The following is a 126,749-nucleotide window of genomic DNA, read 5'->3' as shown; positions in this document are numbered from 1 at the left end:
TTATAATAACCGATTTGGGAGGTTATTCAAATGTATCAATTTTTGTTAAAAGTTTGTTTATAAGTAAAATATAATATGTTTAAATTGTTTTGATATTTTGTTGCCCTTTATTTAAGGCGTACTTACGCAAAAGTACAGGCTTAATGAAAGACTTGCAGGTCAACAATTAAAACTGTTGCCAGCGGTCCGAATAACCGAGGGTCAATAGTTTTGACTATCGGCCCGCAAGACGTACAATAAGTATTTTATTACATGACATAATATTTTTCAAGTTTTGATTTTAGCCTAGCAAAATTTTGTGTTGCACTAAAGACATTATGGACCAACAATTTGTATAAGGAGTCATGTAATATTGCGTATTTCAGCAGTTAAAAGGTTACACATGTTTCACAAACGTCTGCTTTACTGCGTATCGTGACACTTCGACCTGCATTTAAACAAGAGCTGAGCCTGTATTCTTCCGCACATTTGAATACAAAGACAAGTAAATTTGCTTCAGCATGAATACAGGACAATGAAAAAATAAATGAATTAAGGCGTGCTGTTTACTCATGGTTCTCTCAATTGCGATCAAACTTTATGGCGTCTTTCCGTTCAATCCTGCCTTACAATGTAGAATATATCACAAGGTGCGTAAAAACAAATCAATATAGATGACAACGACGCTATCTAATTAACAAATACATGTATATATTTAAACATCTACAAAAGTATATATTTTCTGATAAAAATCGTATTACAGATACTATGAACTATTTAGACAGTACAAGCACTGACAAAATGAGCAAAGGGCAAAACAATACAACAGAGATCCATCTAAAGTAAATATTCATTTTAATATCTATTATTAAAATAAAGTCAAAGAGCAAACTGAAACAGTCACATTACAAAACTGTATTATGTGATATGTACAAAATGCATAGGCAAGTTAAAGAATTAGACAAACGAACACTGAAAAAAGAAACAAATTAAAGCATACGGTAGTTTACGAACCACCTTGGAACGGTAAGAGACAAAACGCCACCGCCTAATTGTTAGCAAACCCTCATTGTTCCTGTATCCTAAAATTTTAGGACAGTTTAAATTTATCCCCGAAGGATAAAACTCTTACACACATATCTTTAATGAATAGAATACTTACTAATTCGTAAGACCGGTCAAATATTTATCTTGACTATCAAAATTATTTACATAAACGAGTAAACCCGTACTGTGCGCATATGCCAAAAGAAAATAAAGCAGAGCAAAATGTCCAAGAAACCAGTTGATGTCATAAGAAATTTGAGCTGAGGTAAATAACAAGGAATCAAGTGGATGAAAAAGAAAACTGGGCAGAGCAAAACGACAACGAAGAAACCAGTGGACGCCAAAAGAAAATTGAGCAGAGCAAAATGGCAAATATACCGGTGGACGCCAGAAGAAAATGGAGCAGAGCAAAATGACAAAGAAACCAGCGGATGCCAAAAGAAAATTGAGCAGAGCAACATGGCGAATATACCGGTGGACGCCAGAAGAAAATTGAGCAGAGCAAAATGGCAAAGGTACCAGTGGATGTCAAAAGAAAATAAAGCAGAGCAAAATAACAAAGAAACAAGTGAATATCAAAAGAAAATTGAGCAGACCAAAATGACAAAGAATCGAGTGGACGCCAAAAGAAAATAGAGAAAAATGACAAAGAAACCTGTGGACGCCGAAGTGGACACTAAAAGATAATTGTGCAGAGCAAAATGACAAAAATACCAGTAGATTCCAAAAGAAAATTGAGAAGAGCAAAATGACAAAGAATCCAGTTGACGACAAAAGAAAATTAAGAAGTGCAAATTGTATACCAGTGGACACTGAGCAGAGAAAAATGCCAAATATACCAGAGGACTCTAGATAACTGAGCAGAGCATAATAACAGAGGTATTAGCGGATGCCAAAAGATAAATGATCAGAGCAAAATGGCAAAGAAACCAGAGGAATCAAAAAAAAATTGAGCAAAGCAAAATAGCAAGGAACCAGTGAACGTCAACAGAAAATTGAGCAAAACAGAATGCAAAATCAAGTTGACGACAAATGAAAATTGAGCAAAGCAAAATGACAAAGAAACCAATGGATGTCAAAAGAAAATTGAGCAAAACAGAATGACAAAGAAACCAGTGGACGCCAAAAGAAATATGAGCAGAGGAAGATGACAAAGAAAGCAATGAACGTAATGAAATGAACAGTGAACCTGAAGTCAATGAACACACTCATAATAGATTGTCATAATGCCCATTTTACTGTATTTTCACAAAATATATTATTTGTACCAGCATATCTATTCTGACACCATAATGATTCATTTCGAAGTTTTGTATTAAAAAATGTAAATATTTTTATAATTCAAAATTGTGCACGGTTTTCGTTTAAACTAGACAGTCTGTTAATTATTCCTTCAGTGTGTCCTTCCAGAGGTGTGACTACTTTTCCGATTTCAGTTTTGTTGACAGCGGCCGAAGAATATATACCACTGAACATAAGCACTTTTGCTTATAACGCTTATCAAAATATCGCATTGAGGACAGGTACACAAGAAAATGCTTAGTATACATTTCAAGCCCAAAGCTTAGATAAAGCATAAAATACGTAGTATACATATTAAACTCAAACAAAACATTATATAAAGATCATGAGTATATGAGTTTAAAACGTCGGTTAGAATATCTATACGATTTTCAATTTAATTGTACCATCATTTCAATTGAAGTTCCAGACTCTATTCTTACCAACTGTAGTTTCAGTCTGTATACTTTAAACATTAAAAATGAACTCAGTTAAAGTCTACTGACGACACGTTATGCTTTGCTTCTCTCCAAGAAGTTTGTACTTCATATCACAAGTTATGTTTAAATCTAATTATTTACTATAACGCCATGAAACTTAATGGAGAGACAATTAATTCAGAAGTAAAATAGTGTAATGCCTCTCTAAATAAGTTAATAAATTTGATAAAACGCTGACATATTTGACAAAAACGCTAAAACATTTGATAAAATCGTTGACAAATGTGACAGATGATAAAAGGTGTACTGAAGAGACATTTAACAAACAAACTTATTTCACTTCAACCGTATTTGATTTATTTGTTTTTGATAGGGTTGACGCCACACCAACACATTTATATGTCATGTGGTGACTTTCCGGCGGATATTCCGAAATGTCCCCATGGGTTATATAGCATCACTGGCTCACACCTGGGTAGAACCACCTATCGTAAGCCAGCTGGCTGGCCTCCTCATACAAAAGAATACTATACATCAAGCGAGGTTCCGAACCCAAAGCAGTTAGGAGTAAGTGATTTGAAATCAGCGACGTTAACTGCTCAGCCTCGAAGTACCCTCTCAAAATTGAAGACTGTAAAAGGGTTATTTTAAACAAAATGGCATCTGGGTAAATATGGACCAATACGTGAGATTAAAATAAGAAAGTCGATCAATTAACAACAAAACAAAGCATGCCAAACGCAATAAGCTAAAATGCATTTTAACACTTTTTAGTTACTATAAATCTGTCTATATTGCAAAGACTGAAGGATTTAAACAAAGAATTACAAAAAAGAATAGGTTTGAATTATGTCTAGAATACAGATTTATTGCCGCAACGTATATTATATGTATCATAAGGCAACTAAAGAACTTTACCTTATTTTATCAGTAATATGTATGTATAGTTGTATCTAAAACAATTTTTGCATGTCAAAATAAATTAACTGTAAGTATGTCTAAAATTGATATACCTATTTCCTCAATATTGGCAATTATATTCCGAATGATGCGGACTGTGGTGTCACTGGATGGAACTCTATGACGTGTTATTGCTGGAAAGCAGTTTTAGCTAATTTGCGTACACTTTGTCATATGGATACGAACATATAGGTGAAAGAACTTGAATTATAGGAGTTAGTCAAAAGTTAAAAGGTTGTAACTATGCTAGAATGTTGAATCATGTGAAATTATATATGTTATTTTATCAAACATTACGGAAAATTGTGCTCAAAAATAAAATGCAACTGTAAATCATGAAAATACATAGAAGAGAAATGGGGGAAACAATCCCATTATATAGAAAAAAAAAAACTTCAAAGAAAAATTTTGGTCTGAATCGTTCTGCAAGAAACTTTTAAGTATATTTTATAAAATCACAGCTGCTTTGATTGTTATAGAATTTGGCAGATACAATGGCGTGTAAGTAAGGGATCAAATAGGTTTCATTATAATTCTGCTATCGAGGATGGAATTCATGTACTGTTGCATTGTCCTTTGTACAACTTTCTTCATATTGCATTGATGAAAGAGGCTTCAAATTTAACTATTGTAATTATAATGAAAAAATGATTTACTATCAAGTCCTGATATACTAATTTAAACTGCCGATTCACGTTTTAAAATTTTAGAGCAAACCTTTTATCGCCCTAGGTTTTAAAATAATAATCATTAGAGATTTATTTTTTAATTGGACTAAAAACAATCATTTGGGACTCTTTTGCCTATGGGACAGTTAATTATGTAAATGAACTGTATTAAATCTTCTTTTTAAATACAAATTAAAGATCCTACTGTTTTTTCAAATTTACAAATGTTTTTATCAAATGAAATACCTTGTAAGTCTCTCATATTATCAGAAAAGTTTGCATGTCACTATTGCTATTGTTGTGTAATTTATACATTTTCATACAAACTGCGACTACAATAAAAAAATCTTGTCTATTTTTATCTTATCTAAAAAGCAAAGTAAAAGTTATAAATACATCACAATAATTTGGAAATTTTTCTTAAAAAAAGCCAAAAAAGGCCCTCCATACTTTCCCTGTCAATCCCATTTTTTTTTGAACAATATGATATATTCGGGTTCGGGGTGTCGTTAAAAACACAATTCTGTTGAATTGGCCGTTCGCTTAGATTTTCTAAATGTTTTTGTGTGTAAACATTTGAACAATTTCGCAACAAGATTTTGTCCGAGGACAGCAACGCACACTATTCAACAGCCTTGCAGTCAACTGAATGATATAAAAGTAAAAAAAAACAAACATTTTTGTAAAAAGAAAAACAGATTTTGGGAACTTATTAAAATGCAATTACTCATTACGTTGAATGTTGAAGTTTAAATTCATTCTCACAACTGGTTACTGAATACCGTTTACATACAAAAACTTAAAAAAAAAGATCCAACGCACGCCGATCCATGGAGAAGTCCCCATTCTTTAAATTTCAACAAAATTGATCATGCAAACGTAATGATTTTAATCAAACATCTTAATTCTAGCATGTCCGAGTTACCAAAAAAGGGTTTCATGTTTTTTTCACTTTGTCAAAATACAAGCTAACTCAAACAAATGAATACTAAAAATGTAATTGACTTATACGTATGAAAGTATAAAAAATTCCCTGTCAATTGCAGACCGGGTATTTGGGGCGCGAATTCTCCATGTCCCTTTTTGTCCCGGGTGTTGTCAAACCTTGAGAACTTTAACCTGGTAATTCTCTTCCAGCCACTACTGTGGGGTGGGGAAAAAAAATTGTTGGGGGAGTATTCCGATTTTAAAAAAAGTCCCCCCCCAACCTCCCACAATTTCCCCTCTAAAATTATAGCACACAAAAGTAAATTTTAAAACAATCAAAGGATTTATTATTTTTCATTTTTATGCATACATTCAAATAAGGGGGCCCTCTGCATTGATATTTTTTTTAAAAACAAAATTTTCTAACACATCTGACATATAATAAGTCATATCACGTCAAGTTCAAATAATCAACTTTTATTTTGACAATATGAAGTAAATAGAAATGAATTCGCATTACCCCATTTGTAATATTCATTAATTTTAAATTTGCTGTGAGGTACAAACTAGATCCCCCCCTGGGCCCGAAACAAGGGAAATCAGACCGTGGTCGACCGTGCCATTTTACTGGAATTTTTTTCATTTTTTCCCCACATTAAAAAAAAAACTTCGGAAAATTCACCCGCATAACTTTTGTTAGGTTGGGATAAAGACTTTTCCTTTTCTCTTGGTACCATCCCCAAAAAAATACGTTTTATTTCTAAATTTGGGGCATTTTTATGTTTTGACTTTAATTGTTCCCTTTTTTGGGTATTGCTGAACAATTTCGGGTTTTGAAATTTTGCGAATCTAAACACAAATTAATCAACATAAAAACCCATACGCGCGAAAAAAAACCAAACCCTGCCATTCCGTACATACTTTATGTATTTTACCAAAAATAACAAAGTCAAACCCTTTTTAAAAAGACTTTTAATGAAAATTTAAATGCTTAAGCGGGGCAGGGGCCGGGCATGTTGCATTTTCCATTACTGCTTATGAAAATATCAAAACAAACCCAGTCGCAATTTCATGTTTGCATTTTTCTCGGGGCTTCCCAGGGATTATTTTTAGATTATATTTACTTTAAACGCAGGGGTTAATGCGTGTGGTGGGCCCAAAAAGTGTCCCATTCATCTCAGGTTGTTATTTTTTGGGCCCTTTGGGTCATTGATTTCAACTCGTTTAGATTTGAAAATTGAAATTCGTGTAAGCCGGGGCTGGGGGGGGGGTAGTTTGCATTTTTTATTACTGCCATGAACAGACTCAATCAATCCGAGTCTGCAATTTTTTTTTTACGTTTGCATTTTTCTCGGTCTTCCGAGGGATCTACTTTTTAGATTAATTTTCATTAAAATTTTATACGTTTAATTTTTAAAGACCCTAAGGTTTGGGAGTAGTTAGCAAGAAAACGTATATACTTAAACCTCATTCGCAAACTTTTAAAGGTATTTTTAAACATGTCGAACCCTTGTTTTGGGAAACCCCCTAGTTTCCCTCGTTGCCCCCAAAGTTACTTCAACATCTTTGTATCCCGGTCAGTGGAATTTAGCAAAACCTCCTTCAATTTTTGACTCCCCTTTTTCCCGCCAGGTTGGGTAACGCCTGTAAAAGCTCCTAAAATAAAGGATTTTGGTTTTATCTAACTTCCAAACTGTTTTTAATATAACACATGTCCTTAATTATAGATTAATGATTTAAAAGTTAATTTAGGGGCTTTTGATTTTTTAAATTACCAAATTTTTCGCAAATTTTTATTTTTACTTTTTAAATTTTAAACCCTTTGGGCTAAAAAGTTTGAAATTTCAAGTTGAGCTTTGACTGTGATGGTTAAAAAAACTTTTTTTTATCCTAAACATTAAGAAGCATTCTTGGTAATTTTTTGTAAAATTGGAAAAAAAAAAAACACTTTTGTTCCTTAAAATTTATTTTGTTTTTGGGTTTAAAAATCCTTGTACCTTCCCAAGAAGTAGAAAGAGTTGAAATTAAATCTTCATCTTTCAAATTAAAGCAATAAATACAAAAAAAAATATTTACGGATTTGGTGGATCAACAAATTATAGCAATGATTTTCAATACGTTAAACATACTGTTTTGCGGCGTTTAAACCCAACAATGTGTCTCTGTCTAATTACGGAGCTGCTAGTATAAGCATGGTCCCAAACACACAATAAAGAAGCCCAATATGTTCATTAGGCAAAACGATCCAAATGCGTGACATACACATACTAGTATATATTTTACATACACATGTAAAATTCTCAACTATAATAAAAAATCGTCTTGCGATTAGAAAAATGATTGCAACTGAAATGTGTATATATCTACTTGGCTTTTATGCACTTTTTTAAAGGTAAACTAGACCCTTATTTCATACCTGAAAGCCCGAACAATCTATACATATACTTAATTAACTCTTATGCTGGACACGATTGATTTTGCGTTTGCGAACAGTGCAGATCATGGACAAACTGCACTGTTCACCATTCACAGATAGTTCGTTATAGAAATTTTGCAGCGTAAGTGTTAATTAACATGTTTATGTATATTAGTAGTACTAAGCTACTAAGCCTTATGTATAAAATGGTATACGCTTGATGCATATGTAGGTAAACAAATGAGTTCTGCCACTAAAAGATATGGTTCTAAAAAAATAACATGGCATTCAATTATGAATGAAGCTCTACATCTAAAGTAAAAATGGGCATTGGATATATTTAACATAACAAAGGAAAAAACGTGCAAACGTATCAACCTTCTGTTAAATCTTTTCTTATCACTGTCACTGTTGTTTCTTTCTTTTTATCCCCTTTCACATATTCTTCCATTTTCGTGAAGTCTACGACATAGAGCTTTTCATTGATGTCACGAAATTCTTTCTCCGTCACTGCAATAATGAAAGTAACAGTCGTCTTGTTGTGCTACACATACTTGTGTCTTATCGTGCCACAATACTTGTCTCTTCGTTTGAGTCTGCTCAGAAAGGCTTTTGTGTAATTATCGTCACAATTTTATGTGGCACGAAACGACACAAGTATAGTGACACGAAACGACACAAGTAACTGAATCTGCTATTATTTTGCTTGGTTGCATTCTACGCTTCAAGAGGATCTCCTTACAGATTTTATTTTGTATACAAGTACTGATATAAGAAATTCTATTAAACATTTTACTTAAACGATTTCATCCTATACTACACACATACGTGTCTGCTCTGCTATGTTACACTATAAAATTATTTTCTTGTCATGAAATTTATTTGTTTGTGTAGATAGTTCTCTGTTTTTTATGAAATTTACCCCCTTGACAAAACAAGCAACTATTTTAGGATAAAAATCTATATATGAACTAGAAATAGCTTACAAAATAGCAACGGAATGAGGACAGTGTCATATTCTTTCACAGATGAAAATATTTCACATGTAGTAACAATACAGGAAACTGTTTTAATCAGTAAACAGAATTTCGCAGCATTGTGAGAAATTATTGCCTAATCTGTTACAGATATTGTGTTAGAAATCACTTTCAAAAACTAGATGTGTGTCCATAGGACACAGGTACCCCACTCCTGCCACTGTAACATGGTTTAATGACTCAGGTTAAACAATTTTTGAGATGTTTGCAACACAAACTTTTAAGAACCTTATGCGTATTTTTCACTTAGTTGGCCATAACTCTGGCCTAGCTGAGTAAAGTCCTAAAGAGAACACTTCATAAGTATAAAACAATCCTCTAATGTTTTATGATTCTATGTCAAGTACATTTAAACATACATGTTTCACAAACTTTTTTTTAAGTCTGGACAAGAAGTCTGGTCTTGTGTCACATGCTGACCAACATTCCTGTAAACTTTGGTGACTCTAGGTCAAATACTTTTGGAGCTACGCGCGAAACAACATTAAAATGACCAATTTTTAACTAAGTCAGGGGCCATAACTCCTACAATACTGAATGAATCCGGACGCGAAAACCCAGGTGCACAACTGCACATGCTGACCAACATTCCTGTAAACTTTGGTGACTCTAGGTCAAATACTTTTGGAGCTACGCGCAACACAACATTAAAATGACCAATTTTTTACTAAGTCAGGGGCCATAACTCCTACACGACTGAATGAATCCGGACGAGAAACCCCAGGTGCACAACTACACATGCTGACCAACATTCCTGTAAAGTTTTGTAACTCTACGTCAAATACGTTTGGTGCTAGGCGCGATACAACACTAAAATGACAAATTTTTACTAAGTCAGGGGCCATAACTCCTACATGACTGAATGAATCCGGACGCGAAACCCCAGGTGCACAAATACACATGCTGACCAACATTCCTGTAAAGTTTTGTGACTCTACGTCAAATACTTTTGAAGCTACGCGCGACACAATATTCTCGGAAGGATGGACGGACGGAAGGACGGAATGACGGACGGAAGGACGGAATGACAAGAGCAAATCTATATGCCCCACACCACTCATGTGGGGGGAAGGGGGCACAATGACCGCCAGGGGAGATAACCCGTGCTCTTTGATAACCTTTATCTCGTACTTTACTTACATCTGTAAGATATATAGAAGGTATAACATGAGTTTGTTTTTTATATTGAATATATTATACGAGTTGAATAAAATAATAAAATGCGAGGCTCTGCCGAGTATTTAATCAATTTTATTCAATTCGTTTAATAAATTCAATGTGAAAAATCACAAATGTAATATTCTATTTATCACATGTTAGCTATAAACAAAGTCTACTTTCTTTAACTATTATAAACATGTCAATTTGATCTACGTCTCCTATATAGTAAACGACGTCGACCTCAAAGATTTATTACACTCGTGTATTTTCATTTTTATGTAATGTAATGGTTTTATTACACTCCCGCGAGGTCAAAGTATAAGCACATCTTTCTATTGTTTAAGCATTACGGAACCATTATTATTAAGAGTATTTTCATCAATTCTACTACTATAGACATTAAACCTGTTTTCTAATCAAACATTTATTTGGCAATACCTACGGGAAACTTTATACACAGACCTTTTGTAGAATTAGCGTCTTCAAGCAGGTATCTTATGTGTCTTGGATACGGTACCCATATTTTACCATCGTCTTCAGTATAATACCATTCGATATGCTAAACAAAAAATGGAAAAAATAGCTTTCTATTTATGGCTGACTCCAATGTAACTTGAATAAAATTTAAACTGCGCGTCAGTCTGTTTGTAGGGTTGCTATTCTTGTAGCAAAGTAGAAATAAGACAAGAAAATTATTTCACTAAAACTTTTTACTTTGCTTGTCTGTTTGGTTGGGTTTAACGTCACACCGACACATTTACATGTCAAATGGTGACTTTCCAGCTTTTTATGGTGGACGAAGACATTAGGGTCCCCTCCAGGCATTATTTCACCAGGGACAGGCATCTTGATAGAACCACCGACCTTCTCTAAGCCGGATGGGTGGCTTCCTCACATGAAGAGTTCTACGCCCGAAGTGAGGCTCGAACAAATACCGGTGTGATTTGAAGTCAACGACCTTAAACACTCGATCGCGTAGCCCTCTAAAATTTGTTGTTCATGCTTATGGAAGTGAGTAGGAACCATCTTTTTCAGTTTAAAGAGGATATTTTGTGGACATCTAATTTTCCGTTAATCAGACTAAAACACTAATTCACAACTCCCATGTAAAATAAGCATCGTCCCTGGAAAGAAAAAGAGCGTAAAACATATAAAATAAAAGAACAGTCTATCAAACAGAACCTGGTACACTATCTTCCCGATGTCTTTTGACACAGCTTCATGTCGTCTTTCTTGCAAAAATCGAAGAATTCTCTCGTAGCATTTAATCACGCCATCGCCAAGCCCTCTGACCTTCACCTTTCGTGCCTTGGTGTCAACAATGACCTTGACATGGTAATCTTCACCAATGTCTTCAATAGTTTTCTGAATTACAAAGAATGATTTATGTTTCGAAAGATTCATTGACAGGCGGGAAAATAATTTTGATTTCAAACTTTTCTCCCATTATTATGTTTTGTTTAGAAGACTTAGACCACGATTCATGCATGTGTAGAAACTTATTGAACCGCACCATGAGAAAACCAACATAGTGCCTTTGCGACTAGCATGGATCCAGACCAGCCTGCTGGTCAGGATCCATGCTGTTAGCTTTCAAAGCCTATTGCAATTAGAGAAACCGTTATAGAACAGCATGGATCATGACCAGACTGCGCGGATGGTCTGGATCCATGCTGGTCGCAAATGCACATTGTTGGTTTTCTCATGGAGCGGCTCTATTAAAGAAAAAAGTAATACATCAACAAAATATGAAGAAAAGCCAAAAGCAATGCTTATTTTAAATTTGGAAGCGATCTCATAACGGAAATTAAATTGTATAGGTTTTTGGACATAGAAATAAACGCAGTGTCACTTACAAAAAGAAAAAAATACACTTAGCAAAATTTCTAATCAGCGTTTTTGGGTTTTGCTGAGAGAAAACTAAAATACTAGATATTTAAATCATGAATAACACCTGGAGTGTAACAAAAAAGCAGTTGTTTAAATATTTCCACACTGGCAATTAAATATCACCGCATTAGACAGACTGAGCTTATTTCGACCTCTCAATGATAACTTGTAAAAGTAGACACAGACTTCTGACTTCGACAAATATTCCACTGTTACATTGTTTAAATGAAACCAAGAGTGTCCACTGTTATTGTGATAAAGGTATGAGGTGTTTAAGTACCAAGTGTCTTTGATATTCTTAACTTTCGTCTTCATGGTAGTGTTATCAAATTAAGTGATTCAGCTTAATCATGTTAATCAAAAGTTTATTTTCAATGAAATTTTCTGTGTACATTTTTTGGAGAATGTTGGCATTGATGTACAAATATTAGAACAGTAGAATCAGTAGATTTTCTCCTTATATCAAGATATCGACCAGCGACTGGTTAGAAATGCGGAACATAGTCTGTAACTTGTATGATATTATACTCGTCTGCCTAATTAAGAGTGGTTAGGCCAGAATGTACAGCTGAAGGGAATTTACTTTATTTTTTCCTTTGTTTACGAGATCAAGATCATCTATATTGCTTTCTTTTGTCAGGTCTATTTGCACATCCCTCGTTTCTCGTTCAACTTTGGTTTTTATGCTTTTGAAGGCCAAATCCACGTTTTTACTATCATCAGATGTAAACTGTATGAGAAGAAAGTCCCTTCTTTTTGTAGGAATAACAATATCATCATCAACATGAATTTTCCCTTTGTCGTCGCCGTCTTCAGCAAAACGCACACCTGCAAGGGACAACATATATGTTTGATAGGGCAGCTAACTTATGTTGTCAACGTACATCTTGTCATAAATCTAATTGTAATGATAAATTATGGTCCATTAGTGATTATGTAGCAGGGCATGTATATAAGACCAACGTTATTTCTACCAATTTATGTTTGATAGAGATATCCCTATTGGTTGCTATCAGACATAGATCACAGAGAAATCGTAATCGACTGTAATAAATTACAATATTCTTAGTCTAAGTAATTAAATTCAAACGTTTATTTGTGAAAAATAGGTAAAATCTACTATGTACCTTTCACAGGTGGTTTTTGCTCATTTGTTTTACCACTCATAAATCCTTGAAGTTCTTCCGTAAATGTCTGAAAAATATAGGACATAATGTTTATACAAATAATTTATATACATTTCATAATAGGATATCATATAAGATAATTTTCGATTATACCTAATCTACGAAACGATTTTATTAATCATTTAGAATTGTGTTCTCTTTTAATGCAGTTAAGTGAATATATGAACGGTCATTGATACGGCTAAAAACACTCACATACGTTAACAGCATTAAGCTCTAGCAAAGAAAGTATACAAACTTTATTTATATCCTTAGCAGCTGGGAACAAAACCAGGTTCACGTGGCAATTAACATTACCATTTGCAGCGCCAAAGTCGGCAACAGCACTTGAAAAAAAACAATCTCATTAATCACTGTGAAATCATAATATGACAACCATTTGATAAAAAACTTCCAGTGTGTTTTAGTGTATCTGAAAGAAATATTTATGACTTTGCAAGAATTGTGTATTATATATATTACTTTTCGTACCATGTATCATGCTTTTCTGTGTAATATACCATTATGTATAACCGCCACATTGTGTGTATGGCGATGAACCGATGAACAATATTTATGTTTATGCCAATAAAAGTTTTGACTTGACTTGCCTTTATTGGCATTACTTATTTGCGCCGTGTTTACTTACATAACTGTTTGGCCTTATAAATCGTACACACGGGCCCGTTTATACACAATCATACATATTTTATTGGTATTGTATTGTAAGTGGTCAAATTTCAAACAAATATGAAATTGGGCATGTCTTTGATTAGTTTGCTCGTTTTGAATTATGTTTGTATTTCCAACAAAAGGTTCATTTGAAAAACTGCTTGGAATGATAAAACTGATATTAAATATCTTAACGAGGCAGTGTATCGTTGAAACTACCTTAAGATATGTAATAGAAAATAACAGGATTCTCTGCATATACTTATAGTGTGAGTATTGTAAAATCTGTAACTCATTTGGTTTCGACTTGACACTTTCTCCTTTGCAACAAGTTCTATCACGATCAAACTAAATAAATATATAAAAAAACATGCCATATATTGAAATCAAAGTGTCAAAATGTCATACATAATGTCCAAAGCATATTCACAATTGAAAAAACCATATTTCAAATGTACACAAAACTGTAAATTAGGAACCCGCCCCCCACCCAAAAAAAATCTCCATACATATACAGAAAGGTCAAAAGCCAACAAGAGTATGCGAGTCCTTTCAACTCAAACTGTGTTTGATGCTAGTTTACCTGTAGATACCACGGGCTACTTTCCTCGGGTTATATCTTGCCCCACCAGTACCTATAGAAGGTATGGCTACAGATCTTAGTCCACTTTGCTTCATCTTCTGCAGGCAATCATCAATACAGTTGCTGATGGTCTGAAAAGAACAATATCCAAACAATCATGATATAGAGAAGACACGTTAGTTGTTCAGATCAGCAATCTTGTACTTAACTGGCTTTATCAGAAAATGCTATGTATCCTTACCTCTAGATTTATCATCAAATTTCCATATAATATATGCATCGAGTAATACAATTTTGGCATAGTAAAAATATCGTGTTTTATGACTTACAGAAGCCATTTTGAGAAATCAGAGTAAAGATCTTGAATAGATCTGCATCAAATTGATTTGTACGTATAGTCGAAACGTCTTTGTATTACCTGATGTAATTGCAAACACCAAAAGTTAAAAAAAACCCAAAAATATAAAGTTGAATAGTTGCGGACGAGATAAGACACTTTCACAGAAATAACCGTTTTACTTGGTAAAAAACTTAAAGGTCAATGTCTATCTAAAGGAAAGGCAAATGCAATGAAAACAAAGATGCCTCTTTCTAAGTTAGATGACGGAACGGTAAGCATGTTATAATAATAATGTCTAAATCTGTTTCTTGTTAAAACATTTCATGTAGAAATTAGGCATATTTAAATGAAAAGGAGCTTAAATCCGAGTACTAGTGTTATAGATAGATAGACAGATAGATAGATAGATATATTTATTCAGGTATAAGATCATATATACAATTTAAAATTACAAATATCGCATTAAGTAAGATAAGTTTTGTAAGATATTTAGAACTAAGCGGACAAATTCTAAAACTAACATGTGGCTTACATTCACATAATATTGCTTAAACATAGATAAAAAATACGAATAGATAGTTTTATAAAAGTTATAAAAAAGACAATGATTTAATAATAATAAAAATCATAAAAAAAGTTATTTCAAGTTTAGTCGTGCTTCCTAAATTATTCTCCGCTGATCTTATACCAAGGATAACCCATGAAAGTAGCTTGAAGAGCACTTATTTCCAATGGGGTCCTCGACTCATTACGGCACCGATTTAGTTATATGTTAAGTAAAAAGAAAAAAAAACATCAGTGAAAAACTAATACGCGAAAGAAGAATAAAATAAACAGGAAGTACTAAAGAGAATTATTTTAGTGAGTACCTCAGTAATAACAACTAAAGTTTAAATAACAACTGAATTTAAAAACTAAATATTAATATCTTATAGCTTGGCTTTCCTCAAGTAATTTATCTTCTTTAAACAAATGTGCTTTTAAAGCAGATTTAAAACTTGACTTACTTTTTATATCTTTTATGCGGCTTGGCAGTGCATTCCAATCTGAAATTGCCTGACAAAAGAATGTCCTTGACTCAAAGGATGAAATTTTAGGAACTACAAAATTGTTTTTACTAAATCTTGTCTTTGTATGTATCTCAGATACTTTAGTAAAGTTTTGCTTCAAATAGTTTGGGCATATATCATGAAAAATATTGAATGCATGATTCAGACGGAGTTGCTTCGCTCTGTCACATACTTTGAGGATATTGATATTTTCAAAACATCATAATTAATACTGGTTCTAGTAGGTAAGTTTAAAACAAATCTAGTTATTCTGTTTTGTGAAGTTTGTAGTTTTGATTTCAGTTTCTTATTTAGACCGGAATACCAAGATGAACCAGAATAATCTAAATGGCATTGGATAAGAGCAGACGCTAAGGTCATTTTTGTTTTTTGACTAAAGTACTGGCAATTTCTGTACAAAAATTTTACTCGAGAGTTGACCTTTTTAATAATGCTGTTAACAAATGCCTCACAGGTTAAGAACTTATCAATAGTAAAACCAAGATAAGTAACTGATTCTCTTACAGGTATGACATGATTGTTGCAAGTTACATCAAATGATTTAATCTTGCGTAAGTTTTTTGATGATCCGAATAGCATACATTCTGTTTTGCCTAAATGTGATGATAATTTATTATCAATTATCCATGATGAACAGGATTCCATAACATGTCCTAATTGTTTTGAAATAACATCGGGATTTTTATGAGAAAAAAGTATTGCACTGTCATCCGCATACAATATGAGTTTACAAGATGGATCAATGCAGGTCGGCATATCATTCACATAACAAAGAAAAAGGAGGGGACCTAAAATACTACCCTGGGGAACTCCACAAGAAATATTCATAGGTTCTGATAAACAATTGTTGATTTTAACAATTTGTTGTCGATTTGCCAAGTATGATTTAAACCAACCAGTACATAAAACGCCCATTTCTGATAACTTTTCACATAAAATTTTGTGATTTACGGTATCAAATGCCTTCTGCAGATATAACATGACCATCCCAGTATGAAGACCCTTTGCATTATTTTGCTTTATATAATCTAAAAGATGAATTAAGCATGTATCAGTAGAATACTTAGACCTAAACCCTGACTGGAATTCAGACAGCAAAGAGTGTTTTTCAAGGTAGTCTGAGAGTTGATTATATACCGATCGTTCAAGTATTTTTGAAACGATGCTTAAAATGCTTACAGAACGGTAGTTGCCTACTTCGAGAGGACTGTTTTTCTTATATAGTGGGGTAACACGTGCAAGTTTCATGTCATCAGGAACAACTGACAAATCTATGGATAAATTAATTATATACGTTATGGGAAGTTTCAAAACTGACGCGCCATCTTTGATAAACCTTGCAGGAATGCCATCGAGACCTGTACTCCGCATAGTTCAAAAACATAAGCTGTTTATAAACAAAATGTTCAGATACGTGATGTAAACGCAATTCTGGACGACTACCTGTTTCGTCTTCAAAACGTTTAAGTTTGTCCCGATAGAATGATTTAAAAATAGAAGACATAGTTGAAAAAACATTTGTTGCACTAGGTAACATATCCACCAGGTTGGATGCGATGGTTGTAAAAACTCGTTAAACTGATTTGCAATGGTTACAGGATCATGACAAATAACATCTTTGACGAAGTGTTACATTAAAAGCAAGGATATCTATAATTTTTATGGATTCTGTTTGTTGAATATGTCATAAGCAACGAATACTGTAAGAAAGAAATAAGTGTCCGTTGAAAAAAACAACAACATAGTATGTGCATTTTTGTAACAATTTTAGAATATCCGAGATATTGTCTCAAATTTAAACAAGTCATGTGAATTTTGGAATTGAAAAAAATAATTTTACTATGTGTAATAATTACGTAATATTCTATTTACTAAATTGATAACTAAGAAAATTAAATCAATTTGTAGCGAAATCGTAGATTGCCTCAGATCTGAATGCCAATTTCAGGTTGGTCAGGCACTTATGCTGGCCATACCATAGGTTAAATGGGCATTATGAAATACCGTAATGATCACTGAAATTAAAAGATTTAAGAACAGAGTCTGTAGTAAAAACATCCAGGAAATATCTTAAATATGGACAATTTGTACAATGATATATTACAAACCATGGTATTTTTTTCCATATTATCACCTATATACAATGGCAGAAATCTCAATACTTGTGCAGATATATAATAAACAATTTAGCTAGTTTTGTATGTTAGTCTGCATAGAGGGTATTACACGAGAGTCTTTTCATATTGAGTTTAGTAAACGAGTTGAATAAAAGAATGCTCTGCCGAACATTTTATTAATTCTGTTCATCAAGTTTAATAAATTCAATGTAGAAAGACACAAATGTAATATTCTTCGTCGAACATGCGATAAGATCATTTTATAACATAACGCACAATTAAATGAAGTAATTACCTGTTCGCCATCAGATTCTTTCCAGTCAGGCATTAAATAGTGGTAGACTTGTTTGCAGTCAAGGTTATATACCTTTGTTTCACAAATGTAATATTCTTTGTCGAACATGCGATAAGATTACCTTTGTTTCACAAATGTAATATTCTTCGTCGAACATGCGATAAGATTATTTTATAACCTTACGTACAATTAAATGAAGTAATTACCTGTTCGCCATCAGATTATTTCCAGTCAGGCATTAAATAGTGGTAGACTTGTTTGCAGTCAAGGTTATGTACCTTTGTTTCACAAATGTAATATTCTTCGTCGAACATGCGATAAGATTATTTTATAACCTTACGTACAATTAAACGAAGTAATTACCTGTTCGCCATCAGATTCTTTCCAGTCAGGCATTAAATAGTGGTAGACTTGTTTGCAGTCAAGGTCATATCCCTTTGTTTCAAAAATCATCCCGGGACTCACATTGCCTTTGAAACGCTTACATTCCTCTTTTAATTGCGGTCCAGCACGCTTGCTAAGTGAAACAGGAATAATGCCGATCAGATTAGGGAAGCTTGTTGTTGTGTCTAATATAACATCAGCCTAAAAGTATACAGGTTTGATACAACATCAGCCTGAAAGTACCTCGCATTGACATACCAAAAGCTTGAAAGTAAACAAGCGGTGATATAATATACCGGGTTGTATCTAACATATCAGCAGTCTGACAGTATACCCGGATGATATAACATCAGCCTGAAAGTACTTCGCATTGACATACCAAAAGCTTGAAAGTAAACAAGCGGTGATATAATATACCGGGTTGTATCTAACATATCAGCAGTCTGACAGTCTACCCGGATGATATAACACCAGCCTGAAAGTATACTAAGTAGTCGTAAGAACGCTTATTTTTTTTTTTTGCAATGTCACGTATCCACGGACTCATTACTAACAGCAAACGCCGCATGCAAATGTTTTCATGAAAACTGAGGACGTTGAATAAAATCTCTGTGAGGATCATATTGAAACACGAAACACAACCAACCTCAATTGTATCAGAATCGATAAGACTGAGTCTGTTCATTAGGGGTTTAGAAATAAGTGCAACACCCTCACGTCCATAACACAGGTCAAAGTAAAACTACATTATACATTACATTTAATAGACTTCATGATTTTAGAGGACTAGACATATCACAACGGAAATGTTCAGAATTAAGAATGAACAACGCAGTCTGAAAGACAGCTAAATCCCCCGCCACTGCTATGGATAGTGAAAGGGTAAAACCTTTGATTTTAGCTGTGACCTTGACCTTGAACTGACGTGGCTGACTCATGAATTCTGCACAACGTCTTGATGAGGTGATCATTTGACCAAAGTTTCATGAAAATCCTTCAAGGGGTTTAGGAGATACAGAGCTGAAACCTTTGACCTTCAGCTGTGACCTTGACCTTCAGTTGACATGGCTGACTCATGAGTTCTTGATGAGGTGATCATTTGATCCAAGTTTGATGAAAATCCTTCAAGGGGTTAAGGAGATACAGAGGGGACACCAAATGGAAGGCTCAAACCTTCGACCCTTAGTTGTGACCTTGACCTTGAGCTGGCATGGTTGACTCATAATTTCTGCACATCGTTCTGATGAGGTAATCATTTGACCCAAGTTTTATAAAATTCCTTCAAGGGGTTTAGGAGATATAGAGCGGACATGAAATGGAAGGCTCAAACCTTTGACCTTCAGTTGTGACCTTGACCTTGAGCCGTCATGGCTGACTTATAAGTTCTGCACATCGCCTTGATGAGGTGATCGTTTTACCCAAGTTTGATGAAAATCCTTCAAGGGGTTTAGGAGATATAGAGCGGACACAAAATGGAAGGTTCAACCTTTGACCCTAAGTTGTGACCTTGACCTTGAGCCGGCATGACTGACTCATGGGTTCTGCACATCGTCTTGATGAGGTGATCATTTGACCCAAGTTTTATAAAATTCCTTCAAGGGGTTTAAGAGATATAGAGCGGACACAAAATGGAAGGCTCAAACCTTTGACCTTGAGTTGTGACCTTGACCTTGAGCCGGCATGGCTGACTCATGGGTTCTGCACATCGTCTTGATGAGGTGATCATTTGACCCAAGTTTTATAAAATTCCTTCAAGGGGTTTAGGAGATATGGACCGGTCACGATTTTGTTACGGACGGAAGGACGGACGGAAAGACGGACGGAAAGACGGACGGAAGGACGGACGCAGACCATTCCTATAATCCCTCCGCCACGGCGGGGGATTAAAAATATAATACGAGTTTATCATAAAAATGAAGGCCTAAAAGCGATTGTGTTTAATGCAGGATAAGTACAGAATGGTAGCACAATGAATATATTTATAGATTTCCTCCTGTAAATGTTAAAATATTGTCTTTTATTCTGTGTTGTTATCATTTCTGGTCATTTTAGATCATAAGTGCTAGGGATTGGGATGGGGGTAGGGGCTTGACGGGTGTTGCACATTTCATTATCTCTCATGAAAAGACACAATTTAACTTAGGATGCTACCATTTTGCTTTAACGCTCTCTGTATTTCCAAAGAATCAGTATCAGTATATGTATTTAATTTTACTCAGAACACCATACCTTCGCCAGCTCAAGATTTCCGTACGTTATCTCAAGAGATGTAGATGACTTTGGTACACTCCAAAGAAGATTGTCTACTGTAATGAACACATGGGTGTAAATATATCTTTACCTAATGAAAGTAAACTAATAAACAGGTCACGAACATACATAATACAGATTATGTTACAGGTCATTCAAATGTTTTCATGTCACGTTTTGGTGATGAAATGTGAAGTTCACTCCAACTGTAAAATGAAACTTCACTGCTGTAAAGCAGAAAAACGATCAGCGATAAAGATGCTACAGAACTAAAGCATCAGACTTCTCGGTTCGAATCCCTGTCATAACTAAATTTGATTATGGTTTCAACAGTCATTCATACAGGCACAAAGACTGATCAGAAGACAAGGAAGTAGGCATCGATTTCTAAAATCAATGGAAACTATATGTATGCTCATGAGACATTGATATGCGTAATTGACAGGGCCAACGAGAGCATTCAAGTCTCAAAGTTGAATGCTTAGACTTGACCAGAAAACACTAATACCGGGTAGCACAGCAAAGGTAATAAGTGTAATAGAATGGCCGTTCAGATAGTTTTCAACAATTTGATGTGTTTAATTCTAATACGTTATTTGTCATTGGTGTTATTTGTCAAGAAGCTTCCAATGCACAGCCCTGCCGCCATACTTTGTTCCTTTATTTGTTTGTTATGAGCTCGTTGTCTTTTTTGTTTTACTTGTCTACTGATGATATTTATTACCATTTTGTGCTTGGGCTGTATTGGCGGCAACTACAGTCTTCGTCGGTGCTTTCATTTGTGTGAAGAACTTGGCCGCCTCTTGGTAAAATGTCTAAAATAAAGACAAAATATGTTTCAGAACAAAATTTGCGTCAGAAGTTAATATATCACATCACTAATTTCAGTTAACTGTTTCTGAAACATATGCTGACATGATAATAACTATTTGTCAAAATTCTATATTTCATTTGAGGTAATGTCAAAATGTTATATATAACACTTGTACGTGTTTAATTTTGTATAACTATTTCTTGCTTTTACCTGACAAGTCTGCTGTGCTGGGCCATACATTACGACCACTATCAGTTTTAAGGACGATCGTTTCTTTTTGAAAAATTCTTTAATGGCAGTGAACATCTGACTTGCCGACACTTGATCAGGGTATTTAAATCCACCAGTACCAAACGTTGGCATAGCGATAGATGTAAATTTGTCTTTCTCTGCCTGTTCAAGGCATTTAAGCACATAATCGGACACATTCTGTAATTAAATATAAAACAACATAGAAATGAAATCAGGGCACATTTTCTTTTACTCTGTTCTGTGATTTTGGAACACGATGGATGGGATGCATACCAAAGACCGGTTGTGTTCCCCACGACCATGTTTTACTCTCTCTCTCTCTCTCTCTCTCTCTGTGTATGTATTCGGGTTTGTGCGTGTGTGTGTTTTGATCGGATGCTATGCGAGTCAGTAAACTACTTTGGACTATAGTTTGAGCAGGCCGAGTTCATGGAACGTGGATTTTTATCATTGTTGTTTTCCATTAATGACGGAAATACTGAGTGTGGCATTAAATTATCAACTTGCAAGAATCACTGTAATACTCTAGGCTATAACATAAATACACATGTCAAACAAAAGCCATAACGCTAGCCAATGAATATTACATGTACTCATATTACAGAACTGCCATATACCTTAGCATTCGCTGGTGTATAGTCTTTAAGAACAGTATAATACACTTTCTTGCAGCTAAGATTCCCAGCATTTGTTGCAGCAACTCCTTGATCCGGGTAACTCTTGTAGCATCTGTTACATTCTTTCTGAATATCTGGTCCACCCGCTTTGGTGATGGCAGTTGTAATAGCGCCGTTTAGCTTAGGGAAAGAGGAGGTTGTACAAACAATAGCATCCGCCTGTAAAGATAAAAATAATATGCAATATATATTACCTCCTCTCTTTGGAATTAACTGCATTCCGCTCATTTTTGTTCCATTTCTAGTTATCAGTTTATTCGAATATCTTCTACTTATTTCCCTGAATGAAGATTTTAAAAATGTTATTGGCGTTATTATGTGGTTTTGGAAAGCTGCGTTGAAGGAATTTTGATTGCATGTTCTGAAAAAATATTTCCATAGAACAAATGGTTTTGCTATAACTTTGTTATTCTCTTTATTGATTAAAAAGTGTTATTTCAAGACTAGACTGTTTAAATAACATTTGTTTTACATTGGGTACTTACAAATAACTATCTGATCTGTATCATAATGTGCATTTACTGTATATTTATTTCAGTCTCTGTATGCAACACTAACCTTAGAGCTCTCTATGCCTCCTACTTCTAAATCAAGCGCTGCTCCGTCACTGTCATCAATAGCAAACGATCCTTCATTTTGCTTTTGAACTCTATTCCTATGTACAGCTGATCTAGGTCGTGATCGTTTTGGAGAAGGTTGTCTTTGCTTTGGACTGGCTGTCCAAGAAAACAAAGTTTGTCCTTTGAAAACGCAAGTTTCCCAAACGAATTAACTTTTTAACATTCCTAGACTAGAATGTTTTAGGCTATCAAGTTACAATTTTGGTAATTTTACTTGCTACTTTTAAAATTCTAGTAGGGACACGTGACTGATTTTGAAAGGGAATAAATAATATTTGGAAACACATCCTTGCAACATGCGAAGGATACCTGCATAGAAATATAGCTAGACGTGTGAAATACTAGGAAAATGATATATCCCAAATGATTTAGGAAACTTAAATAACATTTTAGTTTGAATTAACAGTTTCCCAATCTATGTACATTTTAAAATACACTTTCACCGGATATGTACTTTAGAATGTGGATCATTTTGTATAGATCCATAGATGTGAATTAGAATATCGGCAAAACCAAAATTTATAAGAAATCAGAATTTTATATACATAGTATTTTAAACGAGACTTTTTAATAAATGAAAAGTAATTTGAAAAGGTCTCACTATTAACTTCTTCTTTTTCACCATCTTTCGTCTCCACAGTTTCTTCTATGTCTGCAATCAGTCGATGTGGCCTTTGGCTATACAACTTCTCCAATATTACTTCGAGTGCCTGCAAGCAGTATTTGTAACCGTTTAGTTTTTGTTACTTCAATAACATGTAATTTAAACAAAATTGAATTTTCTAAGATTGAAACAAATTCATAATAGGCAACTGCGCATCTAGTTTTATGTCTCATAAACAGCTGAAGGCACCGATGTATGGTATTCGTGTATTGTAAATATATCTAGTGCTTGTAACTTACATGTATCGAATACCTTCACGTCGTATGTAATTTTTAGCAGTTAGAGTTATAAGCAAAAATTTGACAAAACATTGTTTAAACCAAAAGACGAGTGTTGATGTATTTCATACCGATGTGGTAACGATGTCTGTCTTGTAGATAACTATAGTAATCTCAGTCAGAGAACATGTTATGTGCAACTGCATGAATTCTCCAATTGTTCGTATGAAGGTGAGAGCAACTTTGTCTCCAGGATAATCGCAGTCCGCAGTACCAATCGTGGGAAAAGCAATTGTCGTTCTTTTCTGTCTCACAGCTTCTTTTAGACAAGTCGTAATGTAACCGGCAAGAGACTGAAATATTAATTGACATAACTCATTCAACTTTTAAGTCTCTCTACAGTTTAACTTGAGTTTTGAAGCTTCATACTTAATTGTTACAGAGCGAATAAGTAAACTGAGTCTTCCCGCTGTATTATCAAACAAAATCAAGGTGAGTCCTTTTTGTCTGTACAAAGAGAAACAAAGTCAGAAATTCAGCTGGGAAAAAACGCATATCTCAGAAACGCAGACTTCAATATGCGAATAGGAATGCACACATTCATATTACCAATGAAGAAACTTTCCTGAAAACATTTTCGTCAAAAAATTAATAATAATTGGCGTTTTAAAATACTTCATCTTTTGATAATAATTACATTGCATCCAGATGATTTGTTGTTGTCAATTTTGAGGTGGTAGATTTCACTGCAAGGTATTCTTCCTGCTTTAGTCAGCACCATCATGCCATCCGGGACGTTGCCACCTGGACATACTTTCTTAAATGCTTTATTGCATTCTGATTCCATATCAAATCCAACTCCAGCAGCGTATTTCAAGCCGTCACTGATCTTTCCTGATGGTGTAGGGGCTGTTGGTGTTGCATTTACCAATACTTCCGCCTAAAGGTATTTAAAAAGAAAAGTGCGATTATGTGCTGAGATAACTGTGTGTTTTGCACTTAAACCTAAAGTCAGTTAGTCATTTCAATGGAAGTCATCCTACCTTAAAAGTTTCAAAACTTTTTTCAATTGCTAACAACTTGAAAATGTGTCCTCCCACAACAAACACATATAACTTCAGTAATCATACAATGAATACTAAATCGTTATTGCCAGAACAGAATTTTAGTAATAATTGAACAATAAATTAATTTTAGAATTAAATAGTTGTCTGGTGTTCATGCGTGTTTGTACGGGGTGATATTCAATATATGCGTCTCTCGACAAGATTTATACAAGCAAATGATTTAATCTACATAATTCCAAGTAAACATGTTTCCGCACCAATTTTACTTTTTTCGAGATTTCACTTTCTGCATCAGAAAAACCAAAAACAACTTTTAATCAAATCGTAACTACAATCATTGGATAAAAAATGACCTAACTAAGAAACGAGTACTCACTCTTAAATATGTAATTCAGAATTAACAAAGTTACGCCATTTAACGAATATAACTGACAACGGTTTACACATTTAAACAAAGCTGGACTACGCACATGCTTACAAAAATGACGAAAGGGTTTCATCGGTGTATGAACGTCTCCGCTAAACCAATCAAATTGATTGAATCATTAGATATTTGTAATATATATCAAACTGATAATTATGTACAGTTTATGAGGTGAAACCTGGTATAGTTCTTCCTGTTTTATAAAAAATGGAAAAAGATATACAGAGAAAAGTAATCACCGCAGTGGTTTGAAGATCTCCCCATTTAATGATGATCTTCGTACCGCCCGGGAGCGGTAAAGTTCTTGTACCAGATCTTTCAAGTTTAAAGTGTTTTGACGCAGCAAACTTTGTCATCGTCCCTGTAAATTTTATAAGATATTTTTTAAATTTTATAAGGTACGTTTTCGTCTTCGTTGATATTCTGTGTTTTATTAATGAACATATTATACTTAAGTTTGTACCTTACATACTGGAGCTATCACGTGACTTGTAAGTTCGTGAACAGACACACATGTTAGAAAGCATTTCATTGAAGAACTAAAATATGCAATATTAAGAATTACAAACACATTTCTGCTGCAAGAAGAAATTTACTATCTAAGAGATAAATCATCTTCTAAAAATGAATACGAATAATCCAAAAATAATCTCACACGATGTTTAAATTCAATATTTCTTTTGTTTTATTATCAGAAAGGGAAGTTTCGATGTCACTTCGATGTGTATAGTGAGTGTTTCATCGCTTCTCCTGTGTATATTAATCCAAATATATATTTGGTTAAGTATTTAAAGTTAAATTGTTTCACATAGTTATCAGCAATGACTGTCTAACAACTTTAATAGTTTAATCAATCTGAAGACCAATTATAGTATTAGTCATTGTTCATTTTAACCACCACATAAAAGTTTATAGACAGTCTAACTTTGAGAATTGTTAATAACAAAGACATTTTCAACTTGAACCATTTGTCTTTAATTTTGAAAAATGCTAAGACTGTCAATATAGTTTTCAATTTTGCCTTTCTTCATAAATAACCATCAATTTCCATCTTATATCCACATTATTTTCAATTTCAAAAAATACAAAGAAATGTTTTCTGAAGTATTTTTCTCATTAAGCTGAGTTAGCGTCACTTTTATTATTTATTTGTTTTGATAAATTATAGACAGATTCCATTTTATTGGTATTCTAATTATAATGGTTTGACAACGCTTTCCTGCTCATTTCTACTCAATTTCAACCATGTCAGATATGTTCAATACTCAGCTGTCTATAAAATGAATTTTGTACTCGTACATTGAAATAAATCAAACATCCATGAAATTTAGCTTCTTTTTATGGCATGAAGAATAAAATACTAAAGAGATTATGTGATGACATTTTTTTTTTGATTTTTTACAGTCGTAACATAGACTCATTTTGTATCCATTTACTAATGCCAATTAGCCTTTCGTTTACTTTGTGAGTGTAAGAAACTTCAATACAAGTATTTTCACGCTATTTTGTGTCAGCTTATCTATCACGGAAATTGAGTAACACGTTAAGTAAGTATCTTGAAATTCTTAACAAGAACATGTACACACCAAAATATCTAATGTCCCTGTTTCATTTTTGAGTATTGCTTACAATAAATTATTCTTCGAGCGTGTCATTACTACTTTTAGTGCAGTTAAATCCTAAAAAAGAAGGCAGTTGAAATAATGATATACAATAAAACAATAAAAGATACATGTTCGATCCTAAAATTGAATATAAATGGTGAAAAACCAGATGGTGAATTATTTGCAGATTCACGAAGTGTAGAACTAAGGCCACTCTTTCGTTTGTTCAGTATGTTTGATTTTTTTTACTTATGGGCAATGTAAGTACTCTTGCTCTGATGAGCTCACTTAGGTCCGAAAGTCAGAGTCCTCTGTGGTTAATTTCGTTAACTTCGTATCACTTGCCACTCAACGGCCACTATCTTAAACCTCATTTAGGGTGTAGAATTCTTTCATGGGAGGAAGTCTTTCAGCTGGCTTACGGAATTCCGGTGATACATTTACTACTGCAGTGCCCACTCATGCCCGATATCATGACAGAAGAAGCACTTGGGGTCTTCCCCAACCATTAACAACTAGAAAGTTGCCGTATGAAATAAACTTGTGTCGATCCTATATATATCTGATAGCCTGATCGGATGTTGGGTCTGATAAATCTAGATCTTCTTTAGTATAGTATAATTAAGTTACCCGCCCGCTTAACTCAATAGGGAGAGCGTCGGGCTACGGATCGCGGGGTTGTGAGTTCGATCCTCGGGCGGGGCGTATGTTCTCCGTGACGATTTGATAAAAGACATTGTGTCTGAAATCATTCGTCCTCCACCTCTGACTCATGTGGGGAATTTGACAGTTACTTGCGGAGAACAGGTTTGTACTGGTACAGAATCCAGGAACACTGGTTAGGTTAACTGCCCGCCGTTACATGACTGAAATACTGTTGGAAAACGGCGTTAAACCCAAAACAAACAAAATATAATTATGTTAATGGCACATCTGGCATTACAGCTATTAAACATAGTTGCAGCAATACCTTTTCCAACAGCAATGTTTCGCATAGGCAAATGAAAACATTTGTCTCCGAAGACACCATGCATTTGTTTCTGTATTGTTCTAACGATGTCTGGGTTCGGGTCATAGAAATATATCTCTCGTACGTTTGGAGTGGACTTTAACTTGTTTTTCATGGTGTCCAGTATTATCTGAAATGTAGAAAATGAATATCTAGATTCAGTTTGCAATCAAATGTCAACGTCAGAATAAACTACACAAAGATTCATTAAAGAAAACACTAAATAGACAAACATATCAAATAATGTAATAAATTATACTTCATGTACATTATATCGTACATTATAATTTATATTAAAACGTCAGAGAACTTTACATTTGTGTATACTTTGGAACATGTATTTGAAAATGATTTGTAGGTTAACAATTACCTGATCTTAATTGTTTAACTTCATCAATTCGCAACAGAAAAAGTCAAATGGGTATTTAAAGTTATGCTAGCATGTTACATCTTTAAAATTCCGGAGTCAGTAACCACCAAGACTTTTTAAAGGTAGACATAGTGGTGTAACTGGGATTTTTAAACTTCATAAATGACTAGCTTACTTTTGCCGACCTTGACCGAGGAAATCCAAACACACCAGCACTAAGTAATGGTATAGCCACCGAGCGTAAAATGAATTCTTTGTCTCTGTTCATTGCTTCAAGAATATTTTCAACCACAGTTTGTAAGATCTTATCTTCATTACTATTTCCACCTTTCCATTCAGGTCCAACAGCATGAATAATTCTTTGGCAAGGTAATTTTCCAGCCGGACCAACGTAGATATCTCCAGGCTGTAATTCACCATTCTTATTGATGTAGTCGGTGCAGTCGGCTTGAATAGACTTTCCACCTTCATTAAAAGATAAGTTAGAATTTTCATTTCTGATCATATTTCAGAATTTAAAAAGAATTTAATCATCAATTAGCTTTATCATTTTAAGTAATATCAATATGAAAAGTGTTTGTCGAACCTTGTTTGTATGACAGGTGTTAAAACAATTAAAAAGGTTAAGACTAAATATCACCGGTATATTTAGCAATTGTCAGTATTTATTTTGCAAGCATTTAACAAAGAAGAAATAATTGTTCAGTGTTAAATTATGTTCATATTTCAGTATAACAAATAATGATGCCAAGGCATTTGAGTGTACAGCAGAACCTGTGATTGCAGGCGTTTGTTTTCAGTTCTTACCTGCTTTTACAAGAACTGCAGCAAGACCACCTCTATGTTCTAACTTTGTATTTGCTGCATTAACAATAACATCAACCGGGAGGTTTGGGTTTTCAAGCGTTCCTGCTCCAACAAAAAGGGCTTGTCCCGTTTCTAGAGTAACAATACAATGCATATCTTCGTTTTTCATTTCATACTGAGTCGCTATTCGAAATTCACACTGATGTTTCGGAATTTCATTCAGAAGGAACTTGTATCCCTCACCATCAGCAAAATAGTCATGGATTCCTTCTTTTTCTATTTGTCTCCATGAAGCTTGAATTTTCTTAGCTTCCGTCTGAACAATACCTACAACTTGCTGTCTGACCCTTGCGTTTCCTTTGGCATGTAGAACAGCTTTTTCCGCATCGCTCTCAAAAACATCTTTTGGCAGTCCACTTTGTTTGATGGCCTTATGAATATTTTCAATGGACTTTTTCTGAATATATTTTACGATATGAGGAGAAATATTGATTTTTTCTTTTGTGACAAGTAATGTTTCAACCTTTTCATTAATGTCATTGCATACAGGACCGTAATAATCTTTACCACACACAATATGTATCACTACATTTTCTTTGGATATTTTGGAGGTCAATTTTACGTAGGGGGTGTATATGTCTTCAATGTCTTTAATTTTGGCCTTGAAAGTGCTTTCGTTTTCTACCTTTCCTTGCAGTGTCTTATCCTCTTCGATTATGAGTGCCTTTATTTTCTTTTCAAACTTTTCTAAATTTGCTTGACCGGTTGAGAAAACATAAAGTGTGTCCTTTTCGATCAGGTAGCCACACCTCTCCCCAAGATCATCTTTGCATGATTCTATCTTATCACACATTAGCGGAGTGATCAGTATATTTGCAGCTTCCTTTGAACTGAAATTAGACGACTCTACAACTATCTGGTTTAAAATTTCCAAAATTTCAATTTCCGCTTTATCTATAGTTTCCTTATCGCCATGTATTCTGATAACCCCTGCACTGACTTGGCAATCTACAGTTACTCCACCTACGGTATCACCCATTTGGAGATCAGCAAATGCAGCAAGTTTGATTTTGTTGCTGACCGTAACATCTTTCTTTACGATTGGTTTAGGAGGTTGTATAGCGTCAATATCTTTTTCGAGTTTCGCAATAGCCGAATCCTTTTTATGCCCAACAATGGTCAGTCTATATTCATCTGCTTCTTCATCAATTAAGACAGAGTCCAACGGAAAGCTTATGAGAACTTCTTGTACCTTATCCCAGACTCCTACCGAAAGGTTCTTTCTGACAACGACTATATCATCCATTATATTTTGCAACAGCTGTCTTACATTCTTTTCCCATGTTCTGCCATGTTCCTGCCTCAAATCATTGTGTTCACAATCAAATTTCAGTCCGACTTTATTTCTTCCTTCTCTAGCCCAAAAGATGTTAGCGCAAGCAGATTTAAACTGTTGTTCAATGCTAACTTTACAGAAATCTTTCATAAACTTCATCTTCATATTATCAATATTGTCAACAGTGATTGGTTTAATTTCTTCAACCTTCCCTGTAGATAATTCAGTCAGAGTTTCTAACTCCCCGTAATATGGTTCTACAGCAAGCTGACACTTCCTGAACTCCTTAAACTTTTTGTACTCCCTACAGGCACGTTTTGCGTCTGTAATATCATAAATTATTTAAAATATCAAAAATATATAGCATGTTCTAGTCCTCTTACGAAATATTAATTTTATAGGAAGATATCAGCCATATATTATTGGCGCAGACAGAAAAGCAGTTACCCTGCGCATATAACAAATGTAAATATGGTTGCCAAATTTACAAATCATTGCGCTACGAGGGCTGTTCGATATGTATTGTCACTCATGTTATAAATCTTTTATATTAAAGTAAATCTTACTTATTTCACATGCATCCCTTGAAAGTAATCTCCGTTGGCTGGAATACAAAGTTTCAGTCTTCTTATCCATATATGAAAGGCCCGGATGTAGTCCTTTTGAGGTATACACATTAGGCATTGGTATATTGAAGAACCAATTGAATTCCTCTTAGAATATTTTCTTCCAGCAAGCATTTTTTTTTAACTTAGGGAATAAAAAGAAATCACATGGTGCCAGTCTGGCGGATATGGAGTATGTGGCAGTACAGTCACGCACTGTTTACGCAAATAATCTGTCACAAGTGTTGCCTTATGTGATGGCGTATTGTCGTGAAGCAGCTTTAGGTACTTCAATGCACTTTTAGCGCGAACTTTACAAAAGTTCTTTTTCAGTTTTTTTTTTCAAAACCTTGTCATGGTAAAAACTTGCATTGATACTCCTTCCCTTTGGTACTGGTACCTGTATTGCAGGACCACGTGCAGTAAAGAAAATGGCGTACAACATTTTTACGCACACCCATTGTTTTTTTAGCAATGCAAGGTCTTTTGGCTGACTTTGTAGCCCAAATTCTATTACTCATTTTACGACAGGGTTCATAAAAAAATCCACGTTTCGTCTCCAGTCACAATCTCGGAAAAGTTGTTTTTCTCCATTTTTTGCATAGTTTCAATAATTTCCTGGCACAGTTAACACGTAACCGTCTTTGAGCGTCTGATAGAATATGGGGAATCCAACGAGCAGAAATCTTCCAAGCGTGAAACTTCTTTCTCAGAATAAAGTGAGCTGTTGATAACGAAACACCTGTTAGTTGTACTAATTCACGAACAGTATACCGCGAATCTTCTTCTAGCAGTTCCCTTATTTTAACTTCTGCGAGTTTGGTACTGCTGCTGACCTTACGTCCACTTTTAGGGTTGTTTTCAACAGCCTCCCTGCCAGAAGCAAACCGTTTAACCCATCTACAAACACTTCTATATGACATTGCACTATCATCATATATGTTCACAATTTCTTCATAAATTTCTGTGGAAGCATGTCCGAGTTTTACCTCGTATTGTCGATTCGCACTCTCACCATTTTAACACAGTATCCAATTAGTGCCTTTCTTTAAATCAAAATTAAACCTCTTTTTCCTCATCACGCACATGTAAAATCTAGTATCGATTTATTGCTTATGAATAGCTCTAACAGGTGGTTCAGCGATAAGCCACGAGAATGGCGCTCCACACGAGATCCACGTGCAAGGACAATACATATCGAACAGCCCTCGTAATTGCAAACTGGTTATTTGCGCGTAACATTAACAATAACATTAAGACTGGCATTAGGGTCAGTTAGACAGACAGTGAACCCACAAATCTTCAATTGAAAATATAATCTTCGGACAGAAAATGACCTAAATACAATGAAAACGAGTGATTATACAAATAAGTTTCGTTCAGAAATAAGAAAGTAATAAGAAAATTATCGCCGTCTTTTTAAAAATATTTTTATTGTCATCGATTTTGGCACTGATGCAACACTGAAATAAGCGCATAAATACAACAATGATATTAAAGCGACTCACCAATGTAAGAACGTCTCGGCTAAACCAATCAAACTGATTAAATTAATAGACATTTAAATTACAGAACAGGAAGGAATAAAAGCATACCGGATGAAGACGACAAGTTCAGCACACAAAATCCCTTTTCAGGATGGAAGTATTCCTGCATGACATCAACATCGAGCTTCAAATTGACCATATTTTCATTTGTAAAGTAATGGTTCACATCTCTTCTATTTGCATTCTTTGGTAAATTTGTTACTTTTATCATCTTTGTCTCTGGCACCACGCTGATATTTGTTATAGTCCAAAAGTCGCCGGATTTCCATTGATTGCGCAAGAAGTTCACGTCTAAAGTGGAAAATTACATCACACATTACATGATAGATAATGTTATAGATTATGACATCATAAATTACATCATAAATCACATCATAGATTAAATAACGTAGGAACGATAGCGATTATTTATCATTCGGGTTGACTTAACAATTCAGTATGACCTATAGCAACGATTCTTAGCGTATGGATAAAAAATAAAGATATCTTATTCCTTTACAGATTGATTGATGAAGGAAAGGACGTGCGCAATTCTTTCCTTTTTTTGATTTCGGTTAACTATTTCAAAATGTGCACTATTTGAACTTGCGCTTTTAATTAGGTACATTTCACATTTTCTTCTGGTGCTTTTCAAAATTAATTACATTAATTACTTGCCCCCAATTTCCTGTCACTATGCGTGGTTTCATGACTCTGTGTGAAATGTTTTCAAGATATAGTCAACACAAAGTTTTAAGAACTTTTGTGTATTTTTCACTAAGTCAAGGACTGTAACTCTAGTCTAACTGAGTAAAATCCAAATAAGAACCCCAGATGCACAACTCCACATGCTATATACCAAACCTCTGCTGTTTATTGACTCTAAGTCAAATTATTTTTGAGATACGTAGGACAAACAATTTTAATGCTCTTAATGCATATTTTGACTGAGTTAAGGGCCATAACTCTGGCATTGCAAAGCAAATTCCAAAAACAATCAGATGCACAAATTCACATGTTGAATAACGTTCCTTCAAGATTTCATGACTCTAGTCTAGGTCAAATAGTTTTTAAGATATATGCAACACAAACTTTTAAGTCCTGTATATGTACTTTTTACTAAGTCAAGAACCATTACTCCTGTCTAGCTGAGTAAAATCTAAAACAAAAACCCATGTGCACAACTTCACATGCTAAATAATATTCATGTAATGTTTCACAATCCTATGTCAAATAATTTACGAGATACATGAGACATATTCCTTTAGGCCTTTTTTATGCAAAGTTCGACCAAGCAAGGGCCACAGCTCTGGTGAAACCCGCACCAAAACACCAGGTGAACAACTCCACATACTGAATAACAATTCTGTGAGGTTTGATGATTCTGGGTCCAGTACTTTTTTGAGATATGCACGGACGGAAAGACAGACATACGGGCAAGTAAGGGCAAATATAAGTGTACCCTACACCTCCCCACCCCACTCCAAAAAAAAAAAAGGAGAGGGGTGCACAAGCAAATGTTTTCCACCCAATGTACACATAGTTTTATCGATCACTTTTAAATCGTCAAATAAGTCAATTAAGCTTCTTTAAGTATGGCAATGCAAAATATGTCCATTACTTTTCATATATACTGAGTATATGTATACATATATATATACTGAACAAAACTTCTGGACCTCGGGTAAAACTAGCTATATAAATTTTATATGTGAACCAATTTTTTCTGAAATAAACAACAAAACAATATGAATATATTAAACATTTTAATGCAAAATTTTAAGACATTTCATGATAAACTGATGTCACAATAGATTCTTGCTGCAACCCTCTGACAGTCAATATCTTGCTGTTGGCTCGAAGTAAAACGATACATCTCTGGCGCATGGACTGAATGTATGGTCGTATTAGCGCTTGAGTAATGTTTTGCCATTTTGTAATTAACAGCAGCCTCTAACTCGTGTACGTTTTGTGGTTGCTGTTGGAAACGCTGTACACGCCTGTCGATTTTATCCAAAAATGCTCTATAAGGTTCATAGCAGGAGACTTTGAAAATCAAGGCAACAAATTAACATTGTAAGGTTGTATGAATCTTTGGAGGCCTCTGGCTGTACGACTGATCGCTCCATCTTGCATAAGTGTAATTTCGTTTCGAGGGGTATGTGGTATTGCTACAGGAAAATAGTATCATTTTGATAGTTTGCGCCTTTAAATTCGATTGTTTTGATATGGGCCAAATCATAACTAAGGCTATCCCGCCGAGTCCCTGATCATGTAGAGCTATATACTGTTATACAGGTCTGGGTAAAGCTTTCACCCTATAGACACTATCCCGGTCATCAGCATGAGAAAATTAAAATCGGTTTTTGTCTGTGAACAGCAAGTTTGACCAGTCTCGCCTGTGAAAGTGCGGTAACATCTTTTTACACAATCATAGGGAACAATATCTACATTTTTTCTATGGCTATTTTATCTATTCAATCGTGAACGTCCATTTGCAACACGTGACTGTACAATATATTACCTTATTGGACGTACGTGCGTACAAAAAAACCCTGTATTTTTCCGTATTTGGACGGTTCAAAAAGTCCATTGTTAAACATACGATAAAGCCTGAAACGCGTGAAAATGTTCCGATTGTTAATTAGGTGACGTAGGCGCTCTATGTACAGAGTTTGAAATCAGGAGGCCAGAAGAATCATTTTTACTTTAAACTAAAATAAAATAGATATAGAATAAAGCCTCGTCCAATATGGTTTTCTTAGCTGGGTACTCGTCCAAATATATCTCCGTATTGTACAAAACAATGTTAAATAACCTAATAATATGCTACGAGGGGAAGGTTCATATACAGCTCGCACCACAGCTGAACACTAAAGAGGCGCGCCTCGCCTATAAGCCAACCTGCCTTATCGGTTAGCCCCATGTTTTGAGAGAAAAAAAATTCAAACACCACCAGCTCATAGGAAGAAAGTGTCGTTTTACATGAAAACTGAATTGAGCAGCATATAAACTAATAAAACATGTATACCACTCTACAAAACAGTTGCAAATTTACTTACATATACATTCGATTCCGGAAAAAGATGCATCGAGGGGCAACACTTACTTTTTGATGCGTTCGTAATATTTCCCAGTGCTAAAATGGTAGGACTAGCAATGCAAACTCCGCTAGGTGGCGCTGGCGTAGTGTTTTTCCCGTACTATTTTTGGCTGACCTCATTTTTGGTATCATTTCTTACGGTCGATTTCGCTTATAAAACATGCAAAAAGCTGGGAACCACCGTGCCATATATGGAGAAAAAAGAAGTCCGCAGCGGGAAATGGTACCTCTTTGTAAATTATTGCGCAAAAACATAAACAAATCATTATATAAAGTTTTCATCAAGTCGGAAATTTGTGAAAACGGTGCCTTTCGCGGAAATTTCTGGCTTTAGGTAGCAATGCAAACTCCGCTAGGTGGCGCTGGCGTAGTGTTTTTCCCGTACTATTTTTGGCTGACCTCATTTTTGGTATCATTTCTTACGGTCGATTTCGCTTATAAAACATGCAAAAAGCTGGGAACCACCGTGCCATATATGGAGAAAAAAGAAGTCCGCAGCGGGAAATGGTACCTCTTTGTAAATTATTGCGCAAAAACATAAACAAATCATTATATAAAGTTTTCATCAAGTCGGAAATTTGTGAAAACGGTGCCTTTCGCGGAAATTTCTGGCTTTAGGAGGTATATCGATCATTGTTCTACTTAAAAAAACATAGTTTCCCAACGGAAACCACTGTAAAAAAGTAGTATTTTGTCATTTTTTGAAGCCTGTGCAGATAGCCACGAACGGCAACTCTTCATGTTCCGAACGTAAAACGCGCACCTGCTACTGACACCGGTACGATTAATTTCATAACATTGAATCGAGTTTGCAGTATTTTATACCATTCAGAATTAGTTGTAAGTGTTTTTACTGGAGTTGTAAATGCAAGTGTACATAAATTACACAATGCAAATAGAAATTAACAAAGTAAACGAGAGAATGCAACAAAATCACGGGTAGAAATTGTCGAGTTGTTTCGTCACCATAAACTTTCGTTCCCATTATGTAACAACTACGCCGTAGTAAATATTTACGTTTTTACAGCTTAAACAGTTATAACAACGCATAATACATGGAAGACTATTTAAAATGTTAAATATATCATGTTTTTTACATTTAATTTTACCTTTTTCAGTGACAATAAATTGAAAAAATGTTGTTCCCTATCCACACCCCGGCCTCATAACACTCTCACTTCAGTGACTGCATGACTCTGTCTGGTATGTGTTATATCATGAATCTAGCATGACCCAGTAATGAAGCCATTTGTGAAATTTACTGAATGTTATGACAAAATAATAAGGTTCCATTAATGTCAAATTGTTAAAATCTTTATCGACTGTTGAAAGGAAAAATGTATTAAGAAATGCTAGAATCAAAATATAGCATGACATAAAGCCATATTAGAATAATCAGTAATACATAATTTTAGTCATTACATTTTCAGCGCTGTTCAACTTGTTCTAGTTGAGTTTTTGATACAATCATTTTTGTTCATATTACAAAGCATGCATTTTCCATCAGTTCCAGTTAAAACAATTCTTACAGTCAAACCTGTGCTAAATACCACCCCAGAACAATAGCATCTTTCCAGAAAGACCACTCTGAAAGTCTCGCTGAATATTACTCTTCAGTAAGTTATACTGCATACACAATATATACAACAGCCTGGCTCTTTTAGTAGTTCCCAGGGTGGTCTTTAAAGACAGGTTTGACTGTAAATACATTGGATAAGATTATAATTTTCTCAAGAGTTACTAAATTAACCCCTCTATTGAAAACTGGACTTAAAAACTTAGTTTTGGCTGTGATTGTTTCATCAGATTTTCACACATAAAAAAACACCATAATTTTATATAATTTTCTATGATATTTATTGATAATGCAGCAAATAAAACCTGATCTTAGACAATATTCCAATGAAAACAACATTCAATAGTTAGTGATAGAGTAACTTTTTTATGCCCCTGGCATCTACTGATGCGGGAGGCATATAGTAATCGTCCTGTCCGTCCGTACGAGGTTAACCAAATTGGACCGTTTCGTCTAGCATCAATACCCCTTATTAGAATGACTTGATACTAATACAGATGTAACCTGTGAACATTCCTCATCTTCAGACATCACCTGACCTCAGTTTGACCTTGACCTTGACCTCATTTTGGAATTGAGTTACTTTATATGGGCCATCTCTTGGTTAACCAAATGGGACCGTTTCGTCTAGCATTAATACCGTTTACAAGAATGAATTGATACTAAAACAGATGAAACCTGTGACCATTCCTCATCTTCAAACATCACCTGACCTCAGTTTGACCTTGACCTCGTTATGGACTTAGGTTACTTTGTATCGACAAGGATGCCACTGGGGGCATCAAGCGTTTATTGAACGTAGCTCCTTGTTTGGGATTTACTTGAATATTTGTGGCCTACTGAAAAGACGTTGTCTGATACACTATATTTGTGACCGGAATACGACCAAGGAATAACAGAAAAGGCCTAGGTATATAGACTTTTAGTGCTCTCTTATACTATATATACTACTGGGGTCAAGTATGATCGTTTTTGTGTCAGATTTTTAAATAAATGTCATTGTTTTGGTATCAGGTTGTTATTCGGGCTAAATTTTTGAAAAACGGCTTTATGAGCCTTAAAACGCCCATATTTGCATGTATATATTTTTTCTAAGTATTGTGGTAACTCTTTTTTTTTTTCACTTTCATGTTGTTCTGGGGTACAAACTCTTATGAAAAAATGACATTTTAAGTGTAAAAGTCTGGTTTATAAAAATCTCATTGCATTGCTAGTAGGACGTAGTTTTCAGTAACTGTTTACTTTTACTGCATTCCAAATGGCATTCATTTGTTAAGGGGAGACAACTTTTTGAGAATATTACAAGTATCCAGTCGTACGGGACAGTACGGTAGAACATACATTGGGCAGGTAGATTGTTGGTAAAAATGGTGTTCGTTTACCAAATACCTTTGTGGTTGAGGGATATACTTCCAAACCTTATATTTGTATTTTTTTTATTGGTTTAACATTTTTCGATAACGTAATTCAATAAAAAAGGACATTAGGCCCATAACTTACGTAAAGTAATAAGGGCACGGCCGCCTGAAAGAAAGACATTTCAGCGTGTACTATTTTCCCTTGCCCTTTTTTCAGTATTTATTCTTGCAAAATTTAAAATGTTTGTGTTTTTCCTTCAGTGTATCATCTTTCTACACAATATTGCTTTCAGAACGTTATTCTGATCTTGTAAAAAACGTGCACGATGATTTATTATGACATGCACGTGTATTTCATTGTCCATGATATGAATGCGGTATAACCATTAAATTTCGTGGGCATGAAATTTCGTGGTTTTGGTCAAAAACGGCTTTTTCGTGTGGATATGAAATAGTGGATTTCAACTTTTGAACATAAAATGAATGCGAATTTTCTTGTTCGTTGGGATTAAATTTCATGGATTGACTCAACAACGAAATCCACGAAAATAGTCCGCACGAATATTAATGATTTCACAGTATTCAAAAATATTAAATACGTTTGGGTTCTAAGAAAAAGGAATTGCAAAACAAAGTAGTATATTCAGAAGTATTGTTCGGTATATATGAAAGAGATACATGCTAATGATGTTGTCTTTTATATATTATTCATGATTTAGATAATTTGCTACCGAATCATACAGGAAACGCACATCTATTTCAAAGGATGAGTTCGTGTATAAATGTGGTTTCAGACGGATAAGACACTTCGACCTCAACTTTAGTTCCAATGTCAGCTGATGAGAAAAACTTCATTTCTAAAGCTGAAAATTGAGTAACCATTGCCCAGTCCTATATCAGTGTTGTCTGTATCATTTGATAAGCCGATCAATGATTTATTTTAGACTCAGCAAAAGGAATAAGAAAAAAAAGTTTAGAAACGAAGGGTAGTCTAGGGAATGACACATCAACTGTTCAAACCTTTTGACTAGAGTGTGGTTCTAAACAAAGTTGTAAGTATTCTGCGCTGCTTGTATTTGCGATCCTGAAAGAGAAATTTTTAATGCTGGTGCGGAATCAAGTTAAATTAACAACCCCCATTACAAGAGCAATCAATGTTGAAATATGACGTTTAACAAACAAACAAACCAATAAATAACAACAAACCATTGTCTTCTTTGAACTCTAGAAGCGCTATCCTCCTGTATTTGCCGAGATTGATAATCGGTTCTGCATTTGATTTTGCCTTTATGAACGTTTTCAGTCTTTTTTCGTCTACTTCTTTCCCTGAAACCTCCCATTCAACGATTACCAACTTTCCTTTACTGCTTTCTGAAAAATTATAAATAGCGGAATTAAACGCGTTGAGAAAATGTCTGCCAAGCTGTCGTGTAGAAATTTTCCATGCAGTTTGTTACTCCACTGCTGCTTTCAACTTGCTAGATTAGTAATTTTTAATAGGGACTTCCGTGGAAGAGTGATTTTGGTCGCCGACTTATAATCACTTGCCTATCACCGTTGTTGGTTCGAAATCTGGCCTAAGGAGTAGACATGAGAAAGCAATCAAACTAGCCTACGAAAGGTCGGTGGCTCGTGCCTCGGTCCACCGGTAAAATCTTGAGATTCACCATATTTATAGGTTATTAGCTTTGTATCGGGAAATATGCACGAGTTCTTCAGCGGAAATATTGCGCGACTTTAGGAGCGCAATATTCTTCCGCTGAAAAACGAGTGCATATTTCCCGATGCAAAGATAATAACATTTTTATTACATACGCATCTACACGTGTAAATATAATGTAAATATCATAAACTTGTTCAATAGCCTGAATAGGATTGACAATACTAAACTAAATAGAAAAAAATAGTGCAACAACACGCACTGAATTACGTCATGCTCCCGATATGAAATTCAGGCGTCAGTGTATGGAAAAATATTGACGTTTCCGGTACCAGTATAACTTAACGGGGAATAGAAACGAGTATGTAATAAGACCAATAATTGTGATGGTGCGATGTTACCCCCAATGAAAACAAAACGAATAGGCAACCTTTAGCCTGCTGGCGACAAGTGATTCTGCCTTTACGACCAGTGCAGACCAAGATCAGCCTGCACATTTCGTGCAGCTGATATCATGGCCTGCACTGTTCGCTTTTCAGTCAGTAAATTTTCAGCGAACATCCCTTCAAATAATAAATGGTACTGCCCAAATTGAATGATGGACCAGTCCATTTTAGAAATTTAGCAGGTTAAACGTTAGTAAACATTAATATTAACACTTAAAGCCCATCATTTAACAACAGTTTCCGATTACAACAAAATTCTTTTGAGAAATCATTGCTTTATTTACAAGGCGTAATATTATACTGATCAACAGATATATATATATATATATATATATATATCAAATAACGGATATTTAAAACGGAAGGCATAAGAGCTTTTTTGCATTCATACCAAAAATATACAATTATAATTAAATTATTGTTAAATTTAACTCTTTATGTGACCGTTTTTAGCTGATTACCTTTCATATTTTTTTTGTATAAATATCTAAACATAGAATGAATAGACGTTTTTCTAGGTAAAACCACCAACCTTCCGTAAGCCAGCTGGATGGCTTCCTCACATGAAGAAGTGAGATTCGAACCCACATCGATGAGGGGCAAGTGATTAAAAGTCAGCGATCTTAACCACTCGGCCAGGGATGCCCCTGGTCCCAATGTTAGCTTGATAAACGAATTCATAAGATTTTAAGAAAATATTTTGCGATATAAGGAAAATCTCAATTACTCCGTTTATAGATAAATATTGATCAGGTTGTTTGGTTGTTTATGATTTAACCGTGTTAATTATGACTAGTGTTTAACAGTTAAACGATCGAAATGTCACCGAAATATAAGACATCTCAACGTTTTGATAAAAACAGCGATTTTAATTGAAAGTGTAAGATCAAAATATAAGCAATTGCCGATATATAAAACAAAACAAAGAAGTCTGTTTATTCTAACGGCTTTAAGTAAATAAGTTTTACCCATTTTGTATTTCCGAACCAGTAACAGATATCTGAATACTATGGAATTACCAAATCTATTCCATTTAACAGATCGCTTAAAAACATGTAATAAATGAAAACAACTTACCGGCCATATTTCTAAAACTCTTCCTCATCCGAGTTCAATCATTTTATACTTAAACCTATAACCGAATATACGTCTATTCAATGTATTGATCGATCAATCGAACGGAACAGCGTATTCTTTAGATTTCCAGACAAGGAAGTAATGTTTTGAAAATAGTTATCAATAAATACCTACTATTTAAACATGTAGTTTTAGACCGGGTATAGTTGATTAAAGTGGTTAAATCTTAAAGAAGAATACTTCAAGTATACGTGAGATAAAACTGTCAAAGTGTTATAATTTAAAGTAGAATTTTGTTCAAGTCTGCTTATAAAGCAATTTGGCTCATAAATCCTAGCCTTAAATTGATCACAACTTTAAACATATTTGTCAGCGAGTCATGATTAAAACATACAAATATAACGATAAGACAGACCACTAAATTTGCATGTTTATAAATTTTACAAAGTTTAACGTGTTGTGAAAACGAACTGTTACAGAAACATAACGCAATTATTCAAACATTTACAAGTAAAATAAATATCTATTGTCTTAAAGTGCCACTATTTTCTTTTATATTTTATTTACGCTGCGTTGACTAGTCATTGATTTCTCCCTGCCATCGGCGATTTAAAATAGACCCAGCGAATTTTTTATGAAATTCACATTTTTATCAAAAGGGAGGCAATTCAGTAAAAATTACATAATATTATTTGAAATTATTATCTCCCTTCTAGATAAAGTATTTATGATATTGAACGTAAGTTAGATGGGTTAGAATTACATGCATAAGATCTTGAGTGAATGGGTATATGAATAAACAATAATATAAAAAAATGTCTACAGCAAAGTTGCACTTTAATTTGTAAAATTTTTCGAACATATCTTGTTCTTACGTCTTTCTTTTTTAATTTACGCATGTAATTGGATTTAATAGGTATACACCTATCCTAAACAATACAGTTTTGTCAAGTTTTGTGTTTTTATCTACACCGTTTACAAACTGGAATCATTATATAATGCCAATATAACCCCCAAGCTTGGAGATTAAGATTTTTTTTAGAATATGTATTAATTTTAATAAAAAACATAACTTTCTTCTAACTCGTTCTCCAGCTATCCATATTCCATATATTTAAAAATCCGTTGATCATCTAGCGCTAATATCTAAATTATGTAGTTCAGTTATATGCAGATTAAGATATCCAAGCTTACTTCATCAACCATCTACAGTTCGAATCATGTTGTGACCCCAAGATCTATCCTCCTTTCTCTAGTTCATGTAGTTGTTCGGTTCCCTTCTTCCGCTGTTATTTCTGTTTGCTCTCTTATTCAATATTTCTTTCCATTTTCTTTAAATCTATTTTATTTATGCTTTTCACTATTATCAACTCGGTTTATATATCGACTATGTTCTTATTGCCTGTGATAACCGGTCAAATCACTATAAAAGATATGAGCGAACCACCATTTTTTGTCGAGAACAAACTAAATTTTCTGAGTTACCGAAGTCAGGTTGGCGATAAACGACAGATTTTGTTTGTCATCTCGAGTCGCGGATTCAAATGTCTCTCTTCTTAATTGGTGCAAATAAACATTGGGTCTTATACATCGTACAAGTATAAATGTATCTGTCGTACAGACTGACACTAAGCCACACTTGGAAACAGAAGAAAGATAAATGAGCGGCATCATGAGAAAACCAATATAGTGCACTTGCGATCAGCACAGACCGAGACGCACTGTTCGCTTTCAAACCCTATTAGAGAAACGGTTAGCGACCAGAATGGATCCTGACCAGCTTGCGCGGATCCATGCTGGTCGCAAATGCACTATGTTGGTTTTCTCATTTCAGTGCGGCACATTTTGTGCCGCAGGCAACGTTTCATACCCATGTAATATGCAAAGTTCGTTTCCTACGACACAGGAACACTAAACAGGAACACTAAACAGCAACAACACTAAACAGGAACACTAAACAAACCGTAAACTAAAGTACGTATGTATGGCTTTGTACGTGTACGTGAGCAACATGTAGGCATTTGTTACTACACAAACAAACATATACTGACAGTGCGAAGAAACACATTGGGACGAAGCTTTGGAATGGTCAGTGGCAAAACACTATTGGGATGTTAAAACCAGTTAACACTACGTTTCAAATTGCATGACAATGTAAATAAAAGATTTTTTTTTCAGACGTAACATGACATGAAAGAAAACGTAACGTCGAAATAATGTATTACGGCAATTGCCATTGTAGTCAGTAAATTATCCTTTTTTTTCTTTTGTGGACGGTGGTGGGGTGGGGGGATGGTGAAGGGGAGGGAGCATCCATTATTTTGGTCAGTAAATTAAAGGTCAAAGTTATGGTGATGTTCGGACTGAAATCGGTTGTAAATAACCGCTCAATAAACTGAGAAGACTTGCATCTACAGTAGTCAATCATCACTGCATAACTGTATATGATCTGTACAGGAGCCTTGTTGTGTTTCGAATATATGGGTCATAGTCAGTGAAAACAGTTTCTTCCAAATAACTTGACTTACAGTGACCAAAAATCCTACTGTGGTTGCTAAATGACCGCTTCTGTTTTGGGGAATTCGTATGTCAAAGGTCAAGGTCATTGTGACTTTGAGACTGCAGTGTTTTTTATCAACAACTGGAATATGCTTCGGTCCCCAGACACAATTTTTTATTCGACGGTAAATTCTACATCTGCCGGAATTATTTACATTTAAGATGTGTTTACGGCGTTACGTATGTGTACAGCTTGTACTCGATTCCCTTTACATCTTATTATAGCAAACCTTTTAGTTGAATTACTCTAAATAATAAGATTTGGGTTATTTTTGATCAATTGGGTTAATTACGTTCAAAGCTAGACCTCGTTATCACGCATTATACTATGTATATACTATATATAATTTGTTAAAGGCTAAACACAACTAAATCCGACTGTTCTCTACTTCGTATAATCTGCACATATACTTTATAACGGGTTTTCGAAATTTTCTAGCATATCAGATTTTCAGAGACATACATTACTATTAAGAACTATACCACTTTTTTGAAAAAAAGAAAAAAAAAAAAAAAAAAGAAAAAAAAAGAACAGGGGGTGTTAATCTTTATATATGAAAACTACAGTTAGTTTATACAACCCACTGAATTTACTCCTTTTTGCTTCTATCAATTACTCTTTTCGAGACATTAAATTCTTACGCCGCCATTTTTACCTAGCATGCGATAAGAACCACAGACGCTTGGGGGTCACCACCCCTCCCCCTCCCAGGCCGCCCCTGACAACCCTCAGTCAATATATTTTCGTTTTATAAAACAAACTGAGCACATGTCTCGATCATCCAACGACTTCTGTTACCATTTCAACATGTTTAAAAAATTCCCATACTCTATCTATGCTCAAAAAAACACTGAGCATTGATAGTATATGGGAGATTTTTTAAAACATATTGAAATGGTAACAGAAGTTGTTTTATGATCGAGACATGTGTATGGCTGAAGGCTGGCAGGGGCAGGGGCGGATTGGGAGGGGGGACAGATTCTGACCCCCAAGTGTCTGTGATAAGAACATGCCGATTTCTAAAGAACGCAAAGTGATACATGCTAAAACGCAATGTTTTAAAGAGTAAAAGTAAACACGAAACTAGGAAAGGAAAAACAATTAGCACTATTTGTATTTGAACTATTTGTGACTAAACCTGCGGAGGCTTACAACTGTTTGTTGAATATTTCTGCCGCGAGACAGCTAGGTAGATATCGCGATACTTTAAGATATTATCATGATAAAGCGAAGTTTTCTGAAAAGATTATATCAATCCTTCGATATTTCCAAGCACAATCGTGGCCAGCCTTTAGAAACATAAATAATTTGTCGCTTACCTATAATTACTTCGTCCAGTTTCCGTCATTAACGATGCATCCAGTCAATTTCCCAACGCTGTATTTCTCTCAAAACATCAGCTGCCATGTTTAAACCAGCTCACGTAGAGAACACACCTCCAGAATCGACCAATCGCAAAAAGGCTACGTAGTAAAAACCAGTTCCGGGTCGCCGTATAAACATGGCAGCTGATGTTTTGAGAGAAATTTCCCAACGCTGGATGCATCGTTATTGACGGAAACTGGACGAAGTAATTATAGGTAAGCGACTAATTATTTATGTTTCTAAAGGCTGGCCACGATTGTGCTTGGAAATATCGAAGGGAATAGGTGGCTGCCATTGACTTGTCTATTGGCCCGAGAAATATACGGGTTAGGTCACATCGTGTACGAGATGATTTTGTCAAAGAATAGCGTCTCGCTGCATCAAAATGATGCAGCCTTGAGACCAAAGTGCATCTTTACCGTTAAGATTTATGCTTTATGCGTTGATTAAGACCAGATTTTCAAAAATCGACCGAAAATTGTGTACGCAGTGAGATCGTTACTGAGGCCATTCCATTTTTTCCTTAATGTTTTGCCGTAAAGTATCATACCTTAATTTTTTTTTATATATAGCATTTTTTTTTTTTGGAAATGTGTTTTTCTGTTATTATGTTGGGGATCTGGGTTGTAGAGAACAGGGTGGGGGGGGGGGGGGGTCCATCATTCATAAGGGGTCAAAGTCACACGCCGATTGCCTGTGGTCGTATCTAAACTACAAACCATAATTTTATTGAATGACAAATCAATTATTATTTCTTAAAGATAATAAGACTTCAAGATTTACGCACTGAGCAAAAATGAGCTTTTGTAACTGTTATTATCGCCGTTTCCATCATGAAGTGTGCCTATTTAAATGTAAACTTCATGAAATAGAGGACATTTATTTGTTTCAGTGTAAGATTGAAACACATTGTGAATACTGAAATTAGATATTTTCACGAGTGGCGCATTAAATTATGGTGTTCACGAGGGAATTTTCAATGGTTTTATACAAATTAGCTGTGACCAAAAGAGATCTGGTGCGCCTGTGATATATACCAGACTCCGGTATATACCGAATTCAAGCGATTGGAACGAAGAGTATCCTCCTAAATGGATATATGCTGCAACTATGGTAATACTAATCCTAACCTTTAGTCAGTATACTATACTATACACTTTAATGCGCACGGACAAGCGAAAATCTGCGTATTTTAGCCTTGCGCTCTTATGATCATGATTTTATGACATGCGCACAACGACTGCACCAGATATGCCACGATTTGCTTACATAGGGAAATACTTCATTTCATTTTCGGCAATTTTTGAATTTATTTATTAGAAAACCTTCAGTAAAGACAACCTGCGAAGTTCCATTTACAATTCCTATGTTAAAGTCGAGAAATTCGCGTTTTTCTGAGGCCACCCTTTGTCCGTGTTTCGGCCACAAATATTACCTCATGTGCCAGTTTTTGCATTTTTCTGGTGTATTGCACAAGTTCCGCAAGTGTTATGATGCACAGAAGGTAAAATAAGCACTACTTCATTTAAAATGCCACGAATTAAACAAGCCCTTGGTGATTTCATGTCTAAATCATACAAATACGTAATTTGATCGGCACCAGATTTAGCGAAATTATCGCCCCATGTGCGAAAATTTGGTCCAAATTAATCTTTTTTTAAAGCTAACCGTTTTGTGCCAAAATGTCGTTATACGTGATTAGAAATAGATAAATGAAATTCCGCTCTGTCTGCTACCGCTTTGAGAAAAATACATGATTTTCATGCCATCGTAGGCCTATTTTCCATAAGATATCCATGCATCTGCAACAAGAAAACGAAAAGAAAAAGTGGTGTTGAATAGTATACAGTGAAATGCAAGTCAGCTGAAGTTAGGTACCGTCGCATTTCAGAAAGCGGTCCGCAGAATAAACACCCTACTTTCGACTTCAAGTGAACAACTCGAAAACATGCGAATATAAGCATGAGAAGTGTTTTATTTCATGTATAAATTCATTTCACCAGTGAAATCATGCCAATTTGGCCCCGGTTTATACGCAAATGCGCGAAAAATGGTAAAATTAGGATCTGTTTATTAGGGACTTCTTTCGAAGTCCACGGAAGCACATTTTTGACCGAATTACTGCTATATAACCTATTATACCCGATTGTTATCTGCATTTTACCCGACTGAGCTATGTTACAGTATACTAAATGGATAGTTAAAATGAAACAAAATTCAAATTTACTTGTCAAGTAATGTGCAAGCTTTATGAATTGTTATTTCATCAGTTATCATGAAATGGACTAGTCCTTGGCTGGAGTCACGTTATTATTGGGGATTAGTATATCATCCTATTGGATTAGCTGGATTTGTCTCTAATGTTTCCCTAACTGTATGCTTCATAACTTTTCTATATGTACATATTCGAGATATTTTTCACAAAAATGTCATGAACGTCCATTTGAAGTTTTGCCGTATGTCTTTTTACGTCGTATCCCGAATTTAATTGTTTTATTTCAAAATGTAACTGCCTGAAGATATGTGTAACATTGCAAGTGCGTGCAATGAAAAATTAAAATTATAGAAAAAAAACAAAACACTCAAAAGTCTACTGCTGTTATTTCCTGGCGGTTTTTATACAATTTATTCCTGTACATGTATGCTTACTGTCTTATTCATACATATAGACTATACAACTTTTCGTGACGTAATGTATCATGGAACACAAAACTTTAGTTTTTCCAGAACATCGCTTTTGAAGTTAACGACACTGCTGCAGAAGAAATGGCGCTGCCGGCTGCTGAGATACCATTCGCTATGGCTGCCATTACTTGCGGAGACTTTGCTAGTTCAACTGCTGCATTTCCAGCGACGTAAATCCCATAACCACCCGCCGCAACACCTACTGCTGCACTTACTGCCATTGTTCCGCCAACAAGCATTACTTTCCATATCTCTGTACTAAGATGTTTGCCAATGGAATTTACCAGGGCAGACAGTTCTTTTTGAACATCTTCAGGATCCTTAAAGTTTTCTAAGTGTTCTTTTATCGCATTTTTGTGAATGCTTATATAATCGTACATATATGTTTTCTCTCCCCCGTTGGACATTTTTTCGATCATTTCAGTTATGTGTTTTACGTTTTCATTATCTTCGAGATCAACCGGACTTTCTCTATTCTCTATTTTGACTATTCGTCCTCCACATCTTTGGACAAGATCCACTAGCGTTTCTGACTCTTCCCAAAACTCCTTGAATTTCTGGTCTGTTTGAAATTCACTTCCATGAGTAAAAACAACGATACAATGATCACACACATTCTCACCGAAAGCAACACGAAGTAGATCTATAGTGTACTTTTCATCTGTTGTCAAGCGGTTGTTCGAACTGAATATCAACAGAAAGGCATGAGGTTGTGGGCAGACAGAGATCGAATTTTGCAGTTCTAGCAGCCGTTTCGCAAGTCTTTCGTCAGTGTCCATTAACCCTGGCGTGTCAACTACAGTGAAGCTATATAGCACATCGTTAGTGTTATATTGGCCTTCTTCCAATTTGCATGTTTGCGTCTTAGATTTAAGACTCCTGTCTGCGTCGAAAGTTGATTTTCCGAGTAAAGTGTTACCAGTCGAACTCTTGCCATTGCCTGTTTTACCAACAAGAATGATTCTTCTCTCTTTTGCTTCCCTTCCTTTAAACTGCTGTTTCTGGAAATTAGACACAGCATGCTTTTGTATTATTTTAAACAACAGGTAATACATTTAGTCCATTTGACTAGAAACCAAGGTGACTTCCATTTTAGTTCATATCACAATGTTATGTATGCTCACATGTAATGTAACCTGTTGTAAGATACTTTGATATACATATTACAAAATATATTAAATGTATGTACACGGGGTTTCCTCGTGAAGGCAAATTGTTAACTTTTAAGTAACTTGTAAAAATACTTAAAACTGTAGTAAACATTTATATAGCTTTATATAAGAATAGTTCCATACCTTCAAGTCAAGGGTGTTACCAGTAGCACTCTTGCCATTGTCTGTTTTACCAACCCACATAATTCTTCTCTCTTTTTCTTCGCTTTCTTTAAACTGTTGTTCCTGGAAATTAGAAACAGCATGTTGTTTTTTTTTTTTTGCTTTTTTTAAGCGACAGGTAATACGTTTAGTTTATTTGAATAGAAACCAAAGAGGCATCCATTTTAGTTCATATCACAATGTTATGTATGCTCACATTAAATGTAACATGCTGCAAGATTTTGTTGATATACAAAATATATTAAATGTATGTACACGAAATTTCCCCGTTAACTTTTAAGTAACTTGTAAAAATACTTAAAAACTGTAGAAGAAATTTATATAGCTTTATATAGAAACAGTTTTATACCTTCAAGTCAATGGCATCTACCAACGTAGAAACCTGCAGCATATACGCTTGACCTTTGTTTCGTGACAAACATTCTTTAAGCACATTTTTGCATGTTCTCGTAATCTGGCAATTATACAGATTTCTTCCGGAATCGGACACTTCTTCAACATAATCATATATACGATTTACACCATCATTGCGGGAAATCATCGTGGTTTGTTCATTTTCTATTCTGATTATCCGGCCGCCACATCTTTCGATAAGTTTTATTAACACGTTGTTTGACGTCTGCCAAAACTGTGTGAATTCCTCATCCGTGCTGAAGTAATTTCCATGTGTGAAAACAATAATGCAATGATTGAATACTTGTTCGCCAAATGCAACTCGAAGCAAATCGACAGTGTAGACATTTTCTTCATCTAAACTGTTATATGAACTAAACACCAACAAGAAGGCATGCGGTTCCGGACAGATCTCTACTGACCTTTGTATTTCTAATAAATTTTCTGCCAGATTTCCTTCAGTGTACAAAAATCCTGGAGTGTCAACAATAGTGTATGACATATTTCTTTCGTCATTAAAGCGTTTCCAGAATTTGCAGTCTCGTGTTGTTGATTGTCGACTCCTGCGCTCTTCAAACGCATGACATCTAAGCAAGGTGTTACCAGTTGAACTTTTACCACTGCCAGCTTTTCCAAGTAAAATAATTCGTCTCTCAGCAGTTTCCATTATAGAACCTGTTGAATATAGTAGAAGTGGTTAGCACAAACCATGTCCATGCTTGTATAAATTTTAATATCCCCACAAAACTATAATTGGGGTATGATATTAGAATCACTTTGTCCCGTCCATCTGTCCGTTCTTCCGTCCCATCACGTCACTCAAGTTACTTTCGTTCACTGCACAATAATTATTCATTTATAGCGAGATATACAACAGTCAAATTATGTGGACCATCATGAACATTTGTTAAACACCAAATATGTAAATAAAGTCATTATTATTATTATTATTATTTTATTATTACTATAAACAAAGACATTTTAATATAATAAAATTTCCTTAGAGATGTCCATTTTTTCTATATTCTCTACGAGTAATGACCTACACAATTCAGTTTTATGATTAAGTATTCCTTCATGTAATCAAATTGGCAAAGCTTTGCCAACTTGAAATGAAATTTATCTTATCTTAATGCATTCAATGCAATCTATGTTAATTGATATGTTTCAACTAATTTAAAATATAATGATCGCGTAATTTGTAATTCTTTTGTAACGCGTACCGAGCGGAGAATATATAAATAACACGACTTGAAACACTTGATGTATTATCTTGATTTTGTATCTATAGGCAAAACTTTGTACCTTCCGTTGTGATTTTAGACAAAAGATTTTATTAACTGTATTGGTTTTACGTCTTATGTGTTTCACTTAGTTTTAGTTTATACATGATTTATTTTAGGTCGATTGTGAAGGAAGTTCTACAGCTTATATTAATCACTCTCGACACCTCATTCCTGATGGAATCCATCGCCACGAGGGTAATTACCCATAGATCTGAACAACGACCCGGTGTTTTACTTTTACATAATTTCCCATAGATCTGAACTACGACCCGGTATTTTACTATTATATAATTACCCATAGATCTGAACTACGACCCGGTATTTTACTATTATGTATCAACTTATTTTGCACAAACGCTTCCCAGGAGTCTAGATATTCTATTCTACTGCAAACTGCCAATCAATTTATATACGGTAATTATTTCTCCGTCCGACCTTTCGTCTTCAACGTGTGGGAACCGTCTGATTTCTCGTTCGTTTGCTGCTTATGTTTAATAAGGGTCCATACACCCTTTCAGGCACAGTATAGCATTTAGCTATGTTAGAGTAATAACCCCCTGAATGTTACCAGACATGCCGTCAAAGAGAATTTTTGAAGCCAAAGTGGTGAAGAAAATTTACCTCTACGCAATTTTCGCAGAGTATTAGCCAAAAATTCCAAATAATTTCGAAGCCGAAAGTGGGTCACCTCCATGACCAATGAGACTTGGTTGCAAGACAAAATACCGGAAGTATCGCAAGGTCGTCCTAACAAGGGCGGTTGGTGCCACAAATCGCTGGTCCATCGTTGAAGAAACGATGTACCCCTCCCTTCTCACTCAACACATTGAGCGTAGAGATTGGGATTCTCGGGGTCTTCTCTGCATGCCGTTTATCGCCAGGCCGTCACCAAGAAGATAGCTTTTTTTCACACAAAATGCCCCTCTTTAGGGCCACTCCCATCGGCTTCAGTTAGGACAATGGCAGAAAAGGCCAACATAATTATGACCTCCGTCAATGCCTTGTGTCTTCTCGAGACGTGCACTCGCCGGTGGGTTGGAGAAGCTGATTTCTCGAGCAGCTCTGTCGGATTTATATGTCGACCAAAATTACGTGACAGTCCCCATTTTAAAATTCTTTTTGGTTAACAGTATCGACACTATTCTTATTAAGCATTTTAAATGACCGTTACAAATTTCAATGAGCGTTCTATTAAAGTACGACGATTTGCGACTACTGGTGTTTTCTGATAGCTCTATACATTTTATCAGTCTATCAAGACCTCTGCATAGTGTTGACTAATCTACTAATTTACAGCGTTAGATTTCACTTTCTAGCGCAAATTACGGCCAACCAGTCTAAAATGGCTCAATGCGCTTGCGTACAAGTAAGTTTTGAAATCCTCCAAGACGAAAATAATTGTTCGTTTAAATTGAAGAAATATAGTGTTATACTATTCATAACTTTATGATGACATCAGGAGTTCTAACTTACCAATCAGAGCGCAGCATTTTCAAGTACCTGTCAGTTTATACTTGGGTCAAACGTAGTATTTTTACAATGAACATATATAGTGACTTTAGAAATAAATATCACATTATTTCAGAAATCAAATTAGATTTTTGACTGAACATGCAACAGATGATGCAACAAACTACACATTTTGAAATTTAATTAAAATATTAAATGGATTTAATACTTTGATTTTATTTCAAACTTTGAAATTTTATACAGGGAGTCTATGATAGAGTCCGAGCAAAATGTAACCATTACCCCAGTGAAATTAGTAACATTTCACAATGTTCTGGACATGTTAAAATTATGAATTGTTACAAATGTTGGAAACGGTTCAGTTATTAACAAAAATATATAGATATATATTTATTTTTCTTTGTTCGCAGTATTCAAAGATATGCATATGAATTGAATCATGTTAAAATGTATTTCGTTCAATTAAATGAATTTATTGTTTAACTGGCTGGTTTGTTTGCCCCTTTTGAAAGATCTGCTGGAATAAGAAGAGTTCTTCCGAGCATCTGTGTCTTCCACCCGATAGTAGGAGATGTTAATCACGTGATCAAAACAAGGCGGCAATTCGACATAATAAACCTTCCACGCTGAGTAATAAACTAGAACAAATAAAATGTTTGGAATTTCTTTCTCTAATAGCAAATTAACAATAAAAATCCCTGACAAAATACTTTTAAAAAAGAATGGTATATTTTTTCACTTCCGGCATACGTCCGTTCCATTGGGATTTTCTTCTTAGCTTTTCTAAAGCTTTTCGGAAGCTATTCTCTTGGGCCCAAACAAACGGAGCAGTTGACAAACAAGCCTGTCAGGTGAGGTTCTCGCAAAAATGGTAAGATGCTTTCAGCAGAGCGAAGTTCAGAGTACAATTATTGCAGCCGGAGCTTTTGAACATTTTAAAATGAAATTCGGTAACTTGGAAATGGTTGGGCCTGTAGTCCTCTGACTGGTGATCGTAACCTGAAGATGACTTATTGATTTTGAGATAATTAGGTCATAGTCACAGTAACTATGACCCCTAATTGGTCCCAGTGACCTGCAACAGGGAAACTGTTTTCGTTTACAGCACAACCTATCATATAACCAGAGACATCGATAATTGCTATCTATTCTCTGATATAACTTTAAAATGAGCAACAGCGGATCTCTGCTTCTCGAAATAGAGAACACCGACTCCGTTTGTTTACTCAAACTACAAATCGCGGGAAATAAATCAAGGGAAGTTATTCAGCTATCCGGTTTCAACCAGATTTTTCAAGTGACAAATAATAAATCTAACTTCTAACTGTGTGGCAGGGGCACCATGGCTATAAATACACGTGCTTAAAGAGATCATTATCATTTACGTACTCATTTTCAAACTACAATTCGTCAATGGATAGTTCCTTTGACTTAAAGAGGAACGTTATTCACTTTTTGCATTTGGCTTAGATTTAACCACTGTACTATTGATTTACTTCGTATAGCATCTGCCTTGGATTTGACTACGGTATTATTTATGTACTTTGTGTAGCATTTGGCTTGGATTTGACCTTCGTATTATTGATTTACCTCGTGTAGTATTTGGCTTGGATTTGATCACTGTGTTATTGATTTACCTCGTGTAGTATTTTGCCTGGATTTGACTACAGTATTATTGATTTACTTTGTGCAGCATTTGGCTTGGATTTGACCATTGTATTATTGCTTTACCTCGTTTAGTGCTTGGCTTGGATTTGACCACTGTATTATTGATTTCACAAAATGAAACCGCGTTTGGACAGAAGAACAATGTGCACACATTGCGAAAAAAAATGTTTGAAAAGCTTGTCGACAAATGCTAAAATTCGCAGTATTGATGAACATGATTGAAGCTAAATCATACAGTGGAGAAAAATACCGCTACAGATGGACAGCAAAACATTAAACAGCGTTAACAGTACTTAATGAAACATACGATGGTTCTGAGAATATGCTCGAGGAGCAGCGTAAGTATGGAGTCTGGGCAGACCCTGTAGTAAGTCTTATTTGCTGGTGTTACATTTCTAACTTGGGAACAGATGCAAAAGGTGCTACGGCTATTGAAAGAGCGCAGTTGGTGTCAAAGCATCTCCATTATCTAGTAGAGCGAAATTCTTGTTGAAATCATTAGCACATGTAATACGTTAATGATTGAAACAAATAATTTGGAAATACGCTATAAATATAGGGATATGGTAAAGAAAGTGGGGTGATAGGAGAAGGAGAAAAGCAAAGTGAATATTCCATAGGCAAAGCAACATTCTAAATCGCAGCCTCAAAATCACATACCATAGCAGAACAAGCATGAATGCGCACAAGACCAGTATACACACACGGCCTGTGGCAAAAAACCATTATATGATGGGCTTTAACAGTTTTATGCACAACTTAGATATTTTGTAAATGTATAGACCAAGTTGTCCTTTTTCAAATAACAATGTCTGTCTCTAGATACATACTAGTTGATGCTATGATATGAAAAATGTAATAGCTACTGCAAAAGTATAATAACAAGACATATCGATAAAACCGATGGATGCTCTCCTAAATTTGCACACTTGAGAGTGAAACGTTCTATGATTTTTTGCTGAGTTACATGTTGTGGTTGCTAAGGAAAACTCTTGACTACGATAAGGTGAATTATACAGGCAGAGGTTGCTAAGGAATACTCCTGACTACGATAAGGTGAATTATAGGCAGCGGTTGCTAAGGAATACTCTTGACAGTGATAAGGTGAATTACAGGCAGCGGTTGCTAAGGAATACTCCTGACCACGATAAAGTGAATAACAGGCAGCGTTTGCTAAGAAATACTCCTGACTACGATAAGGTGAATTACAGGCAGCGGTTGCTAAGGAATACTCTTGACTACGATAAGGTGAATTACAGGCAGCGGTTGCTAAGGAATACTCTTGACAGTGATAAGGTGAATTACAGGCAGCAGTTGCTAAGGAATACTCCTGACTACGATAAAGTGAATTACAGGCAGCGTTTGCTAAGAAATACTCCTGACTACGATAAGGTGAATTACAGGCAGCGGTTGCTAAGGAATACTCTTGACTACGATAAGGTGAATTACAGGCAGCGGTTGCTAAGGAATACTTTTGACAGTGATAAGGTTAATTACAGGCAGCGGTCGCTAAGGAACACTCTTGACTACGATAAAGTGAATTACAGGCAGCGGTTGCTAAGGAATACTCTTGACAGTGATAAGGTGAATTACAGGCAGCGGTTGCTAAGAAATACTCCTGACTACGATAAGGTGAATTACAGGCAGCGGTTGCTAAGGAAAACTCTTGACTACGATAATGTGAATAACAGGCAGCGGTTGCTAAGGAATACTCTTGACAGTGATAAGGTGAATTACAGGCAGCGGTTGCTAAGGAATAATTCTGACTACGATAAAATGAATTACAGGCAGCGTTTGCTAAGAAATACTCCTGACTACGATAAGGTGAATTAAAGGCAGCGGTTGCTAAGGAATATTCCTGACTACGATAAGGTCAATTACAGGCAGCGGTTGCTAAGGAATTCTCCTTACTACGATAAGGTGAATTACAGGCAGCGATTGCTAAGGAATTCTCCTGACTACGATAAGGCTATAGTTTTCTAATGTTGATTAAGCAAAGGGCAATAATCAGTGAAAAATCATCCAACTGAAACAAGAAGATTACATGTGTATCTCCTCTTGGTAGTAAAGCTTCCAATAAAGTATGGCTAAATTCTAGCGACTGGCTGCTGAGAAATACTCCGGAAAAGAATTGTACTATGATATACTACTGTTGAATAATCAAAGGGAAATAAGTCTGTGAAAAATCATCCTACCGGAACACGAATACATCTTTTCATGCAAGTAAAGTTCCCTTTGAAGTTTCGTTAAATTCAAACCATTGGTTGCTGAGAAATATCCTGGACAAGAAATGTGAGACGGACGGACGGACGAAGCGGCGACTATACGCTTCCCCTTCGCTGAGGATAAAATGTAATAAAATTATACCAAATGATGTTAAACATTTCTAAAACGCACGAAATAGACAACATTACTTCCGTTAAATCTGTTTTATGCATGTTGTGATATATCCACAAAGCAACATCGGCGAGGCAACCTTCAATACGGTGTGAAGGGTCGCTCTTAGTTACAACTTTGGCTGGGAGGACATGTATATCTGGGAGTCGTCGGCAGACCAGTTTGCAACTCGCAATTCGATTCACGAACTGCATAAGAGTTTGCTGTTTGCAATCCGAAAAGCAAACAGTGAACTGCAGACCAGCTTAATAATGCTTTCGTCTATGTATTTTTGAAGTTATTTAAATTGATATTTACTACGTTTGCTTAAACCTTACATGTAAGATATTACAGCTCTGGAGTAGTTTTCAGAGTATTGCAATATAATTATTTGCCAACATATATTCATCTTTGAACCGTGTCAGGATTCTCAAGAAAGTGCTTATAGCCCCGACCACTGTGTCTCAGTATATCCATATAAACCAGAACATGATGTCACTCGCACGTGGTTAAATTTCATGTGACATAAACATAGTTCCATGATATACTGATTTATCATGCGTATAAGATAGAAATGATTTTTTTCCAACATAATATACGGAGAGTTTTTGAGTAATTCAGTATAAACATTGCAATAATATGAGTTACCAAAACCTGACTTTGGTTGCAAGATTCCAAGCTGTCCTTAAGACAGCACCACCTACAGCAGCGCCGTTATTCATCACAGTAGCCCCAACTGTAGACGCACCTATCGCATCCAACATAGTTGCCCCAAACCCTGTTGCGGACACGGCGTTAGCTCCAGCCCCAACACCTACTCCCATAGCCCCTCCTCCTATTAAAATGCCACCACACAACATCGTTTTCCACATCTTCAAGGGCAGTTTCTTTCCTAATTGTTGAACAATTTCAGAGACTTCTTCGTGAACATTGCCATTGCCGTGGTAGCCTTTAGAGTGTTCTTCAATTACTTCCTTGTGAGTTTGTAATTCATCGTAGTTATTCATCTGTTCCCCTGCATCAGACATTTCTTCGACCATTTTAAAAATGTACTCTGTGCCTTCACTTTCGATGTTTCGATGTTCTCTATCTTTGCAACACGATTTCCGCAAAGTTTTACAAGTTTCACAAAATGCTCGTTTTCTGTCCAAAACTTCCTGAATGCCATGTCGAAATTAAACTTTCAACCGTGCGTGAAAACAACAATAGCGTGTTTAAATATTACTTTTCCAAAGATAATCCGAAGCATATCTATAGTAAATCGTTCGTCGGGCGTCATGCGATTGGTCGCACTAAAAATTAGCAAGAACGCATGCTGGTTTGGACAAATTTCTACCGATTTTTGAATTCCAAGTGACCTCTCACTTACACTTCAATCTAATGGTATTCCAAGCAATTTTACCATTTTTCATCATGCACGTTTCCGTCACAGCGTTTGGGATCAATTTGTGGGGAAATTCGTTCATTTGTAGTAAGGAATTTCCTGTTGATCTTTTCCCCTTGCCAGTTTTCCCGACTAAAATTATTCGTCTTTCTCTTTATTCCTTTTGATTTAGCCTCTAGATAAAATGTATGTGTGAAATACACTTGTCACAGGTATTGATCATTTAGGATAAAGTGTCAGTCAAACTTGTCCAAGGTACTGATCATTTAGGATAACGTGTCAGTCAAACTTGTCCAAGGTACTGATAATTTAGGATAAAGTGTCAGTCAAATCATTTAGGATAAAGTATCAGTAAACTTGTCAGGGTACTGATCATTTAGGAAAAGGTGTCAGTTAAACTTGTTTAGGAAACTGATCAATTAGAAAAAAGAGTCAGTTCAACTTGTCCAAGGTACTAACCATTTAAGATAAAGTGTCAGTAAATTTGTCAGGGTACCGATCATTTAGGATACCGCGTAAGTCAAACTCGTCCAGGGTACTGATCATTTAGGATGAAGTGTCAGTTAAACTTGTCCAAGGTACTTATCATTTAGGATAAAGTGTCAGTCAAATCATTTTGGATACAGTGTCAGTATGTCAGTAAACTTGTGAGGGTACTGATCAAGAAGACGTGTCAGTCAAACTTGTCCAAGGTAAAGATCAATAAGGATAAAGAGTCAGTTAAACTTGTCCAAGGTGCTGATCATTTAGAATAACATGTCAGTCAAATCATTTAGGATAAAGTGTCAGTAAACTCAGGTTTAGGATAAAGTGTCAGTAAACTCAGGATACTGATCATATAGGATAACGCGTCAGTCAAACTTGTCCAATGACTGGTCTTTAATGATAAAGTGTCAGTTATACTTGTCCAAGGTACTGATCATTTAGGATAAAGTGTCAGTTAAACTTATCCAAGGTACTTATCATTTAGGATTACGTGTCAGTCAAACTTGTCGAAGGTACTGATAATTTAGGATAAAGTGTCAGTACACTTGCCAGGGTAATGATCATTTAGGATTACGTGTCAGTCAAACTTGTCGAAGCTACTGATATTTTAGGATAAAGTGTCAGTAAACTTGTCAGGGTACTGATCAGTTAGGATAACGTGTCAGTCAAACTTTTCCAAGGTAGTGATCATTTAGGATAAAGTGTCAGTTAAACTTGTCAAAAGTCCTGATCATTTAGGATAAAGTCTCAGTATAGCAGATTGATATAAGCGGGTTTTCTATATTTAGTATATTATTTGATCCATCCTAACAGAAATGATAAATTCACATCAAAGATATCCAGACTTGTCGTCCATGATTTCGTTGAACTCTCACTTTATTTTACTAGGATAGTTCCAGTGTGAAAAACCTGTTTTTTGTTGTTGTTTTTTTTTAGTTTAATAGGCAATTATGTAAGAATTTTGGTCCGATTTTATTTTTAGTCATAAATACGTTTTTTATTTATAACCCTCAATAAACAATGATTTAGCCGTATAAAAATTTATGACAGAATGTAATATAGATGATATTGTAAAATTTGCTCATTTAGATGGGGCTGTACCTGGGATATTAATTAGATATGCTTGAGTCAGGGAACTTCATGAATATTTCCAATTAACATGTTCAGCATGTTTATCGTTATCACATGCTGTATAAAAAATGTAATTTTATTGTACTATCGTTGTTAAGTTTTGATTCTGTCTATCGTTGTTAAGTTTTGATTCTGTCTATCTTTGTTAGTTTTATTGATATACTACTATTTACTGATAAGGCTCTTTTGACCGTGCAATATAATGCAAAAATATGCATACATTTTTATGCTTAATTAAATAACCAGTTACCATGTTAAATATTATTCACTGTACGAAAAATACACCGATGGTTTTGTTATGAAGAAAATTATTTTTATCGTTTAGACCAAATGCTATTTATTTCCTTTAAAATCACTTTATCGATTTATTAAATCGCTCGATGAAAGCTTTATATTTTTCAGTGCCGGTGTATAAAATTATGGATCTGCTCATTGGAATTACAAAAGGAAATGCATGTGCAACGATCTTTGGATCAATACAGAAGTATTGAATTCAATTCTTTCTTCGTCAGTGCAAAGTCCCATAACAGATTAACTTTGTTTCCGTGCCAAAATGGGCGTATGGAAATTCAACGGATGTTGTTGTGTATCTTTATTGACAGCGTACCATGTTTTCATCGGATCAAAGTTGTTTATTGATTCATGGGAAAGCGTTGCATTTTAGTAGAATAACGACTTATCTTTAGTCTTAAACAGATAAGTTGATGTGCAGTTGGCGATTTGATTCCCAAACTATGACCTTTGAACTGTGAGCTGCATTCTAGTCCGCAGTTCGCAGTTTCAATAGGGTTAGGATGCGAAATGCAGACCAACTTAAACAATATTAAATAGATTAACTAACTACGGTTCTGTCTTGATAGCGCTTTAGGGCGTAAATACGACTACTTATTACATACTCGTTTCTATTCCCCGTTAAGTTACACTGATACCGGAAACGTCAATATTTTTCCATACACTGACGCCGGAATTTCATATCGGGTGCGTGACGTAATTCAGCGTGTGTTGTTGCACTATTTTTTTCTATTTAGTTCAGTATTGTCAATCCTATTCAGGCTATTGAACATATTTATGATATTTACATAATATTTATACGTGTAGATACGTATGTAATAAAATGATTATTATCTTTGCATCGGGAAATATGCACTCGTTCTTCAGCGGAAGAACATTGCGCTCCTAAAGTCGCGCAATATTTCCACTAAAGAACTCGTGCATATTTCCCGATACAAAGCTAATAACCTATAATTATCAAGCGATCGAAAGTCCGATCCCCATGCAAGATACATCAACAGTTTATATGACGCACGTCTAGAGTTATTCATCCTCTGCCTTCGCTTTAAGTAAAGACTTTTCCAGTATCTGACGGAGATGATGTTAACACTGGTGCGAAATCTTAGAACGTTTGTTCTAAAGCCAGCTTAATTCACTGCAGTGAAATAATAAATTAGAAAGGTTGCGATTTGAGAAGTATGCGGGTGTTCTGGGATTCCTTTATATCAACAGGCGTCTTTGAGAGAAAATGCAAAACATTACAATGCTCAAACCATGTTCCCCTACACGTTCAAAAATTGCATGTAAGTTTTGACTGTGAAAATTTATCTTTAACGAACAGCTCGAACAGTGTTAGCAGATGCTTCTTATTTTGTAAATACGCACATGTACACATATTGCAATCGCAAACTGATATGTAAATACTTGAAAAAGAATACTCACCCGAGCAGACATTCTTCAGACAACTTGTAAATGTTTTCTAAAGAAAAAGTACACTTCCGTATTATCTATCGATATCGCGCAAGCTTGTTAAATTAAAAAAAAAAGAAATACACTACACTCCTTTCCGTATGCTAGCTACAAAATGAGATATTTAATGTTTTCTGAAACATGATCTGTATGGATTTCCTCTAAACCAATGAAAATTCGTTTATACACTGGTTTATTTATCAGCATAATCAATTCAGGCCATTCCAAATTGGGTGTCTGTTTAGCGTCCGAAAAATCAAAGTTTATTTTACATCTAGTACGTATAATAACAAGATATAAAATACGAACTACAAATTCACAAATCGTCTTTTAATAAAAGCCATATGATAAAACTTTTTCAACATGACCTTTTTCTGACATATTTTACTGATTACATTTACCCGCTTGAAAACGACACCAGAATCGTAACATCATACATGTAGGGTTTAAGCAGCAAAAATTGCATATATCAAGTTCACATGTAAATCAGCTTGCAGGAAATATGCTTGGTATCAATGCATACTTCGTAAAACAAATTTCCACCCCAAGGACGCTCTCAATTTCTCAGTCCCTAAATAACAAAACCAAATTCAGAACAACAAGTTCATCGACTTTTCATGACTGCTACCAAACATGGCTTTACCTCATGTAGACAAACAAAACAACATGCAAATCCTTTCCCTAATAATTCTTTTTAAGGAAATCGTCCCCTTTAGCCCGGTTCTAGCAGATCATTCCGTCCTTCCTTGAACATCTTCCGTAGACCCACCTGGTCATACAACAGGAGTTGTTTATACCTTCCCATAGCCACGATGCCCTCGGCATGTGCGTGTTCGTTTGTATTGCTAGGCGCGTTAAATAATGAAAATTTAGTGAAGTTTTTTTGGCAATTTCACGAAAGTACAATTTATATTTAAAAGGCAATGCTGTCGCTGAGTGATAACGAGAAATTCTGATGTGATGAAAAATGAGAAAATATCACATTTACAATGTCCCACATGGCTTTGTAACGAGAGCGAATATTACTTTAGTAGAAATATTTATATAGGAATTATTTACAAAATACGTTAAGCAGACCTTAACTGTTTTGTTTTAAAGACATAAAAATAACCGCTATACAGCAATAAAACATTCGGTTTAATCAACACATATACACTCAACAAAATTCCTAATTGGTCAGTTTATATTGTATTACTGTTTTGTTAATAATGCATGTATTCACACGAAATTTCACTAGTAGGACTTTCGTCAGTAATGCCAAAAAAGATCACTAACAAGTGCATAAAGGTGCGCATGCCATGCACGTGCAAAATATGCAATATTGGTCAAAACGCCTAATGCGGTTACGCTGGCCGTGAGTCGGCCAAAAATAAATCAATAATTAGCTGCAGTACCTATTCAAATGTCGGTATGTGAAATTTCTTGAAAATACATGCATTATTTACAAAATAGTAATACAATATAAACTGACCAATTAGGAATTTTGTTAAGTGTATTAAACAAAGAATTTAATAGTAAGCTTATATTTTAATGAGAATCAGAAAAATCAATGGCATTGTTGCAAGGTTATTCTTGTAGATTGCATTATGTTTTGGATCGATTTCAGTGTTAAAGTACAATTTTTAATTTGTGAAAAAGAAAATAAATATAAAGAACTAATTTGAGGGAAATAACAGTGTTTTCGGTTTCATTTAGCTCACTAAGAGAAGGAAGTAAATGGAACGAAAATATCTGAAGAAAATAATGCTGATTTCGGTTTAGGAACATGGTGGGGGTAAGAGTGAGGTTAGGTGCACCATAAACCGGTTTAAGCTCCCCAGTGGTGGTTTTGCCACTGACCGTTCCAAGGCGGTGCCCCACTGTGTTCCTGTATTTGTTTGTTTTGTCCTTTTGTGTTCATGTTTATGTAGGGTGTGCAAGAGTTGTTCGTGTGTGTCTTTGGGGAGGCTGCGTTTTTTGAACGTGGCTTTCCCTGTTGGATATTCTTTCTTTTTTTCTGTTAAGCTGACATAATTGCTATGTATACAGCATTTGTAGGCTTTGATATTTCATTGTGTTTATTGCTTTACTTCATGTATCGGTATATTCTCATTTGTGTTCTTCATCGATATTTTTTTCATTTTTTTTTGATATATGAAATAGTGTATGACATTTATTTCAATGTTTGAACCCCTGACCTCAGTCTATACCGATACAAAACAATACTTCGATATTTCAACTTTTGCAAAAGTACAACAATACCTGTGTTGAATATCACCTCAATAACCAAAACATTCCAATTAGCAGATAATGCTGATATATTTGCGCATATACTATTGTGATATTTACTCTCTTGAATTTTGATTGTTGGTTTTAACATGATATCTTACATGTACGAAATAGTAACAAGAGTTGCACTCGTTCCTAAAGAGAATAGGACAGAATAGTAAAAATGCACGTTTTAAACCCCCAACTGGGATATAAAAGCTGGAAGGGGCAAGTTTCTACATAAAATATTCATGGTTAACATCAGAGAGCCCTTTTTTTAAATCCTGAAAAAAAAATCCTGAATGAAAAAAAATTAAAACTTGCACATTTATACTTTGAAATTAAAGTATTATTTCTATAGGTGCATTTTAAATTTTTAATAAAATGTCAAGAAAGTATACTTACAAAATCTCAACTGTCAAAAATTTGAATTTCCCGGGAGGGGCTTAGAGGTCATAACCTCAGATAGCGGAGAAATGTAAACAGAACTAGCACGTGGTTTTGTTTATCAACAAGCAAATTCGATGAATTGGTATCCCCCGCCGAAAGGGTTTGTGGTGAGGAATGGCAAAAAGATATATCCGGCAAAAAGTTAAAGATGTTAATAAGAAGCAAATAATTTCATTAGTCAAAATCAATTTAACAGAAAACAAATGTTTAATTAAAGAGTACACAATAAATGTATGATACTTTGATCCGGACTAAAGAATTTATTTTGAATGGGATATGCTTACTGTAATAAGCTTAGCTTTTAAAATTAAATGCAGTTAATTGAAATGTGAGCTTGAAGTTTAACTGGAATGAAATATTGTCTTTGAGTGGTTTGGCACCAGGTGTTGCTGTTTTACATGTTGAAGGTTTGAACATTTAAAAAAAAAAAAAAGGATGGAAATATATATATCTATATATAGATATATGTATATATTTATTTTTTTAGGGGGTGGGGTGCAGGGGAACGGGAGAGGAAACAAAATTTCACATGCGGATTATAAATATTGATTGAAAATTAAAAATGAAAAAAAAAGGTAAAAGGGTGAAGTTGGAGGGGGGGGGGGGCGGGGGGCAGAGGATGCATGATCAGTGGTGGGCATGACTGGGTGGAGAAGTGAGGTGGGGGAATAGTACAACCTGGAAGGTTTGAAAAAAATCTAAAATAAATAAAAAAAAAAAAAAAATTTGGGAGGGTCGGGGGGGGGGGGGATGGGGTTGGGAGGGGGAGGGGGTGTGACCAAGGCAAGTGGGTGACCAGGTGTGGGTGCGCAACTTCACATGTTTATAATAAATGTTCAAAGAAAAGAATGAAAGAAATTTAATGAAATTCTGCCAAATGGTAAGTTTGTTATGTACAAATATGTGGATTTTTAGACAATTAAAGGGCAATAACTCTGAAGTTACAAAAAGAAATCCGTACAAAATTGTCTGTGCACAACCACATTATAGTGCTCTAAATTCTGTTAAAGTTTCATAGTTCTAGGTCAAATATATCAAAAGTTATGATGCAGAAATTGGCATATCTATAGATCTATAGTACCCTATATAGTTAACACTAGAAACTTCTAAGGGCCATAACCCTGGTGTTACTTGGGCAATCTGTCTGAAACTTGATGGGCCCCATAACCTCATAGTGGTGAACATGTATATGAAGTTTGTTTGAAAAAAATCTAAAATAAGGAATGAATTTTTTTTTTTTTGGGGGGGGGGGGGGGGGGGGGGGGGGGGGGGGGGGGGGGGGGGGGGAGGTGTGTGATCAAGGTAAGGGGGCGACCAGGTGTGGGTACACAACTTCACATGTTTACAATAAATGTTCATGGAAAAGAATGAAAGAAATTTAATGAAATTCTACAAAATGGTAAGTTTGTTATGTACAAATATGTGGATTTTTATACAATTAAAGGGCAATAACTCTTAATTTACAAATAAATCCAAATGAAATTGTGTGTACACAACCACATTATGGTGATCTAAATTCTGTTTAAGTTTCATAGTTGTAGGTCAAATATATCAAAAGTTATGATGCAGAAATTGCCATATTTATAGTAGCCTATATAGTTAACACTAGAAACTTCTAAGGGCCATAACTCTGGTGTTACTTGGGCAATCTGACTGAAACTTGACGGGCCGCAAGAACTCATTGTGGTGAACATGTATATGAAGTTTTAAATAAATATTCCCAACCATTTCCTAGATATGGCTCCGGACGGATGGACGGACGGAAAGACGGAAGGACGGACGGACGGACGGAAAGACGGACGGAAGGACGGACGGACGGACGGACGGAAAGACGGACGGAAGGACGGAAGGACGGACGGACGGACGGACGGACAACGCCAAAACTATATCCCTCCGACTTTCGTCGGGGGATAACAAGAATGCTGCAGCAGACGATATTTCACTACAAATTGTAAAACTTATCTGTAAATTTGATGCCATGAATGTGTATTGTTTTGACATTCCTCCCTAAATGCCTATTATTTTGACTTTCTTGATAATTCAGTGATGGAAACAGGCCTCCAATATTCTGCCAAAGTTTCATCTCATGTCTCGACACTGTGTTTCACAGTTGTGTTTCACAGTCCTAGTGCTACGTTCATCTTGATCAATTCGGATTTTATTAATATTTTCATTGTAAAGTTTTTAAAATACTGAAATATGGATAACGAAAGTAGTCAACCTCCATTGAAGAGAATTCTTGAGGGGTTAAGGAATGAGCTATTGAAGCAATATCCATCCAAAACAAAAGAGGCAAGGAAATGAGCTAACATTAAGCAAAAACAAACAACTCCGCTACTTAGATGCAGAATGGATCATTATTTTAGAAGTGAAAATGAAAAAATCCAACTACTGAACAAAATGGACATATTAAAGTTGTTTCTTGGAGTTCCAGTTACTAAACAGGGTCCTAGACGTTTTCATTAATGTCAGTATTCCTGATGATACAAACACACACACTTATGAAATTAACGATGATGCAGAGTACCAGTACATTATTGAGGAGAAAGCAAAGGAGGAAGTTTTGTACATAGGCACTTTGTTTTCTGTTGACAAACTTGTCCAATAAATAGGAAATCATTCGAGGAAATATACAAAACATCTTCATATTGAAGACAGCAGACTTATACATCACGTTGCTTCTGTTTCTGTGAAGTGTGATGATGCATCTCATACATTAAGATGGACGTCTTCCCCACATTTAAAAAATGGAAAATTCTTAGCAAATGTAAGATTTGCACATGGCTACTTTTCTTCAGGAATTCTTCCTAATCACCTAAGAAAATTGTGTTCTTCTGCAAACATTGGTGAAATGGGAGAAGAATATCTTAAACAACTCCAAGGGACATATCATGTTATAGTTGCAAACGAAACAGAAAAATCAAAAGAAAAAACGATTGAGGCAGAAATAGCCTTGTCAATGGCATCATTGTCTGATGATGTGAATGCAACAAGCATAAATATACTAACGGATGCACGTCACTGTTGGCGAAAGAATGCTACATATACAGATGTTGTTTGTCTAGGGCAAAAAAGTAGGAAAGTGTTAGACATTGAAACTATTTAAAAAAGAGAGATGATGTGTGCTCTCAAAGACATAAGCTGATCGGTGTAAAACGGATATATGAGTATCTTGATAACCAGTCTTGTCCAGCGGAAATACATGCACAAGACAATAACAATCAAATAAATAAATTTGTCAGGGAAGAAAGAATGCCAACCTACCTAAAATGCACTTGACACCTGGCATATGTTAAAATCCATCACAAAGATGGCAAAAAAGATAACAAGTGGTCAAAGAAAAACAGAAACGGAACTGTTTGGCATGATGAATTATCAGACAAGGGCGCAGCTTTAAGGACACACATTTATTATTCAATGAAACATTCTGAAAACAGTGAAGAAAAATTAAGATCAAATATTCTAATCTTCATTGAACATTGCAGGCAGACTTCCAGATGCAAAACTGACATAAATTATGAATGTTCAAAATTTCTTTTAAAAAGTGAAACAGCTGTTGTGATTTTAACTGATTTTAACTGATCTTTTAAAATCACTAAAGTCTACAAAGAAGCGGAAAAAATAGGTACTGCATGGACACACATTACGTTGAATCTTTCAACAATAGTCTATTGCAGTATGTTGACAAACGAATAGCTTTTGGAAAAACAACATATCAAATGAGAATAAATCTTGCTTTACTGGACTGGAATGAAAACATTGATAGAGAATCTATTTCCCACAGAACAATGCAATATAAAAGAAATCCCACAAAAGCATACCAAGTACCTGTGAAAAACTAGTGATTTTAAAGAAAACATTTACAAAAATTGGATTAATAACTTTTACAACTGAAAACAGCAAGTAAGTTGCATGCTCTTCTATGTTTTCAAAGATCGTTTGCTATAAGCTCTTGGTGCTAACAATAGTTATTTTTAGCTACTGCTTCTGAGTAACAGAATGTAGCTCCTCCCACTATTTTCTGTCTGCCCCGGTAGGAAATGTTGGGGGTTTAATTAACTACAATTTTATCTACAATTTATTTAGGAACAGGGGAATGGGGAGAGGGGAGATGGGGGTGCAGGATGTCAATAAGGGATTTTAAGATGTAACAAAAAGGAAACAAAGGACTGTTACCTCTGCCTTTAAGCCATTAACCCCAAAATCAATAAGATTTCTTTTCAAGTAGATTTTAGTCACTGTGTAAAGTCTGAAAGACATAGCAATTATGCTTTTTAACTTAGAACCCCAGAAAATAACAAATTTCCAGAAATTATGTCAGCTAACTGTGCTATTGACGTTTGAATCAATGACGCAAAATTTAGATATACCTCTAGTTGAACTACGACACTGTGTAAAGACTTTATGATTTATGATCTGGAAAGCAATTTCAGTCTCCCGGCCACTAAAAGCGAGTTTAATAAATTCCATTTATGGCTTAACAGCAGAGGAAGGAGGAAGAGTTCATGTCGACACTACTGAAAGTACTCTCTTTTTCTATTATTGATAAGGAGCCTCGCGTTTTGCGATTTTCTCTGGATTTGTACCCCATAGTGTCTTAGAGAAAAATACTTTCAAGTGGTGACCATTAAGACATACGGTTTTTACACTTAGAAAATACACCAAGTTTTACCGATCGACAACATATTATTACAGCTAGGGATGGAATGTAATCGATCTAGTGACATCATGCTACACCAACACAAAAAATGTACACATTAACAATTGATTTACAAACACTTTCCCGTAAAAGTTCACGTAACTAGTACAGATGTGCACTGTTTTAGTTGCATCGCACCAGTTGAATAAATTCATCAATTAAAGTATCATTACTGACAATAACAAAAAATATAGATGATCAAACAATTCTTAAACTAATAACATACTCTTTTTTAAAACCCTATTCACATTATGTATTTGAGCCGTGCCATGAGAAAACCAACATAGTGGCTTTGCGACCAGCATGGATCCAGACCAGCCTGCGCATCCGCGCAGTCTGGTCAGGCTCCATGCTGTTCGCTTTTAAAGCCTATTGGAATTGGAGAAACTGTTTGCGGACAGCATGGATCCTGAATTTCTAAAAAGGTGTGTAAAACGTGTTTTCCTATTCGATAAGTATGCCGGTGTGGTATAACATGAATATACTACATTCAGAGCCGGTAGACGTCTTAAAACAAACGAAAATAACTTTATTCATTGACATGCAAACAAAATTCTATGTCAAAAGCTGATTAATGTAGACAGAGACTGCGTTTCTGGAACGTGCTTATTCCAACAGACCACCTGTACTATTTTTGAATTGTGTTCAACCTTGCTAATATCTATTTCTACGTAAATTTTCAATGCGAATTCCAGCTGTACATAACGAACAAGTCAAACGAGACTATTACACAAAAGGAATGGTAAAACATAAAACTACAATTATTGTCAAGAGGCAAGTTTTGGCTTCCTTATAAGAAGATTTTTAGGATTTTGTCTTTCGGACTCTTAAAATCAGAAAACAAAATTCTGAATAAAATTAGAAATTAGCCTTATATGGTCTTTCATCCAAGAAATCAACTAGTGTGGTAAAACGATACCTTTCAAAAATAAATCAGTGATAAGCTTGTCCCTTAATGAGAAACAGAAATATCCGAATGTTTCTAAAAGATACTTTTACAGATTTTAGTATGCATTTCGTCACCTTAGTGCAAAAACTCAATAAGTGCAATTTTTAGTTTTTTTTTCAGGAGAGCATAAAAACTGTTTATTTTTTATAATGTGCACATGTTCTTTATCTTGCCAACATTTTTGAAAACTTAATAGTAAAGAGCAATACATGTACTTAAAATTATTTAATAATATCACTTCCTTGTAAATATTGAGATATTTGAACATATTGCACTTATCAATTTTGTGCGCTAAATTTCTTTAGTGCAATAACTGAATAAGTGCACTTATCATTATATTTCGTCGGCGTGACACACAAATGTTTACGTTTGCGTACCACCCCAAATATTTTCAAAGTTCATTCAGATATTGCTTTGATATTTTGTATACTTGTTTACCATCATAACCCCAGTCTGTATAAAAGGAGGAGGCAACTCTATCAAGCATTTTGACTGAATTATGGTCCCTTTTCGACTTAGAATATGCTTATTGTAATGTTAAAGTTTGCTAACCACTCCAAATATTTTCAAAGTCCATTGAGATATTGCTTTCATATTTTGCGTACTTGTTTACCATCATGACCCCATCCTGTAAAAAGGAGGAGGCAACTCCACCAAGCATTTTGACTGAATTATGGCCTCTTTTTCGACTTAGAATATGCTTATTGTAATGTTAAAGTTTTACTCATAGGTTATATTATACTATAAAGCACTGAGAATAGTCGAGCACGCTGTCCACTGACAGCTCTTGTTTCAAACTCCTGGTCAGATTGTTCAAAACCATATAAAAAACAACAGGATGCAATATTCACATTAATTAATAACCTTTATTATTTCATTTTAAGTATGTATATAGTTCATTAGATTGACCAAAAATTATTCTAAAGTTTTCTGTGATTTTTGTTCAGGAGTCAAATTCCAGTTTTATGGAACCATCACTTTAAGTTATAGTGTTTTTATCACAAACTGGATATCACATTTTAATGCCTGTTATACCCAAGTCACACATACGCGAATAGCTACGTCTAGTCACGGATAGAAACGTTGTAATCTGTATCGACCCGTACCTGAGCTGTTACATGTAAACCTTAAAGTAGTAATCTGTATCAATCCGTACCAATCCATACGGCTTCTTTACACACTGACTTACAATAAAATTGTTTAAAAGCAACAGTTTTTGAAATTTGGTCTAGATCACCTTTACGCGTCAAGGCGTATCTGCACTTTCAGCTCATAACAATACTGCGGTAAACATCGAGGATAGCTATGGTGGCTGATTTCTGCCATCTCGTTCTGGCGTGTTGGCGCGTTTGCAGGGCGCCAAGACGCCAACACGCCAGGACGACAATTATACGCGCCAAGACGACAAAATCCATATTTGTCGTTTTGGCGCGTTCATTTGTCGTCTTGGCGTGTTGGCGCGTTGGCGTTTGCAGGGCGCCAAGACGCCAACACGCCAGGACGACAATTATATGCGCCAAGACGACAAAATCCATATTTGTCGTTTTGGCGCGTTCATTTGTCGTCTTGGCGTGTTGGCGTCTTGGCGCCCCCGCCCCCGCCAACGCGCAAACACGCCAAGACGACAAAAGAACGCGCCAAAACGACAAATATGGATTTTGTCGTCTTGGCGCATATTATTGTCGTCCTGGCGTGTTGGCGTCTTGGTGCCCTGCAAACGCCAACACGCCAAGACGACAAATGAACGCGCCAAAACGACAAATATGGATTTTGTCGTCTTGGCGCGTATAATTGTAGTCCTGGCGTGTTGGCGCCCTGCAAACGCGCTAAGACGCCAGAACGCCAGGACGACAACTTCCCAATTTAGCGTGTTGGCGCTCCCGCCAGAACGACAAATGCCTTGTTTGTCTGCAAACGCGCCAACACGCCAGAACGAGATGGCAGAAATCAGCCACCATAGATAGCGGATAAGTCAAGCCACACTAATTGTCGTGGAATTATACAATAAGATCAGTAAAATTTTATTTAGTATTTCATTGTTTGGAATCATCACTCAGAAATATCCATGATTAGGTGCCACATCTATACAAACAGAATCAGTAAAAAGAAGAAATACAATGTGCATATAGTTTCGGTAATATTTAACCAATCTATCAGAATTCCTTTATTTAAAAGTTTAATGACTTAAATAATATCAAACTTATGTTAAAAAATATGGTATTACTCATGCAGTAAGTTCAATTGTTTACAACTGTGGGAATTCAGGTCTTCAAATTTTTTTGGTTAAGTGTTTGGACTATCTTCGTATCAAAAATTAGTTTTTTTTATAACATTGGTAAAATTCTTTCATTGTTCGTTAGGAGAGGTTTTACATTTAGATATACCAAGGGGCCATCATAGTCTTATTGCATGACAGCTGTGTCTGGGCTCTGACTATTGAATGTCACTGTTTTAATTTCCATCCATTTTAGTTTAGATCCTTATTAGCTATCAGTACAGGTTTCATATTCTGGACCTGAGTTCTGTAATAGCAGTAAAATTTAAGCCGTATTATTAAATTGAAATATGCAAGAAATTAAAATTCAGAAATTTGTTTTAAAAAGGTATTTTTTAAAGATTATTCATTTATTAAATTAAGAAGATTTTCAGTAGATTTATTATGCAGATAATATGCAAACAAAATGTGAAGCCAAGCTATATGATAAGATATTGGCACTTTTATGTGCAGATATGTGACATCTGGCATTACCTGTCCAGAACTGCTAATTGCAATTATCATAAATTGGTGTGTCTGCTATCACCAGGTATCTTTAATAAGCTTGTTGTCATGTAGATATAATTTGAATATTGAATAATGGTATTAGTTTATGGCTTTAGATGTGAGAGGGTCACCCAGGCCCTTTCAAGCTTAAATTTGATTGGCTACTGATAAAAGTATATTTCTTTTCATTGGTTAATTATTTTTATTTGCAAATCTTGATCATGAGTTTTTGCTGCTATTCAGGGAGTTAAGTTTTAGACACAAAAGCGTAAAGATGTTTTAAAAGTTCCTGGCATCCCTTGCCAGAAATAGAGGCATATCAATGACTTATATTGAGTCAGCCTATTAAACATTGAAGGAACACTTAAGCTATACTTTGTTATATAAATACAGGATTTTGTGAATTGTTGTAACTTTAACATTGGGAAATATTTTATTCACTGGAACTTTGTTACATCTTTGTTGCTTGTTATCATCTAATTAAACTTAAAAAAACAGTTACATTGTGTTTTATCTGCAGTGAGGACAAATATTTAAAGGTCAAGCCTACAACCAAAGGCTTACAAGTCTGTCAAAATGAGGTTCCTTTAAATTTATAACACTCGGTAGAATCTCACAGGAGCTCGAACCCGGCTAATTACCCCAAGACTACAAAAATCAACCGGTACCACCTGTGAGCCCGAGTCATGACCCCAGCACCCTTGGAACGATAAGGGCCCTCTATGACAGTTCATTGAAATCAAAAAAGTTACCACTAGCCATCTCAGTAACATTGAAGTACACCAAATGTATGATTTTCAACATCTTGCTGTTTGCATTAAAATACCCACTCCGATGTAGTATACATCGGGACTTTTAATTTGTTGTATGTGAAGTAGGATAATGAAATTCGAATTACTTTGGACATTTAAGGGTACACTAGACCCAAATTTCATATTTCAAAACTAGAACAAATACTAAATATAAATTATGTAAACATAAAATTAACAAGTTTATACTGTGTATTAACAGTACTATGCACTAGATTGAAGATAGTACACACAGTATATACCGTAAAAGCACGTTTTCACTGGGACAAAATTTCGCAGATTTAAAATATTGAGTATGTTTGCGAGGTTTTATATTCGCGAAACTGTAAAAAAGTTAATCTGCTGGTTACGGCTTTTTAGTAAGTCGGGGGTGTATAAAAGTTACACATCAAAAAGCGTTACCTTTAGACTGACTACTGTAAAGATCTATCGCTGTTTATTGTATGGATGTTTCAAGACTCTAATTACCAGAAAATCCTGAGGATACTATAGCTGTGTGACAAAAACAGTTTTATATGATGTCCTTGTCCAGGGATAGAGATATCAGTGTATGTTTAGTTAACTCTTACCGTGCTGGACACAACTGATTCTGCCTTTGCAACCAGTGTAGATCATGATCAGCCTGCATATCAGTGCAATCTGATTATGATCGCACTGTTCGCCATTCAGTCAGTATCTTTTTGGTAAGTGCCCCTTTTAACAGTTAATGGTATTGTCCAAACTGAAAGATGGACAAGTTAAGTGTAGAAATTGAGAAGGGTAAGGGTTAAACACACTGAAAAGAAAGAAGTTATCAGATCATTCTAAATTAAACATATGTGATTTGTTATGTTTGTCTTAAAATTATACTATCCTATAGTTATTATGGAAACACACATTTTGTTTTTATAAATATGGCTGTTTCCATTTGATATGATATGGAAGTTTGTGTAATGACGAGTTTTGTTTGATTTGTATTATACTTATAATGAATATTTACGCGAGGATTAATGTTCGTAAGGTGTGGACCCTTGCAAATATAGTAAAAATTAAACCCTCGTAAAAATGTAGGCTTTTACAGTATGTATAGCTAAACACAGTATAAATGTGTAATACCATTAAAAACTTGGAAGGTTTTTTTAACAATCAACACTTACTGCATGATATTTAATTATGAATGTAGCTCTACATACCCAATTAATTTATATATTTAGTAAAGTTTAATATATTTGATGAGGATTTTCTATATTTGAAGTGAATACCTAAATATCAAGTATTATAGTGAAAGATGGCCATTGGATATCTTTACGGGGTGCTACTGATGAGGTTTTAGATTTTTAAATGCAAACTTTGGCCTGAAATATTTTTACATAAACCAAAATGAGAGCTAGGGTTGCAGGTTCCATAAGTCTGTTCTCTTTTTTTTACAAACATATGCCCCTTTTAAGACTTGTATTTATTCAATTGATAAGGCTGTTGAATATTCAAGCTTTGCTGCTGTTTCTGAAATACTGTAACAGATTTATACTAAATTCATATCTTATTTTAGAGATATCACTTAGCAGTTAGCTAGAAGGTCATGATACGATCTTTTTCCAGACTTTTCTTACAGACCTGTGATTTAATAATTAAAATTAAGTTGTAATTTAAAATCAACTTTTGTAGAATATGTAACACATGACTCTGACCCCCAATTTTTATTCCTTCATTCTAAATCTTTGGCTGACAAAATTTCATGTTATTCCAGTATCATTAGAAATTGATTATCAAAAGTCAAAAACATGATCTGTAGTAAAAACATGTTTGGGGTCACATGTCATGCACAAGACCCAGGTCCATATAGCTCAGATGTTAAGGTCACTCTTTGAGGTTAAAGGTTATACATAGGGTCATGCTTTTATGCTCTCAGTGTGTTGTCAGTAGTACTGAATATACCAAGTTGTTATTTCATACAAAAATAGAAGTTATTAACAGGAAGACAGCAAGTGCAATAATTAGTAATCATAAATTTAAAGCAGACAGGATTTTTTTACAGATTTTGGGGGTGTTACCTGTTCTGCTATAAAACCAGGCTGATTTGTATTTTGAGGAAGTTCTATAGAATTCCAGGACAATGTACATGTATATGTAATACTCGTATTAAAAAACAGCATAGTGTCATCTTTAGCCTTGATGATGTCATGTGGTGTCATCTTTGCAAATATAACATTACTGCACAAACTATTTTACCAGAATGGATATTTATTTTGGAGCAAAAACTAGATAACATCACATATCTACTTTTTGCACTAATTTTTTCTCATGGTATTAAAGAAAACTTTAGTGCAAAAAATGGATAGTGGCTTTTATTCACTTTTTGCACTAAATAAATATTCAGGTGCACTTATTGAGTTTTGCTTTAATTTCAAATATCACATTTGGCAATGGAATCTATTCCCATTTTTTTTGGGGGGGGACATGCATTTCACTATTTTGCATCACTTTATGTAAAAAAGTGATTTTGTGAAAAATTGCACTAATGTCTTATTGAGTTTTTGCACTAGGGTGACGATTTGAAAGATTTTGTATGGAGGTATATGTGATAAATGTGAAACAGAAAGTACATATCAATTAAAACTTTGAGGGAAATAATATTATGTTCGATTTCGATTATGTGACTAGGGTAAGGAAGTAAACAAGACGAAAATATCTAAAAGAAATAATACTCATTTCGGTTTTGATTACGCAAAATGAAATGGTAAACTTATAGGTAGGCTTTGGCTATTTCGTTTATTGATTTGCTCCCTGTATATTCTCAGTTGCATTTTTTTTAATCAAAATTGTTGCAGCATTGACAAATTACTCTTAGATTAGTCAATTTTTATACTTAACCTGTATTTTTGTATTTTATCATGTGCTTAGATATGCACCTGTACTATTTTGAGTTGAATCTGGATGGATGGATGGATGGATGGATGGATGACCGTTTCCACTTCGTCTGACCGTTACCTCAGGTAATGTTTTAGGCCCGGCCTTCTACACGGAGCTAGGAAAATCGATTCAAACACATATTTATTTTACACAATAATTACTCGTACCCAGAAGTCCTTAGTTCTATAAACATCATAAATGACCAGTTGAATATATATGCGTGTAAAGTACATCTGTCTATTTTATTTAAAAAAACGTACTCGGGCCAAATTAATGCATAACTGGCCCCTGCCACTATAACGCGCTAACACAAGATGACGCGGGATAATCCCCAGTTGCCATTCTGTGTATTGTATAGTTCTTTGATTTACATAACAAGTGTTCATATCAGTTTTATACCTTTAATTACAATAGGTAACATCTCATTATAAGCGGTATGATGAAAGGAGATGCACCAATATTTTAGAAAGCTTGAAAGTCGCCATATGACCGTATATGAAATTAGGTGCTACCTATGACGCGGGAATCCCGTTAAGTATTACCGTGTTATGGATTTGGTGGATAAAACAATACAACTGAATGTCTGGATTTTGTGCAACCACAATGATATCATACTCTGTTCGATTTTTTAGTTCATGGAAAGTACCACACTCATGCTACCAGTGCTTTTTTCACTTTAGCTGTCATTAAAATTCAAATGTAATCAAAAATATTTAAGCCAAAAATGCATGGTTCTAATAAACAAACACTTACCATCTCATAATGCCTTTGTTTAAAATGTGGCTACCATATTTTCCGTTATGAACGTAAGATATATTAATTTCTTCATAAATCCTATTTCTGATAATAACTTTCTTCATCATTTGTCAAAGATTTGAATATTGCTGACATACTAGAAAGTTTTGTTGAATTTATGCATTAGTTTAAGAGGGCTTAGACGTTTTCGTACGGAACTGAAGGGCCCAGGCTCGAATCCTGGTTACTCCCATTGTATTGTGCTCTGTGGTAAGGCACTTTATGACGATTGCCTCATGCAACCCAGCTTTAAATGGTTACCAGCAAATTGCTGGGGTAAGTTAAAATTGGTTTTAACTGTCCTTAAAATAGGGTTGCTCAAAAGCTCTACAGAGCTTATGTTCATTGTTTCACAACGTGGTGGTAAACAAAATTTACCTTTACCTTTAATGAGTTACAACAGGGTTTACTCACAAGTAAAAAAACAAAACTTCAGTGCATTGTATTCAATATCTGATTGATTTTTATACCGAAAGAAAAGACAAAGCAACAACAACAAACATTCTAGCATAAAACTGCTGTTCTTCTTGTCTCTTGGCTCGGGTACCAACCATTCTCTGAATTCTGCAAATATTTCAGCACCCTCCTCAACCCCGCCACCCCGAACAAAAAAGAAAAAAACATTGTCCTTAAATCTGTACTTGCAATTTTTATTTCTTGTTCTTCGGTATCAAGACATAGATTTTTTAAAATCAGAAAATCAACGTTTTTTACGTATATTGACATGAATTTGAAACCAAGAAATTTGTAAATACAGATTGTTTCGATTGTAGGTAATACATGCTTCTTGTATAGGAGTTGGGTAAGTAGAACATATTACAACAAGTTATTTTAAGTTATGACTGGTGGAGTTGGGGGAAGGAAATTGTTGAGACTAGCAGAAGAAAATGATATACGGGTTCGACTCTTAGTATGACAGCTCAGTTATTTCTCCTTCTGAAGTTCTGCACCCAACGCGGGACAATGATACCATATCGTTTTTAGTTTTACACTTTAAATTAATTGATGGTACTCAAGAAATTTGTGACTGTGACCTTTGATGGCCATGTCCATTCGCTGCGCACTTCGTTATGTTTCCCCCTACATGTACAAGTTTAAAGCCAATACTTCGAATGGTTATTGAATTTTGCACTTCGAATGATTATTGACCTTTAAGCTCAGTTTGTGACCTTACCCTTTGACATACAGACTTGCACATCATCTTATCACCAACAAGTTACATGGCGTCAAGTTTGAAGTCAATGAGCGATTCCTCGGGTACAAAATAAGTTATTTTCTGTTATTGGGAAATCAAAGTGCTCTCTAAGTATCACAAAGATATGTAGATATTCAATTCGTTTTTGTTGATATAAAAAGTCTAAAATAGTGAACAGCACCCAGCTGTCATTCTCTTGTATTAATATAGACATCAAGAATAAGACTTTTGACATTTTCATACTGCTAGGACATTTGTATAACCTGCACTTTTTATGACTGTTTTTCAGTGAAAAACATGCAGTTAAGATGACAGGACTGGTGAACAAGCGACTTTGATGAAAAAAAATATTCAGTGCCCTTTGCCCTTTAGGTGTATATTGTGTCGTATATATAGTGGACCGCAGAAATGTTGGCATTGGCGCGACTGACGCTGGTGACGTCATATAACAAGTTTGTTTCGTAGCGTTCACGTTGTAGTTCGTTTAATTGTCAAGTAAAGTTTTACCATATAACATCAGAACGGAGGCACATTAAAAAAATGTCAAACAATTAACGTACACATATTGAGTTTGTCGTAATTATTGTCGTTAACTTTCCAAAAGTCACCATTTCCGGTCTTAGTCAATGAGCGCCTTATAATCGCGTATTGCTTTGACCAATAAGCGTCTACCTTCAAAATGGCGGCCCCCATGCTAGCTGGCGACGAAATTCAATTTGCATCAAATTTTGAAAATATTTTTTCCATTTATTTTCAATAGTGTTTGATATATTTCACATGCGTCATACATTTTGTCTGGAGGCACTCAAACCGCTTCGGAGGGCCTTCGGCCCCGCTTGGACTTTTCGCGTATAATTCTGTCGATGGGACGTTAAACCCAACGAAAAATATTTCCAGGAAGGGAATAATTCATGTTCGTTTAATGGGCAATTGTTGAATGTAAAACTAGATGACATGGTGTTTGGAATTTATTAATTGTTTTAAATATAGCACCAAATATAGTATATAAAATCATTGATATATGACACACTAAGTCGATTAAAACAATTGTTGTACTGCAGAAATAATTAGATAGTTTAATGCTTTACTGGACACATTAAAGATATTTAATCTAAACGTTTTTAGCCTAAAACTTTTTGTTACAGTATATCAAAGGTTACATTTTAAACTTTAGATATCAGTATGTCTGAAAAACACCCCCAAAACATGTTGTAACACGCCTGGTAGTTCAGATATTTGGACACAAAACGTAATCACCATGCCTAAAATGTTTCATGACCAGAGATTAAATATTTTTGGAGATACGTGCTACAAAGACTTTCAAGCCATCTACGCATGACTTTAACAAATTCAAGGGCCATAAATCCGGTTACACTATTTGAAACCTCAAACAAAACCCTTGGTGCAGAACTTCACATGCTGAATTATATCACTATGTAGTTTCATGACTATTAGGCTCTTTATGTCCTAATTTTTTATTTATTCATTTTTTTGACTGTCCAGGGCCATACCTTTGTTCTTACTATGTAAAATCCAAAATAAAACCCCAGGTACACAACTATACATGCTGAATAGCAATCTTATGATGTTTAATGACTCTATGTCGAATACTGTAGAAATATACTCAACATAAATTCGTACAGAAAAGGGCAAATCTAAGTGTCATTTCTCAAAAACAAAGTTAAGAGGGCCGTTAGGGGATTGCGCAAAAAGTAAAACGACAGTATGAGCCGGTCACATTTAAACGTAAAGGAGATACATTATGATATTCTGAAATTTTATGTGACTGTGAACGTTGAATCATTACCCGCAAAAGGATTGATTTGCTGTCCACAATGTTTTCGACTTTTCCTCCAATAAAACACCAAAACACCAACAAATTTAAAAGGCAATATTTTCACTATCAAATTTTTTTATATATACCATATTTTTTTTTTTTTGCGCAAGGACGCTACATATTTGAGAATAATAGTATGCTTTTTCGGCGACGAATCGTGAAAATTACCTACTGCAACAGTTGTTATCGCTTTATGCGCAAATACATGTGAATGGCTGATCTCTTTATTAAGTTACCAAAGTAGTTTCCTCCTGAAGATATTTATTTTCAATGTATTGTATTTCTAATAACTTTTATTGAAATATCAGTTTCACAGGATTCGGCCATAATATTTCTGTGTAGATGATGTATTTTTGTCCGATTAAATCTCCATAGAAACAAGAGTGCCAGAATGTCACAATATACGCCCGTCACAGCAAATTTCTTCACAATAGCACCTGTATTTGCAAACGGAATTTTAATGTTGTGGTTTATTGTAATTCTTTTTTTTTCAAGTCCACAAAAACAACTCCTTACCAAGTATAGATACCTTAGAATACACCTAATATTTGAAAGTAACATCATTGTTGTATCACAGAAAAGTGGTCTTGGGCTTTCACTTCTGTAAATTATAAAAAAGTTACAAAATAAGTTATTTATAGTAACAACTTAGGGAAGTTAATCTTTTAAGAAAAAATGTAAGTCCACATTAAAATCCTTACCAGGTAGAGATATGTCAAAATACGCCTCAAAAGTGGATGAAACATGCTCGATTTTTCCCTAACACTAGTAATGAAAAAGTTAAAATATAAACTATTTAAAGTAATAACAAAGGGAAGTAATTCTAAGAAAGGGACTTGCACATGACATTCCGTCTCATGATGGTGTACAATTGTACCAGGTTACATCAACCCCTCCCCCCCCGCCCCACCCCCTCATGCATGAAATGCTCCGGCAAAGTCATTCATGTATCTGACTTTTGGCCTCTAAGCGTGACCGTGACCTTAGACATAGGGGCCTGGTTCTTGCACATGACACTCGATCTCGTGGTGGTGAACATTTGTGCCAAGTAATGTCAAAATCCCTCCTTTCATGAAAAAGAAATGCTCCGGACAAAGTTTCATTCTTGTATTCTTTGACCTCTAAGTGTGACCTTGACTTTAGATCTAGGGACCTTGTTCTTACGCATAATACTCCATCTCATGATGGTAAACAATTGTGCAAAATTACATTAAAATCCCTTTATGCATGAAGAAGATATGCTCCGAACAGTCATTCTTGAATTTGACCTCAAAGTGTAACCTTGACCTTAGATCTAGGGACTGGTTGTTGCGCATGACACTCCGTCTCATGATGGTAAACAATTGTGCAAAATTACATTAAAAATCTTCGATTCATGAAGAAGATATGCTCCGGACAAAGTCATTCTTGCTCTTGACACTCCGTCTCATAAGAGTTAACAATTGTGCCAAGTTTCATCATTATCCCTCCAAGCATGAAGAAGATATGCTCCGGACCATGTTTGCGGACGTCGCCCGCCTGCCCGCCTGCGCGCCATTTTCAAACGGGCGTATAAAAATGTTATCGACAGTTTTATTTTGTGTTTTATAATTGTTAACCAATACTTTGAGGTTTCTTTTATCAAAAGTATTGTAAGAATAAAAGCTCTGTGATCTTTATGTACAGTGATTCAAATTTGTCCCTATTTGAGCTTGAGGAAATATCATAAATTGTACAAAATTTTGAAAAAAAGACACGATAAGTTGTTCAAAAATTGCAACACAGTGTAAAACAATGTCAACTTTAAAACGTTTTAGGTTAATACATTTTTTTTAAACGTTACTATTACAGGAATATTACCTTAAACAATGAGTGTAGATACTACCTGATTTATACAGATTTAGAAAAAAAATAATATAATAATGCAACATAAGACTTATTTTGCTCCTAAAACTGTTGCTTCGTTAAATCCGTACTTCATTGTAGCGCTTATATTTCATACATGTATGATAACATATGAAATATCGTGAACAAGTAAAGCTTTATATCATAAGCTAAGGCCTTATAGTTTTGCAAAGTCAGTCGATTATTTGAAAAACAACGTACATGTAAAGCTCATCTGCAAATTAATTAAGATTTGTAAATCGTGCTCGATTACAACAAAAACGTGAAGAACAATAAAAACAACAAGAACAAGGTTTTTTTTAGTGTTTCATAAAACACAATTTGATAAGTTTTCCTGGCGTATATAAACTCTCAACGTTTGCTTCCATTTTTGATTTGAAAACGCGAAATTTAGCACAAAAATCGGTCTCAATTTAGTCTGCTTCAACATATTCCTAGAAAGTTCCTTTATCATATTCCATGGATTCATTTTTCTTTATAGGTTACACTTTGAAGTGTTGCTTTGAATCGTATGTAATTGAATTTTTTGCACAAAAATACTTTTGTTTAATGTCGATTAGTCAACAAGGGAATAATTTGTTCCTTTCTTAATAAAAACCGAAATCGAATATTTCTTCAGGTTCGAAACTAAATGAATTTGTTCACCTAGTATTATGTTTACTGCAGTTTTTTAGCAATTCTGCGTTGTTTTTTTCTGACATCCTCTGACAAAATACCAAGGAAATAATTAAGACTCGAAACGGATACTCCATATGACAGCCAGCCAAGCATATACAATACTGCCTATAAACGGGATTGCAAGTATTTCTTCAGCAGAGCCGAATTTATTTTTCTGGCATCCTCTGACAAAATACTAAGAAAATATTCAAGACTTGTAATAGAAACTACATATGATAACCCCGCGGATGCCAAACTACCTACAACCGGGAATGCCACGGGCAGTGCTCTTCCAAGAAGTCTAGAAACTGCTTCAACTGAAACGGATTTTGCAATACCTTCAGCTGTCGCTGCCAGACTAAAACTTCGTAGGCCTAATTTTTTTTGTAACTGCCTAGACTCCGTGTTTAGAATTCTTGCGTGTTTTTCAATTGTCTCAGCGTCAAGCCCAAGCTGACTTTGATAGAAAGCCACCTCTTTTTTGAGAAGGGCCAAATCAACAACAGCCTGAAATCCAGGTATTGGTATTGCACCACCAACCGCTGAGAGAATAGAAACCAGATAAATTCTCTTTTTGAGAGTTTCCACTTTTCGTTCGATAACCCCATCTGTAAGGACAGACATTGAAAGTATCATTGCTTCCCTCTTATGTCCTGGTGCTTTTTCGATCAGTGCTCTAGTTAATGCATCAAAATCAAAGTCCAAAGGAGAGTAGTTGTCGATCAGATATACAGAGGAATTAGTGAGACCATGCTCTTTGAGGTTTTTTGTGCAATCGATTCTAACCTTTTCGATGACCTTTCTTTTTGAATGCGTTTTTGGATGCCCTTTCTTATCTTTTTCCATCTCAACATCCATTTGCGTGCGTACAAAATGAAAATTCTTTTTAAGGCTCTGGATTTCTTTAGCCAACCACAGATCATCTTCTCTAAATCTACCTGCCGACAGGATAAGGAAGAAGTCGTACTTCTCAAAATTCACTCGTTTCAGATAGGAGCTCCTGGGAAATCTTGGTGTTCCAACTCCAGGGAGGTCCCAGAGGAGCAGACTTTTATTCTTAGGATGTTTGTATGGTTTTATTTCTGTAGTTGCTTCAACAACGTCGACATAGGCTCCGCCATCATCGTCTGCAGATATACCACGGATCGCATTGATGAAGCTTGACTTTCCAACACCAGATTCGCCTGTTATTGCAATATTAAGAGGAATCTCTTTCCATTCATTGTTTTTCTTATTTATTAGATCTTTCAACTTTGCAACATCACCACCTGAGGCAGCTTCCTCTAACTTGCGCTTTAAATCTTTAGGGATTGGTGTCTTTTCTTCTGCCATTGTCCTGAATTATACAAAGTATGATAACAGAAAATCAGGTGATATTTTATTATTCGATCTTTTGTTTGCCCTATTGAATGTCTGTAACTTATTTAATGCTACAAAAGATTTAATATAATTTAGATTGATTCACGAATAATTAGATCAGTGTAAACATGTTTGACCTAGTGACCCAGATTTTGATACCACATAACATACTTATCCTAGTTTTCAAGGCGATAAACTTTCTGACCAAGTTTCTTGAAGATTGGAACACAAAGAAAAAAACTAGGCCTCAGAAGTGAAAACAATGTTTTTCTTCGATTTGGCCAGGTGACATAGTTTTAGCCCTAACCTGACCCAAATTTTTACCCGTCTGAGATTTCATAGAAACAATTATGACCTCTTGAGTGTAATCAAGTATTTTCTTAGATATGACCTAGTAACCTAGTTTGTGATTAAACTTGATCAGATTAGAACTTGTGCAAGATTTAATAGAGAAAATCATGCTGATAAAGCTTTTCGAAGGTTGGAGCAAAAACAATAGCCTGTAGCGTGTTTACAAGCTTTTTCTTTAATTTGACTAAGTGACCTAGTTTTTTTACCCCACGTGGCCCAGATTAAAAATCTTCAAATACTTTATGAAAGCAAACTTTTTGACCAAGTTTCAATCCAATATCTGCATTAGTTTTAGTAATAGTAACTTGTATTCAAAACTTTAACCATGAGTTTTATGTTCAAAAGGGGACATAATTTGTGTTTTATTCGTATTTACACGAGCATTTTATAGTTTATATTCCGTGTCTTTTACATGAGTAAAATGATCCAATAGGCAGGCATAACACTATCCTGTGTTTTTGGGAAATATCGGAGACGAGATTGAGTTTGCTGGTTCAAGTGGCATTTTGGCACTGGTCATAACAAGGCTCAGACTTTCTGTTTATGTTTGTGTAGATATCAATCAATAAACATGCCTACATAAAATGTTAATATAGGTTGTCAGTTTGTTTTATTTGTTTGTGTCGGGTTTAACGCCGTTTTTCAGAAGTATTTCAGTAACAATGGTATAATACTATAAGATTCTTTCACTGGTTGTAGGTGCAGATGGAAATGTCCGGTCTCAAAGGTAACTGTTCAGGCGGTAACGAGGCTCCTGCCGAGAGAGCTTAGGGTAAGTCTCTACACAATAAAAAAGTACGGGTTTCTAAACTTCGATTTTCAAGCCGGTTTTCTGAAACACATGTTATTAGATTGCCAAATGTCGTTGTCAGGGCGGGCGGGTAAGCGGTGGGTCGGCGTCAACTTTTGGTTCCCGCTCAATAACTTGAGTTAGAAGTAATCGATTCAAATGAAAGCTGAGATGGCCGCTTGCATAGAGCCGGAATTTGGAATTGCATATGAGATCACTAGGTTCAAGGTCAAGGTCACTGTTTCTAAAAATAGAAAAACGTTTCCTCTCTCTAACTTTTGTTTGCATTGATGTATTGAAATAAAGTTGGCCTCTATTTATCTCATAGAAAAACCCAGGTTGAGATCGTAAATGGGGTCATCGGAGTTAAGTTCAAGGTCAGCATAACTAACTTAATCTTTATGCTTGAAAATTCCACGATGGCGCAGTAGTCTAAAGCGTTGGGTCAAAATGTATGAAAGTTTAAAACGGAAGGGTGTCGGTTCAAATCCCAAAGAGAATCAAATTTTCTTTTCTTTTTTCTGTTTTGTTTTGGTGATATAAAGGTCATTTTAATGCCATAGGAGATTATACGGAAATCATGCAATTTCTGTGCAGTTGCTGTACAGTCTCCGCAAGCTTTCCACGAAAATCGTACGACGCTAATATGGCTTCCATGCAGAGGCTGCGCGGAGAAGATACAGTGACATTTCTCTAAAAATAATTTTTCTCATATCAAGTCTGCCACACGGAAATGGTGCGGCCGCTGTAAGTTTTCCGCGCGATGATTGCTCAGTATCCGTGCGATTACACATGTACTGCACCGGCAGCTAGCGGCAACCTTGCGGCAGCTGTGCGAGGGCCGAGCGAAGGTCCCTCTTGTCTACAATATCCGTACGATTTCTTTTCGGAACCATGTCCCCGGAAAATCGTGCATTGGCTGCACGATCAGCCCAACGATGCCGGTGTGAGGACTGTGCACTGCAAGCTGCGACATGTCTACGGGCTAAGGGCTTACGATTTATAAAAATTTGTATAATTATTCGCTAAACAAAATTGTAGGGGCTTCGGAGCCCGTTAATCCGTACGAAAATCGTACTGCCGCCTCCTGCCTCTACACGGAGGCTACATGGAAAGGAGGGTACGTGCAGTCTAGGGGCTCCGCAGACGCATCGCAGGTCAAATGTTTGTGTGAATATATAGGTACAAAGTTCCATAAATCTCGTTTTCCTCAAATTTGCAGGTCCGCATTTCCTTAGAGCATTTTCCATTCCATCATGCGTTAATGTAATCCATTGGATTATGCCTGAGATTTAACTTATGACGAACAGAAAATGGAAATTTTCAAAAAGTTCAAAAGGCTATAAATTTTGCCCTCATCAAGCAATCAAACTAAAACTTTAAGAACTGTATTTTTATAGCAGTTAACGTTTCTGCCATCATGTTTTATTGATGTATTGAAGTCCTACAAACCAATTGTGAGATATGACCCTTGATGGACAAAATTTAAATATACAAGGTTTGTAGCGTTGGCTGTTTAACATATATTGGACAGGACATCATAGACTCCCGGCAACATTTAGGCTATCCGTATAACGACGACCAGGCATTATCCTAGGGTTTCTGTATAAATAACGTAACACCGTCACTTCCGATAAATCAAACGTGCAGAACTAATCGCTTAACTAAACAACAAATAATATTGCCAAAGTCTCTTTTTAACATTTCCGTTCTAACATATACTTAAATCAATAGAACACTTTTAGTTTCCTAAATATAACCAATAGCATAAATACGAGAGGTGTTCAACTTAAATTTAAACACTTTAAAAATACATTTTTATGATCTGTTTGTCAATGCAACAAATGTTCGATTTAAGATTCGTTACATTAAATATAACATTTCCCGAGGTTAGTCCAAGAAGGAATCATAATCATAATTTATAAAGGTTATATCATTTTTTTTTATAGTGTTTTCCCCAGGTATCTCTTCGTGACATCTCATAAACAATAGAATACTGGGGCTGCATAGAGAGAATGAATAGAAATCCATCTATAAAGTTTTAAGGTAATCAAATATTTGTTTGTATTTGGCTTGGTGCAGTGTATTGGTGACGTATCAAATGAGCGAAATCTTCTGACATTTTGTCCACAATAATGTCCTAAAATGTTACTATTTTATTGAAACATTTTCTGTATAACATTCAGAGTCCACTTCAGTTCAATTATTTGACAATTCGAATTTCAGTATTACTTTGAAGCAATAACTCCAGCAATATCAATGAAAGTCCATTACTCCCGATCAATGTCATATTTTCTGATAAAGTACAACCGCATATACCCGTATGTTCATCTTAAGTATAACATAGCCTCATCAAAATTAACATTTTTTGTATCCATCGTATATTTCATAATCAGCAACAAAGAACTTTTGCGTTTAACTGATAAATCATGCATTTCCGCAGATTTTAGGTCTAATTTTAGAACGAAACACGGTTAAACGTTTCGCGAGAAACTTGGCAGTTTTATTTAGTTTATGCAATTTTAGGTCGATTGTGAAGCAAGCTCTACAACTTAATATCTATCACTCTCGACACCTCATCCCTGATGGAATCCTTATTTATGCAAGTAACGTAACGTTTTGGATCATACAAGCGGTGGGCTTGGGAATGCCGCACAAATGCGTTTTGGAGGTGTCCTGAAAAGAGTACAAAGCATGAATTTCAAAATTCATAATCTAAATATTAACTTTATCAACATTAAATATTTAAATTAGTATTCAGTACACAGTCCATACGTACTTCACTGGAAAATTATGAATGCAATGGGTTATGTGAAAATACTCAAATCCCGCAAAGAAGTTTCCTTTAAAGCTATTAATGACATAAAGGTCCTTCCGGTGCCATTGGACATACTCTATATAAAACATATTTTGAGACCAAAAAGGCCCCTTACACCATTCGAAATTAGAGACAACAAATTTGAAAAGGAATCTAAATAAAACCCAAACGGAACATGATGACCCAATAATGCTGACCAGAGTTTAGCAGCTCAAATATGTATAAGAAATATCGGTTTCCATGCACAGACAAAAAACAGACTCCCCCGGCAGCCATGTTACGTTTCCGTCAGTTTCCTTTACAATCCGATGGGTGATTACATAAGATATGGCGTATAGATATTTTCATAAGTTCAGGAGGCAGTGTCTTTGTAAGAAATATTGTTTGAAGATTGTTCTACTTTTGTGACGAATCAGAACATTTTGAACATTCTTGGTCACCCAAGAAATGTTTTTTTTTTTCAAATTGAGGTTGAAATTCTGAAAAAAAAAACAATCCTCCAGATTCTGCTACATACGGAAAAGTGACCGTGATCCCTGGCGGTTTTGACAAATCCGAATGATTTGAATAATCTTTGGAGACAGTGATCCAAAGAACATTAATATTTCTTTGAAAGTATTTTAAACTCCGCTCAGCAGTTTATGATGAGATTCCATTTGAAAAGTTCACTACCTTAGCTCCTTCGGCAATGTTCTGAACAATTCTGAATAATATAAACACTTTTTATGAAGAGTCAACCAAGATACATCAGCAGTTGATAGCAAACATTTCAAAGTTTATACTACAGTAACTTTAGAAATACAGAAAAAAGGGACAACGCCTACTGGTAGCCATGCTTTTTAACAGATATTTCCTGTAATGTTTTTCAAATAGGGCCAGATTATCTAAATGTCCACTATTTTAAAACTGGACCTGTGGGATTTTTTAAAGACTTTTCTATTTTTTAGGTCTGGTGGCCCTTGTTTGCAGCTATGCGGAACTGTTTCAACAAATCTGGAAGCTTACCTTGGTTATATTTATTACTAGCTTTACGTTTAGTATCATCCATAGAAACATTTTTACCTTCTAGAATTACTTAATTTAGTGTACAGATATGCACATTTTTTTGTGTGGAAATTTTGGGATGTAGCGTGGAAATTTTGGGATATAGCCACTGTCTCGAAATGCCACTCGAGTCGTTTAATCCCAAAATATGTTTACTCATAGGTGTTAAATTTGCAAATTTTAAACACATTAGGGCGAGTCCATGAACAAATATTTTCTTAGGTCTATGTTTTGCATTGACCTTAACCTTTGCTTGATTCAAATATTGAGATTGTAGACTTTATTAGTTAAGATAAGAGCAAAGCCCACGCTGTTATCAAAACGACTGCCATGTAGTAAAAATAAAAGCAGCATGGTTCTATATCACAGGAAAACTTGTTTTAACTTTCAGATTCTAAATGGTATGGAATAAAGAGTGCCGATATTTAAGCATTCTGCCTAGTAGTTTAAACATGCTAGACAAATATCAACATACTTAGGGTGTGTTGTTTTATTCTATTTAGTTATTGGTAAAAAGTATGAGGTTGGCATGCCATGTACTGGCTTCTTTTCCAGGTAATTCGCGATTTAGTGCCATATTCCTATGTTCAATACTTGCCCGTTTCTCATTGTTTTCTTTGTGTTTTAAATTATATATTTGTCATATTACATTTTATCAAATTTTTATATATTAAATTGTTTCGTTTAAAACCTAATTTGTTACGGTAGGTTTGTACGTTTGAAATCAGGCGCGTAACAAGGGCATTTTTCATAGTACGCAGACGTAATGTGGGTGGAGGTCGGTGTATCCTCCCCTTGATTATTTGTCAATGTGAGAACTGCAGAGGACATCGGGCATTATGCTAGAGATTTTGCTTAAATTTCAATGCCATTTCTTGACTTCAATAGCTGGTAATTTTACATAATGGCTTCAAATACTCATAAGTAAGTTATATTCCTATCAAACTGTCACTAAAAAAATTGTTTCATATTCGTTTTCTTGAAATTCGAACAGTTTGTGACTAAGAATAATATTTTATGAACAATTTAAAATGTGTTGTTTTTTTTTAGTGAAAACAGCATATTTTAGATGCATCGTTTGCTCTTTTCAAGGTCCTTAATATTTTTTTTTGTGTGTTTAGTTTTTTCAGTTTCCAAAATTATCTGTAGGCACAGTAAAAAAAAACAAACACACAAACAAACAAACAAAAACACAAAACAAAAAAACATAGCAATACAATCATACAGTAATATAATACCGACTTCTCCAATATATCAATGGAATAGAATTCCACTATCTAGTATCAACATTATGTAGATATTCTTGACGTGTCAGTGTTAGTTCTTTCGAGGTCCTTGCTAGAATTTCGGTAGACTTTAGAAGACGTTTCAGACGTGTGGGTGGATTAGTGTTAATTCTGAGGGTGTCAGTGTTAGTTCTAGGGCGTCAGTATTAGTTCTTATGGCGTCAGTGTTAGTTTTTGAGGCACCAGGGCCAGTTCAGGAGCTGGTTTCTAGTGTAGTTCTGTTAAAATGTAGGATGCTAGATTCAGTGGTTCTTTGGTTCGAATTAAAGCAAAGGTTGATCTAAAAATGCATTCTAGGCGCGCTAAAATTGTATCCTACAAAAGGTAAAAAGGCATTTGCACAGCAGTGGCACTATTCCCATATAAGTTCATCTATATCTGTCATGTTTAGATTGAAGACACATACATCTAGTTGTATATGTCAAAGCCACTTGCTTGGTTCACGACTTGCGACAGACGTAGTTGTCTCAATCCTGGTGACACTCAATTGACGGACTAAGATTTCAAGGGGCAACAGACCTGATAGAAAAATTCATAAGTTATACTGATCAGAATCAGTCTGTTTTCAAGCTTGACTTTCTTTGCCCGCTCTTTATCTATTGTAGTGTTTTCTATGCTTGAAGTATTTACAAAAACGAATAAAGCTGTATATAAGTAAGGTTTAAGAAACACTTGCAATAAATGTCAATATATTTTATGTAAAATTCGTTTGCTGACATCCTGTATGTAGTTGTTTTCAATTTTTAGTACTTTCCCCCCTGTGACCAGGTGCCATTTTTGAAGCATACGTATGAAATAATTACCTACAAAGGCATGTGAAATATTTTATTTCGTCACTGGCGGAAAAGATGTTTAAAATGTAAAAATGATTAATGTTCATATTTCAACAGAAATGAGAATGAGAAATGTCTACAAAGTCTTCTCTTTTGCTCACAAACTTGTAAGATTTAGTTGACTATAACAAGAAATGGTATTTAACTATCCTTACCATGCAATTTCAGAAGTCCAACCCTAGGTCTTTTTTTACTTAATTGGATAGGCAATCTCAATAGGAAAATGTCCGAGGTCCTTGTGCATTTTAGCGTGTATTTAAAGCAAAAGCGTTGCACGAAAACCTTATTCTTTGTTAATTGTTTATATAGAATGTTTTATTTTACTAGGTATGTGCGTAATTTTGCGCGTGCAACATGCGGTTTAGAGATCCATGTTATATATAAGCAAGTATTAATTCAAAACAAATGGTCAGTGGTAACATACATTGAGAATATTATTATGATTAGATATAACATTCAAGAGACGTGTCCTTAAGTATATATATATGACAGTTGATAGGAATTTGCCCGTAACTCCAAACTGAATACTAATACTAGACTAGTCAACAAAGACATACTAAGTTTCTTGTTTCTGATACAAATGTATCAATTCTGAAACTGATATCTTGCATAGGGAAAGCATTCCTTTATAGCGGTATGTTCATTACGTCAAAATCGTTATAGGTATTTCCCTTATATTTTTTAAAAATTGCATCAGGTTTCTTGCACATTTTAAATTATTTCGGTTTTTCACCATCGTAATCTCGCGTTTCGCGCTTCATGTATCGCTTTGTCTAACGAGATAACGTTGGCGAATGACAATATCGCGAAACTTTAGCATGTGAAAATTCTCGATTTTAAGCTTCGTCATCGTGATCTTGCGCTTTGCCATTATGATTTCGCGATTTGCCATCATGATCATGCGCTTTGCATATCGCCTGCTCATAATGAAGAAGCGAGAAATCACAATGGCGAGGTGCGGAAAACGAAAATTTCAGGCTTTAACATTAGCATTGGGTAGACATTTTACATTAACAATATTAGATTATAAAAAAATAAGAACATAGCGTGATTGTTGATATAGGCCTATCAACGACATCTAAAACCAAGTATTACACTGAAATCTTGATTAGACCATTTTTAAAATGTTGTTTAATGTCTTTCGTAATTTAATTACCTATAAGGCCATTGAAAAAAAAACTGTAATCACCAGTTATAAAGAAAGAACATATTTTTCTCACTGTGAATTTAATTTAGTTGTAAGATACTGTAATATCGTATGACTTGTACCGGTGTCAAACCTTGGCAATACGCGTAGGATTTAATTATAGGTGTAATTATTTGATTTCTATAATATTTTATTTCCTACAACATTGTGACCATGGATTAATTGATACATTTCATACACTTAAGTTCAATAATAAGATATCTCTTTGATATCTGAAAAAACGTAATAATCATTATGCGTGACAAATTACGTCTGCAGTATTATACAAATTGACCTGTTCAAAAGTTTTTAGCCTTGAAAATAATTGAAAATTTTATTATAGAAATGTAGAATGTTATTTAACAATTTCTTTCAAAGCATTATTGTATACCAAGGAATACACCGTCCCTTTCGGTAATCAGTTATAAAGAAACATTTAACTTAGAATGCAGTCTGGAATATTTTAGAAATGTCTGTTCAATGCTGCGCTGCATGCCCACTGTCGTTTGTTTTAGGAATTATACACTGCAAAACTAGTTATGCATTTTTGAAACTTGGAAGGTATCTTTGTGACTTACGTACAGATAATGTTCATATCCCTTTGTTACTTTATAGTAGTTGCACAATTATAAAGGTTATCTAAATCGACTGCTAATTTTTGTACTGGCAATCAATTAAATAACTTAAAATAGAATAAATTGTTTTCGTGTTTCTTGGACTAAATAATCGACGTTACATTTTAGAACATATATTTTGAAACACTTAAGGTATAATTCATTCAGCAATAAGGTAAATTGTCTATTGGAATGAAGTTTACAAAATTGATATTTAATAGTCTTTTTTATGAAGAGAATTAGTTATCGAAGTACAGCGCCATGCTATTTCTACTAAACAAATACAACAGTTGTGTCAAAAGAGAGAGGCATTAAATTTACCTTGCCTCCTACACGATTCTTGCATTTCTATTGGTCAATAGACGTCACGTAAAGACAGGATATTTTCCATATCCTGCTAGTACATTTCAGATATGAATTTTGATTAAAACGAAATGGCTTCCGCATCGCTTGCATAACTGAATCAAGACAGATTATAAGCTCCAGCTATAGATATCGTTTCCAAAATAAATAAAATTAGTGCGTTTTTGTTTGTTTGTTTTTTTTTTTTTGCAATTCTATTTTTTCCTACCTAAATGAGGTTCGTGAAGTAGGTGGCAATAGAAGAACAGTAACTCTGTATGGCACGGCCGCGATTGCTATGTTGAAATGTTGTTTTAGTTAAATTATCGTAAAGCAAAGGAATTAACACATTTGTAAGACAGTAGTTTGTTGTAAGATCATTTAATCTACCTGCAAGATAAAGGAATTAAAAGGAAACGGGACGAAAGTCGAAGTTTTAAGACATTTCTGACATCGTGTAATCTGATGATTTTTCGAAACGACAGAATATAAAAGTTTTTCAAAACCTGTTCTTAACATGTATAAATGAGGTTCTGTGTTTTGTTTTTCAGTTAAAACATTTTATGGCTGGTGTTAATCAACTCATTCAACTATAATCAAAACATGATGACCAGAAAAGATTGCAGGATTCAGGTCTGCATTGTAACTGTAAGTAGCTTTATTAATATAAAAAATTATGTCCATTACATCGAGGATGTAAAAGATAGTCGGCAAGATAAAATCGTTACACTGCTTGTTGGTGACAGGATATGGGATATACACTGTTTCGAAAATCCATATCTCTCGCCTGATATGGATTTCCTCGACAGTGTATCGGTCTCGCCTGATATGGATTTCCTCGACAGTGTGTGTGTGTGTGTGTTCGGGTTTAACGTCTTTGTCAACAATTTTTCAGTCATATAAACGACGGTGTCTACTTGTAGCAGTGAGCACAATGCCCAACTTTATAGTGCTGCCTCACTGGAATATCACGCCGTAGACACGTGGCATGATACTCCACCCAGTCACATTATACTGACACCGGGCTGACCAGTCCTAGCACTATCCCCTTAATGCTGAGCGCCAAGCGAGGAAGCTGCTAGTACCATTTTTTACGTCTTTGGTATGACGCGGCCGGGGATCGAACCCACGACCTCCCGCACTCGAAGCGGACGCTCTACCACTAGGCTACCGAGGCGGTTTTCCTCGACAGCGTATATCCCGTATCCTGTCACTAACAAACAGTGTAACTAATAATATTTTACATTATTTTTTTTATTGATTTTGTCAAATGAAGAGAACATTTTGATTTTGAACAAAAATACTTAAACTGATCCAGAACTTTGAATTTAAAGAAATTTTAAGTCTAGGGTTAATTGGAAGTAGACATTATACATTCAAGATAATTTATTTAGTAGCTTAAAGTCTAAATGTTTCTTGTTAAATGATGCAAGAATTTGTTGAAAAGTACATACAGTATATGGAAGATAAAGTTAAGATGATTTGATATAATAAAAAAGTAACTGTGGTATTTCCTATTTTCCAACATTCGTTAAAAATCGATTTCATGTTTAAGTATTCCTTTAAGCAAGCTAGTTTACAATATAATCGGTACATTTTTGTGTAATTTGATATTTTTGGCTATTATTCAACTGTAATAAAACTTTAGCGATCATATCTTTAATAATTATTTTGAACGGGATTTTCAGCATAGATTCAAGATGTTATTGATCTAACTTTGTGTCTTTGTACCTTTAGTGTATTTGGCGTCGCGAATCTTTCCTCTATAATTTGAAGATATAATTTACATGCGCAATAAAAAGTTTGAATTACCTTTCAAACTACAATTGAAGGTGGAACGTTAATATATTATACACGCTAATGAAAAACAAAGAGAACGTACAATTTACATACGAATATATTTAGTAACATAATGAGACCCTCACAAGTTTATAGTCCCATCCGTACATGAAAGTATACAGTCAAACTTGTGATAGCGACCACCCGTGAATAACGACCGGTCTCTGGTTCCCCCGTAGAAACATGCTCATAAAAAGGCCGTGAATAGCGACCACATGGCGACCGCGACAAGCGACCGGCCTAATTCATTCCCAGGGGTCATATTTGTCCCCAATAACGACTAAGCTGGACCGTTCCGGCATAAAAATATTTGAAATCCGCCGATTTTTTATGAGTTTCGCATTATAGCAAAGATAATAATAACTGCTTGATTGAAAATTCGCGAGTTTGCACCGGCCGAATTAATACATAGAACATAAAGAAAGAAAGAAGCTGTAAAAATACTTATTATCAGCATGATAATGGCTAACTGAGAAGTGACCCTTCTCCCCGAAAAAAGACCACCTGTGAACAACGACCACTTTTGCTTGTTCCGAAGAGTGGTCTTTGTTCACAGGTTTGACTGTACCTGGAAATGATGTGCTATTCTTAAAAACCATTAGGTAGCCAGAAATAAGTAAAGGCGGCAACAGTCAGAATTACTTCTAGTGAAAGATCAACTGCATTCCGTAAACCTGTATTAGTTGGGCTTGTTATGTTTGCGGCGTAAAACGTTCACCTATAGTAATAGTAATTGTTTTTGATGATAACTGTCTGGACCTTATACGAGATGCAAGCAGTCTGAAGGGTAGAGAAAGGGAAAGAAGCAAAATATGTATAACTAGAAGACAGTTGGTCTGTTTTCTGTTCTCTCCTGGTCTTAGCGGCGTAATATATTACTACTGATACCAGAATTGCGAGCACAGCAAGTAGAAATTTTCTAAAATTCTCTGAGATCTGAATTCTAGGCTTTGAAAATGTATGCTTTCAGTCTTTTAGGGACAATTGTGCGTTGCATGTACCCCTGACTCGGATAGTGTATAAACAGTATGATATATGTGTATATGTATACCAGGGTGTAGGAGGGTGGAGGGGAGTATTCCTGCAGTGTTTTGGTATTTTAAACACTTAATCCTGCATTTCTGTCATTAACTTAAGTTTCACAATTGTTTTACTTTTCCCCAACAAAGGTTTGTATTTTAAATGAAAAATAATATTTTAATTGAGGTCCTCCCCCGTAAAACTTTGCAATTTGTGCATGCTCATCTTGGATTGTTTAAGGAAATTTCAACACTGAAAATTATGGCTGTCGATTGCTTTAGTTTTAAATTATATAATGTCAACAAGCCATGTGCCCATTGAATACGGATGCCCCAATTCTGCTCTATCCTCTAAGTACCAAAGTTTTTAGTACAGACCATCTTGAAATGAGGGATGTTAGACTGAAAGTTCGAAGCAAGTTCTATTCAGATAAGGTTGTGCATCTGAGCAACTTTGAACCCATTCCTTCAAAAAGTTTCCTTCAAAAAGTATATGAGGAGTTGATCACACCAAATTTCTTCACTATGGCCTATTTTAAAAAATTAAGAAATGGCCATATTTCTAGACACAAAAAGCCAAAGAAAAAATCCTTGTTTAAAATCATCTTCGCAAGGCCCTTCATCTTAGAAACTTTCAAAATATCCTTTCCAAAGTGTTTGTGGAGTTGACTACACAATATTTTTCTCTTCATTCTAATATCAAAGGACCATAACTGCGGTAAAAGTGGTCACAACAAAAGTTCCCTCCGTAATGTTCATCTGCAAGCTTGTTGATCTGTGAAAGTTTGAAACAAATCAGGCTAATCGTGTGTAAAGAGTTGGACACACCAGATCTTTCTCTATATTCTATATAGCACAACTATTAAAGGACCTTAAATGCAGTAAAATAGACACAGTAATAGTTATTTAAAAGGTTGAAGCAAATCAGGCTTATAGTGTTGGAGAAATTAGACACACAAGATTTCGGGACGGACGGACCCAACGCAATATGCCACATCCGCACACATACAATATGAATTACTGTTCATATACTGAAATTATCAGTAAAACATATTCCAGTCAAACTTACACCACACAGCTTTAATACTTCAAATCAATTTCTTCCTAATGGAGAAAAAGTGTTATATTACGATAAATATTATAGTACCTTTATGTATTTATAAAATATTAATCAAAATGTACAGTAAAGCATATGGCTTTCAGAATTATGGAAAAATCTTACTTAAATATTTTTTCTGTCATTTGGGAGAAAGATATTTTTTTATTTTTTTTTCAAGCAAAACCATAGATAGAATTTTTGGTCAGAAAAAATAACCCCAACCGAATATATCAAATGGTCGGCCCATTACTGAATGAGAAAATACAGCAGGTCCAAATGGCACACACTTGTAGTCCCTGATGTCAGTTTCTTCAAAGCCATAAATATAATAGGATTATTATAACATCACTTTGATCTACAATGTTGCCTTTTGCAAGGCCTAGATTCCATGTGGCGCTTGTGTCGAGTGTGATCCAGCTTGGCAAAATCAATGATAGCGGAATACAACATTGCAAAGCAAAATGCTGCTTCAATAACCCTTTTATTATATACATTTATCTATTTCTAGTGTTATATCAGCCAATTTTTTTTTCAGGCAAACAAGACTTAAAATTAGTTTGAACAGTGAAAATTTTGACTCATGGAACGTCGAGACGCCATTGATCAGTACGTCAGTTCTGACTTAATATCTGACGTCACAACTATAGCAAGTAGTCAAACCATTAAACATTGGGAATAATATTTGTTAGCGAAATTCAGGTTGTAAGTATCATAATAACGAACTTTCAATTAGTTTACATTAAAACATGATTCTGCTCTATTTATTTCGATTTGTATACGTATTTCATAATATGTGGGTGGTATGGGTAAACATTATTTCTAGGCACATGTATTCAATAAATATACTAGTAATTTTATTATGTAATTACAAATGTATTACATGTAAGTATTAATAAAAAGACAAAGAATATGACTTTCAGAATTATTGGTATATATATATATTTTAATATATATATATATATTTAATCTTACTTACATAATTTTTCAATGAATTGGGAGACAGATTTTTTCAAGTAAAACCAAAGATCGGATTTTTTCAGGAAAATAATCCAATGCCCCCAACCGAATATATCAAATGATCGGCCCGTTACTGAATGAGAAAATACACCAACCAGTTGGATAAATGCAATATGAAAAGACACTCATGTAATATCCTCTATTTAAAACATGATTCTCCTCTATTTATTTCGTTTCTTATTCGTGGATGGTATAGGTAAACAATATTGCTAGGCATATGTATTCATTCTTCCCACTCATGAGTTCTCAGACATCGTAAATTTTACAAAAAGTCATTTTTATATACATTTATAAAAAAATATATTTATTATTCTCTACACATCTTTTGATTGTTTTAACCTTAGTTTACTTACTAATAGCGGCATTGCTTTCGTTTTATTCTCTTCTTATCTATATTAGTTATGTATAATTCATATGACTATTCTGTCACAAGAATTTTACTTTTTTCATATTCTTTATTATTTGTTTTTCGTTTTTCTTTCTTTTTTTTTCTCTCTCTCTTTAAATTGTTCTTATATTAATTCTATTAATTTCTTAAATCATTTAAAGAAGCGAAAGAATTTTCAAAATTAGCATTAAAATGAGAAAGGTATGAGCATTTCAAAATTGGTTCAAAATGGTTGCCATTTTGTCTCCATGTCAACCAAAAACGACAGATATATGGAATTTCTAGATACATATTTGAACTCTGTATACTTATTTCTGTAAACTAGGTTATTTACTTCCACCAGCTATAATGAAAGAAATTACCATGTTTTACATTTTACACTCGAACAATATATGAAGCTTATATATGTAAAATTTAGCATGCTAAACAAAGAATTCAGCAGTGTGTAAATGACGTCAAAACACAACAGAATGGCTGCCCCCATGATTGGCTATTTTCTTAAATTTTAAACTGTTATATCTTCTGTGGTCCGGTTTTAAAGGCAAAGAAAATCTCCTATAATATGAAATAAGGCAGAGCCTCAAAGCGAGCTCAACGAAATCGGATTTATCATTTATTTGTCACAAGGAAACTATTCACTACTCAAAAGAATTCGCGAGAACCTATTCACTTGAAAAAAAAGTCTACATTTAGTGTCACCATACCTCTAACAGTAAATATCATACGTTGCAAAATTTATGGGAAACCGGTGTCACGGTGACGTCATTACCGCGTTCCCGTGCCTTTCTGCTTATTATGACTTTTTTTCCATTTACTAGCCGATGCTTGATCTTTTAAATGAAAATATTTTTTTAAACAACTGGAAATCTTTCTTGCATTATTGTTGAGTGATGAATAATTTTTAGCAATAGAATGAAGTTCTGTATTCACTGCGGAAAGAAGTATTTCCTGTGAGCACCTGTCCACTATGGTGCGCTTTTTAAGAACTTCCGACGAAACTTTTCAAATCCATCACCATGTTTGAAAGTATACTTGCGTTACCGTAAAGCTCGATTCTCGAGAGCTCGCTATAAGTGACCCCCCCACACCCTAAAAGCCAGACATTTTAATCCCCAATCAACAGAATCCTGTCTGGTCCAGTCTGATAAGGGTCCATAAAACCCCTGTAGACTTGACATGAAGTCCATGTCAGAGGATCATAAATTTTATTGATATGTACACTATATCGGATAGTTGGTTACTTCCAGTGTTTTACAATTCACTGATTGAAATGCAGCTTTTTTTTTCAGATTATACACAAAATTATTTTAATTGATAATATACTAATTTTAATTGCTCATTCTTGTTGAGTAATGTCCTAACCAATTAAATTATAATTCTTAAATTATTATCTAAAACTCAATAATAGAAACGACAATCATTTTTTTTTCAATTATTTATTAATTATGATCTTTTTATCTAAGTAACAAAATAAAAACAGAAAAATTGAATATTGCTGGATTTTATTAGAAATTAAAGAAGCGCTCAGTTGCATTTTAAATAAATGAGAAAAAATATGGACCTTCATAATAAAATCCAGCAATCAACAGATATCATTGTTCAAAATCACATGATTTATTTATACATAAATTGTTCATTATTTTTAAAAAGGTGACTGGATGCATTTTCTTCTACTTATTTTTTTTTAAATTAGGCAATAATGAGATATAATTGTTTTAAAGCTTGACTAATTGCAAAATAAACTAGTATGCTGTTGTATTTTATCACTTTGTTTGTTTAGTCACAATTTAATCAGGCATTCTAAACTCGTTATAAAAGTGAGAACTGGTTTGCTATAAAGGTGAAAAATATCACATGCAATCTATGTACTGTACAGTAGCTATACAGTAGCTTAATATGATAAACAGAAGCAAGTCTATCAATCGTCCAGTCTTGTATATTGGCTCTTACCGCCAATACGCAGACCATAGACCACATACCTTGCATACCAGAATCAGTGTCTTTAAAGATTTTTCAGCGTTATGAAAGGCTATAGGATGGCTTTCATATAAAACTTAACTATTTGTCAAGCATCTCTTTCCTTTTAAAGTGTAATAGCCTTGCAATGTTCACATTTTAACATTATGTGTTATTACTTTTTTGCTTTAGTTTATTTCTCTTTTTACATGCGTGACATAATAACAATATTATTTTTTAATGTAATTCAACGCTTTCCCGTACTTTTCTCACATTAGTTTTTTAAGATTTTGGTGTGCAGATTACAAGTAACATTTATTCTTTCTCCACTTGCGCATAATTTCATCTTATCTTAATATCCGTTCATTATTATTATTATTATTATTATTATTATTATTATTATTTTGTATGGCGCCAATAGAAGGTCGACGCGACGTTTCAATGGTATTAAAACACGGCGAGGGGTTGCACTATATGTAATAAAATCTTTCCCGCCAGAGAATGTAACGGAAACAGAAATATATTTTTCAGCCAAAATACAAGTGAATCATAAATTTAAAAAAATTGTCTTCTTTCTAACAAAATATTTATGTCCTCTAAAATACCTACAAGATAAAAAGAATGGATTTACCTGATATTTCTTATCCGAGCGTGTCAGACTGAATAAAAGACTTCGAATAATAGACACTTTATATACAGCAAGTGGGGTAACTTTGTATACACTCAATGACTATAAAACGCCCACTTTACACTCCGGGAGAAGTACGTTCCAAGTTAGGTCGTGTCTCAACGAAATCATGAGACAATATCTCAACGACGGCTGGTTACGGTATCGCTCATTATTACATTCTTGTTTCTATTCCCCGTTAAGTTACACTGGTACCGGAAACGTCAATATTTTTCCATACACTGACGCCTGAATTTCATATCGGGTGCGTGACGTAATTCAGTGTGTGTTGTTGCACTATTTTTTTCTATTTAGTTCAGTATTGTCAAGGCTATTGGACATATATATATATGATATTTACATAATGTTTATACGCGTAGATGTGTATGTAATAAAAAGGTAATTATCTTTGTATCTGAAAATATGCACTCGTTCTTCAGCGGAAGAATATTGCGCTCCAAAAGTCGCGCAATATTTCCGCAGAAGAACTCGTGCATATTTTCCGATACAAAGCTAATAACCTATAAATATGACACGACTGAAATGGTTTTCATATATAATAATTACTTTGATTACATTTACTTGAATGTGTCTTTGCATGAACATGTATTCAAATTCTAAAACTTATTGCATAAATTGATTAAATCATTTAGATTTTAAAAACAGTCGTCGTCTGTTATTGTGTAAATAGAAGTATTTTTGCTATTTTCCAGAATATACAGAAAATATTTTACAAGTTTTCAAAAACACTTGTTATAGACAGTCAACGATCATTAAAAAATGCCAGTGTTAATAATAGAAATATGTTTCTGCAATTGCTTTTCCATAAAGACGTAATAGTTATCTAATATCATGTTCTTCGCTCCAACAGATAATGTTACAAACTCTAAACGAAGGCACAGGCAAGCGTTACTGACCCTCATCGATTGTAGCTAAACACGTTACTTATATTCGAGCAAAATATATCAGCAAGTCTAAATGTGATTTAGAATTCAGATTTTGTTCAAAGTGTGCAGTATTTTGTTTTGATCTCGATTTTCCATTAAACTGTTTCCACAAGATATCATAGTCAAAATGAAAGCAACATGAACAATTATGATAAGTCTGTAAAAGATCCTTTTGAAGCACAGGACGCAACTAAGCAACAAAAAGTGATCAAGTAATTGTAGGTTATTGAAGTTGTGTCGAGAAATATGCACGTGTTTTAAAACAGAAATATTGCAACAATTTATGAAGAACGAATGCATATTTATTTTTTACAACATACACATACTACATGTGTAATCATTATATCAAAGATATAATTTGTTCTTTAGCCTGAGCAGAACTGAAAATGTCGTCGTTTAAGAACTTTTGAACGTGACAACATCCATGAACTGACGTCACAATTGACGTCAAGCACACGATATGAATCTGGAACGCCAATATGGAGAATATTTTTTGCACACCGGACTTGCGTTTCCGTTGATTTTACCCATGCATGCCGGCAAACTCATGCCAGATGACTCTCGTGCTGTTAATGACAACTAGCACTTTATGCATTTGTTATATATGGTATTGTTCATGTGAGCTAAGAAAGTATCTGGTACCTTGACACTTTCTCTCCGTTCCTTATACAGGAAGTATATATTGTGCTTCACTGAAAATGTCATATCTGCCTACGGACATTGATTTCCGGCGCTGTGTACATACTTTACTATATGAAAGAGTGCTGCAAAAATGTTTTTCTAATGGGCGTGGGCAGTTTTGCATTTTTCATTATTACTCATGAACAGACTCATTCAAACCGATTTTGCTTTATTTATTCTATTATTGGTTTAATACGGTATACAATTAAAATATTCTGTCAGAATAAAGCGCTTATATGTATACGATATGCAGGAAAATTTCAGTAAAATGACTTTGCAACACTATATGTGAGACGTTGTCACATATTCTCTGTAATCGTTGCGGCCTTACAACATTTATGTAGCTTACATAAGTTTATTTGTAACTAGTTCGTTTTATCTTCCACATCGTTGCAACTAGCTTATATAGTTTTCACATATTAAACTCACCTTTCCAGTTATGAAAACGTAAAGTCAATGCTTTACTATACATAATAAATGAATCAACAAGATCTACGGAGCGACACCGTAACAATCGTCGTTGAGATGATGTCACATGTTATCGTTGCGACTTGACTTACGTTAGAACGTAGTTCTCCCGGAGTAATTTATGTATTTGAAAAATTTGGTCAAAGCAGATAATCGCAAATCATACACTTACTTATTTGACTAATAAAATTATTGCTAACCAAGTCTGCTACTGGTTTCTATGGTTGCGTTCTATGCTTTTGCAAATTTAATTTAGAACCTGGTCGACTTTACCTATTAGTGGTATGTCATCATAGGTATTGTTAAGATTGTCATTTCTGTAATTTTGGGCAGTTTGTAAAGAAAAGAGTATTTTCTTAATATTGACAGTTTCTATACTTGAAATGTTTGAATCATGATCAACGTATTTAGAAATGACACCTGGGAGATATTGATTATCAAAATACGACATTCCTTATACATGCTTTGAACAAAGGCCTAATTATGTTAAGTTAAAGGTAATCTTATCTTTGTTCTAATGTCTTTTAATTGTGCTTTGCGCTGCATGGGTTATGATAAAGATTGTATATATATATTGCTGAAGTAGTGATACTCTTTTGTTATCTAAAGGTCGTTGCGCGCGTATGTCTATTGTGTAAATTTCAAAACTAGTTGTTCCCACAATAATTTATAAAGGTATAAATTGTTTACTGATAAAGTATACCTTTTTTGCTGAAGTTTGCTAGCATTGTGAAAATAAATTTAACTACAAAACTTATAAACAGTCAGCTGTCACCAAAATAGTTCATAGTCCGTTATAGAAAATTTTAGCATAATGCGCCCATTCCATATTAAATCGCATAATCGAACATCGATCGTGCTTGTGCTACATGCAAAGTTAGATATTCTCCCAATATGTTAATCCCCTCAAAAACTCTTTTATTTCTAAAAGGTTTAACGGTCATTTAATATCTTAGAAAGATTAATAACGGAAAATTTAAAATAAAACGGACTTTTCGCGTGAAGTTACACTTTATAACTAATTAAAGTCAGATGTAATTTGAACATAATGATAACGAAAGTCATGATTTTTTTTGTAAAAATAATCTTCACTTGTTTGGTTTAAACAGTATTTATTTAGAAAACTGCACATATAACAATATACATGAATTTGTACATGAATGGATTAGAAAACAAGTTTACAAAAACTTATATGAATTATTCTCCATTAAGAAATATTTACACAAGTACACTTCACTTGTTTGCACTACATGTGTACACTTTATTTAGATTACAGCTTAATAATTCTATATGTTTTTATTATGTCGACATTTCATACAATACAACCTTTCCTGGGCATCTAAAACAGCTTTTAAGCATTTTTAAGTATCACAAAATAATTAATTTAAAACAAAATACGTTCTCTAAAATACCTGCAAATAAAAAAGATAAAGACGTTTAACCCTAGAGTATCGGCTTAAATTTGAGAGAGTATGCAGTCTAAAAAGTGGAGGTTATAAGACTAAAAAACTTGAGAATGATAAGGATGTTGGTAATGACCTGCAGATGTCCTCTAATGATTTTGAGATCAGTAGATGAAAGGTCAAGGTCACAGTGAGCCTGATTATATAAACGGTTTCCGGAGGTTAACTTGAGAACGCTTAGGTCTAGGATCACGAAATCGGCATGTTAAACTCTAAATATTGTTAAATTACTCAAGTTTTAAGAAATTTGCTTTTGTTTGTTTGTTTGGGTTTAGCGCCGTTTTTCAACAGTATTTCAGTCATGTAACGGCGGGCAGTTAACCTAACCAGTGTTCCTGAATTCTGTACCAGTACAAACCTGTTCTCCGCAAGTAGCTGCCAACTTCCCCACATTAATCAGAAGTGGAGGACTAATGATTTCAGACACAATGTCGTTTATCAAATAGTCACGAAGAACATATGCCCTGCCCGAGGATCGAACTCACGACACCACGATCCGTAGACCAACGCTCTACCTACTGAGCTAAGCGGGCGGGCAAAGAAATTTGCAGTATTTTCCCCTATTCAGGACACAATGAAATATTTAAGGGCCGACAAATTTTATACACAATTATAGATAAAAATCACAAAAAAATCTTTAAGCTATAGCTGTTCTTGAGGAAAAGACACTTCCTGCATTAAGGGACAAAGAAAACTATTCTCTTTAGATTTTGGTTTATTTCCTAATTCGCTACGCTCAAACGTAAATAAATTATTTATCCCATAATCAAAGTAAATCGAGGGAACAAAGGAGAACAAATACATAAATGCATTTTAGGATTTGTTGTCTGCATTGTCATGTATCCACATTGTTAACACATTTCAAACTTTAACACAACACATCATGCATGAACTATAATACTATTTTGTTGGTTTTTTACAGAGCGAAAACTGCACATATTTATATACATAATATATACAAAAACTGCATAAACCTTCTTTATAATTATATCCTGTTCAACTGACTTCAATCATATAAAATATCAATTTTCTTTAATTCCTACACGGAAAACTTACATATATGAATATACTTTTCCAGTCAGTGTGCTGCGAGGCGGCTACTCAACCCTAACTCCGTCGTGGGAGGGGGAAGTAGAAAGATACCAAGTCTCAAGACCAGCTACCATCTTCCGGCGGCCTGACAACCCCCACAATTTATTGCCGAAAAACGTTATCCTCAGTGAAGATAATGTAGTCCATAGAAGTTCAATTGCTAGCCAAAAGCATGTACATTCATTAAATGTATGTCTTCCGAACATATCATTTCATTAAACTTATAATATACGAGTATATATAAATTCATTTGAATTCTTACAATGTATTTATATCTTAATGAGACTATGATAAAATCGATTTTGCACTTCTGGTAAAATACTGTCTCTATTTTTCTATCTTACAAGAAAAAGTAACTTTCTATTTTTAAAAGATCTTTAAACAAGGCAAATGATTGTATCATTCGTGGTACGTCAGTCCATTGTAGAACAGTTCTCTATATGCATCATTATAAAACACATATCAATCCCGAGAAATCTAGGCGACAATGTATCCAGAAGAACTCCTCAACTCTTGGAATTATCTGTAAAATATAAACTAAACTGTGTTATTATCAACATCATTATCAAACTGTACCGATTATACTTAAATCAGCTCTTACAATTAAGCCGAGCAAGTTAACCAAACACATCATAAAATACATGAGGGAAACTTCCATGCAGTGCTATCTGCTGTTAATATTCGAAATAATGTTAAAACTCGTATTACATTTGTTTATGACGTGACTGTCGCACTTTTATGAACATAAAAATATAATTTATTTTTAGTTCCTAATTTCTTTCTTTTGATAATTGTTTTCTCGAAATATTTGAAAATTTGTCAGGAGTTTGATGATTAATTGATATACAAATTCAATTGAAACTATTATTGAATTTTCTAGTTCTGATTGCCTCCCTTTATGCATGACTATTGTATAATTTCGTTATAAATATTGAAATAAATGCCACTCCAACCGTGTACAAAATGTACAACATGTATATCGACCGATTTGTTATTATCATTATTATCATTATTATTTGTTTTAACTTTTATATCTTTTCAAGACTTCAATATCTTATTGAAATGCAAAAAAGCTTCCAATGGGTGGGCGGGATGGGATCCAGTTTGTATACATGTAAGTTGTGTGTGTTGTGTTAAGCAAAGCAGACAACCTCGAATGATTTAACTGACTATTCAACTCAGCTATATACCAACTGAAATTTGCACGAAATAATCGTGCAACCAACACTTCAATAACTTTTCAATACAGTAAAATCTCGATTACTTTAAACCTAGAATAAATACATTTATTTCCTAATTCGCTACGCTCAAACGTAAATAAATTATTTATCCCATAATCAAAGTAAATCGAGGGAACAAAGGAGAACAAATACATAAATGCATTTTAGGATTTGTTGTCTGCATTGTCATATATCGAACAACAAAGAAGGAAAGGGATTATATTATAATTTTAATGTAAGATGCAACTATTGTTACACTTCTGATAACTTTTAATCGTTTCTAAACCTAAATCGACCTCATTTTCACTGCACAATTGATATCCTATACAGTAAATATCGACTTCATAGCCGTCATTATATTCATAAAATATATCAGAATGTCCTAAAAGTACAGAACACGTATATTTCCTGATGTTAGTAAAACTGAGATGTTCAAGAAAAACTTAAGTTGTCGGAATGCATTATTGATACACATGCAAATGATGTTAAGAAAAGTCAATGTCAGAAATTGTATACAGACGTAACATTTTGAATGACTTTTGCTCTTTGCATACATGACTGCCTTTGAACACTGAACAAAGATTTAACAAATAGCCAATTTACTGACTGCATGAAGTGCAGAACAAATACCCTTATGCATCTTTAGGAAATGATACAAGTGTTATTTTGTGTTCAATTATCTTAATAGATAGTATATGCGAGGCCTTTTAGAACATATCGTGATTATAAGAAGCCATTGTGCTAATCAAGTATATTCAATATTCAAAAGATACCCAGATAAATGATATAATGTTGGAAATATTGATGCAACTGAAAATCTAAATAATACGTGTGTGAAAATATCTGAACAAGGGAGATAACCCCACTATCAAACAGACTATGACATTGTCTGATACGTTGAAAATAATATGATTTAGAAATAAATGTGTTTGCATAAAAACCAATCTGACTAAAGTACATCTCCTATTACGCTACGCTTAGGATCTGAACACGAGCTATTGATAGCCTCGTTCTGACGACTCTTCCGCTGGCCAATCAAAGGCTAACTTACAACATTCTGCAAGCTTTAAAAAGCCTTGAGTTTTGATATTTACAATTCTTAGGTCGTAAAAAGTCAGATAGCCGCCTAGCCTCAGTCGGTAGGACACTTCCTCTGTAAGCGAGGGGTCCCGGGTTCGAGCCCTGGACTGACATCAAATTTTTCTTACTCTTTGACATTCGAACAAGTCGTCTGATTGGTTCAAATAAAAACAGATTTGTGAAAATAAAAATAACAATACTGGAAATCCAAAATATACAGAAGACGCATGTGAATAGGTCGTTCTCAGATCTTCGTTTAGAAGATCAAGTACTTAAGTTAGATTGCATAAAAACGTATTTCTTTTACTATATCATAATCTTATAAACACAGATAGTGTAATTGCGATAAACATTGACAAAATAACTATAGAACCCATAAATATAGCCCTTGCCCATCGGCTTGCCGTAATACAACTATAAATCTCGGGCCTTGGCGCTTGTTCTTGCCCATCGTCTTGGCGAAATACAACTTTATATTTGCTAAATCATAATCTTATAAATATGGACCGTACAATTGAGATAAAAATTGACAGAATAACAATAGGACCATAAATCGCGCCCTTGCCCATCGGCTTGGCGTAATACAACAATAAATCTTGCCCATTGGCGCTCGCCCTTGCCCTCAGCTTGGCGTAATACAACTATATATTTGCTAAATTATAATCTTATAAATATGGGTAGTGCAATTGCGATAAAAATTGACAAAATAACTATAGAACCATACAACTCGCCCTTGCCCATCGGCTTGGCGTAATACAACAATAAATCTCGCCCATTGGCGTTCGCCCTTGCCCTCGGCTTGGCGTAATACAACTAAATATTTGCTAAATCATAATCTATATAAATATGGATAGTGCAGTTGCGATGAGAATTGACAAAATAACTATGGAACCATGAATCTCACCCTTGCCCATCGGCTTGGCGTAATACAACCATAAATCTCGCCCATCGGCGCTCGCCCTTGCCCTCGGCTTGGCGTAATACAACTATATATTTGCTCAATCATAATCTTATAAATATGGATAGCGTAATTGCGATAAAAATTCACAAAATAACTATAGAACCATGAATCTCGCCCTTGCCCATCGGCTTGACGTAATACAACAATAAATCTCGCCCATCGCTGCTTACCCTTACCCTCGGCTTGGCGTAATACAACTATATATTTGCTAAATCATATAGTACAATTGCGATAAAAATTGACAAAATAACTATAGAACCATGAATCACACCCTTGCCCATCAGCTTGACGTAATACAACTATAAATCTCGTCCATTGGCGCTTGCCCTTGTCCTCGGCTTGACGTCATACAACTATATATTTGCTAAATCATAATATTGTAAATTAATATTGCAATTGCGATAAAAATGACGAAATAACTACAGAACTAAAAGCTCGCCCTTGCCCATCAGCTTGATGTAATACAAAAATAAACCTCGCCCATTGGAGGATTCCCTTGCCCTCGACTTTGCGTCATACAACTACATATTTGCTAAATCATAATCTATAAATATGGGTAGTGCAAATGCGATAAAAATTGATAAATAACTATAAAACCATAAATCTCGCCCTTGTCTATCGGCTTGACGTAATACAACAATAAATCTCGCCCATTGGAGGATTACCTTTCCCTCGACTTTGCGTCATACAACTATATATTTGCTAAATCATAATCTTATTAATATTGAAAGTGGAATTGCGATACAAATTGACAAATAACTATAGAACCCTAAACCTCGTCCTTGTCCATCGGATTGATGTAATACAACAATAAATCTCGCCCATTGGAGGTTTCCCTTGCCCTCGACTTGGCGTAATACAACTATATATTTGCTAAATCATAATCTTATAAATATGGGTACTGCAACTGCGATAAAATTGACAAAATAACTATAGAACCATAAATCTCGCTCTTTCCCATCGGCCTGACTAATAGAACTTTAAATCTCGGCCATTGGCGTTTGCCCTTGCCCTCGGCTTGGCGTCATACAACTATATACTTGCTAAATCATAATCATGTAAATATGGATAGTGCAATTGCGATAAAATTTTACAAAATAACTATAGAACCATAAATCTCACTCTTTTCCATCGGTTTAGCATAATACAACTATACATATCCAACCTCAGCATACGCCGCTTTTCATTGACGTCGGGCTGCTTAGTCTAATCGCATCTTAAACTTAAATTACATAAATCGTAAAAACAATACTCATCTTTTACATAACGTTAAGCCTCTCTCTGAACCATATGGATAAATTTGTCGTCGGTCAGCCTATGTCTCCTTACTCTCTGTTTAGACGGTGTCCGACACTTGACTCGCCGTAAATTATTTCTCATCTTCTCATCCTTGACTATCATACTGATGTACCGAGTTCTTGTCTACTGATTTCATCAGCAATTTCGACAAGTTTACCACTGTGACAGTCTTTGTTACAACTTTGGGTAGATCAAACTCTAAAAAATGCAATTTTTCACAAACATCTAGCTGATATGTAAATGTTGACGAGCATTAGCTGCCATTCAATTTCTTGAGAATGTTCACTGAAGCTGGTTAAACCCTTTCACCGGAAACAAAGTTCTTTCGGCTCCACTGCAACTAAATTTGCTACCGAATTCCCATGTGGTCGTTTGTTCACCAGCCATTATAATCCAGTTTGTATACATGTAAGTTGTGTGTGTTGTGTTAAGCAAAGCAGACAACCTCGAATGATTTAACTGACTATTCAACTCAGCTATATACCAACTGAAATTTGCACGAAATAATCGTGCAACCAACACTTCAATAACTTTTCAATACAGTAAAATCTCGATTACTTTAAACCTAGAATAAATACATTTATTTGCGATTCAAACAGATCTATTACATGATAAAAATATGACTAACACCTTCAGATGGCATCCTTTTCAGCAGCTGGATCGGTAAGACTTATTACATTTCGGTAGAAAATAAGTTAAGACTACTTTGTCGACTGCATACTTGTATCTTTGGTTACGTCATTTTGTAATCTATTTGTTGCAATTAGTGTTAAATTGATGATTATATTATATTTGTACTAATATTAAACAACTTTTATGAAATAATCTATAATAACTATGTCGTTGTGGTTTCGTTTTAAGATTATGTTTCGAAAGTTGTTGACTTTTCTTCAAGTAGACACTATTTGTACAAAACACAGATATAATCTAACGACAGGTAAGGCTAGACCTTGTGTTCATCTGATCAATACTTTCATGAAAAATGTAAGCATACTACGTAGTTGAAAGCTGTTTACATCTCGTGACTATGATATTTTCATAAAACTGATTAACATGCACAACTTTAAGATATTTATTTTAACTTTTTAACGACTAACTCAGACACTTATGCTTCATAAACACTTATTCGTTGTTAAAAATGGTTATTACCAGATTTATTATGCGTAAAAATGATAAAAGAATTAATTGTTTTATGTATGCACATTTATGTGTGACAGGGGTGAAAATGCTCCCGTTTCCCCAATACCTCGGTCTTTTGACTGCCATTCCACATAATAGATTTTCAGATGCATTGTATCGTAAGAATGAAAGTGGCCAAGGCCACAACTTGGTATGACGGATTTGTATGTATTCCCATTTTAACACAGTTTGTTCTCGCAGTCGTTATGTGGATTTTTTATTGATCTTGTTATGATATATATATATATAAAAATGACATTATTAATTTCGAAAGTGGCCAGTGTATTAACGCGAAGGGGTTGTAAAATATGTCTATGTTTTCGGTTACAACTTGTTCCCTCGTTTTGCGATCCTAGTATAGTTAGGATAGTATTCCAATAAGTGTTTATTGTTTGTACAACTTCAATGTGGCACCTCGTATTTGCTACCGTTCCTCTTTTTATTATTTTTGTTATGTGTAAGCATAATGTGTGTGCGACTAGAGGGAAATGCTCTCGTTTCCCCAATACCTCGGCCGTTTGACTACCATTCAATACAACAGATTTTCAGATGCATTATATTTTTAAGAATGAGATTGGCAAATGCCGCAACTTGGTATCACGCATTTGTATATATCCCATTTAAAAGCTTTTTCAGAGTAATGAGGAATTTGTTATGATCTACTCTGATATACAGTTTGTACTCGACAGTGGCCAGGGTATTTACGCACAGGAGTTGAACAATGCGTTAGAAATATTCAGTCGCTTACACTCGTTTTGCTAGATTTTTCGGTTGCCATCCTGCCTATTCAGGGTGAATATTTAATGGATATCAAAAGAAACAATGTGACCCTTGCAACCTATAAGTGCTTCACATTTACAAATATCTTTGTTTAAAATCGACCAGAAGGTCGATTTTTTAAATCGTTCTTTTCATTTATATTTTTTTCTCAACCTTAATGCATATGCATATACATTATAGAGCAGCAATTGTTTCGCATTTTTCGGATTCACCGATCCTTCTAGTACGGTTAGGAAAGTATTCCAACAAGGGTATATTGTCTGTAAAATTTCAATCATTCACCTCGCCTTTGCTATCGTTCTTCTTTTTATTATTTGTTATATGTATGCACATGTATGTGCGACTGGGGAGAAAATGCTCTCGTTTCCCCATTACCTCGTGTTTCACTGCCATTCCACATAGATACTTTCAGAGGTATTGTATCGAAAGTATGAAAGTGGCCAAGGTTACAATCTGGTATCACCCATTTGAATATTTCCCCTTTTTACATTTTTTTCCCGCAGTGGTTATGCGGATTTTCGTCGATTTCTTATTGCTATTGTTACGACCTACTTTGATTTACTCTGGTATTGTGTTATAAAAAATTACATTTAATTTCGAAAGTTGCCAGTGTGTTGTAAAATGTGGATATGTATGATTTGATCTGAAAATAAATACGAAGTTGCTACTGTCCTTTTGCGAGCACCTCGTGATCGGGCTGCCGTTCTGCATATTTAGGTTGCACATTTATAGTCACTGTGATGATATCGTAAGAAAGAAGAACTTGTAGATTAAAATTTCTTTTCGTGCTCCTTTGACCAAAAATTTATGAAAGATGTACAGGCATAGAAGAAACGTACTGATTTGTAACAAACATCAATGACAGGTTAAACATCTTGTAGTTGGTCTGGATAATTTGGTCAGACTGTTTTTCCGATATGTATACCCCCATGTAGTGTGTCGGTCGACAAAAGAAATTCATTTTTGAGTTTCAAGTAAGTAATGAATTTCTTTTTCCTAAAATTGACATTGTGCTATTTCGCCAAAGTTTCTGCACATATTTCGTACGAGGTTTGATGCTCAAGACATAGTATGTTCTTATAAACAGTTACTTTAGTTGCACTATGTATAGTAATAGTCATAGCTGGTGTGGTATCTTAACATGTTTTTAGTCTTGAGATCACTTAATCAGCGAATAGGATTTGAACGTTCGCATCCATTGGTGAAAATGACCAAGGCCAATAACATTTAATTTGACCCCGTTGTTTCCATTTATAGATTAAAGCTAGGTATTCTTGAAAGCTTCTTTCCGCTGGTCTTATTTAATTAATCACTGAAATCTTGAATGGACAATTTTTTAGAATGTTGTTTAAGGTCTTCTGAAATATACTACATATTATTTAGTTACCTATAAGGCCATTGAAAAACCTGTAATCTCCAATTATAAAAAGAACATATTTTTTTCACTGTGAATTGGTTGTCAGATATTGTAATATCGTATAACTTGTACCGGAGTCAAACTTTAATAATACGCGTAAGATTTAACTACGTGTAATTATTTGATTTCTATAATATTTTATTTTCTACAACATTGTTACCATGGAATAATTGATAATTTATACCCCCTTAGAAGGTGGGGTTGTTTTGCAGAATGATGTCGGTCGGTAGATATGTCAGTTGGTTTCCGGAAGATAACTCAAGAACTCTTGGACCTAGGATCATAAAAGTTTATACGAAGGTAAGTCATGACCAGCTAATGACCCCTTTAGATTTTGAAGTTAGTTGATCAAAGGTCAAGGTTACAATGACCCTGAACAGTTAAACGGTTCCCTGATGATAACTTAAGAATACTTGGGCCTAGGATCATTAACGTTGATGGGGAGGTTGTTCATGGTCAGCATATGACTCTTATTGATTTTGAGGTCAGTTGGTTAAAGGTCAAGGTCACAGTTACCCTGAACAGTTAAACGGGTTTCCAGTTGATAACTCAAGAATGTTTTGTCCTAGGATCATGAAAGGTAACAGAAAGGGTGATAATGACCAGCAGATGATCTCTACTGATTTTTAGGTCGGTAGGTCAGAGGTAAAGGTCACAGTGGCCCGGAACAGTTAAACATTTTCCGGAAGATAACTTGAGAACGCTTTAGACTATGATCATGAAACTTTATAGGGATGCTGATGATTACCAACAGCTGACTCTTATTCATTCTGAGGTACGTTGATCAAAGGTCTAGGTTACAGTGAGCCAGAACAGTTTAATAATTCATGAATTATAACTCAAGAATGCTTAAGTCTATAATCATGAAAGTTAAGAGGGAGGTTGGTCATGATCAGTAGACGACCTCTAATTATTTTGAGGTGAGAAGGTCAAACGTCAAGCTTACAGTGACTCGGAACAATTAAACTATTTCCGAACAATAACTTGAGAACACTTGGACCTAGAATCACGAAACTTAATTGGAAGGTTGATCATGATCAGCAAATAATCCCTATTGTTTTGAGGTCAGTAGGTAAAAGGTCAAGGTCACATTGACGTAGAACAGTAGAACTTTATTTGTAAAATAGCTAGAGAATGCTTTGGTCTGAGATCACATTTGATACAGTTTACTTATGACTGGTAAATGGCCCATACTTATTTTTAGGTTTGTTTCTTGTGCAATTACTAAATGCACCAAGGAGGCATTTCGTGTTTATGAGCTCTTGTTTCATATATTTCAGTATAACTATAACATATATCTATGACTTCTAAAAATAATTATTATAGGTGACATAATGCAGTGTTATACATTTGTGTCCTATTCAAAAGCTTTTAGCCTTGAAAAAATGTCACTTTGCCGATTTCTCAACCAACAGTTTATCAATTTTTGACACTGTATTATAGTTTTATTAAAACATTTTGACTGTTTAAACCGTTAGCATAGACGACGTATGAATGTAATATTTAACACGATCAAGATTACTACAAAATAAGCAGTCAAACAGTTGGATAATGACTGTACTTAAATTGTTATAAAACTACAAAGACAATTTTTGGTGAATTTCAATGCACCTTAAAACAACTTAATATACTGTACTTCAAACATAATATGAAGTAGATCGCGCATTAAGCAATCTCTGTTGCATGATAAAGACTTCTCGCTGCATCCTAATGAATAAGGCAGTTGAATTGTGTATGCTTGTCAGATTTTCACCACGCAGCTGAGTATCTGCGTACAAACAGCTATGCGCCTGGAAACCGACATTGTCCTACACCGTAGAATGTAGTTAAACATCTTTTTTTTTTCAAAGCGTCATTGTATACTAGGAATATTTCGGTAATCAGTTATAAAGAAACATTCAGTTTAGAATGCAGTCTGAAAGATTTTAAAAATGTCTTTTCAGTGCTGTGCTGCATGAGCACTGACGTGTTTTAATTATACCTTGCAAAACTAGTTATGGATTTTTGTATCTTGAAGGTCGTTGCGTGTTTTACGTATAGCTTGCAAAGCTAGTTAATGTTTTAATATATCCCTCTGTAGTTCCATATTTTTAAAATTTATCCGAATCAACTGTTAACCATTGTACTGGCAATCATTTAAATAATTTAAAATAGAATAATTGCTTTCGTGTTTCTTGGGCTTAATAATCGACGGTAGATTTTAAAACGTACATTTTTGAAATAATTAAGGTATACTTCATTCAACAACAAGGTAATATGTCTATTTGAAGAAAGTTTACTAAATAACTCAATATAGTAGATTCAAGAGAGTGAGACATTAAATCAAAGTTTACATTAGTTTGGTTGATTTTGTAAAATGAAGAGAACATTTTGATTTTTTAACAAAATACTTGAACTGAACCAGAACTGTAAATTTAAAGAAATTTTAAATTTAGGATGAATTGTATGTAGATATTACATATTCACGATTATTTATTTAGTAGCATAAAGTTGAAATGTTTCTTGTTACATGATGCAAGAATTTGTTGAATAGTAAATACAGTATATGGAAGATAAAGTTACAATGATTTAATAAAATAAAAAGTATCTGAGGTATTTTCTATTTTCCAACATTCGTTTAAAATCGATTTCATAGTTAAATATTCCTTTACAACATAATCGGTGCATTTTTGTGTCAGTTGATATTTTTGCCGTTATTCTACTATAATAAAACTTTAGCGATCACATCTTTCATAATTCCTTTGAACGGGGTTTTCACCTGTAACAGTCTCCAGATTTAGTTTGCATATCCGGAATTTTCGCAAACTCAGCTACCTTTTATCTTTAACTTTTATGTGAATTTGTTTTATATCTAACAATGGTTCGGGTCTCAGAGAGAAATAATTGGCCATTTTCTTTTAGATACCTCAAACAATGAAAAAAATGGTTGAGAAAATGCTATACATATAAAATTGAAAAGCCTCAAGGGGAAAAGTCAGCCGAAGATTTGATGTTGATCGGGACAAATTAGTGTAGGTGAGGGAGTTCGTGGGGCATACACCCGCGGAGAAAATCTCTGGTGCATGTCGATGTATCCCTTACGGAAATATTATATCTTGCCGCGAATATCAGGCGAACATGCTGCACACACTTTTTATAAAACAGATGAAATGATCGCGGGATGTTTGGTGTTCACTTCTCACATGCAAATTGGACCTGACGCGAATTTCCCGTAAACAAGTAGCTGTGAGCTTCACGCGAAAAAGTTGCAGCGATTATCCCTAGAACTAGTGGCTGTGATAATCCCGCGAACTAGTTGCTTCGAACATGCCGCGAACTTGCTGAAAACCATGACTACAAAGCAAAACCTAGGCAGAAATCGCCCACAGCTTGTACAGAAGATCAGGAATATAAATTTATTGACTATTCTCGAGCACTGAGGCTGTCAAATCGTCAATGTCTGAACTTTTTATATCATAGTACTTGGAATATTTTTAATTTCAATGATGAAAATATCTATGAATTTTAACTATTACAAAATGTAATTGCAATTTAAGGTATCCATTCCAAAAGGTAAATTTCGATGCTTGGTGACCCCATGTTCTTTTCTGTGCATCATTTTAAAGAGTTGCGTCTCCTGAACAAGAATTACTATATAAGATGACCACAAATAATATGCAAGAATCACTACAGTCATGTTTTTTTCTTTGACTGCAAAATTATAAATCTTGCACTGTAGAGACTGGATTTCTGTTAAAGTATCACTGAAGACTATAAAGTAAAAAAAAAAAAACGCATAAAAAATTTTTTGTCATGTAATTTATATTTTCTTTTTATAGTAGACAATACACTTTCCAATGATATCAAAAGTATATGAGCTTACCAGGCATCAATATTTGATATATTTTTTATATTACTGTTATATAGAACTTGCTCATTTGTGGACCGGATACCTTAAATAACAGATACTCAGTGCATGCATTTTTATCTTGCATCCTACAAGTTTCTTGCATTTCTATTGGTCAATAGACGTCACGTGGAGACAGGATATATTCCATATCCTGCTAGTACATTTCAGATATGAATTTTGATTAAAACAAATGGCTGCCGCTTTGTTAATTTACAGAATATTAGATTATAGCAAGTAAGTAAAGGGTAGTCGGCAAGATAAAATCGTTACACAGCTTGTTGGTGACAGGATACGGGATATACGCTGTCTCGAAAATCCATATCAGGCTCGAGCTTCGCTCTCGCCTTATATGGGTTTCCTCGACAGCGTATATCCCGTATCCTGTCACTAACAAGCAGTGTAACTAATAATATCATTCCTATGTTTTTTTCATCACACTGCTTATAAGTTATATATATGACTACAAATATGTAACAGTCAGTTTTACTGTTACATTTTAATTGTCAAACTTGTGATGCTAAATTTGTCAATTTTACATTTCCTTTTATATAATTTGATTCAGCTCTGCAAAAGACAAGCATCTATTTCACTTCCAGATTTCGTCATGTTTATTCAGACATATTTTTTATATGAGTATAGATATTAAAAATAAATTTTCTGACTTACCACAGATAAGAATATATTCCTATCATCCTCTAAGATAATCACCATTCACGTTAGAATTATGTCTGTAAGGCATACCGTTTCTGTTTGTCCAATATATCTGGTTGTAATAGGTTTATCATAATGTGACCTTAGAGATAATGCTACAAATTAATTGATCTACAATAACCTGCTCTTATCAAAGCTCTTAATGAACAGTTTACCAAATAATTACAATCTTCTAAGTTCTTCCAGCGAAAATACCGCGATCATTTGGTCTTCCTGCGCATGACCCACGAAGTAGTATAGTATCAAAACAATCGCGGCATGATCGCGGGTAGCTGCGAATATCCCGCGAATACTTCCTGCGAATAGATATGTTCGTGGCATGTTCGTGGGCATGTTCGTAGCATGTTCGCGGCATGTTCACACCTTTTTCGTAATATACTCTTCACACTTTTTTATATAATAATTATACCTGCAAACATAACGGACATGTTCTGCCTCTGGACCTGTTTGGTTTATCGGATGTGATATATGGGATATTCACGTCTATATTTTTACATGTGCATTTTATATATTTTATAGACTTCTGGGTGGTCTCAAAATTCAAAGAGTTAAGGAAGGCCAAAGTGATTGGCATTAAATTTTGTCATTATAACCTTGTTACAAAATCTCTCCATTCAGTTTTGAAATTAAGTCGTCAAAGTCTGCTGCATTTGTAATTGCTGAAACAATTATATTTCTGTACCTCTGTGTTTCTGTATCAGCTTGCTAGAATCTTTAGACCTGACAACATTTTAAATTTTATTCTGGATATATTATATATTAATGAATATCAAACACTATAAACTGACTTTTTGCTATTCCCCAGAAACAAAACAACGTACCTATTACACTGATGTAAATGCAAGCAAAAATGTCTGATAAAAGTTCGCCCATAGCTTAGTACAGTTATCGCTTTTGGTGATAACTGTCTAGACCTAATACAATATGTACAGGTTGTTTTTCAGACGGAAAATCCGTAGGTAAAATTAATATTGATATCTAATATTTATTAAGTATCATCCAAAAAAACCGAACTTTCACTTAAATTATATTAAAACATGATTCTGCTCTATATATTTCGATTCTTATACGTATTTCATATAAAAGGTGGATGTTATAGGTAAGCACTATTTCTAAGCATATGTATGGCGCTCAATAGACATTGTCGGCTTAAGCTGATGTGGACAATGAACTGTGAAAGTGCTGTAAACCCTGGGGGTCTTCTCAAGACATACTAATATTTCATTCGCTGTTACATTACATGACATTGTTCATGACAGAACGTCATTCAAGTATTATATAAATAGACTGAATGAAACTGAGTCTTGGTTATGTTCTATGCTTGTATAGGAAGTAATTAAATTTGGGACAATTTAAATGAATTTTAGTATAGGAATGTTCTCATAAGACATTAGAAGAGTTACTTTAACCAAGCATGAGTGAAGTGTTTTATCAAGAGCTCTCCAAAATATACATGTATTTAGGATCAGATTTCTTTAAAAAAAAGATAGTAATTCTACAAAAGTTCTATAAACTATGTTTCCAATTTCATTTGATACATTTTTTTCTGCCTTCGTCATATGTACGTCCGTCTGTCCTTCTTCATAATTATAGCCTGATCTAGCTTCTCAAAATCCTCTGCTAGGATTTAAACGGAACTTCACAGAAATGATATCATGAAGCCTTGTTGTGCGTATTGTCGGTTTTTTTGTGGAGTCTGGGTCCCTTAAAGGTAGTTTTTGAATGGAATTTGTCCAAACTGCTTTATAATTAGCAGGATTTGAAAACAATTTCATATGAATGATCCGTACAAATTCTAGCTGAGCATATATTACGAGGTTTACTACTGAGTAATGGCACTTTGATTATATTAGTATATAAACTCTATGAAGAGATTTTTTTCTGTAATTCATCTCCAAATTTCATTGTAGCCTAAGGGATTTATTGAAATAAGATGTGCATATCGTTGGTACATACTGCTCGAAATATTTTTCCGGAGTTACGTCCATTATTCATTTTACTGAGAAAAAAAATGTTCGGACTACTTCTCCTAGTATACTGTTTGAGTGATATGACTGAAACGTCTTAGGAATGATAGTTGCAGGTCTATATTATTGATAAGTTATGGATTGTACGTTGAACGATCTGACAAATTAATTGTATTTTATTATTAGAGATAAAAATTGTGTACACAGGTCCCTTTTCATCATTTTAGGAGCGCCATCAACACCAGTGGAATTAGGGAAATGCTCTTGAAAATTGTTTTATTTGAGAAAATTTGCAAATAAACAAAATCTATGTAAAGATATTTTTGTTTAATATTAATGGACTGCATTTCAGTAATTGCTCAACAGTATAACTGTTGTTTTAATGACCAAAATACAAACACAAATTAGCAAAACTACGTTAAACCGGCAAAATTCACTTATTTGTGAATGTTAAATTCAGAATTGGGGAAAATACTTTCTTTGCTTTGGGATTACCTCTTTTTACTTTTATAGGGAAAAAGGCCCTGCTAGAAATTTTTGTCAGCCCTTCATTTCAAAATTCTAGTCCAGATTTCAATGATAGTTGGAAGTGCTTGATATGAAGCCTTGTTGAGAATATCATTGGCATGTCCGCTCGAAATATTTTTTGCGAAGTTATTACTCATAAAATCATTTTTGAATAAAATGAGTAGAATAACCTAGGTACGGGCCCTGCCGCTAAACAATATTTCACTGATGTACGACCCTTGATTTTTACAATAAAGTTCACATAACACCGCTGAAATTTTTCACATAACACCGTTAATAAATTTCACACTATTCAGTTACAAAGTTTACATATATATCAATTTACTTATTTTTTCATCATTTTTTGGAAACTAAATGCAAATGTAAACTGTCATTTAATACATTTATTTCCGCTATTGTGAAAAGGTAAATAGTTATACATAATCACTTCCGAATAAAAGTAATGCTCTGACCTTTCTAAAAATCATATTCTATAATATAAAGAATCATCATCAGACTTTATATAAAGGTTACAGCGTCAGTAAAAGTAAATATATGCAAGCAAGTTGGCGAGCCGAAAAAAAAAAGAATGGACATTTAAGGGTATTTTGATATAATGAAAAATAAAAGCTTTGCCGAAAGGGAGTGCTATCGCACCCGTCGCACCCTCCCTTCCCCCTTCTGGCTACGTCCTTGCAGTATATGTTTCTTTGTTGTAAGTTAATATTAACTTCCCCGTTTTATTTTCTCAGCAAGGGAGAAAAATCATTTTTGAAATATCTCTCAAGTATGATTATAGATTGATGAGCACTTCAATGTATAAGAGACTGTCGAGAAAATAATATGTAAAAAGAGGATACTTTGTTTAGGATTACGCACTTTAAGCACATAATTGTAGTCACTGAAAGTGAAATGCACGGCTTCTAACAGTTTCATCAACTAGGGATACACATTTTGATAGTTTAAAAATCTCTACACTAGCTTAATGTGAACTTCAGATGATCACCAAACTGTAATTATATGGTCTACGATCAGTCTAATTTCAGTATGCACAGTTAATGGGTGTGACTTGTCACTGTGTTAAAGCAATTTAAAAATAGTTTGCTCGTATTTTAACATTTTTCATGAAAAAAAACAGCAACGGTAACTTGCTGCGAACAGGTTAATTTGTACTGGTAAACAATCCAGGAATACTGGTTAGGCCAACTGCCTGCCTTTAGGTAACAGAAATATTGTGAAAACGGCAGTTACCAAAACAAACCAGTAAATGAATGAATGTGTTTTGAAACGCTCCCTAGACAGTCCGCGTCAGACTTCACGTAAACCGACAATGTCTAATAGCAGGTCGACGTTACGTTTCAATGAACAGATATTAAAACATGGCGTAGGGTTGCAGCATAATTATGCAATAAAATCTTTCTGCCCAAATACAAGTAAATCACGACTTGAAAAAGATATCTATTTTATAACAAAATATGTCCTTTAAAATACCTACAAAGTAAAAAGAATAGTTTTACCTGATAATTCTTATCCGGGCGTATCAAACTGAATAACAGACTGCGTGTTTACAAATTTAACCAGACAATCTATATACTGCAAGTGGGATAATTTGATATACACTCAATAATTTAAACCTCAGGGCTCAGTATAAAAGGAATGGCTCCACCCACAAAATGTCAATCATTGCATATTCAAAAACCATTCAGACAACTTTCAGTTGTTTACAATGTTTTCCAAATAATTCAAATAATAATGAAAATTATTAAATATAATTTTCCTTATCAATTCTCTAAGTTCCAATTTATTTAAGATATTAAATTAAAGGTACACAAAAAATATCTCACGTAAGTTATTTTGATTGCAAAATAACAAGAATTTGAACATTTGACAATTGAAATTTAAAATATGAACACATTGGTCATGTGATAAAGCAGAGAAGTCATCCGGAAAATGTAAACTCATAGGTCCTGTCAGGTAACAAGGCACCAGTGTTTTATCACAGTTCATGTAATGTTTTAAATAGTCCATGGAAATTACAAATTATCTAAAAAAATCAGGATGAATGACACTTATCTGTTAATTTGTCATAAAACAAATTCATACAAATATGTATGCTACTATTGTTGTTTTTTTTTTATAAACTAGTTCAAATTTGTTACTGTAATTCTTATTAATGTTGACTATGCTGTATTTTTAACATTTCACAAGTCTAGATTCATAGACTATTAACACTTCAAATCACAAAATGTGATCAAATTAGATCAAACAATATGTACCAATTGAATCCAAAAAAATATCTCATTGTAGAAAGTCCTGAAAGTAATACTTTGTACACTACAACTAAAAAGCCTTCAAACTCAATTCCTGATGATATAATAGTGTCTGTGTAGCATTCAACTGTCAACACAGTTACTTATGTATGTTCCATTTTTCTTCAATCATCTAAATTCTAGCAGTAAATTATAAATACTTCGTCTGACCTTATGTACATCAGGGATCAAATACTATACTAATATCTTTTATCAGGGTCCGTCGGCTGATTCACCTGGATGGAACAAACTGACCGTTTCGTGACCGCACTCACATTCACTTATTGTTAGGAAGCTCCTCCTACAATTTGGGTGTAGGGCCTACACCAGACTGTGTTAAAACACCCCATCTATATTATTCGGAAAGTTTTGTCCTTGCCTTGTTGAATTACGATAAAAAGTATATGAAAGTAACAAATGGAAGATAATAATATCAAAACAGGAAGTTTTGAACAAAGGCGTTTAAATAATGTTTTAAATAGAAGGCAATCTTACAGGTTTGAATTTCTTTTTAATGGTGCTCTGCGCTGCACATGCTATCAACGGAAAAATTATAAAAGTAGTTATACCCTTTTGTTACCTAAAGATCGTTGCGTGCATGTTTGTGCAACTAGTTATTTCTACATCTTTGTGTCACTTGAAGGTCGTTGCATATTCGATAACTGAGTTTCTTTTTGAATTGATTGCTTTTAAAATCAATAAAAACGACAAAATATTAGACTACTTTTTCGTCTGCAATCCTTTAGCAAAACATCCAACATAGGGTTGACCATATTTGTAGAAATGTATTGATTTGTAAAATATCTAATGTAAAAAATAATCACTTATTTAATCTGTTTTTTAATGTCAAAGATTTAATTGCAAACCTGTAACCAGTCTATAACCACCACAGCAGAAACCAGTCCCTTATAAAGGAATTTAGTATTTCCTCAATCGATAATCTAATAATCTATGTTCCATGCAAAATGAGGTACTCCAAACATGTAACTTTGCAGTCAGGTCTTTATGTCAGAAAAAGAATAAATCAAAGCACTGAAAGTACTGGAGGATCGACTTCTCTGAACAACACAGATTGTACACATTATGTGTAAACATCAGAGGAACCTTTTCTAGTGTACTAATGTACACAAAGTTTGACATTTAACCATATATGTGAGTTTTATTTTTGATGTAGGAATGCATGCATGTGCTTGCCTTTTACAATCAGTAATTATTTTTCACCATCCTATGACGTATTTACAGCAGTATCTTGAATGGTAATCGAGAACTAGATTTTAACAAAACTGAACTGAAAATTCAAAGCTCGCACAACAGGTATTAAGTTAAACGTACCTTGTGAAATCAATTCAATATTTATTTATTGTCTGTAAACAATATCACTGTATGGAATCTCTGTACGCCGAAATTCCGCGGTGTGTTAAAGATGGCGGACGTGAAATGTTGAAAGGTAAGCGTCTTTTGATTTTGGTCTGAACTTGTAAAATATGACGCCTTCTACAATAGATAATACATAACACGAAAGAGCTTGAAACGGCAAATCAATGGCGTATCATCTTTTTTGATCGAACTACAGCATCTTCCTGTAATGTTGAACTGAACACGACGTGTTGAGGAATCGAAAAATGAAGCGAGAAAACGAAAAAATGACGATTTTCCGGCTAAAATGAATGCATCCATAAATTTACTTGTCCACATGTATGAAGACTGTCTAGCTGCTGGTGCATGTCCATTATTTTCTGGCCAACACCCGTTAAAATAGATGTTTCAAAGGTTTTAAATTTGGCATGTTGTACGCCGCGGTGCAAAGCGTACACAAAGGACTGTACGCAGCGGTGAAAGCAATTTCTATTCGCCACGGGGACACACATCGAGCAGAAAATCTGTACGCCGCAGTGCAAGTTAGAAAAGGATCCCATTCCACCTGTCTTTTAAAGAGAACAAAATAGGAATTGCAGCGTAGTGAAAATGCGTTACCGATATTCCCATGTAGCTTGGATTTCTATTTACTTCTTTAAGTTTCCTAGTTAAGTTTTTCTTCTTTGTTCAGCTTCTTAGTTTTAACACCCATTTTCATTTCTTTTCAGATTTCTGACATAGTGACGAACAGAAGCAATTGTTACAGTAGTGTTCCGTAGTTTCATACTGATATAGCTTCTGTCTGAAAGGTAAGACTCTTTACCATTTTACTGACACATTTGCATTTAATAATTATCCGATTTCAATATACGTTAAGGAATCCGTTTCTTAAGTAACGCCTGCTGAGAAAAAAGGTGTTTATAAATGAGTTATTTATATAGACCGTCAGTTAACTCAATTAGCTAGTTTTAAATCAGTATCATTCAAACTATAAATATTCTATAGCTTCTGTCCTTACAAGCTTTATGCAGATAAACAGGTCAATATTTAGGATGGCTTTAGGTCTTTAACAACTTTTTTTCTCCAATATTTTGGTACAATCCGGCTTTGAAACTCCGTGTAAAATCTAACCAAGTACATTTGGAATTGTTTGCGAGAGAGACTGGTGTTTAATAGTTTTTCAACTTCTAATTTCTACATTAGTTGTATGATTTTTAACATTTCAGGATGTTCTTCAGTTGCTATTACTGTGTCTACACTGGGGAGGCGGAAGACTGTGTACAACATTGTATAGGTGAACATCCTGATGATATATTACAGTTGAGGAAAAGGGAACTCAATGCTGACACCGGAGTTATTGGCTTCAGAACGTTGAACTTCCAAGTAATTCCAAGTATATTACACCAAATGAATAAAACGATCCGTCCTATTGTAGAAAGGGGAAAAATATCATTGAAAATTTTAAAAGAAGCGGAAATTGATGAAAGAATTTCCAACCTCTCTTTGCAGGACACTCCTTCAAAGAGTCCTGTCACTAAGAAAGTTAGAACTTCCACACCGTGTCATGACAAATATGAAGAAGTTTCAGATGAAATGTTTCTCGATGAATTTCCAGAAACATCTGAATCAAATGAGTGTTACGGAAGAGACTATGAGGAATATATAGAAGAAATAAAATCTTGCCTACCAGAGGTTGTTAATGCTTTGAGTGAATGTGGACAAATTGAAAACTGGATCACGTTTCATCGTTTATTGTCAATGAAACATAGTTTTTCATTTATTCATGGATGTGTGTAAGGTCTACGGGTCAGAGAACGTTCAGTCAATGCACTATAGCCCAGTGGTAAAGAAATTCTGGAGAATCGGGTA

The 126,749-nt window shown here is 34.6% G+C and overlaps 3 protein-coding genes across 4 annotated transcripts; all 3 read right to left on the bottom strand.

Moving 5' to 3' along the window:
- Window positions 1-8,091: 8,091 nt before the first annotated feature.
- LOC123536422 (protein mono-ADP-ribosyltransferase PARP14-like) lies at window positions 8,092-42,030 on the bottom strand. Its single transcript, XM_053527696.1, has 23 exons — window positions 41,897-42,030; window positions 39,920-40,084; window positions 32,746-32,988; window positions 29,210-30,868; window positions 28,578-28,867; window positions 27,994-28,162; window positions 25,659-25,780; window positions 24,626-24,868; window positions 24,060-24,281; window positions 23,648-23,756; window positions 22,985-23,142; window positions 22,367-22,585; window positions 21,708-21,926; window positions 21,408-21,498; window positions 20,663-20,739; window positions 18,413-18,634; window positions 14,228-14,358; window positions 13,232-13,319; window positions 12,934-13,000; window positions 12,390-12,634; window positions 11,099-11,281; window positions 10,379-10,475; window positions 8,092-8,228 (listed from the first exon to the last, which is right to left on the bottom strand). Exons 1-23 carry the CDS (start codon window positions 41,922-41,924, stop codon window positions 8,092-8,094), a joined length of 5,184 nt encoding a protein of 1,727 aa, XP_053383671.1. The 5' UTR covers window positions 41,925-42,030.
- A 5,743-nt stretch (window positions 42,031-47,773) lies between these two features.
- LOC123536822 (GTPase IMAP family member 8-like) lies at window positions 47,774-122,845 on the bottom strand. Of its 2 annotated transcripts, none has more exons than XM_053529239.1 (4): window positions 122,733-122,845; window positions 50,190-50,908; window positions 49,802-49,903; window positions 47,774-49,507 (listed from the first exon to the last, which is right to left on the bottom strand). In XM_053529239.1, the coding sequence occupies exons 2-4, from the start codon at window positions 50,898-50,900 to the stop codon at window positions 48,536-48,538; spliced, it is 1,785 nt and encodes a 594-aa protein (XP_053385214.1). In that variant the 5' UTR covers window positions 50,901-50,908; window positions 122,733-122,845; the 3' UTR covers window positions 47,774-48,535. The 2 variants fall into 2 exon arrangements, with proteins under 2 accessions (XP_053385214.1, XP_053385215.1); XM_053529240.1 differs by lacking the exon at window positions 122,733-122,845 and adding an exon at window positions 61,748-61,891.
- Window positions 82,046-101,541, bottom strand: LOC123538855 (interferon-inducible GTPase 1-like). Its single transcript, XM_053529242.1, has 2 exons — window positions 101,519-101,541; window positions 82,046-84,282 (listed from the first exon to the last, which is right to left on the bottom strand). Exon 2 carries the CDS (start codon window positions 84,276-84,278, stop codon window positions 83,073-83,075), a length of 1,206 nt encoding a protein of 401 aa, XP_053385217.1. The 5' UTR covers window positions 84,279-84,282; window positions 101,519-101,541; the 3' UTR covers window positions 82,046-83,072.
- Window positions 122,846-126,749: the final 3,904 nt, after the last annotated feature.

Source organism: Mercenaria mercenaria, chromosome 17 (genome assembly GCF_021730395.1).
Source record: "Mercenaria mercenaria strain notata chromosome 17, MADL_Memer_1, whole genome shotgun sequence".
In the NCBI taxonomy this organism is placed as follows: domain Eukaryota; kingdom Metazoa; phylum Mollusca; class Bivalvia; order Venerida; family Veneridae; genus Mercenaria; species Mercenaria mercenaria.
This window is presented reverse-complemented; position numbering and strand designations above follow the sequence as displayed.

Bases quoted from the DNA above. Each gene is read 5' to 3' on its own strand.
- LOC123536422 (XM_053527696.1), bottom strand. From the start codon at position 41,924: ATGAGGAAGAGTTTTAGAAATATGGCCG. The intron at 28,868-29,209 runs GTAAGAACTGAA...CTTTTAATGAAG, and splicing joins TGCAGTTCTTGTAAAAGCAG to GTGGAAAGTCTATTCAAGCC. The intron at 20,740-21,407 runs GTAATAAATATC...TGTTCATTACAG, and splicing joins TACAGCCCAAGCACAAAATG to TAGACAATCTTCTTTGGAGT.
- LOC123536822 (XM_053529239.1), bottom strand. From the start codon at position 50,900: ATGGAAACTGCTGAGAGACGAATTATTTTACTTGGAAAAGCTGGCAGT. The intron at 49,904-50,189 runs GTATAAAACTGT...TCTAATTTCCAG, and splicing joins TAGATGCCATTGACTTGAAG to GAACAACAGTTTAAAGAAAG. The intron at 49,508-49,801 runs GTATGGAACTAT...TCTAATTTCCAG, and splicing joins GTAACACCCTTGACTTGAAG to AAACAGCAGTTTAAAGGAAG.
- LOC123538855 (XM_053529242.1), bottom strand. From the start codon at position 84,278: ATGGCAGAAGAAAAGACACCAATCCCTAAAGATTTAAAGCGCAAGTTA.